Consider the following 144,179-nt stretch of genomic DNA (forward strand, 5'->3'; position numbering starts at 1 on the left):
CAAGGCGTCTCGGCCACACACGCGTGTCAGCATAAGCAGGCGCTTGGTTTTACCTGGTAAATGGACCTCGATAGAGCGGACCCGTGTTTACATTTCGCATTACATTGCTTCCCACGTACTTTTTATCGTTTGGTCCCGATCGTTTATAAGAAACTTCTAACATGGTGTGGCTGCTTTCTTCCGCACTTTCAGCGAGCACAGTAGTGTCTCCGAAGGAAGTGATGTCGCGATCTGTGCAGGTCACCGTGGATTCTTTATGCCCTCCGCTCAAAGAACACCGGTACGCTTTGCCGACGTGGGCTGCAGCGATCGGGAAACGTGCCGATGAAGTGTACTTATCGCAATCCGACAAAAAGGAAAATGCGAGGAACCGCGGCAGTTAGCCCTCCCGACAAGATGTTCATCTTTGAGGGGACTAACTGCGTGTGATAAATGTAGTGGCACATTTCATGGACTAACGGCCTTTACTCACTTTCAAAGAACTTGCAGAAATGGACTAGCCGAGGCAGTATAAACCTCCACCTCTCCACAGAAAACCGGTTAAAACAGAACAGAACAGCAGAGGGATAAGCAGGAATACTTAGACTCTTTATGCCTATAGCTATTCGTCCTGATTTTAGGATGGTAGCTTCACCGCTGTTCATAATGCTGAGGCTTGGCACGTTCGTGCTTATTACTTTTGGTTCATCGCTGGTGGCTCACTGGCGCTGGCTCCCAACTGTTAAACACAAGGGGACTGCTTGTCTTTCAGGCTACTTCCGACGCATTCCATGTAGATGTGCAATTAAAACGGACGCGCACATTTCTACACTGTGTGGATCGGATCACGTAAAAGCTCGATTACAAAGCTCGAAACTGAGGCGTCTTATTGCGCAGATACCTGTTAGGATTCTAAATCTCACCTTAGGGTTGAAGTTTTTTCCTATTCTTGTTACGTACTCGCTTTTTACAAGTAGTGGGGCTTTTTGCCTTTTTATCGATGACGGTCAGGCGGTGTATTCGCGATAGAAAGGTATATACCATGTACCTTTGCTCTTCTGAATGTTCGACCGATATAGGTGGCGTGGTCGTCGCTAGACAACGTTTCAAGCCTTGGAGACGCACGTGCAATTTCGGAGCGCGTGCTGCTGGGGACGTTGACGGGTTGAAGACGTAATAGCACCAGTGCACACCACCTTTGCTTTTGTGCGTGCTTGGTACATTGGCACTTGCGCGGTACCGAAGCCGCTGAAGCTGTAACAGCCTTCCCAACCTTCCGAGCGGCTGCCACTCGTGCTTCTTGCCAGCCTTCGTGTGCATTAACTGATGTACCCGGGAATCTAACAGGCAGCGGGATTATCTAGGTTTCAGAGGATTTGCTGCATGCCGTGACGTTAGCATTCTGTCTTGAACATGCCACTTACAACGATTCACAACAGAACCTGGCGATACAGACTTTTAGAAAAGCTGCGCGCCGAATTGTAGCGTGCGCTGTACATTCCGACATCTTATGCGACACCGCTACGCTAGTTTAGCCACTTCCATTTCGGAATAGTTATCGAAACACTGGAAAGGTGCACTTATAAAGTTGTATAACCCGCCGGAGGGATATATGTAACATACCAGAAAAAAAGACGCGCTCAGCCAGGGCCCTTATTCTCAAAAGGCGACAATCGCAAAAGTATCGCCTTTGGTGCACGCTGATTGTCTATTGAGCAAACCGGAAAAGTTAGGGCGCCATGTGGTAATTCCGCCGGCGTCAATTTTGCGTCATGGTGCTCGACGGTGCTCTCGACATATATGCAATAAACGAAGGCACCGTTAACCGTCGGTTCGTGGTGAAGTCTAGCATTTCAGTGACGTAGGCGGTAGCTTCTAGTATTCAATCCTCGGTGGATACACGCAGCATTTTTTACGCTGAAGCTTTCATCGAGCATTACCATGGGGTGTTATCAGCACTCGTTCTTTGCCAGCGCGTGTTTTTTCGTGGTTTGAACGTCCCAGGAACATGCACCGTGCGTTGCTCGCGTGGCTTATCGCGAGCCGGCAACATGTTGAGATCTTTAGACGATGTCGCTGCGACGGCACACTACAGCTGAACTCTCCGAGTACGCCGTGTTAAACTCTCAACGAAAATACGTTTCGCGCAAAGTTTAATTCTTTAAATATTACACTGTGCATTTAATAATCGAACAAAAAAACGTTGAAAGCACTTTCAACACGTCTTACACTTCAAGTAGCCACAGCCAAGCCGGCCAAGCCTGACCACTGCTTAGAAGCAGCAGCACACACTCGAAAACGCCGCACTCGGGTTGTACGGTGCGCTCACCCTTGTGTTGTGAGACATTCGTACAACCAACGGCCAGTTGCAACAATGACGTCACGGGCAAGCGTTTTTTTTTACTTACTGAACGCATCAAATTCTACGTCACCAAACGCGATACTATCGCCTTTTGCGATCGTTTGAGAATACGGTAGTGATGCAGAACTATCGGTAAATTGACTATCGATAGTATCGATAGTCTTTTTGAAACTATCGATAGTGTAAACAAACTATCGATAGTGCTACTATCGACAAACTATCGATAGTGCAATCAGTAGTTCCATCGTTAATATTACTAGCGATATTACTGCCGTGTTTGTTGCTTTGTTTTGACGTATTCGGGTTCAGTAACCCACAAAGAGTGTTACCAATGTTTGACGCAGACCGTGCCGTAATATTTGAGAAGCTTCACAATCGTTTGAGATCATTCTGTTAAGATTACGCGCCGGATGCTTATAGTAAAGTTTATTCGAGAGCTTACGCGAGCACCAGCGATAACGTTGGAAGGTTTGATGGCTGATGTGTAAAGGACGACGCGTTCCACCGATGATCAGATTACTCAACGGCTGACGACTGCTCCCGCCGCTATCAGTGCGCAGCACGTTTCGCTTGTATTTTGAGTGTTGATTTTCTGGGCACAAGTTCGGCCAAATAAAGAGCTCTATATTTCCCAGTCTTGCTCCAGCATTCTTCACCGTCACAACCACGTGACAATACTATCGATAGTGGTGTGAATAATGATGCGGTTGCTGGCCGGCCATATTGCCAAAATATTTGCGATAGGCTACCACCAGCTTCGCTTAATTTGTGAGCAATTTTCGGCAAAAAGTTAATTATTTCCGCCGTAAAAATGGCGGAATATATCCATCGATAAACTCGTATTGAAAAGCAACCATTTACACCTTACAATTACCTTCTTGATATTTTTTTTAATTTCGAAGTCATAAGATGCAATATCAATTTGAAGCCGCGCAGTCTCACCACATGTAAAGACTTCCTTTCCGCTACAGCTAAACAGTTCGACTTTATGATCATGTGTCAGCAAAGCACTCGGGTGAAGAACACAATCATGTCAACTTTCTTGCCCTTCAGCCTGCTCCTATGGCTCCACTATGAACCACGTGCGCGAGGAACCAAGTTTATGCTACAGTGAGTTCGCGCTGTTGATTTTATACTATCGATAGTACCATCGAATTTTTTACTATCGATAGCGCTATCGATAGTATTTTTCACTATCGATAGTTCGATAGCGACTCAGCTATCGATAGTATCGATAGTACCATCAATAGTTCTGCATCACTAGAATACGGGCCCAGGTTGCAAGCACAAATCGTAGCGCACCGCGTTGCCGTGCGCGCATTAACTCAGCAAAATGCCGTCTGCTACGCTGGTAACGCTGGCGCAGTGCTGGCGGCGCCATGATCGAAGAGAACGCGCGAAAGGGAGAACTAAAGTCCCTGGATATTTTTGGGAAAGCACCGTCTTTCTTTTAAGCGAGCCGCCACGCCGAGCACCCTCCTCTCCCACCTTCCACCTGCACGCTTCACGGGCCGTCTCCCGGGAAACGCGCGCGAACCTCTTTCTTTTTTTCTTATATTTTCATTTTTTTTGCCGAACCCAACTTCGCGGTCACCAAAGTTGCGCGCGTTATCAGCGTGACATGGCATTCTTGATAGGAAAGTCGCGCGAGCCGGGTTATAGGGCCGGCGCCCTCACGGTGGCCGTTTGGCAGAGGATATAGGTAATGTTTGGACAGTTGGGAAAGGAGGGTTGGACACTTTAGAGAGGATATGGAGGAGAGTGTCGCTACTTTCTGTATATTAAGGGACTTTAAGGAGAACCGGGGAGGAACCAATGAGGAGGAGAAAATTATGGCTGCTCTACGAGGTTTCAGGGATTTTAATACCATGGCTGCAGAAGCTGCGTCTTTTCCTCTCCTCCTCAGGGGTTTCAATAACACAATTGCGGGTGGCGCTTTCCCTCGTGCCGCTCGCAGGACGCAGCTTTTCGCTCGTGCTCCCGTGGAGCCTCAAGGTGTCTCCCCGACCGACCGAATCGCTGCCTGCGTTATTTTCGCCGCTTCCGCGCAAGCAAGCCACCAATGAGCGCCTACTTTTACTCATCTTCCTCCTCACAGGGAGGCGTCGTAGCGACAGCAGCGACAGAACATGCGCAGAGTTCGTTTGTCCTCCTCTCCCACGCCAACACTCGGCGTCGGTCGGCAAGAAGCCGTGGTAGTTGCGTGCCACTGGGCGCGCGTGCCTAGAGACCTCTACTTCTGTCGCGTGACTATCGCGCCGGCAGTGTGCACAGCTTGCAGAGCGGAGGCGCCGACGGGTAAGGACGCCGCCGCAGGATGCTTTCCGTCGGTGCGCACGTATGCGCGGGCGCGCCACCATAGCTTGAGCAGCAGACGACGCGTGCTCTCAGCCATGCACTTCTCAGTCACGCAGAATGGTACGCTTCTTTACTGTCGTAACATGCTACACTGACCCCCGCTATGTCACATAAAGGTTTGATTTATCATGTTCTGAAATGTTTTCATTCGTGTTTGCTGGCTAAGAAAACTGGGTAGTAGAAAGACTACCAGTGTTCATTTCACCATAAGGGGGCATATTTATCTCCATCAAGGGGCGTCAAGGTATTTCGTTCCTCCACCTCAAGGAGGAGGAAAGAAAAAAAAGACGCCAGGCATGCGCGGAAAGCGCAGCAGTCACAGCGAAAGCTGTAAGAGAGGTATTTATAGAGCCAGTTGTGTACTCTCTTAGGGCTACTAAAACAAGTACACTAGCAAGGTACCCACTACGTTAGACATAATTTTTGTGAAGTTGGGAAGCACCCATTGCGCCATTACTCTTCATTCTGCAGAGAAGCCAGGTACCAGCTGCACATCTGTAGGCATTATGTGCACTTTGTTGATGCGACGGCTGATGGCGATGTAGAATTATGGCTAAGACCTTTGTAATTGGTTAGAAGCTTTACACTACCCACTAGTTACGTAATTAGCATTGTGTGACACCCAGTCGCTATTTCACTCTCCCTCCACGCTATATTAATATAGAGAGAGGGGGGGAAATAACTTTATTGAGACCCTCAGGAAATGGATCATGGGGTGTTTATGGACTTCCTGGCAATCAATACAACTACAGTTGCTAGGAACCTACTACGTTATAAATCATAATGTTTGTGAAGTAGGGAAGCAGCCATTATGTCATTTTTCGTCATTCTGCGGAGAAACGTGATACCCGCTAAACAGCTTTAAGACATTATGTGCACTTCGTTGATGCTGTGTCTGATGACAATGAAGAAACATGGCCGGCGGCGGCGGCGGCAGCCAACTACGGCGCGAAAAGCGGCAGTCGTGATATCACAACAGCTTTCGCTGTAAAACGGAAGGACAGGGAGGTTAGCCAGTTCTCAGACCGGCTGGCTACACTGTGCTGGGGATTCCGGGATGGCCCAGCGAACCATATCTGGGCGAAATGGTACTTGTGGAATGTGTGTCGAGTCATGGCATCTCTTTCGCGTGCCGTTGCTCGTACACTGAATAGTAACGTGCGAACAAAGGTAGACGAGATAACAGAAAACGCCAATTTCCAGCAAGTTTTCGTTACATTGCGGTGTGTGACGGCATTGTCTATGTATTGTGTAAAGAAGATAAACGGGGTAAGAAGTGCGTACGCTTAAATTTTCTGTCTGTCACCTTCCACTGCCAAATCTAGCTAACAGTCTTCTCCATAAGTTGGATATAATAACGCACGCTCCGCAGTGAATAAAACAAATGACATCGCGCCTTCAAACACGTGTGACTGGGTACATAGCTTAAAGAAGGGTGTGCAAACCATTATTGCTCGTTTTGTGCGACGGAGCAAACGCAATGCGTTCTTGTAAAAATGCAGAAAACAAAAGATACACAGTTCAGTGCTCGGAAGTGAGGCGAAGACGCCCATTTACGTAAACGAGAACGAAGCAGCGTAAGGCGCTGCTTTCGGCTGCTATTCAAAACAAAAAAAGAAAGCTGCCAACTGGAAATTTCTCTGGACGAACAGCGGAAAAATTTTGGCAAGGAAGGATGAAGGCTGGCCTGTAATCCGTATCGCCACACACGCTCATCTTCTTCAGGTATGTGCTGATACTGCTGCGTGTGCTTAGTGGCATACTTTCTAGCGTAATATCTTTTGAGCATTCTTTACCCCAATTTCGTAATGTGCAAATTATTACACGACTGACGCCTTTAATTCTGAATTCTCGCTCCCTGCAAAGCATTTTCCCTTTCTACATACCAATAGCACAAGCATTAAGAACAAAGTTGAGGAGATTAGCCACTTTTTAAATGCGAAGCATTTCTTAGCGAACCTCAGACACTTTGGGCGTTTCTATCTATCTATCTATCTATCTATCTATCTATCTATCTATCTATCTATCTATCTATCTATCTATCTATCTATCTATCTATCTATCTATCTATCTATCTATCTATCTATCTATCTATCTATCTATCTATCTATCTATCTATCTATCTATCTATCTATCTATCTATCTAGCCGCCTACGTCTGGACGCTCTCCTGGCCGTCTCCATTACCTGTACTATACCAAAATTGGTGCAGCAGGGGATCAGTGTATGACGAACACCATTCACTGGTCATGACATGAATAACGCAAAATAAAATAAAATTCGGCAGATCCCACGTACCGTGGGAATCGATGTTATGCGAAGCATGCGCAGAATGGTGACTGAGGCGTTTTTTTCACATCGAACGAAACGTTACGGAATGACGCTAGAGAAATATGGAAATGGTATACACATACGCATATGATGAAGAGTCGCATATCTATTATATAACCACGTGTTTACAGTTGCGTAACGATGGTAACAGCAACGTGGGTGCTACCGAAACCAGACGCGGGAAGCTGGCATGTAGTGCTTATATTCTTCAATACTGGATAGCGCGAATCCGAACAGGACAAAGAAGGAACACAGATGCACAGGACAGGCGTTACTCGCAACTAAGCTTCATTCAGGAAAGCTTCCATAGATATGTACACAGCCGAGTGGCACGCGAAGGCGCACTGCACGTACGTTACTGTCGCAGTTGCAGTCGTTATCCTTATATTTGTCCGTTATGACGGAGAACGCACGCACGTTTCACGAACCCGTGCGTATGTGTAGAAGGGGTTCTTGACAGTTCTTGAACCGTGATCAGTGAGAACCAGCAGCTGAACCGGACTTGTTATCGGATCCGTTCGTGATCGCGGCTATGAGTGTAAGTGTAGTGAAGTGCCAGGTATGCCAGGAATTGCCACGGACCACGTGGACGAGCGGACTGTAGCTGAGCGTCTTCCAATGGTGTTATATGTCTTCATTCTCCTCACTTTCCTTGCGTCCGCCGCGGTGGTGTAGCGGTGAAGGTGCTCGGCTGCTGACCCGAAGGTCGCGGGTTCGATCCCAGCCGCGGAGGTCGCATTTCGATGGAGGCAAAATGCTAGATGGCCGTGTTCTGTGCGACCTCAGTACACGTTAAAGAATACCCGATGCTCCGAACTTCCGGAGCCCTTGGCTAGAGCGTCTCTCATATCGTGGTTTTCGGACATAAAAACCCAATAATTATTATTATCACTTTTCTTGCGTGTCAATGTGTGTGTTACGGTGTTGGTTGAGACTCTGTATCACCTGTGGCACATACCCGCATGGCATTAACTCTGGTTTACGGGTATGTGCCACACGTGACTGAGAGAAAGGGTTTCATGACGTACGCGACAGGTATTTTGTGTTATTCATGTAATGACCAGTGAATTGTGTTCGTCATACACTGATCCCCTGCTATGCCAATTTTGGTGTATTACAAGTTATGGAGACGACCAGGAGAGCGCTCAGACGTAGACGGCTAGATAGATAGATAAATAAATAGATAGATACGTAGATAGAAACGGCCAAAGCTCCTGAGGTTCGCTAAGAAATGCTTCGCATTTAATACCTGTCGCGTACGTCCTGAAACCCTTTCTCTCAGTCACGTGTGGCACATACCCGCATACCAGAGTTCATGTTACGCGGGTATGTGCCACAGTTGATAAAAAGTCTCAACCAATGCAGTAACCGTGAATACACACATTGATACGCAGAGAAAGTGATCATATTAATAATTGTTGGGGTTTTGTGTCACAAAACCACGATATGATTAGGAGAGACGCCGTAGCAAAGGGCTCCGGAAATTTTGACCGTCTGGTGTTCTTTCACATGCACCGGGATCGCACAGTACACGGGCATCCGGCATTTTGCCTCCATCCAAATGCGATCGCCGCGGCCGGCATTGAACCCACGACCTTCGGGTCAGCAGGCGAGCAGCGTAACCGCTACACCACCGCGCCGGACGCAAGCAAAGTGAGCAAGCTGAAGACATAACACTCACGGAAGACGCTCAACTACCATGCACTCGTTCACATGGTCCACAACGTGCACCACGTGGATTACGCGAAAACCGGCATCAATGCTTCCTACAATAAATCTGCTGAGATTACCAGGCCTCTCATCATTACCGGTGACTTGAACATTCATTTATTAAGACCCAGAACGTCTGGTCCCTAACTGTTTGAAAGACGGCTTGGATGTGGACAGAGCATCAAAAGACCTTGCCGCCACATTCAAGACAGGAGGCATCATAGATCGTTTCATCGTAAGAAGCATCGAGGATGTTCACGAGCTGTAATATACCTCACATTTCACTGCACTTAGACCCCTCGTAGCCGCGATCACAAACGGATACGATTAACAAGTCCGGTCCAACTGCTGATGCTCACTGATCACGGTGATGATGACCATGTTCAAGAACTGCCAAGAACCCCTTCTACACATACGCACGGGTCCGTGAACGGTGCGTGCATGTCCGTCATAACGGACAAGTATAAGCATAACAATTCTAACTGTGACTGTAACGTACGTGCAGTGCGCCTGCGCGTGCTACTCGGCTGTGTGTATATCTAGGGAAACTTTCCTGAATGAAGCTTAGTTGCTAGTAACGGCTGTCCTGTGCATCTCTGTTCCTTCATTATCCTTTTCGGATTTGCGCTATCCAGTATTGAAGATTACAAGCACTACATTGGAGCTTACCGCGTCTGGTGTTGGTAACACCCATGTTGGCACCGTTACACAACAGTAAGCAACTGGTTATATAAAACATATATTCTTCAACATATGAGTGTGCGTATACTACTTCCACATTTGTCTAGCGCCATTCCATAACGTTTCGCTCAATGTGGAGAATTACGCCAGTCACAATCACGCGCATGCTTCGCATAACATCGATTCCCACGGTACGTGGGCTCTGCCGAATTTTTTTTTTTGGTTCTTGTACTCTGTCATTTGACGTGATAACGTTCTCAGAGACTTGGATTCACGGAAATGAAGTGCCTTATGTATCTGGCTACCTTTCTGAGCATCGAAATGTTTTTCGTTCCTTTGAGACATTGTTAATTGTGTGACAATTCTTTCAATTTTGGTTCATTTGTCATTATTGGGTGATATCAGCATTGATCTGAAACCATAAGACGCGTACTCTAGAGCATTTACAGCCTTCTTGACTGCGTACGCTTGCAAAAATATATATACCTACTAGAATCACAACACACAGTGCTACTATATTGGACGTCGGCATGACAAACCTCTGCACAGATTGCATAAAACCGGGCATTTTTTGTTGCGATATTAGTGACCATTTGCCAGTATTTCTACTGACTACTCGATATGGAAATAAGACTGGTGAGCAGATATTCTTTCGATGGAACCTAAATGATATATCACGCGAAGTATTTAGCAACTTAGTTTGAGGGCTTGACTGGAGCATTCTATTAGAGCAGACAGATGCCGACACTGCCTACGACATGCTTTTCCGCATGATGCATAGCTGTTTTAACAAAGCATTTCCTCTAAGAATATATGGTGTGGCAAAATAAAAATCACAGGAAACTGTGGATAAAGAAAAGTGTATATCAACGTATAAAGGCTAAGTTATACCACGAGTTCATCAGTTGTAGGGATCCTGAAGTGTTTTGAACATACAAAAAATCCAAAATACCCTGAACGTTGGTTTAGGAAAAGCTAAGAATAATTACAACACGCAAAATTTGAGAGCATTTAACACAACCCTAAGAATGTATGACAAATGGTAAATGCACTAACAGAATGAAACAGTCTGGTGATATAGAGGAAACGACTACAAATGGTACAGCTATTTGTGGTGAATATTTGCCTAAGAAAACATAACACTGCCGCAGAAAGAAAGCTGCGCCCACGCGACCCAACAACGGCCGGGGCGCCGCCTCCTCGGCCGGCGCAGCGCGCGGAACAGCTCTATCACCACGTGACTTAAGGCCGAACCATATAGAGCGTTTTTGCCGGCGTTTTTCCGGCGTTTCGTACGCCGGCGTCCCTCGACGTCGACGCTACCGGTGACGGTGGCCGAGACGTCCACCTCTGGAAGGTCCAGACATCACGGGCGGCAGCGTCGACGCCGGAAGCAGTTCGATGGACGCAGAACCAATCAGCGTGCGGCTGGCAGCGACTTCCGCTACGTAACGGCGTCGTCGCTGCTGCCAAAATGGCTGCCGCCCGCCTCGGATCTAATAAGTCGTCGCCGTGCACTGTGTGGCCCTTAAGTTCTCGACTGACGCTTGTATTTGACTTAGCTTGTTCCCTAGAAGCTTCGACAGCAAAGCGATCGTGATATCTTTGAAGTATTTCCGAGTGCCGTACTCAAGTTCATCGGTAGGCTTAGCAGGAATGAGTGTATTGGCCGAATACGTGGCCTCAAAGATGTACGGCAGCTTCAAGCTCAGAGGCCATATATTACAAGTTTGTGCTTCTTCTTAATGCCAATAGCTGGCGCTACAAGTCAAATAAAAAAAAAAGAAATTGACTTTTCGGTGGCGTTGTGTCACTGTGACTCGTTTTCTGCACCACAGAACTGCTAATGAGACATAAAAGCTATAATCGGGAATATATCTTGTTGGTCCATTGACGGAAACTGTACACTGCTTTACGAGGTGTCAGGTTCATTCCCTCTGGTCACACTGTGTGACGCTGAGCTAACGCTCTTCATATGGTTTGCCGCCCTCTCTGACGGCGTTGATGCGACGACGCCGAGGGACGCAACGCCAGAAAACGCCGGCAAAAACGCTCTATATGGTTCGGGCTTTATGCAACGCGCTCAGACACGCCGCCGGACTCTACCGTTTTCTGCGTGTGTTGTGCGTCGCCTCCCGATCGGTCGAGTTTTGCAGTCGGTGTTTCGGTTGCTTGAAGAGTGCCTGCGCTCTGTGCTCGTCCTTTACCTTCTGCCAATGCTGCTTATTACGAAGATGCACCAAGGGCGTAGCCAAGGGGGGGGGGGGGGGGGTTGGGGGGGTTCACCCCCCCCCCCCCCCCCCCGAAATTTTTCAATTTTGCTTGCGTATATATACACGCACACATACAAACGCACGCACGAACGTACATAAAGTATGGTTGAACCCCCCCCCCCCCCCGAAAAAAATTTCTGGCTACGCCCCTGAGATGCACTATACTCAAGGGGAGACCTGCAGCTTCATATCGTGGAGCATTCGAACTGAAACGGTATGTACCACTATCGCGTTGCTACGGCCAGCGCTTTGTTAACTCCGAGAGCGCGACATTGGCCTCGAGATCTTGGAGTGGCGCCCTCTCACGTGTGACGTCAGAGCGGGGGCTCCGCTGGCTCCGCTCTCAACCGCGCTGCAGCAGCCGGTGCTCCTGTACGCGGATCGTCTGCTTCAGGCGGGAACTTTGTCGAACGAACAGCCTCGCGACGGTCAACTAACGCCTGTAACGAATGTTTTCGAGTGTAATCTTGAACTTGTTTTAGTTGCGGCCCAATCGACAGGGCCAAGAAATCACCCGGATGGTCGACGAGTGCGCCGATGACACCGGCCGCTTTGCTGGTTAGAAAATGAAACTATGTGTGAGTGTTCTCGCTCGTTATCTTGTTTCCGCCGTACGATACTTATTAGTCACGGTGGTGCTTTCGATATTTGAGTAAGCGTGCTCTTCTCCAGCATCTACAAGTATGTAGATAAAGCTTGTGAAAGGTAGCGGTGCCTCATCGAGGGTGAGGCAGTGTACGACGCAGGCCACGTTGTTGAATGCGCGGTCGAGGCCGTCAACGGAGATCGCATCACCGTCGCTGCTTTCGTCCTGCAAACAACTGCGCAAGTGCCGCCTTGTTGCACACCCCCCTGCCGATGCCCATGATCGCAGTTTGTCCCGTAATGTTGGTTCAGTGAGAACGATATTACGTCATAGTTCCTATTAATACCGCACAGGGCCGTCGCAGGGGTATTAGAATATAACAAATACTTACCACCAAATATAACAAAACATACCACGCACAGGACCACAGAGATTAACGTGGCAAAGGCAAGCTGGGTCCAGTTTCACGCCACGCAGCCTAACGAAAAGCTTAAAGAGCTCCGCTTTTAAAAAAGCGTCTGCACCGCCTCAGGTGAAAACTTTGAGAGAATGTGCACTAAACAGCGGCAACAGGTTTCGCTTATGACATTATGATAAGCTGTCCGCTAGGCGCGCTTGCCTTCATAAGTCAAATACGTATGTACGCCATCCAAATGCAGCCGTAGTCTCGGACATCCTGCGCCGCTCAGCTGAGCTCACGAGGCGGGCTTTCCTGCGAGGCGATTCGGAGGCCGCGTCGTCGGCTGTTTGTCTAGGGACCTTCGCGGCAGGTTGTGGGACGGCACCACACCTGGTGTAAGTCGCCTATGCTTATAGCCTGCGTGCAATAAACGCCTTAAGTATTGGCGGGGCGCTTAAACACGGTCACAAGCTTACCTAAGAGTCGCGCGTACGGTGGGTAGCAGAAGTGACTGTCCGCGAAGTGCTTGCTGCACACGGTCGATGAAGGCGTGGAGCGCTTTCCCATTCTGAGCTTGCGATGCACTTTTTCTTCAGCTTTGCGTCCTTAGGGTAGTTGTGAAAGCTAACGTCTTTTTCACGAGCGGACGAAGCACACTGAGGCACAGAGCAGTACTTCACCATTGTGCACCACTCGCCGCGGTGACAAGCGGCCGCAGTTCTGAGAAACAAAAAGCTGTGGTTGTAAATGAACGTTAAAAGCAGTCCCGCGGTTGTTCGAACAGCGTCAGTAGCCACCATACGCAAGATAACCAACTGAACTGCTTTTTTGTTGAGATTTACCACAACGGTGGTTTCAACACGGCGCTGGGCCTACGTAGCAGACGAAAGCGCGCGAATCCCCGCTCTGACGTCATACAGGCACCATTCGCAGCGCCGCCATCGGTCGCACACCAGACCAATAATGCCGTTCACTAAGCTTTTGTTAACTGGTTGACGATCGGTCAGCATTTGTTAACGTAGCGAGCATACGGGAGTGTATTGTTTCATCGGGATAAAGGCAAAGTTGCCTGACGTTATGCGCGGGCAAGCTTTGCTTTGTTTCGTGTTGAAAGTAATGTGCGCATGCGCGGCTGTGATTCGGAGGGGGACTTGAACGCAGTTGCGGCGGTGCCCTCATGTCGGCGGTGGTGTTGGAAGGGGGCCCCGCTCCCGATGAACCACTACTTCGATTTAAGAATAGTTTGGTTGTGACGGCGCCTGTTAGCTCTAAGCGTCAAGCGTGTCTAAGGCGCGTATGCTTCGGCCTGTTGGTAATCCAAGTGCATTTTTTTCGCACAAGAAAAAAGAAACAGGACGGAAAACAACGACATGTTGTCCGCGTCGTTCTTTTCCGTCCTTGTTCGTTTTGTGCGCTAAAACTACCGTGATGCTCGGGTTGATGCGTGTGGGTCATTTTAACGCAGCAGGTTGCTTCGTTTTAGGTACGCCGCGCGGAGCTCGCCTATGTGCTAATACATTCCGTTTCGTTAAATTCGTACCGACATTTTAATTCATCCATAACATAGGTTGCCTGATAATGCCGGCATCCGTGCACGGGGAGCCGTTCGTTAAACTTGACTTATGTTCGGATAAATTTTTCAAGTCTATGCGTGGCCGAATCGCCTTACCTACCTGAACTGTGCAAGCGCTAGTTCGAGCATCAGTGTGCACTTAGACGTCCGCAGGGTTCCCCATCAGGGCGGAGGGGAGTAGAAAGGTTAATCGCGGCCCCCTCCCCCCGCTTTACTAAAAAGTCAAAGTATGGGGCAGACTTCGCGCCCCCCCCTCCCTCTGTGGAGATGACTAGGGGGTGGGGGCGAGCCCCCCCCCCCCCTTCGTGCGTACACCTGAGTGCCCGCGTTCGTGCACAATTTATTTTATTCTGTTTGTTTCCATGATGTCTAGCTTTCATTATTTTGTTGTGGTTATTAAGAGTTATATACGCCTCGCCTCGCTTTGGCGTTGTAACTTCGCTAAATACTTTTACGTGTACAAACATTAAAAAACGCAGTTTGTACGACCACCTCCGATGATATTATTTGGTAAAAGACAAGGCTAATGATTTATCAGATATTTGAAATTATCCAATCATCTTCAAGGCTGCAGGTTTCATATTTGGATGGCACTATCGTGAGCAATATGAGCTCAAACACGCGAGCGCGTGGCTAACAGCCTTGAACCTTACGTCAGCTGATTCGCAGCGGCGGCTGTTGGAAACAAAGTGGAAAGGGCGCCGCGCTTCCATTAGCTGTTGACCCTCCCGCTTCGATATTGTTGATGCGAAACACCGGCTTAGAGAGTGTCGGTGGCCGCTAGCGGTGATATGAATTCCCATCAACGCGAACAGTCACATCAGACTATGTAGCTGCTGAGATATCGGCTGTGACGTAGCCTGCCACGATGCGCAGGCCATGCTTGCGCATCGTTATCTCGGTGGTGTCGGCTGAGGATTTTTCTGCGCCTCATTTATTTATTTTGTTATCATTGCTAGCGGTCATTGGCACGCAATCAGCCGACATCTCGCAGCAACGCTAGCGAGGCGGGAGTACCAACAGTCAGCGGAACAGCGCCCCCCCCCCTCCTCTCTCCCCTCCAGTTTCGGCAGCGCCATCCACGTATCACCCTATCTCAGTTTTAAGGCTATTTTCCACGTGCTGACATGTTCGAGCTCATATTACTCACGATAGTACATGGTACAGAAACTGTTATTTACTGAAACAAATAATTGAAGTCTGCGTAGCGCTTTCCAGACAATATTTTTTATATTTTTTTCATGCAGGGAGAGAGCGTTCCAATAACACCTTGCATTGTGTACGATGGCCCCGAGCTTCCCTATGCAAGCAAGCTTTTCCTCCATGTGGACAAAGAACCGCTCTTCAGTGTGTCCAATGCCGAAGAATGAGTAGTTGCACTCATGGCAGCACATTGGCTGTTAAATATCGACTGCCACATCACAAGGCGTTCAACGTTCTCGTCACTGTTGAATGGCTCCTTCTTGGCCAGTGGGTAATGACTTCGAGGACACAAGCAGTAAAGCTCCTGAACATTTTCAAGAAAGCCTAGAAAATAGGCCTTAGCTTCTGCTTAAAGTATGTCGTCCCCTGTGAATAACTCGAGCTTAAGCCATAAACTTATATTTTCATATGGTAACGAGTAGTTATTTGTTTTACATTATACAGAAACGAATACTATGGCGGTACTAGTATTAGATTTCAATTTCTTGCTCCTTGTCTTGTGGCATTTTAATACAAGCCATTTTGTCTCTGCCGATTTCAACATGTTCTCGCAGGTCATTCCACTTTGTGGTTATTGGCTTAGTTTTTATATTCAAAGGACTTTGTGAATTTTTTTGCAGTAGTTTTAATAATTGAGATCTTTTGCTATTGAAACTTTAGCTTAACAAAACTGCCAGTACTTGTCAGTGCAATCAATGCATCGAATATTGTTTTAAAATTTATTTTGGAGCTATATGACAAGCTTTAAATTCTGTCAATATTTTTTAAAAGAAATAAATACTCGTTTTGTTCAATTACCAATGATTCTGTTGTCTTTGCTTGTAAAGGGATAACCTTTAAATTTCTCTGAACATGCCCGTGTAAAATTTGATTCTACTGTTGTTATGTAGGTAATGCTTCTGCAGTGCTGTCGTGGTCATAACGTCCCTATTCCCATGCATTTCCTGCGTATTACCGCATTCAGCATGCTCTGCAACGTACGCGTCAGGGCCCGATTGCTCACTTTTTTGTGTTGGTGCCAAAATCCATTGCTTTGAGAAAGTGGGAAATGTTTCATAATTCCAGCAATGGGCACAGTTTTCTACTTCACTCATGTACTTTCCCAGAAAAGAGATAATATTGAGGCCTGCTGTGGAAAACGACATTCTGAGTCTTTATAATGTTGCGTGAGTTGTCACGGAACATTGATACCCTGCTCGTGTATCAGCTACAGCTGTTGGATGGCAGTGTTTACCTTCCCAAGAAAGTCGACAACAGGCACAATGGTGTGGGCACCGCTGGAATTTTGAAACTTTATCAATCCACTTTTTCATCAAGGGATTGCACATTTCTGAACTATCTCCTTAACAGGAGAACGACCAGACCGTACCTTGTGTGTTCCAGTTGATTTCAAACACATACACTGATGTTATGCAGCCCATTTCAGACGATGGCACCTTATTTTATCAACTGAATAAGTGCAGGTATAAGAAGTGGCACCAATATTTCCCTTCTTGAGAAGGGCAACTACAGCGGGAAATTCATTCTGGGGTGCGCCCAAAGGGACCAGATGTCTGTAGAGCCCCAAGGGGGCTGACAAGGAAGAAGGTTCATTTGTGCTTCTCCCTGTAACTGCTATCCTTTCGAGGGCGGTTTCATCTATTACACCCCACTCGCACGGGTGTAGCTTGTTCTAAGACCCATACTGCACTATACGGCTGTGTTACAATGAAGCATGTTAAATTGAATTCCTCATTATGAAGCAGAAATAACGCGCTTGCTTCATATTTTGACACAAACGCCTTGGTCATTTGCGCTCCATGTCATTTGTGCTCCTTGTTTCGCGGCATACGCGATACCGCTCTGCACACTCGAGAAAGGTAATTGAATACCGTAGAATTTGTCTCGGATGTACGAGCTCTGTGTTTATTAAACCTTGACTTTATTTTGTACTATTGGATAACTGCGTATAATTGTGTCTATTGGATAATTGTAATGTTACGCGAAGAACGGCAAGGCGCTCGAAACTTGCAATGGGCTACTCAAGCAGGAAGGACAGGAAGGACGTGCAGAACGAACATACACAGGATGAGCGTGAACTGTCACAGGTGTAACTTATTTCTGTGTGAGCAGCACGCTCCTTTCGCAAAAGCGGCCGCTGCAGTGAGCGGGGTGACCTTCGGGCTCTCGACGGAAACTTGCAGGCAGAGCGCACGACGTACAAACCACCGAGATCACGAGATAAGCGCCCACACGAGCAACCACGCCCTGTCGAGGCGCGCGCTAATCCGCGTGGGGGACGACTTTTAAAGCGCGCTCTTCGAGCCCTTCGCGCCATCTCGCTAGTGATAACGAAAACACGCTGTGCCGCCGATCTCTGAGTACCGCCACCGGCAAATGGTGTGCATAAATAGCTCGCCGAGCATAGCAGAGAACATGCCGTCTGTGGCGGAGTCGTTTCGCGCTGCGCGCTGCTGATCGAGAGGTCGTAAGGTCGACTCCCGGTGACGGAACTTTTTCTTATTGTTTTTTTGCCATATGTTAGTCTTTATATTTTACAACGTCATATCCGTGACGGAAATGTGTCAGTGGAGCCGTGGTGGAGCCGGGCATAAAACACTTTCGTGTTAAAAGCATAAAACGGAAAGTCAGTACGCTTGCGTTATTTGTAGACTTCAGTCGGGCACGCCGCTGCCTCAGTCATTAGAACTTAATTATTAGAAAAATGACTGCTGTGGAGTGGGTGTTAGAAGCTTATCCATGTTTAAATATTATTTAAGTGGCAGCTTCCAGGCGGTGTGTGCGATGACATGTCGTCTCTTGTAATAAATATATGTGGCCTATTTACAAGAAAGCGTCCTGTGGCCACTTCTGTATGTCTACATCAATGATGTTATAAAAATTGACACTAAAGCTCAGTTTGATATCCATGCTGATAACGGCATTGTTCCGATATTTGGACATTATGTGCATAACAACTGTAGAATGTAATGAAATGCTAGAAAGTTTATTCACCTGGTCAGCTCAGAGAAACTCAGATTGATGATACCATACCAAAGATGATTATGTGTCATTCCAAAAATATGGTAATAATGTTAAACAATTGCATCACAGCACAAGGTGAAAAATAGAAATAGTTTACAGTAATTGTACTTGCAGTAGATATTTTAGGATGGTTTGAAACGGCCAATGTTACGCGCCAGGGGAGTATCCAAGGGGTAGGGGGGGTTTGTGAGGTTCAAACTCTCCTCCCCCCGAAATGTTTCCATTTTCCATGCGTCTTTATACATGCACACATACAAACGCACGCACGAGCATACATAAAGTATGGTTGAACCCCCTCCGAAAAAAATTTCTGCCACGCCCCTGTTACGCGCGCAAGCGTTTCTTTCCTTGCGGCACGGCGGAAGGCGATGCGTACGGGGCCCACGTTCTGCTCTTGAAGGCGAAGCTCTAGCGTCCTTCAAGGTTTTTCGTTTCACAAGCGTGTTCGGGACGTGCACGTAAATTATTTCTGAAAAAAAAAAAAGCATTCATTCGCTGTAAATGACTTTCCATGAGAGTCAAGGTGCACACACGTAATGCATTATTTAACGCATATTTACATCATAGCAAAAATTACTTAGCGCAATAAAATCACGGCACACAAGGAAGGCACACAAGGGACACGCACTAGCTTCCTTGTGTGCCGTGTTTTTATTTCGCTAAGTAATTTTTATCAGTGTGCACCAACTAGGCCCCCAAAAAGTCCTAATAAATATATCATAGCACTTTTCTATGAAGTACAACCACCAAAAGCAATATACATAATGTACTAATGTTGCAGAAGGAGATAAGTCGATTTGTTGAAAATGTAGATTGTTATTTAAAACACCACAGAAGCGTATAAATATTCACAGGGCTGCATTCAGGTAGTCTAGATTGGGACTACAAGAACATTTCCACCTCTAGAATCATTCGATCTCTCTTGCGAAAGATATGAAAGTTTGGGCAAGGTCAAATTATATCGGTCGCGAATCTTGTAACGAAAAATGGTCGAGAACCTGTTGCCAAAGACATCAACACACGCTATAAGATTCAATCGCGAGTAGGTGAGGAGGGAATGAATAACGAAAACCAAAAACTGAATGAATTTTTTTTTCGAATACACTTTATTTTATATATGCCAAAGTAAACTAGATATTTACATTACGATTTATCTGGGACTTGACTAAACTGTTGATTGCCTCATTTTTTTTGGTCGAGCGCCATAAATGGCGGGGGACATATGCAGACGGTCTCCTATGTCGGGTTGTGTTTAGTTCGGGGCATTGTCGGGTCACTGAATCGTCACTCACTCACTTTTGCTTGGTTCTTTCGTGCGTATCTTCCGTAGGTATTTAATTGCCCATGTGTTGTTTACTGCCGTGACATTTCAGAGAAGCTGAAGTAGCTCACAGTATGTGTAGATAACCGCTCCTGCGACTGCCGACTGCTTTCGCTGGCGCATGGCCGGCGTGCCCTCGCTTTTCGTGACGGTGAATGCGGCACGCAAAGCGAAGAAACGCTGCACTGTAAGGTTGCCTAAGTGATACTTCTAAGCCTGCTGTCTCGTTCCAGTTGTTTTCATCTATCGCGAAACGTGAGTTTTCGAACTACTGTGCTACTGTGCCCGTGAGCCGTTGTATCAGGATTTCTTCATCTGCAAAGTATTTTTTGTAGTATATTGCAAGCACACTATTTGGCTAATAAAACCAGCTTGCTTACAAATCTTTCTTGTTGTTCATCCTTTTCTCTCGCGCACGCAATTGGCGAGCCATAAAGACGCAATAAAACCACGTGGTTATCAAAAGCATCTAAAAGATCAGCAATTACAAAAGAATTGAATTGCGCGCCATGTAGTGCCCGACGTCGCTACCGCTTCCGGTTGGGACGCTTGCGACAAAATATGACATCTTTCGATGTCATATTTTGTTTCTTTATTTTTTTCTTGCTGTCACTTGTCCCCGCGTTAGTTATATGGCGACGGTGGCAACGAGCCGCCAACCACATGAGACATGGGCTTCAATGGAAGTTTCGCTACCAGTTTACATATACCTTGATTTGGGTAGGAAGGCAAGGTTTTGTACTCAGTAGTAAATCTGTCACCAACTAGCGCTCAAATAGGCGCGCGTCGCCGATTTCGAACGACGGCATGAAATCCCAACGTCGATGGTTAGTCTCGACAGAGCGTGCGTACCAAAAAAGAAGTATCGAAAGGTGCCGAAAGCGCACCCCTCACCCTCTCGTAGACGGCGCATGCCGAGACAGCCTGCCTGCCGCGCAAGATCGAGCGAATTTTAGAATTCAACGGCATCCGAAACAGGCAGAGGAGAGTACGAGAAGGACGTCACTATTTCCAAAGTTTTCGCTGTGCTACGCCAAGAAGAAGCACCTAGAAGCTTCGCGAACCCGGGCGCGAGCCGATATAACCGCGCGGCGAGTAAGCAGCGAGGGAGTGAAGAAGGTATGATTAGAGGCCGGATTTGTAGGCATTAAAAAGGCGTTTTAGGAGTCAAAACAATGCTTTAGCCATTCAACATCGTAAATATAGGCACAATAATTTTTTACATTAATCCAAACAATTTCGAGCGAACACGTGCGCAACCTATATCTACGACAGGAAAAGAAAAAATGGTGTTTGTGATGGCACAGAGACGCTAATAGTTGAACATAGCCATGTAATCGTCCTTTTTCCCGCATGGTTCGCAGAACACGGCCTCTCGTTTATTCTGTGTAGCATGGCGAGTCAGGTGTCCATTGTCGAATCAACACACTCCTGAGTGTTTCTTTTGAGCATAGCTGAGAAAGGAAGAGTAGGAGCAGATAGCCAGGCCACTAAGAGGCCAGAAGGGTGGGATTCCTCTTATAGGCAGGGTCAAATCTTGTAGAGTCAATTTCTCCCCTGGCGTTGAACACCTTAAAAAGTAAATTACCAATAAAACAAAAGCCGCGTGTACATCACATTTTCCTTCTTTCTTTTGCCCTTCACTGTCTTTTCTTCTGACGGCTCTCCGCGGTTTTGCATTCGCCAAACGCTCTTGCCATGTCAGCTTGGCGGCGGGTGCTGGACGGCACAACCCACTTCACTTCTGCTAGCGGCTGTTTTGCAGGAGTCGGTTTAACTAGAGGACTAGGTTGAACCCCTTAGATTTCCGAACAATACTGCCCGATAACATGAATAACGACCTGAAACTGCATTCGAAAGCAAAAATCGAGGCTCAATAGCGTTCCTATAGGCGCAGAAATTAGAAAATAGGCACTTAAAGGCATTTATAGACATTTTGGCACAAATGTTTAAATAGGCATTTATAGGCACTGTAAAAACACCCAAAAAGCCATTCCTAAGCTTTAGTTGATTATCATAGATCAAAGTGCTGAGATCAGCGCAGGGAAAAAAATAGGCATTTGCCTAAAATCCGGTTTCTATTTATGTTCAAGTAAAAGCGTGGCTCGGTCGGCCGGAGAAGACGTATTGTTTGATGATTTAGTGCGGTCAGTTGGACTTTGAAGTATCGAGGGATGACGCCGTAGGAGCAGTGAAAAGTTTTGAATAGTGCCATCGAGAAGACATGTGATCACAGACTACGAAGGAACAATTCGCCAGCGCTACAGTCTACGTGGAAGGGACTCGCCAAGCCGGTGAAATTGAAAGGACTTTAATTGTTCTCGAATGTTCTAGAGTGTTTGGTTTCGAGCGCATGTATAAATTGTTTCCCATAGGTGTTAGATTCATGTGAGTTTGATTGTAAATGATACCAGCCTAGTGTGCATATTTGTGTAACGCTTGCACTGAAAATATACTTTGTGTTATCAACTCTTGGCTCTGACTCGGTCTCTGGACCACAACCGGCGTTCGCTGACTAAAAGGGCCTACCCTTAAACTGTCCGTGCTTTCGAGGTCCGTTTCGAGGGTCCGATACGTCAGCCCTTGGAATCTGCCCGGCGATTGCCTCCCTACTAACGTAAATTTCGTCGTGGGCAAGTAAGATTGTTTGAAGCAGATGAAATTAGGCTACATACTGCCACGTGGTTGGGACGATGAAGAAAGCAGGGCGTAGTCGGTAGCAAGCTTGCGCCCAGTGAAACAAGCAGTGAAGTTGCAAAGTACAAGCAACACTCGCTCTACAATGGTAACGACGAGGACAGACATCCGGCGTCGACTAATCTGCCCGTCTGTGGAAGGCGTCGGCTTTTTTACATGCCTTATGGAACCTTCCAGCGTTATCGCTGGTGGTCGAGTCGGCTGTGGAATAAACTGGGCTACTCGTCTCTAGCGCGTAATCACAACAGAACCTTAACTCGGCAAAGAAGCGCTGTGCGGTTGTGCCTTACGTTCATCATTATTCTCATGGCTTAAAGAATGTTACCAGCCCGTATGGCACTGAAGCTGTTTTAAGCGCTCCTACTAAGGTGCAACATTTGTGCCAGCCTCTTGCCAAAACGTTTGACACAGGGGACAGAAAACGTAGCTGTGATTCAATAAAATATTCAAAGTTGACAAAGTACAGAATAGGTGTTGTTTACCGGATACCGCGAACCTGTGGAGATACGTATATACGACAAACAGACCGCTGCATCAACACGCGTCTAAAAGAGCATGAAGATTCTCTGGGCAACGAAACTTTTTCGCCCTTGTCTAATGACTGTATAATATGTCATTGTAATCTGCTTTTTTGTGATACAGATATTTTGTTTTGTGAATAAGATATACAACACGTGAAGTTACGGAAGCGTTTCATATAATAAGGTGCGCCGACAAATGTATCAGTCAGTGATCGGTGACACTCACCGAGAAAGAATTGGCCTTTTTTTAATTTTTTTATTGCTTTGTCATCTGTATCCATGCTACATGACTCGCTTTGCTCATGCTTTGTGCGGATTCGTGGTGCTTATATGTTCAGTTGTTTTGAAAAATTAACAGCCATGCGTTAGCGCTCGTTTGTGTCTCTTCTTTGTGTCGCTGTCAACTGTGCACTCTAAAAATTTAACCATGAATACCTACGTATACTCGCCCAACTATCAGTGTTGCTGTTCCAACAATTTTTTGCCAGTGCGTCTTCATGTTGCCAAGGTATCTTAAAGCTATAGTGCAGCTAAAGTATATGTAGCCCAATATCGCCGGTGTTCAGGAGTAAATTCTGTAATTAGCTTTTATAGACTAGAATACTTTAATCGGGCTTGAAGTGGATGCGCAACAGAAGTCTAAGTGGTTGCGAATGAACGCCATTGGAATAATTCGAAAGGAGCGAAAGGACATGGTAGTGTAGCTCGAAATTCGAAGACAAACACTAAGAGGCAGGCAGGAAAGGAACGTCGGCCTCTTAGTCTTTCTATTCGAGGTTCGCGCTAGAATATTATTGCATTCACTAAGTACCGATTCCATCAAAAAAGGCAATTGTGGAGCAAAAGCGCACTACCAAAGCAACTATGTTGCAAATGAAACAGATGGGATGCTGCCATGTTGAATGTTTTGATAAACAGGTGTTGGGGCAGACCTGCTGTAATGAATATGCCTCAGTTTGATTTATAGAGGTGCAGAGAGTTGGGTAATTTTTTATTCGAAACTGCATTTATTGAGCCCACGTTGCAATCAGGAATTGGCCTCTTTTGATTAAAAATGCACGACTAAGTGAAGGACACTTAGGCGTGCTTCACGTCCTCGTGAAAATTAGTCCTGCATCGTTTTCTGAGGTTGGCTCTATTAGAAAAAAAATTCCCAGATATAAGTTAGCGATCGTCGCGTCGTGTCCGCTTCTGCGTCCATGGTGCTTCGCGATACAATGATTTCTGCACTTTTCTACGAAGTTGTGCATCTGCGACGACAATTGTTGCACGTGCATCTGATCGAAGTGTCATGATGCCCAATAACCAATCAGTTAATGAATAAAGCAGAATACAGCCTTTTCACAAAGCTCACCTTCTGACATTTATCAAGCCGAAAACCTCAACTGCCTCATTATCGGCTTGCCTGGAAAACGTGGCGTGCGCTGCAGAAACTGACGACCTCGCGTGTAACGATATACAAAAAAAGCCGGCAGATCCCACGCATTGTGGGAATCGATGTAATGCGAAGCAACCAGCCAATAGCTGCATACATCGTCTTGTATGTCGTTAAGCAAAATGCGTGTCATGGTTTTCATGTTAACTCCTATTATTTATGTTCGTCACACAGTAACGTCGCGCAATACCAACTTCGGGGTAGATCAAGCTAGCGAAACGGCCGCCAGCGCCCCATGAGCGTGGCACGTAAGTCATGCTGTACATGACATGCGTGTCATGATTTTCACGTTAACTCGTGTTATTTATGTTCGTTACACAGTCACGTCGCAAGATACAAATTTCGGGGTAGATCAAGCTAGCGAAACGGCCGCCAGCGGAACATGAACGTGGCGCGAAAGTCATGCTGTACATGACATGCGTGTCATGATTTTCACGTTAACTCGTGTTATTTATGTTCGTTACACAGTCACGTCGCAAGATACCAATTTTCGTGTATATAAAGCTGGCGAAACGGCCGCCAGCGCACCATGAGCGTGGCATGTAAATCATGCTGTACATGACATGCCTGTCATGATTTTCATGTTATGACTTGTCATTTATGTTCGTCATACAGTCATGTTACGCCATACCAATTTTGGTGCACATTTGATGAACCAAGCGACCAGGAGAGCACAAAGTCGTAGGCGGCTAGATAGATAGATAGATAGATAGATAGATAGATAGATAGATAGATAGATAGATAGATAGATAGATAGATAGATAGATAGATAGATAGATACGCTCAAAGTCGCAGAAGTTTGCTAAGAAATGCTTCGCATTTAATAGTCTTCGGACCGGAATCGAACCCATACACTCAGTGTGGCATTGAAGCATTCTGACACAGACCTGCACCAGTGCAGGTCTGTCGAGGGTCGAGGAGTCTCGTTAACAGATGTAATGTTGCGTGCCAGTAGCGTAGCATCGCTCTAGGCGTCACACAATGCGAAATATTCGTAACGAGTGCGCGGTGTAAAGCTGCACACCCATTACGAATGGCTCAGCCAGAATGTTCGTTATCATCAAGCATCAACACACTGTGGAGCTACGTAGGTGGCCTTGCAGATCCCCACGGGGTACGTCGCTACTTTGAAAAATGATTGCCCATTCTGGCGTAGCGGCTACTTCGAGCGAAAGTATGAATGTGCATGTATATGACGATAATCGAAAGTAATTTAGTGTGTAGTGAGTTAATTAGTGAAAGCTGATTAGTAAAAGGTAACTATGTCACGTTAATCAGAGCAAATTATGTGCTGATTTATTAGTACAAATTAGTGCAAGCTACATTATTGAGAACTAACAGACAGCAATGCCAAGGAAAGTATAGGAGGTGTCATGTGTAGTAATTAGAATGTAAATGTGAAGAAAGTAAAGCGGACGAAAAGATAACTTGTCGCCGGCAGGGACCGAACCTGCGACCCTCAAATAACGCGTCCGATGCTCTACCACTGAGCTACGGCGGCGGTCTTCTCCCCGTCCACTTTATTCTGTCGAATTATACCGTGGAATTGAGCGCGTCACGGATTGAAGACAGAAAGCGACGCCTCGCGCAAAACACTACATGTAATCGCTGGTCGGCTGCAAGCGAGTAAGAGGATACGGCTACGAGATTGAAAGGACGCGCACGCGCACTCTCCACGTCAGATGGCGCGGCGATGCAGCTTTATCTAGAGTCACTGTATATGCTACCTTTAGGTAGCAGAGTTGCGCATAGGTCTGGCTAGCAACCACAGCTATGCGGCGAAGCCGCTCTTCGTTCTTGCAGACGACATGCCTACCGTGTCGCTGATCGAAAAGTTCGGCGTGTCGAAGACCTGTGATTAACTTAACTGTCGATGTCTAGTGCCTATCCGATTCGCTGCAGCGGCGGCGTAGAGAAACACAAAAACTGGCCTAAGCGTCAGTTTCTCCGCAATGCGTGGTTGCTAGCGGCGTTTAGAAGACAGATGCGCAACTCTGCTACCTAAAGGTAGAATATGCAGTAACTCTAGATAAAGCTAGAGTTACTGTATATGCTACCTTTAGGTAGCAGAGTTGCGCATCTGTTTTCCAACGCCGCTAGCAACCATGCATTGCGGAGAAGCTGCCGCTTGGGCCAATTTTTTTTATTTCTCGACGCCGCCGCTGCAGCGAACTGAATTAACACTCGCCATCGACAGCCAATGTTTATTGCCGGTCTTCGACACGCCAGACAGGTTAATCGGCGTCACGGTAGGCATGTCGCCTGCAAAAACGAAGTGCGACTTCACCGCATAGCTGTGGTTGCTAGCCAGACCTATGCGCAACTCTGCTACCTAAGGGTAGCCTATACAGTAACTCTAGTTTTATCTGATTGTGGTCGTCGCTCGCGCGTCCCGACTTATTTTGCCGACGGGTCTACGTCGACGTCGAGCACAATACTTGGGATGCCATCCTATGTATGTGACCATCGCATACAACACAGCCATACACGAAACGACGCAGATGACGCCTTACAAGTTCGTCTACGGTAGGAGCTCAGCAACGACGCTCGACGCCATGCTGCCAACTGCCACTGACGAAGCAAATCTTGACGTCGCCGCGTATTTGCAACGCGCCGAAGAAGCTCGAGAGCTCTCCCGCCTGCGCATCAAGAACCAGCAGAGGGTCGACAGCCTTCACTATAATCTTCGACGACGCCACATGGAGTACCAACCCAGTGACCGCTTGTCGGTCTGGACGCCGATACGTTGACGGGGACTTAGCGAGAAGCTTCTTCGACGGTACTTCGGCCCATACAAGGTGCTCCGACGTCTCGGCGCCCTTGACTACGAGGTCATACCTGACAGCCTTACGAACTGTCAACGACGCCGCGCACGACATGAAGTCGTCCATGTCATGCGCCTTAAGCCGTTTTTTGAGCGTTAGGGAACCTGAGAACTGTACTTCTTACTTTATTGCACTTTATTTCTGTATCCACTTGCATCTTCTGTTTAAGCATCGGGACGATGCCTTTTCAGACGGGGGCAATGCCACGCGCGCTCCTCTCTTTCTATGTTTTGCTTTACCGCCCCCTTACACGTGTTACTACTGCCACTATTGCCTTGCGCAAGCTGCGCCAGAATGTATGGGAACGCTCCAGATCATTTTGTTAAGACCGTGCACATGACGCGAAGAGTCTAGATGATTCCAGAGCTTGCGCGACCACCAGTGATAAGACTGGAAAATTTGATGCGTGATGAATAAAGGACGGCGCGTCGCAGCCATGAGCACATTTTCGACGGCCGACGCTCTCTTCGCCGCTATCAGTGTACAGCGTATATTGCTGTGTTGCTGTAGTTTGACCTTCATTCCCGGGCGACAAGTTCGGCCAGATAAACATTTTCATCTTGAACCCGCCGACTGCTGTCTTCGTCGACGTCACGACTACGTGACAATATTATACGTACGGTAAGATAGCCACGCCGGTTGGTTCTCGCCTTCGAGTATTAGGCGAATGCATAGGGACTATGTGAGCATATTGCATTTTACCCGATAAGAAACGATGACCCTGGAGCACTCGGCTTTTTATCTATATTTGTCCCAGGAAAGACACAGGCATTGCGCTAAGGTTTCGGCACGATGGGCTCTTGTGGGAAACCAACACAGCAATATGTGACGCGCTCCCTCTAAATGACGACATTCAGTCGACGTCTCTTTCGTGCTTCTAGGGAGAGCAGTCTAAGGCTTAACGAGGCAAACTGTGGCCTACATAAAAGTGCGTGCCGAGCAAAAATGAAATTTGTTTTTACATAAGATGTGTTCGAACAGAGAATTCACGCACACACCGCGAGCAAATATTCGAGGAAGGCGGCCTTCGAATTTCAAATCTCTTCGCATTCCAGAACGATAAAAAGTATAAAGATAGCAATCAATCAATCAATCAATCAATCATTCAATCAATCAATCAATCAATCAATCAATCAATCAATCAATCAATCAATCAATCAATCAATCAATCAATTTTTATCCTTTCACAATACAGTGTAAGATAAGGATATGCAGAAGGAGGTCCCGTAGTGTGAACTGAATTGGGACCTCCTGCGCACTATAAACATACATATTTGATTGGCAACGGTAGTAGCAAAGGTAGTAAGATTACAAAATTATAAACAATGAGATACAGATGCAACCAAATGACGGTATTACCATCAAGAATTTGTCATCGGTTATCTAAGCGAAGTTCAAATAATGTTATAGAAGAAATAAAAAAAGCAACAGTTTCAAGACAGAATGAAAGGTAGAGGGAAAAAGCAGTTGTACAGAAGAATGCATATCGCATAACAATACTTTGTCAATTCGTGGCGAAATTATGGGTTATTTGGATTTTTATTGTGAACGGTCTGTTTGCCACCATTAGTTCGCACTTCGGGCAGAATGAAGTTGTTATGCTGCGCGAAACGAGTTGGGTTAGCATTAGGTAAAGATCATGAAGGAATTAATGCCAATAAGATATCTTCATTAATTAGTTTGAAAAGTTTAAGTAGCGAGATTGTGCTTGACAAGGGCGGCAACGTCGAGAATGTTATTATCCTGTAGCAACTATTTGGCATTTATATGGATGGGCTTGACGTGATCAATCGAGTGGCCTGGTTTTGAATAATATGTAGCGGTTTTAAATGAGTGGTGTATGTGTTACCCCAGGTGGTTGTGCAGTAAATAATGTGACAGTGTACAAACGCCAAATAGAGTGAGAGAAAAACAGGTCGTGAAAACATTGGACGTGTCCTGATGAGGATGCGTGTTCCATGTGATAACTTCTTTTCTAAATGTGTTGCATGATCTTCAAACTTCAGGTTAGAGTCGATGTTTACGCCTAAGTGTATGCATTCTTCAATTGGTGATAATGAGTGGTTATCAATGAAAATGGGCGGAATGCACAGCAGCGATTTATTTCGTGACGTGAACAAAAGAAATTTAGTTTTAGTGGGATTATTAGTAAGTCTATTAATTTTTCACCATCCTAACAAGTTATGATGATCACTGTTATGCCGGTTACTACTACTAACAGACTTTCGCTAGAATTAATTATTGTTGTGTCATCATATATCTGCTTTTACATTATTTCAATAAATTATATATGTATATATAATATGCATTTAGAAAAAGTGAGGTGGTTACGTAGGTCCTTAACATAAAGTAAAAATTGTAAGGGGCCCCAAAACTGATCCCTATGGTACACCAAAATTAGTCATTTTAGGTTTAGAATTATTATTGCATACACTAACAGCCTGATATCTGTCTCGTAAGTAGTCGCGTAGAAGTAGTAAAGGAGGACCTGCTATGCGAATTGAGTCTCATTTAACATTAGGAATCTCATGGTCAATGCTGTCAAATGCCCAGCAAAAGTCGAATATTGACCCTGCAAATTTACCGTCATGAATGACTTTCTTTAGTTTGTCAGTAAGAGATATAAGTGCTAGGTGAGTGGAGTAACGAGATCTAAATCCAAATTGGTCACGAGAAAGATTACTATGTTGTTTACGTATTGAACAAATCGCTTTTCCTTGCCGAAAAAGGGTAAAACACAGATCGGTCTATACTTAGATAGCAATTAGCTGTTCCCTTTCTTAAAAACGGGAGTACGTTTGAACCACGTTTGAGCTCACGATGGCAGATTCCTGTTTTAAGCATGAGGTTGATAATAGGAAACAAAACAATTGATACTGGTTTAGAAATTAATTTAACATGGCGATGAATAATGTAATACAGGCCAATTTTTCATTTTTTAAATTGTCAATTATTGATGCCACCTCCTCAGGAGTGGTTGGAAACATACAGAATGATACTGGAAGGCATTTTGAGGTGAATATGTTTTGCTGTGCATGTGACTTGATATCAAAGAAAAAAAAATCAGCAATATCATCTGCAATCGCAAGTGGGGTGAATATCCGGGATTAAGTCCAGTAAATGTGAGCGTATGTCATGGTTTGATACGCACAATACTATTCACAAATTGCAATTATATGCTATTTTCAAATCGGATTAGAAACGAGGAACACATGCAACTTCGCATCTTGTGCACCGTAATTACGACACGAGGTTTAAGTAACGGCGGTGAGCGGAAGGATGCGCTTGCCCCGCCCACACGTATACACCAACTGATCCACGGCGGGTATGCCTCTGTAGAGTTCATAAACGTGGTATTTCTTATATGCAAACAAAAACGAATATTCCACTATTCAGCATAATGAATTTTACAATGGATATCATTCATTTATTGACCTACTCTTGTTCGCCGAGGCATTGTGCAAGTAACTGTCTTGAGTACTTCATAAAATAATAAATAAACAGCGACAGGTGCTGCGGTATACATCATTGTGAACGTTAAAGCTGTAAACAGAAAGGGAATATAAAAAATACAAAAAAAGAAAATGCAGGTTTCATTTCATTTTATTTCAATTTAGTATACCCCTCAGGACCAGAGGTATTACAGAGGGGAATTAGAAAGAGCCTGTGTATACAATATTAGCTACAAAATCACGAAAATGTTCATAATGAATAATGTTTACGACGTCCGCGGAAAGGCTATTTCAATCACGAGAATTTTGTAGTAGAAATGATTGACAAAGGTACATTGTTTTACATGAAGCGAATCCGACTTTGTGACGATGGTAGGTGCGATGAAATACATAAAATGGTTGAGGGAAAGACGACTGCACAGTGGAGGACAATGGTACATTTTATAATAATGATGGCGGGGGAAAGTCTGATTTCATTGACGTTATACTGGCGGTGCGGTGGTAATTAGCGTGAATGAAACGTGCGGAGTTGTTGTCCACCACCTCTAGAGCAGTAATTAAGTTTGCATGGGCAGGATCCCACACCAGTGTAGCACAGTCTAATTTCGATCGAATTAGTGTTTTACAGCGCAGGAGTATGAAGACAGAAGGAACGCAATGAAAATTTGGTCGAAGATGTCGCATTTTACTTATACGTTAAATATAATTGGGCGGGAAAACGGTACAAGAGATAACCAGGCAGGATTGTTACAGTGAACGTGAGCAGACGCGGACTATGGAAGAACACAGTAACTCTGTTCGATGTTTTGCATATTCCCCACAGCCCCGATGTGAATGACTATTGCTATACTCTTTTATGTGAATCCACCTACATGCGCAGCCTCTATAGTTTGTTTCTTGCCCTTTTGATCCTCGTCTACTCTCTCGCTATTTGCGTGCTGGCGCAGCATACCATTCTGATGAATTCGCGTCGCATTGTTCTTCACCGCAACAACATATGCGCGAGCTCTGGCGAAAAAGAAAGATAGAAGTATGCTGGTTTCTCAAACAACTGACGGGTGCGGCACGAACAAAACACGTGGCACGGTGCTGCAGCCGCGGCGGAAACACGCACCCTTCCTTCCTTTACGCAGCCTCAGAGTGCTGCGCCGCTGCTTCCTGCCCCGGAGAAAGTGGAGGTGCGCTACTTTCTGCCCCCACCGTTCGCTCTGCTTTCCCACCGACAGGTGCGTCCACAGGGTCTCGCACGCACACGCAGCCTCGAATAGTAGTACTTCGACTGTCGCTGCTCTCTTGTTTTTTTCTTCTTTTTTTTTCGCCACATTCGACTGCCAGCGCGCCGCAGCTGTTTTGCGGCTGTGATGTGGATCACGGTGAAGGCTCCGGAGACCCCGCTTCAGCGACGCCGCTACGGCGTTATCGCGCCTAAATGATGCCTGCAATCCGAAGCAGCCCACGCGCCTCAGACGTCAGAGCCATTAGCTCTGATTGTGGGCCGTCTTCCTACCACGAAGTGCCACCGTGTGCCAGTGTGCGCGCGTGCTTGAATCGGTGATGCGAACTACGTGCCTTGTCCACTGCTCATGCGATGAGCGTTAACGAGGAAGAAAAACGTTCTTTTCTTCTTTCCTGCAACGGAATTTCGAGGTGAACGTTCGTTACGTAGGCCAGCACACCGCAGAAAGCGACTTGTGTTGCCGAGCTTGCCGCTATCTGCAGGGTCGCCAGCAACGCAACGGCAATCGGCACTCACCGGCACCGCAACGCTTTCCGCAGTGCACAAGATTCATCGTCGCTCACATCCGTCTGCCGGATACGCCTCGTGTGCAGTCGTTCCGCAAAAATTGTCCTATTGTGCGTTCCGCGTGGCAGCGCATGATTGCTCTTGTTTCACTCCGGAGCTCGACGTATACCTAGGTCGGCAGGCTGTCCTGCATGTGTCGACGCTTGTGCATTTCTACATGTGCGTGCCATCGCGGGATGACAACAACGCAGTGTTTTGGTGAGCGTTGCAAGATTGTGAATTGTGTGCGCCAGACATTCCTGACGTCTCACAGACACATGAAAACCGCTGTACGCCGAGTTCCTGCACTGACGTCTGTTCGATGATGGCGCTTCAGTCGTGCTGCGCTGAAGCGCGACAACAAAGACATTCTTTCGGGCACATCGTTGAACGTGTAAGAAAGATTTTTCTATATTCCAAACAACGTTTTGATAGCCCTTTAGTAAGGTTCCTCGTGGTGATAGTGCTGCATCGAACTATAGCATCGACGTTCTGAAGAGGTAATTTGGTTGTAATAACTCCAATTTACCATGATTACGCATCTTGCTTGGAAAATGCATTTAAAAACACGACGTAGACAGTAGTGAAGCGTTATTGCCGATGCCTAGTCAGGTCAAAAGTGAACTTTCACAAAACCAGACTACGTTCAATGGCACATGCGGTCATGTTGGCGAAGAGCTCGCTTATGTCAGTTATTCACATCGGTTTTCTATGAACTTTGTGTTTTCGTTATGAGGAAACGCATTATAGTCCACATGCGCACTTGATGTTTTAAAATGCCGAAGCTAATCCATTGTAAACCAAACAATATAACTGATAGTGCATGAAATGATAAATCATGGATTGACATCATGAGATATACTGGTTTTGTATGAAACGCTTTTGTAGAGAACGTAGCACGTCGGCAGGATAACCGGTGGTCATTAAATTAGGTAACTGGCTGGACTTCAAGAGATGGCAAATGCGTGAGGGGGAGACAGAAAAATTGGGGGACCCTTAAGCTTCGCCTTTAATAGTTGAACGCGATAGCGAAATCCGGCCCCTAGTGCGCACTTCGACCACTAAGTGGATACTTATTAATGTGTATTGTTACACACACCCGCACACAGACACACACGCACGCACGCGCGCGAATTGTAGAGGTTTTCGATCTAAAGCAAGAGTCGCATAGCCTCCAAGATACATGCCGCGCGCCCGCCCTCTCGGATGCCATGAAAAGTCAAGACACATTTCTCACAATGCCTCACAGATGGCTGCACATTATCTAGCATTTGCTGTTTGCTGCGTTGGCTTGATATGTTTTCCGCTAGATGGACATAGTTGTCCATTTGTAGAGCTGTTTGAAAGTTCGTGTGTGTATTTAGCGGCGATGGCTGCACTATCCCGGCCTTTTTCGAGGTAGTGTGATGGCCTCCCAAATGCGCCTACAAATCGCCTCATGGACTCGTTTCCGTCGTGACACCTGCCGAACAAAATGCGTTAAGGAAGGAGGCGCTGGTTAAAGAGACTCCTTTCACTACGTGACATTTATGTAGTGTTTTTTTTTCGAGGAAGCTGCAAGTAACAGCGCGGCTTTGTGGTAAAACGCCTGCTTGCCACGCGAACGGCCCGGGTTCGATCCTCCATGGAACCGAAGATTTTATTGTTTATTTTATTTAGTTCTTTCTCGATTTTTCGGTCACGGACGATATTTCGCTCACAACCAACGGTGCTGACGCCGACACCAGAATTTCTGCGACACGAGCTCTCTAACGCTATCGCGTTAAAATGATGTGGGTAGATGAGATTAAGAAGTTTGTAGGTATAACGTGGCAGCAGAAAGCACAGGACCGGGCTGAGTGGCGGAACATGGGAGAGGCCTTTGCCCTGCAGTAGGCGTAGACAGGCTGATGATGACGATGTATGAAACGCTGAATCATAGAATGAAATCAGCAGCACTCTTTATAAGACACCATTCACGGAGAAGTTTCACCGACACACTTTTATATTCACCGAGCAAGAAAATGCAGTCCACGGACATGTGACCTGGTTAAGAATAACATAGAGCTGAGCTAATGTTGCTCATTCCCTTTAAAACACAGGGCGTGCATATACAGACAAAACAGAGAACTCAGAACTCCAGACACTAGAAATGTCGCGTAGTCCGTTTGTGGTGTCTTGACTTCTCTCATGTGTGCGTGTTTGCCCACCCTGTTTTGTAACATGTCACCTGGTTTCATAAAGATAATAGCTCTGATTTTTGTTTGCAAGGTTACTCTCTGGTATTTTCAACACTATCGCTCTTGTGGATTTCTAAGAGCAACCCGACCGTTTGGCTGCTCAGCAAACTCGACCAATTATCACGTGGAAGCAGTGCGCGCAGGAAAGGGTGAATTGGAGATTATTTAGAGAGGCCTTCGTCCTGCGGGGGCATAAGTCAGGACATGATTGCGCGTCACATGCCGTGAGCAAATGACAAATTTTAATGACTTTAAAAGGTCGTCACATGAGCCTTCATAACACTCATTTCATATGTATCGACACATAAGTCGCATAAGTGACGTGCTAAGTACGTCATGAACCCATTGTGATCATTTCATTAACCTGATATCTTTGCCAAATATGCAGGCATGCATTGCAAACATGCTGTAATGAATGGCATAAAAGTGTTGTTATCACTGTCAAGCATTTTGTTAGTATACCTCAATATGTATTGCATGATATTTTGCCGTGATGTTACGGATATTTAATGACATGTATCGTATATACACGTTCAAAGCAGCTCTATTCGGCAGATTTCGGCTAGTCTTGAGCACTGGTGCGTAGTTGGCGAACCGTTGTCGAGCACTGGCTAAGTTTGCCGAAGTGATGAAGAGTGCCTGCTAATGTTGACTGATGATGGGTGAATATCGGCTGATGGTGACAAATGTCTGCGAATATTGTGAACGGGTGTCTAATGGTGCTATAGCACAGCATCGCCTTGGCTAACTGTGAGCTAATGGTGGCTAGTTATTCATTATGCTGCCTAATGTTGATTACCAATGGCTGAAGTTGGTCAAGTGGCAGCTCGCGCTAGCAAATGCAGACTAGCGCTTGCTAATGTCGCCCAGTGATAAGTGTTGGCTAATGTTCTTCACTTCTGCCTAATACTGCTCCCGGTGAGGGATAGGGAGTAATATTATTGTTGCTCACTGGCTGATGCATGCGAATTTTCACTACTGGGGGCCACTGCTGGCGCTCGTTGTATAATGTGTGCATGCTAACTGTTGGCTAGTGATTGCTAGTGTTAACAAGCGCTGGCTATTATTGACAAGTACTGGCTAGCTTTCGTTAAGTGTTGTGTAGTTCACTTTCGATCAGCTTACTGCGCAAGAAAAGACGAGGACGCAGACGAAGGATGTAACGACACAATCGCTCGTGTCGTCACATCCTTGGTCTGCGTCCTCGTCTTTTCTTGCGCTGTAAGCTGATCGAAAATGAGCTATAACCAACTAGCCCAGATTTCCCTTCTTGTTGGGTAGTGTCCGCTGATATTGGCTAGTGGCGGCTGACTATTCACTGATGTCGCCTAACTGTTGCCTAATATTGGCTAGTAGCGGCTAATTTATTTATTTATTTATTTATTTATTTATTTATTTATTTATTTATTTATTTATCTAAATACTCTCAATGCCATTAATGGTCTCTAGCTGTTGTCTTTTGTAGGCTAACATTGGCTAATTTGTCCTAACTGCAAATTAGTGGTCGCTAGCGATTGCTACCGCTATCTAGCGCTGGCTAATAGCGGTACCGGTTGCTTGATGACGGCGATAGCTGCTGTTTGCGAGGGGTTGGCATACGCCCTTGTAACAATGCAAAAGACTTACTTTTGGGCCAGTTGGTTCATATTCGCAGTAAAACAGCTCTGGTGAAAATAACAGACCAGACGAGGAGAAAGGCACGTAACACAAGGAGCACTAACAACTGAAAGTGTATTCATATTTGCACAGAATAAATACTGACTCACATGAATGAACAGAAGAAACAAGGTTGCAAGAGATATGACAGTGCATCACGTGGTCACTCCTACTGCGCATGCTAAACGGTTCCCGCAAGAAATCTGACATCCTTCTCCGAAAACAAAACAGAAGGCATGCTGACACAAGATTCCCGGACCGTTTTTAATCTCTAGGGCTGCAACAACCTTCCTTGGTAAATTGTAAGGTGATTTGCACATGACGCCCTGTTTTCAAATCGAAGCGCGCAACCGTTTTCTCTACAGTGGATACCTAGATGCCCCGATACCACTTTCGATGTGTTGTATTTGTGCTACTTTATTCTACCATTAGGCATCTGCCTGTTTGGCTTATGTATGACGCACCGCAAGACAAAAAGATTGCGTAACCCACATTATCGGTGCACTGTACAAACCTGTGCACACAGGTGCACCTCTTAGTGCACACAGGTGTCCTACTTTCTTCGTTAAAGGGAAGTTGAAGCACTTTAAAAAAATGACTTTGGAATGTGTAATCATAGTTTCATCCTTGCTGAATTCGAAAACCAATGTAAGAGTTCACAGAAGTGAACGCAAATGGCATTTCTTGGCAAAAAAATAGCGGCTGCAGCCGCAGGGCTTCTTCAACTGCTGAGTGAAGGCCGTGACGTCACCTTCTTTGTGCCGCGTCATCGGCGCCATCAGCTCTGTAAAAGCATGGCCTTCGCGATCAGTTCTACCAACGCGTGCAGCTAGAAGTAGTCACGGAGGCCACGGCTCCGCCAAAACCACGGTGGTAGACTAAAACAGGTGGCCCATCGAGCGCCGCGAGCGCGTCGCCGTACTGCTCGAGTTCCTCGCGGCCGCCACTAGGTTCGCGACGAGTTTTTCGGCCGAAAGACGCGCACCGCAAGCTCTCGCTGTGCTGTAAAAACTGGTTTCTTTAGCTAATTTTGTGGCTTTAAACGGCTGTTTGTGCTTTTACTAGCTTGTAGTGGCTGGCTGTCTTCCAGCTTCGACCGCAAACGTAAGAGCGCCAGGCTTTATGAAGCCTAAATTTTTTTTTATTGGCGCGGGTAGCCCTGATATGACTGTCACAGGGTGCCGATTGCAAGAGACGCGCGTGCATTTTTTTTTCGAAAGCGAGAAAATTCCTACCGGCGAGTGTACAGAGTAAAAAAAAAAAGCATTTGGTTTTCACGTTATCGTATGTATGTCGGAGGACTGTAGCTGGCGGTCTTTCCGTGGAATTGCATTTCTCCACAACTGCAGTCGCTTTTCGTCTTTCGGCGCGGAGAAAAGACACAGCTTTTCCTTGCACGTTTTGTAGGCAGAGTTGCAATTTGGAGCGGAGCATTTTCGTCCCATGGTGGCTGCCGCATCTGCGGTGCAGTTCGAGTCACCGTGGTTTCAGCCGTGGTTCCAGCTTACGAAGTGAGCGGAAACTACGATGCGGTCGCGCGTGTTGGTTTGACAGAGGGCAACAAACGCGACGCATCAGAGCGGATCTCAAGCCGTGGGATCACCTAGTCACGACCACCGTGATCTGGCCGTGATCATGACTCGAAGGCTGATTGCGACTTTGCGACGCTGCGTCGCATAGGGACGCTCTTGTCTCTTCGGACGCTTGCACCCACGGACGCCCCCGCCTTTATCGAAGATGACCAAGCAGAAATGGAGAGACGCTGCTGCAACGCTGGTTGCGTTGCATGCTTTCCTTAGTGGCGCGTCCGTTCTAAGCGACGGCAACTCTTCAGTGTTGCTCAAGGCCTCTCTGGTGTAATAAATCACACCGTCCCCCGCTAAAGGGGACCTGAGGCGATGCGAAGCACCGCTTCGGCATGTAGAGCCCGCGTTTCAGAGGGGGAGTGGAGAGGGGAGAGGAGAGAGGCAAAGGGGAGAGGGGAGACGAAAGCGGGAGGAGAGAGGGGGAGGGGCGTGAGGGAAAGAGAAAGGGCAGAGGGGGAGGGTGAGAGGAAATAGGGAGGGGGATGGGAGAGAGGGACATATAGGGGAGGAGAAATGGGAAGTGGAGAGGGGCATGGGAGAGGGTGAGTGGAGAGGGAGAGGAGGTGTGTGCAGCGGGCTTGCGCATGCGCAGTAAGGGTGGTCACGCCATACACCACCACCACCACCGGATTGAACTCCGCTATAAGATGCTTCACATCTAAAATACACCGCGGATCTCTTTCTCAAAAGTTAAAGATGTAAATTGCAGTTTAAATGCTCGCGACGCACGCTGGCCACATGCTTTCAAATGCGCCGGAGCGGATATATCGGCCCAGAGTACACCTGCTTCCACCTTGCGGAAAAGCGGCGGCAACTCGAGCACCTCCGTGACGCATGCGGCGCGTTGGCGGAGCGGCACGTCGGGCCACCTGTTATTCTTGCACCGTGGCCAAAACTACCGACTATGACGTAGTTCCGGTTAGTTAATTTCCACGCCCACACTTTTGGCGCGCTTGCTTGGGGGGAGCAAGACGAACTTTTCTTTCGCGTATGTTAAAGCTCCTGCTGCCACAACTGCGAAAAAAATTACGCCATCGTTGACAATAATGTTGGTCCTTGTTAACAACAAAGTTTTACCGAATAGACCGATCTCACCAGATGATCTGCGCATGCGCGAGTTTCCGACAGCGGCACTGCCGCCATCTTAGTTGGAGTACTCTGAGCGCTGCTGGTGCGGCTGCTTGCTGTGTGCTTCAGGTATATTGTCGTTTGGCATAAATCCTCGGCACAGAAGACAATTTAACGCTGTGTTAAACTGTGTCCGGAGATCTCATGTATGTTACTTTAATTCAGGTTACACTGCATATCCTAGCTTTAAGAGGAAAAAAAAAGAAAAGTAGACAACGTTTACATGTAGCCAGGTCGTCTCGTGTTGATGGGCGCGCGTCGCTTCGCTGAATAAGTATTAGTTGAAAAAAAAAAGAGAGAGACGAGATATCATGTTCCTGACGTCATTAGAGCTAAAATCTTTAGCGAACGTCAGCACCCGAGCGATACAAGTTACAGTGTGCGGAAAATAACTTGCCCAAACGTAGAGCTCTCCGCGACTACGAAGACGGGAAAAAAAGCAAACCGATGGGAGGAAAAAAAAAAGGAAGCTCTTTGCGCTTCTTTTTTGTTCAAGCAGTACTTTGAATGTACGTACACTGTGTTGTCAGCGCAGGATTTCGAGCACAGTGATGCGTTAAACGTGAATGAATATGAGACGGTCGCCGTGAAATAGGGTAGACGCCCGCCCGCAGGACGACTGGCCGCATGCCGTTTGCAAAAGTTTAACGTCACGGAAATCTTGTGAACGTCAAAATATTTCCTGCTGCACAAAGAATGGATGAGTCAATAAGAGGTTTTGGTGACACAAACAATGTGGCGGATGAGCAGTAGCCCGCTCAGACCGGCGGCGGCATCCTCAGCTGATTGCTCGGCGCCGATATCGTCGCTAGGCCTATACCGCTTCGAAGCTGCAGTGTATAGGTACTACGTTAAGAGCCGCCTACGCTTATATAAAAAGCTAAGCTTTGCTAGCGCTGTTGCTGCTTTACGCTGCGTTCGCGATAATATCACATTTTGAAGAGAATAGGGAAATCCCGGCGGCGAAGTTGGCTGCGATGCCGGCACGGTCGAAAGTTCGCCGTGCACTCCATGGCGCGAGCTGTACACATAAGTTTGGCTTGTATCACAGGTATCGTTCACGCTAAACACTTCACAGTCGTCATCGCTTTTGATGAGAGGTCGGCTTAGGTGTCGCTATATATTTAAGCAACCTCTGTTTTGCGCGGAAACCACATTGTATCCAACCTGTCGCCGCTGGCGGCGATCGCCCCGGCGAGGGGATCGACCACACGTTGTATGAAGCTTTGCTGTCGCTGATCGGCACATCAGTAGCGCAGAAAGCTTGTTATGACGCAATAGATTGCTGCTAAATTGCCATCCATTATGCACACGGAAATCACAAACTCGGTGAACAATACGTTGAAAGTACGCAGTAGGTGCCGCTCCGTCCGACTTCGTTGACTGTCGCACACATTCCTGTCGGAGATTGACATCCTTTGAAAACACGCAAAATCCGAGTCCTTTTGCTTCAGGTTGCTGATGTAGCGTCTCAGCATGCAGCACGTGAACCCAACCATCGCGATTCATCTAAATACGGCCCCTAAAGCTCGATAATGCAGCTCGCCGATGCACCAGCTATATGCAGCTGAACGTACCTAGTACTCTAAGTACCGGCATGCACTGCGGCAGCGGTGGCGTAGTGCAACTCGCGGTGAGATCGGTCTATTGTAAAACCACTTCAGCATCCCTTTAACCGCTCGACACATTTTTGCCAGCCTGTCGGGTGCGGTAAACACCACCTTTACTCCCGCCCTTTCCGCCACTTCATTCAAGTTGTGCGAAACGGAATGTACGTATGGAATGAGGAGACATTCTTTGCGTTGCATTCTTCTGCTGCTGTACGGTTGGCGTTAGTGCCTTGGCTCTTCACTTTAAGCAGTGTATTTTTCTGCAACGCTACATAGAATAGCTCGCGGGTGCCTCGCGTCTGTTAGACGCGAGGCACCCGCGACGAACCTGGTTGTCGAAACTACTTCGCAGCCGGTGAACGCATGATTTGTTTAGGGCATTGTTAAAGATGAACAAACGATGCTCCGTTTGACAGGCTTAGAATGCGAAGAATAAAAAAAAAACAAAATCTCTTTTTTTGCTCTTGACTGGAAGGCCCAGCAAACGTGTTGAGGTGAAAAATGAAGCCCTAAATGGAGTTAATGTAAACAACTATCAGCCGGAAGCTTGTGAGTCACAACTAAAGGTGCTAAGTGCTGACGAAAAGGTACAAGTATGTCAGAAGATTGCTTTTGCAAGTCTTCCTGTCTTATTTTGTTCTATAATGTGAAGAGGAAGACTTGCAAAAGCAATCTTCTGATATACTTGTACTTTTTCGTCAGTGCTTAGCACCTTATTTTGTGACTCACTATTGTGACTCTGCCACTATTGTCACGCGTTTCTGGACTCCGTCCGAATGCGCTAAAGAATGATGCGCTGAATAAGGCAGCGTGCCGTAGCCTGCAGTTGTCGATGAAACGGACGTCTGTGCTTAATCGTGAGCGCCGACGTAAGTGATAAACTAACCTTTGCGTGTCATAATCTACTCGACCTGCCTGATCAGCCCGCGTAACCTGCAGTATGCGTGAGAGTACAGCACGGAACACGCCTTCGTGATGCCGTCAGTAAAAAAAAGGGGTAATGTGTTGCCGCGCTCGTCGGAGTTTTTAAAACAACGGCCGTATTATTGTTTCATAAATAGAATATTTAGAGTTGTGCGAATAGCAATATTTTGCGTGCGATGTGAATTCGAAAATTGAAAATTGAGCGCGAATTTAATCGAACATTTGTCGAATATTGTTCGAATACTTCGAAGTGAAATTGCAGCAAAAAAAGTTGTAGAGGATGCCTAAGCATGTTCTTATGAGATAAGCATATTCTTATGTTCCCTGCGAAATTGCCGGTAGAGTTTTCGCTGTATATTATGGCTTTTGTTGGCACTTAACAGCCTTTAAGTTTCACAGTGATGCATTCCTTCTCGCGTTCGCCCTCTGAGGGTAGTTTTGCGCGCAAACAGAGCTCATGCGCAGCCGAAGCGGCACTCATGTATTGTGAGCGGCCACAGCATTGAGTGACCACTGCTGCGGGTTTGTCAAGCGGCTGATCGCAAGACAAAGCTTGCTGAACCATGACACCTGGCTGCGCATTTGTTGGTATGCAGATGCTGCTTTGTGATTATATCGCGTACATTAATTTTGAACAACTTATGTCCGATTTTCAGCCATAATGAACGGCGCGGCCGCTAGGCTGACGTGGTCACAGTTAATATTGAAAAGAGGAAAAGTAGCCCGGAAATTGGAAAAACTAGCCAAAAGCAGCCACACGGGGAGAGAACAATTACGAAGTTGTTATTTAAAAGACTAAATGTAAAAGCCTTTTGGCAAAAATGAAAATGGATATGGTGCCAGCAATTCAAAATCGGAATTGTTGAAATTTTAGCTTTAACTGCTGACTTGAACAATATTTCGTTCAGCATAATGAAGTGCGTTGAACTGCTGCGAAAGTGACATTCCTTTTACACATTTCGCGTGAGTTTTCTAAGTACTGGAAGTAACAGCCTTTTCGTGACTAATAAAATGACTACAACACGAGCGCGCTGAAAATCAGTTACTGTGATTCAATCATAAATTGTACTAGTGTTAATTTTGTGGCAACCACGCGCACCCACTATCCAGACGGACGCTGCCACTCGCTTTGGATGACACATGCTGCCCCGGTTTCCAGGACTTCGCTGCCCGGCTTCCCGCTCATCTTTCGGGGCAGCCATGGAACCAATTCCTGGGGCAGCGCGCTGGCTACTCATATTAAACCGCGCAAGCGGGCAGCGTGCACCGCCATTGCGCAGTACGCGGCGCTACCTCGAGATAGCCGACGCGTGGTTTCCACAATCAACTTTCACGATCATTTCTTGCGTGATGACGAAATTCGAACATTCAGTGTTCATGAGTAGCAGTCCGTACATGATTGAATGAAATGACGACACGCGCACTTTGTCGGACATCCGATTTCTAATGTCGGTGTATGCAGAGTGCCATTGGTACGGAATGAATGAATGAATGAATGAATGAATGTGACCTTTACTAAAATAAAAGGACAACTCTTGGTCGCTCCTGGGATGCAAAGTGCTTCGGATTGTCCGGTTCACTTCCAACTTTGGTTCAAAGTCCCATTAAGCAATAGGTGGCGTGAAAATTCAGGCCTTATGCAACAGTTTTCCCGGAATTCCAGCGACACATCCGAATACCGATCACTAGCCAATGTGGTCTAACGGTCCAGATATCTTGTGATCTTTTCATTGAATTGACAATAAAAATCAGATTGATTGATTGATAGGAGCCTTTCCTTTTGTATACTGCAAGCGCCAAATTCAATCTTGCATGTGTTTTCGCACCACAAACACGAACGACAGCAGTTTTGGCGTCGCCAGGTATTCATGACATGGCTTCAGTTGAGGGAACATAAAAGTAGCCAAGAAGTAGCCATATAGCCAAGACGTTTTTCTTTCTGCCGCCACCAGCCGAGAAAAGTAGCTAAATTGGCGCAATGTAGCCAAACCTGGCAACCCTGATTTTCGTGAATCGTGCCGCTCCCAACGCCACCACCCAAATTTGTAACTCATTGAAGCTTCGCTTAAAAACACATGCGCACGCACGAGCACGCGTGCACGCGTATTGTGTTATAATACTTGAGATTAACTATATCGCTTAATTTTTTGCTTTTACAGGAAACGAAATTTAGCACAAGCCATTCTCACGATGATGATGATGATGATCTTGAGGATTGCGACCTCAGCTGCTTCCTAGAATCGAGCTTGCTTGCTTGCGAAGAGTCCGGCGACACGGCATCGCCGTATGTTCCAGTGTCTTCGTCAGTGGGTGTATCTCCGGTGATGCCTTCGCCTGTGTTCTCCAAGTTCCTGTTGCCTTATGCCGAAGAACAACCGAACCTGCTGCCGGTAAATACCCCTGCACGTACTTTTTAGAAGTAATGAGAACGAGTGAACATGTCCTGTTGAAGAATAGCGTATGTAACCTGAGACATGTACATCATTTCGTAGTGTCTTTTAAGGCAAGCGTCCGAGCGCCACTAGCCCTGATTATCTTCTAAAAAATCATGGCGCGAAAAACAGAAAAAGAAAACTTTGCATTTACAGAAAGATGAATCTGTACGGCTTGACCAACTCTCAAGCTTCGCACACACGAAGTTGGAGAGTCGGACGAACACTAAATGTCATACGAAGAACGAGAAGCACCTCGATACTTGCAGCGCGCCGCTGAACTACAAAGAAGGACGCCCGAAAAGAACGCACAAGCATGCACAGGGCAAGCGTGAACTAAATACTGTCACAGTTGTTACGCCTATGTGCTTGAGCAACGCGTTGCAAGTGTCAACAATGGATAATCAGACGCTCTTAGATATTTCTTTTTCTTGTAATTTTCTGTGCCTGGAGTGACCACCTGCGTATCGTGCCACACGGGGGCGTATGATGCAAGGTGTGCGTGGTGTTTGTTGTTTTTCTGTCCTTCCACATCACGAGTGGGTACAGAAAAGGGCCACTTTGCCGTGCGCGTCTCAAGGGCAGTTTTCAAATTGAAAGAAAATTAAGAGCATTGCGTGATAGAAAACACGCTCCAGCTCCTCCGAGATTTGCTTACAACCAGCGGTAAATGGTGTATATTATTAGCTCGCCGTTATTTCGCCGGCGCATGTATGGGACATGGTTAAGTTGTCTAATGCAACCGGCTGGGGAGTGAGGGGTCGAAGGTTCGAATCCCCGGTCGGGTGCTTCAGATTTTTTTTCGGCTGCTTTATTTTTCTTTGTGTTTTTTTATATATAAATCCATATACATATCCAGGACATGATGGGAACAGCAAAAATCAGCCGACAGTGTCCATATTATTGCTATCGCAATAAAAAGAAATATTGGAAATGTGTATCTGGGGTTATTATAATAAAGAAACTCATTTATCGCCGGCCCTACTTTTTGCCTCAGTCAATGACGAGGTGTGAAGACAAGATGAATGCTCTTCAAGAGCATTTTAACGCCTGTATAGCTCCAGGAATAAGGATACTCCAGGATACGAGGTACCGGTATGAGGAGAGCCTAGTGTAAATATTTTAAAATCTTATCAAGGCCCGTCCTCAGTGTAAGCATTACTGCCATATATAGCGTTAATAAATTTAATTTGTAAACCTTTTACATACGTCATTGATTCCTAGCATTTAAAGCGTTGTTTGAATTTGTGTGGCAGCAGCTTGGGTGATCACATTCGTCACGTGTAACGTAGCAGTTAAATTTAACGATGCAAATACGGCGAAGGCTCGAAGCAGAGGCCATGCTGATGATCCGTCCCCAGAAATGGTTCTTGTATACACACGCATGTTCATTATAATAGAAGTCAGGAATAAGTGCATAATAACTATCAAAAGATGATGAAGTACCTTGAACATATCTCTGTAGTTTTCGAAACAATCGGGCATCATGACTGGTAGCAAGGCGTTGAAGTTGTCTTTTCAGCCCCCCGCATGAACCAGCATCTTTCTGCAATTACAAAATGAAGACGAGAAATAGGCTTTAAAGAGTTACAAAGCAGTTTACTAAGATTGAGCGTTGGGCTAGTTGCCTCTTCTTTGCTCGTCCTTGTTGTATGCGCTGTAAAACCATTGGATTACAAAGCAGTGTTTGGCATTCGCAGAGAACATTATGGAAGGTGCTTCTCTTGTGCATCGATAGGTACGTAAACCATAAACAAGTGAAATGTGCACGAATGATCGGCTCCGCGAAGACGGAATCACTAAAGACGATGTGTTACCGCCAAGCACTCATACTACATGACAATGACAACGATTAGGGTGGCAAAAATCGAATGCCTGGGCGTCAAATGCATTAGTGGGGCTTGGAGAGATTGGATAAGCGTTATTTATGGGTCTGTCCACGGCTATAAAGCTAGGAATCTTATGCCCTCTTTGGGGGAAAATATTCTCTCTTTGGGTGTCTGAAGCATCACTGTTTTCAAATATTTTCACGTGTTTTATAATGTTTTTTTATTATTTTGTGTTCGTGATCTGATATGTGGAGATGCGTGTCGCGTACCGACGTCTACGTGGAAGCCTTCATTTGATTTCGCCAATGATATCCACTTGAAAGTGCACACTTGTGTCTGTGTAGCGTCCGATTTTTCCTTTTTAGTAAGAACTTCTTCTTGGCCTAGTTTGTATTGCTTGCTGTATGACATACTGCCGCTAGTAAAAAACACATATACAGAAGAGGGACGAACAGGACGACAAAAGGGCGGATTTTGTCGTCCTGTTCGTCTCTCTTCTGTGTATATGTTTTTTACTAGCGGCAGTATGTCATTCAGCAATCTCTTTAGTAAATACAAGAAACAGTTCAGCATAATGGAATGCTGCCTGAGTGTCCGCACTAGTATCCTACCAATATTATTCTACTCAGGGAGCCAACTCTCGCTTTCGATAATAAGACACTATCCTTGTGCTCCGTTGCTGATTTTGCATTCCAATCTACATTTCTTTGGTTCCGGCATCACAAGTCCCCGTGCTGTTCTTTCTTCATTCTTGAGACATATTTTCCGAAATGCATTTCTTGATCCTCATCGATGTTTCATACCCACTACAAAACAACGACCAAGAAGCACGCACATTCAGAAGTGTTTTCACCAAATGTGTAATTAGAGTTAGCCTTACGTTTCTGGCAATCTTGAATTACTCTTGGTTATCTTTGATTTGCCCGTACTTGCTTGCCAACTTTCTTCACATACTCTTTCATTCTGTCTCTTCACTTAAGAGGTAGAGGTGGCCACCTGTTTCTTTTTAAAAAATAACTGCTTCAGTTATTCTGTAAAAGTAATGTTACACTTCGCTCCCCTGCCTTGTCAAGAAGCCCAACTTGTCGAAGGTAACATCAAGGTGGTTACATACTTACGCTTACTCTTACGTTAGCTACTAGGGTAAAAGACAGCCAGCAGCGTCATTAAGCGGTTAACTCGCTTACGCTCGCGCTGGGGCTGCCCGTGGCGCGTTGCGCATGAATGAGAAGACGAAGACAGGCCATAGCGGTTCGTTCGCGAGCAGTACTGCTCGAGCGTACATGAATTAATACCGCGTCAGTTGCTGACGCTTGCGCACGCGACGCCGTCGGCCGCCCCGGAGCAGACCTCTTCGAGACAAGCAGGGTTGTCGTGACTGCACCGAGACAAGCGGTGTCAGGGCCGCTCCCAGCAGGCAATCCATGTCGCACACACAGTATACCTGCGATGCAAAAACGGAGACCGAGGTAGGCCCATTTGCCTGTTCGTTAGCTTACGGTTCGTGAAAATGTCACGTCGTAGCATTTAGTTTAAGCATTCAACGCTCACCTTCATCACTTCCGCTTGCTCAGACAAGTAACGTCTGGAGACTGAGAAATATGTTGCGATCGTATGAACACATTGTTCGTTGAGGTAAATATAACAAGGTAAATATATGAGTGTTGCAACATTTACTCAAGATGCGGATCTGACATGGGGGGATGAATGGAAGTGTTCTACATCGACTCTCCGTAGGGCATTTGGAAACCAGAAAAGCCCTATTCAGGAGTTCAGTCGCATAAACGGGTTTTAGGCTCCTGTAGAAAGGCGAAATTGAGTCTCAGAGCCTGTTGGAAATATAACGCAAGATCCTCTCTCTAAGCACGGAAACGCAACGTAAGATTGCTCTGCGTCTAGCGTATGTTGGCGGAATTAAGCTTCAAGACAAAAGACGATGTGGTAACGTAAAGGTAACGTAAAATAGCTAGTTGCCTTCATCAGAACCGTGGAAGGGACAACATTTCGTGAAAGATGTACCTTTTCTTTCGGTCTGCCTTTTCTTTCGGCTAAATCTACTTTTTTTGAGAAAGTGGTCGTATTTATGCGCGGTCTCTCTACATGTAACAACTATATATATATATATATATATATATATATATATATATATATATATATATATATATATATATATATATATGATTTACAGGGTGTCCCAGCTATCACGCTGCACGATTTAAGAAAAGAGGCATAGCGTTGTTACGCGAAGGACACCAACTGCATATTGTTCCTAGTACACTGGAGTAGTCACTGCTATGTTTTTCGTTAACGAGGTTTAATTAACTAGCCATAATTATATTTGTAACTCGACAAGTACTCACCTAATTGTTACACCGCCATAAGGGAGCCGACGTATAACGCCAACAGCACAACACACACACGGTGCTCGCCGCCATCAGCGCTCTCGGCGCGTACGCGCTGTGAACTTGGATGCAGCCAGCGCCTCTGGCGGTGGCGGCACGGCAGATTGACATTGAGCCGCTGTTGTTTTCGCGAACGCACTGCACTGGTGTTCGCTGAAGCTCTCTCGCCGACGTTGACCATCGTTAGCCGTATACCCTATTTTATGACAGTTCACGTGAAGTTTTACCTCGTATGATTTCACGGCTGTGTCTCTGTAATGTACGTGTTGCGGCAAATAAAAAAAGAAAACATGGTTGATTACTCCGTCATAGGAGTCTGTAAAACACGAAAGTAAACGTGTCTTTACAGAATTAGTGAAATGTTACAGAACTATTGAAAAGGTAAATTGATACTGTGCATTAATATGAGAGCTTGCGCAATCATTACTGGTGTTTCGCAGCTATAGCACCATTTAACACTTGGTGCCACGTTTCCATCTCGACGAATAACGTTCATGATCAATGAATAAACAAATATGTGTGGCAGCTGTGGTAGTTAACGGTGAGAGCGTAATCAGGGAAAGCGGTGTGACAGTCAGAAGAGCGTCGCTAATTGGACGCAGAACTTGGGCTAAGGTCGCCATCCCGCCTCATATTAAATAGTTATTGAGCACCGCGGCGGGACTAGAGGGAAACGCAACGCGCGTCGTCTCTACCCTCTAGCCCGGCCGTTGCTTTTTGTAGGGGCGAGCATAAGCGGGGAACGCGGTATTACAACGAGGCTAGCCACCATAGCGAGGCAAGGTAGGCGCGCGTCGCAGAACTATATTTAACATGGATGGATGCTATGAGCGAGGGCGGGGCTTGAGCTAAGGACGTCACCTTGCGGTTTCTTAAGGCGTTGATGAAACTGCAATTCTATTGGAAACGCGTCGAATGGGGCGGCCACGTAGCAGGAGCTAATTGCGGAGGCCACAGTCATGATGCATTACTTCACTTTACCGCTCCAAGACGGCGACACCACCCCGTCGACCACGAGCACTGTGAACGGAAAGTGTGAGATATAAAAGGCGCATTTGCAAAGACTCCAGTGTGTGCGACCATGGCGCAGTGGAAAGCGTGCTCGGCATCTGTTGTCGCGGACCGAGAAGTCGTGGGTTGGACTCCCGTTGATGGAATGTGTTTTTTTGCAAGTTTTTCTTTGCCATCTGACCATGCGCATTTTTTCGACGTCATTTCCGTGACGGGAATACGTCACTGAAGTCTTGTGGACACCTGTATAAAACACTGTCATGTTAAAGAAAGTTCTACCGTCAGGTAGAAACAATTAGAATGTTATAAGAAGTAAGGCTAGTAGCCCACTACTTTATGATAAGACTTGGCGTAATTAAAACAAAACACTGCTGTAAGGAGTGTTAGTCAACGCCGATCGTAACCGTGGCGGCGATCGGCGCTAACACTCGTAAGTTTAAATGCACATCTGTACCCTATGTATACCTAAGTAGACGGGGAATGAACGCCGCCGTAGCTCAGTGGTAAAGCATCGGACGCGTTATTCGAAGGTCGCAGGTTTGGTCCCTGCCGGCGGCAAGCTATCTTTTTGTCCACGTTACTTTCTTCACATTTATATCCCAACAATACAAATAACATCCCCTATACTTTCCTTGGGAATTACCGTCTGTTAGGTCTCATTAATACTGCAGTTGTGTTGTTAGGCTTAAGACTGTGCAGAACGATGTGACCAGTTAGTTTGATCGACATTCACTGAACACGCGAAATCGCCATACCTGCCCTGATGCGTTGAATGGGAGTCATGCAAGCAGCCGAAATCCTCTTTCATGCGAGACTAGGCATCTTGGGACATCTAGCGGCCTCGTTGCAGATACGTGACCTTGTCTTAATGCGTAACTGACGCAGAGTCAAGTGGGCACCCTGCACTTGCGGAACCTTTAAGAATTATCGTCATTCAAAGTGAGCTGATCCCCAGTGGTCCTTACCACGTGAACATAGTTATGAGGTTAATTGTACAGCCGCATATATTTAGTGCGACATCTTCGGTTTATTGCACCCTGAATGTAGCAACATTCGGTTTTGAATATGATTCCGTTATCATAGCACACTTATCATAACATCACAACACACCAAGGGGAGAAGTTGGATCGCATTGCAAAGCGCTCCGAGTTTTCACTCACGTATGATACTGCTTGTATTGGCCTTTAGACTGTGCACTACCCAAGAGGCCGGAACGTTTCGCGTCGATGCAGTGATCATAATATGTGATCCCTAATTAAATACAAGGGAAAAGGCGACAATGGGGAAACGTATGGAAAGGCTCTGCTTTCACCGGTATAGGCATGTTACACAAATCTGATTTATGGACAAGATTTTGTTGAGTTCTGTGCGAGCATTATATTGACGGCGTGTTTTGTTTTGCGGCGGTTTCGGAAATTGCAGATAGACGAAGGGACATCGAAACCGCCTGAACACTCTCTCGTCGATGTGCTGCCCAAGAGTCCCAAGGTTGAGAGGCCGCACGGCAAGTCGAAGGTGGGTTCTGATTCGTGAAAACAAAAATGGCGGGAAATAGCTTTAACACTAACTTATCGTCACATGCACGCATTGTGTATGTAGGAGACGCATTTCGCTTTGGTAGACGCAAGCGGCCGCTGTTTGCCCTGCTACGTGACGTTGAGATCCTCCACAGCGTACAGACTTATAGTAAATGATAGATTCATAGAACAGCATTGAAAAATTTTCAGGGGCCATTTCACTCTGTGATGGCGGGTGCAAACATTTCTTTTCATCATCTGGTAATGTCCATGACCATAGCTTTGCGATTACTATGATAGGCGCTGATTGGTTCAGTTAGAACCTTACATATCCTTGGTACACGTCAAATCTATACGTGAACTTTGTTGAATTACTTGGATTGGTGTGGTATCTGGAACCAAAGTCTTCTGGCATGAACAGAGTGAATCATTTCTTGCGTGGTTTTCAGATGTCAGTATTGAAATCGCCACCGATAATCGCAGGGGTAGAGTCATAATTCGTAGACAATGGAGAGAGTGGGAAGAGGTGCATATTTCGAAGCAAATGGCAGCAGGTGCTTTTATGTATGTAAAAGAAGTGACGCCACCTTCCCTACGGGAATTGTATTCCGAAGCATGTACTCACCTATTAATTTATTACACCGTTATTGCTACCTATTTGGGGTGGACCATCGCTTGCAGCCTGCTTCACGTTGGCCGTTGGCAGGCGCGGAACTGGACGATATTAAAATTATGGCCACGCTCATATTCCTTTATGGCTGTCGCACGCAGTAAAAAAGTACGTGCAACCCTACACAACTTCGTCGTGGAAGGTTCGCCTGAGATTACCATTTTTCGAAATGCGTACTGTCTGTGCAGCGGTTAGGGTGATTTGCTTTTGCGATCTAAAGTAATTTAAGATTGATATTTCTACAGGGACTAGCTCGTGTGAGTAGGCCGTTTAAAGAGTGAGAGGTTTCCAAATATTTACGATTACATAAACAGAGATATTTTTTAGTTTCTTGTCACTGACCAGAAACTGTAGGAGAAAATAAAGCGCCGAGATATGAGGGATATATTTATATTCATAAAATTGTTACAATGCTCGCGATTGTCGGAAATTAATTATTCTAATAAATCACAGGTACGTTTCATGGCGAGGTGACATATATCAATTTGTTATCGATATAGCCGCCACTTTACCGAAGGGTACTATTCCTGTACATGCTTTGTTAGTGAATTACTGCCGAACAAGCTGCGCAACTTGTTTTGGAGGTATTCAAGAACTTTGTCTAATAAGATTTACGAATTAACAAATGTACTAGCTATCACTGGTACGTCGTCGTCGTCATCATCGGATGCTGCGTCTTTCAATGCTGTTTCATTCGCACTATCCTGCTCTAGTCGACTGCATGTTACGCCTGAACGTTTTATGATATTATCACTTTACCTAACTTTGGCTGTCCTCAGTTGCGTTTCAGAGCAATTTGTAGCTGTTCTGTCGGAATAGCTGCATACTGGTGCTACATTAAATTTTTGGCTTTAAATGCTGTAAGTTTAAACAAAATCGTATAAATGAATGCCGAAATATGTGGCTCACATCCCACATTTGTCCTTGTTTCTTCTTTTTTTAGAATACCGCATTTACGAACATGGTATATTGTCACGTGGTCGTGACGTCGACGAAGACAGCAGTCGGCGTTTGCAGAATGAAACTGTTTATTTGGGCCGAACTTGTGGCCGGGAAAATGAGAACTAGAACTACAGCAATACACGCTGTACAATGATAGCGGCGAACAGGGCGTCGTCCGTCGATCAACTGACAAACGGTCACGCGCGTCGGCTTTTATACAGGCGCTATCGAACTTTCCAGCAATATCGCTGGTGGCGGCGTAATCTCTAGACAAAGCTGGAACATTCGCGTGCGGCGCGCAATCTTAACAAACCGATCTACTACAATCGCGACGCTTCTAGAACACTACTTCGCGGACAGCGTCGAGCGTTGATAACCGTCCCTGCCGGTCAAACCCGAATACATCAAAACAAGACAAGAAGTGGGCGTGGCAATATGATACTTTGTTCTCTTCTGAGACTAAATGCACAGCATCTCACTTTTTATACCAAATAGCTTTTTATGGACACATTGTTTTTTAGCCCCTCTCCTCCTCTAGTGCCCATGCTTGGGGCTCTTAACCCTTTCGGCCCTGGCGGTGTCAATTGACACCATCACACAACATTTCCACTAGCACCTCGGAAATGAAACCCAAACTGCCGATTCTTGGGGGAATATTTCTTCAATGATCCCCACTGCGATTGACACCAAAATAGTGACATGTTTGCGGAGCTGGGAGCCGCAAAGAAGAAGAAGCTTGACCGAAGTCATGGGTGACGCCGAGGCGGGTCAGCTGAGGCGGCTAAGCGCCATTTTCGGATCGACGTACCGAAGCTGTTTCAACGAGTATCACATTGAAAAATGAGACGTGGTTCACATTTTGTGTACTCTAGTGAATAGCAGGAAAAAGATGTCATTTTTCTCATTTCGCAACCGCTGAGCCCTGATGACCTAATTTGATGTCATGTCTGTATATCCATTAATACTTGCACCACTGGCTCAATTTTTCGTTTGTGGTCTTCTGAGGTCACAACTATTAGGAAAATACGCACAAAAAAGTTCCCCGACCAAAATAAAAAATCCAGGGCTGAAAGGGTTCAGGTTTATACAATAAAAGGAAATATCTTTAGATAAGCTGTCGGGTTAACATATCCTCTCAAGGCTTCAGCTTTAAGTGCGAGTACCTTCAGCGGTGTTTATGTGTCTCTTACTATTCGTTCTTTCTAGAGCAAGCGGTCACCGACTTCAGCCTCGTCGCCATCAAGCACCAAGAAGCAAGGCATCAGTAGCCCATCCAGTGTCTCGCGAGCGAAATCCACCACGCTGTCGGTCAGTATGCCCTGCATCGCCACGCGTGTTTCTGTCGCATCAGAGATGTCCATCTTGCCTAAACGGAACGAGTCTGTTAACGTGTATTTGACGCTATTAAATATATACCAAAGTGAAATTATAAATAAAGTAATGCGATAGTGCGTTCTCACAACGAAAACCTAACTTTTGATTAGTTTTGGGCAAGCAGGTTCTCTTTTATAAACTACCATTTCCATAATTTTGTACCGAAGTTCGCGCGCGATTCTGACGTAACAGATTCCAGAATATTATTTTTTACCTGGGCTTTATGAAGCGGAGAAATTTCCCCAAGAATTATCAGATTTTATCTTCCGTTTCTCTATAATACGGGCTCGTCGTGGCGGTATAGTGGTTATGATGCTCCGCTGCTGACCCGCAGGTCGCGGGATCGAATCACAGCGGCGAGAATGCTAGAGGTCCGGGTACTTAGATCTAGGTGCACGCTAAAGAACCCCAGGTGATGGAAATTTCCGGAGCCCTCCGCTACGGCGTCGCTCCTAATTATATCGTGGTTTTGGGACATAAAACCCCGAAAATTACTCTTTACAATACAACAAAATCAATGCGCCGATAAAAAATGATTTGACACAAGCTATCTCTAATACAAAAATTGTTGGGGTCTTAGTTCCCAGTACCGCGATATGACTATGAGGGAGGCTGTAGCGGAGGGCCCCGGAAATTTTGACCGTTAGGTGTGCTTAGCACCTGAATATAAGCACACACGCTTCTAGCATTCTGCCTCCATCAAAATGCGGCCGCCGCTGCAGGCATTCGATTCCGCGACCTTTGTGTCAGGAGTCGAGCACCACAGCACTCTTAAAAAAATGGAGTGACCTTCTCTCCTTTAAGGGAGAAACGGCGATGTCCCCAATGTTCGTCTTCAAATGGAGAAACCGTTCCTCCCTTTTCAATGGAGAAACCGTCAAAATCAAGATGGCTGACGCCAAGCCTGTGAAGCGAGCAATAGATTTAGGCCTAGCGAGCGCATCGATTCTCGACTGATAAAGAGTATGCGGCACTGGCAGTCACAAAAAACGGTCCTGCTGAGCTTAATATCGAACGCTATGACAATAAAAGCAAGCAGACAAACCTGTAGTGATGAAAACCTCGCGAAACGGAATGACGGAACTCGTACGTTTCGCTCGGCCAGTGAGACGGCGTTCACTTTAAAAGAGACGGATACTCCAAAGGGGCTCTCACCCGGAGACTGTACGTTAGGCTTGCTGTCTTTATTTGTCGAAGCGTCACACGGTGTAGTGACGTTATCCACGCGTTCGTGCCTCCAAAATGTACATTCTGTCGCATCAAAACAATCCCGGCGCAGGAGAGCATAGTTTAGATAGATAGATGTTCAACTTCATATAAGTAGGTGGAGCTATGAGAGCGCCGCGGCCGCGAAGTAGGTGGTAGCTGGCGCCGTCTAGAGGGATTAAACAATACTAAAAAAAAGTTGTTTCTGACTGAGGCGGCGTACGTTGATACTGCACACGGCATTTCGGGGAGGTAGGCCCATTCATGGATTACTCAACGACACCGGAAAGTTGATACGCACACGTTCACTAGGCAGACACATAGTGCGCACATTCAATTCAATACATACACAATTCATTCGCATGTATAAAACCTACAACACAAACAATTCACTATAGATGCATACGTACAGACGTTTACACATACCCCCCTAAGAAGCGCTGGCCCTTATATAGTCGCTGAATTACAGTGGACCATGGTGGCACAAAGATGCGTCATTTTTATTCAACTCTTTACGAGTTGATGGCTGCGTCACAATATACGGCGACATTATTAAATAGTAGCTATGGCTTAGCCAAGCGCACCAGTTAATCTAAAGCCGCATGATAATGAACAATATAATTACAAAGAGCTGATTAATTTAGTGCGAAAACGACCATAATGAGAACCGTTCATACCATTCCGACGACATTTTGAAGTAGCGCCATCTTCCGACAGCGGCCACAGATGAAATTGCTCTCTCTGATTTCTTTATTTTTAATGGTTACTGTGTGATGGCGCAACATCGGCAACATAGTTCAGATTCCGTCGCCTTCGTCGCGTCGACTTCGTTGAGTGGTTTGGCGTTAACATCTGTTCACATTCTGTTCATGCGTTGACTACAAGTATGACGATGGGCCATGGATTCTTCCAACTGCTAGCCCTTCAGTGACAATGCTTCTGATGCGGTACGGCCATCTCATTTGCGTATACGTACGTTACAACGCGGGTCGTGCGAAGAAACAAGACAAGATGGCCTCGCACCGGACGGTGGTCTTACGAGAGCGATGTCAGTGGCTCTTGGCGTCGCGGCAGCTCGATTACTTGAGTAGAGAAACTAGCGCTACACCGCGCGAATTATAGAAAAGAACGCTACCCACACTACGTGTTCTGTAATATTTCAGTACGCTGTACCTACATGCTGCTCTGCTACTGTTACGTCACGGTATTCGCCTGGTGTGTGAAATTGTGGTCACTGTGCGACAACTGTGTAGTTGTCGTTGTGGCGGTTGTTTGTCTTGCGTTAGATTTGGAATACTCTTTTCACAAAGGTGAGTGAGAGTGTTAGTGATTACCCACTGTGCACAGCTGTCATTAGAAGCGCATTTTGTGTTGAGTTTCGCACGCCAAAGCAAAATCCTAAGAACGAGAGATACATACTGTACGCGCGCATAAGTTGGTCCTAATTCTCAGTGATGGCATGCGTATTCCAAAACGCATGTGACTGAGAATTTTGGCTTAATTGACAGAAGTAATTGACTTAGTTTTCAGATATGTGCAATTATGATGCAGGTTAACGTTAAAATGCGGCCACGGCGGCCACATTTCAATGGGGGCGAAATGCAAAGAACACCCATGTGCTTATGTTCGGGTGCACGTTAAAGAATCCCAGTTGATCGAAATTAATCCGTAGTCCCACACTACGGCGTGCCTCATAATCATACGGTGGTTTCGACAGGTCAAACTCTAGCAATTATATGTTATCGTACTTTCACGCATGCACTGTCCAGTGGTATCACGTTTGCTAAAATGTAAAAAATTAACCTTCATGCTTTATATTGCTTGTTGTATTGACGAGTGCTATAAGTGCTGTGCAAAACTAAAAACGCGTGCTCTAGCCAAGTATGATAACGCTGAAAAAAGTTGAATTATTGGTGTACAGTCTAAGGTGTTCATTAAAACAAGACTGTAGTAAGACAGATAACTGGGCAAGTTGGTATGGATCCATAATTAGCGCTCGTGTGTCTCTTGCTTGTCCTTGTCTTTTGTGCGCGCTAAAAAACAAGACTGTTTTGTGAAGCGGGACTTACTGTATTTATGACAAAGCAGATCGTGCTCAAACGTATACAAACAACACGAGACACACGGAAGTATGCGGCGCATCGCGCACACGCCGAGCCTATAAAAAAAAGCAAAAAAAAACGCCACACACGTTACTCAACACATCGAACAAAAGCAATGAACGTCACTCGTGTGTTGCTCGCATCAATCCTAGGTACAAGTAATTGCACGCGACTGGCCGAGATCGGTAGCACTGGATAGTCTGGTCTGAGGCTGCCGAGTGAGCGCGAAAGGGCAGCTGTGGCAGCCGCTCTGGCCGCTCTCCGCAGCACGGAATCACGATTTAACTCGGCGTGCGCATGCGCGCGCGCGCATGTCACGTGGTTGAGGAGAAAAGTTTCTCCCTTGGCGCTTGCCGCAAGAGGGCGCGACGAGTAAATCGTCCGCAAAGGAGAAAGTCGCGGCTCCGAAGGAGGAACGGAGTCCGTTGCTCCATTCTCGCTCCCTTTTTTTTTTAGAGTGAGCCATTAGACCACCACGGCAGGTCAAGCGGACTCCGCCCAAATATATGACGCAGTGGCGAGTTGTTGCAAGCGCTTCAAATGGCGGCGATGCGAACCGTGTCTCTCCTTCTGCGTCTTCTCAGGCTGGCCTTGCTTCTTTTATGAACCTTTTGCGTCTTTCCTTCTTTACCTTGCTTCATTTTATTCCCTGAGTGCCTTTTTCGTTTTGTAGAGACGTAATTTGTCGCTAGCATGTCAACTTGATTCAAATTGTCCTATAAATTTATAGTGGTTAACTATTCTTGCGAGTTAGTGTCCACGAATTACCCACGTGTGATCGGCATATCCGGCATTTCGCTTCAGTTATGCCGCGGTAAGGTTTGAGAATCGCACGTCCTTTATACGTTACTGGTAGTGCTGAAACCGTTGTTTTCGTGTCTTTTTTTATTTTCTTCTAATGCCGTGCCGCCTTGCACCACATTAGAAGACCCACTTCCCCGTAATGAAACATATTCAGCGCGCCTGTGAGGATACAATTTTTGAGCGTGAACTTGATGAACCATATCGTAGCCCAGTATGGCGTTCTTAGAAAATGTCCTTCAAATGCAGCGGCTACCTCACAGTGTATGGTCCAACATTTACTGTAGTGGGAAACCACAGTTAGGTACGTATTTCTGTGCTTTACGTGAGAACATTTTGTCAGAAGTTGGGCTAAGGGCGAAATCGTTGCCGGTCCTCCACTAAACATGCTTTGATACGAGCTCCCAGTGATCTACGTTTTATCTCCTACTGTCGCATACTCCATTTCAACGTTAGTAAGTGCAGTTTCATGCATGCTTAGCAGAACCCCACCCGCTCCAACACCCACCTTGATGTGACAAGCTTCGATGTGGCGGTTCAGGTCGTGATTATTCAGAACGGACTTGCGAAATGCACGCGTATTCGCTCTGTGATGTGTCGTACCTTTCTTTTGTCGATGTTTTTGCGCCGCCCGCTTCAAAGATGCAGAACCAATTCCAACTTGCCCACACAGCCATTCTTCTGCAGTCCATTTACTACTACGTCAAATTATTTCGCTGCAAAATTACAAATTTGCTTTTTTCCAAACTTCATACTGCGTATGCACTGTGAAGTCCTGCTGTATCAAAAAAGACAGCGTACAGAGGGGCTGTCTGATGGCAAAGCAATAGTATAGAAGAAAGGACCATTGAAAAATATGGCGCTGAGGCACCAGCACGATTGCTTCAATTGAACTTACGATTATGCAAACAAGTTTCCTTCGACGCAGGGGCTGCTTCCAACAAAATGTCTTTTTGTTTTTTTCTCTGCTTTCGCGTCCCCCGGATGATTTTTAGTAGGATACTCCATAATGCCGCTATTTCAATTTTAACTGTGCAGACAGGTATGCAGCATACGCTAAAGAATTTGTTGGTACGTAATTGAAGGATGCGACATCGACTCCTTTGCGACGCTTAGGATGTCGTCGTAGTATAACAGACAGGCAGAGAATGAACTTTATTAAGATAGTCCTGAGGAGCACCGCAGCCGTTCAGGGCAGCAGCGCCGCGGGCCGCTCCCACGTGGGGACGGGGAGGTATGATATTAATTTTTGGGGTTTAACGTTCCAAAACCACGATATCGTTATGAGAGACGCCGTAGTGGAGGGCTCCGGAAATTTTGGCCACCTGGGGTTCTTTAAAGTGCACCTAAATCTCAGTACACGGGCCTCTAGCATTTTTGACTCCATCGAAAATGCAACCGCCGCGGCCGCAATTCGATCCCGCGAACTGCGGGTTGCAGTGGAACACCTTAACCACTAGACCACCGTGCGGGTGTGCCGTCGTAGTACCTATCGCGCTGTGTGACTCCATAAAAATGGGCAATTTACGAGTGAACTTGGTAACTCTTCAATTTTTTAAAGGCGTTTGTCTAGTATGCTAAAAGAAATTGTCGCGTAACTATCAACTACATAGGCAATTACGCAAGAGAGTAATTTGTCCCGTATTTTCATTCTTGAACGCAAAATGCCGTGGATATATAAACTTCTAGAAACTGAAGGCTAGAGTGTGTCATGGGAAATAGTCCTGTTCGCTGTCTTTACGCTGATGCTACGTGTTGCAGGGACGGAGCGCTGAAGACGAAGAACTTGCAGCCCTGCATGCCAGTGGGAACGTACGCGTAAGTGAGCGAACATACTCTTATAGGAGACCGCGGTACGTGCGTCGTGTGCTGTGCTGGGTAGTCTTTCGCCCGGCCGCTGCGAGCATACTACGTCCTCTGCGATACGCAGCCGCTGTTACGTATTTCGGCAGCTTTTAAGAAGCTTCAGTAAATAGCCCACTCTGCTTTTCTGAAGGAGGTCTCACATTGGACATAACAGTGGTTCCAGTTTTATTAAGCTACTCTACTTATCAGTGTGAATGAAAACGAAATTAAAAAAAAAGAAGACTGAGCAGGGTCCTTAACGTGGTGAATCCGCAGTTATTAAAAGCCGTTGTGCTGGGACACCGAGCAATGCAACCTTGTGTAAGTAATTCAGTGATTTTGTGAAAGGCACTAACCGTCTCTTTGATATAATTTTGTGTACGCATGCACCTTCTATGTAGCTCGAGCCGGTCAGCGTGGGCGGCGGGTGAGCAGGATAACGTGCTAACAAGTCTATACAGTCGTGCCAATCGGATGCGGGTCCCCGAAACGAACAGGCCACAGAAAACAAAGCACAGACGCAGTACGAGCAGATAAACACACATTCTCGAATCTCGCTTTTATATCTTCATTAAACGAAACTATAAAACAAGTAGAACGGAAAGTTGCGCTAGTTTGAATGCATGTATGCACTCTGTATTCCTTATGTCTTCGTCTTTAGCGCTGCATCAATCATGCATAAAACAAGTTTCACTGCCAGGAAAACAAAAGATTGATTTGCGTTAGATACAGTAAAACCTCGGTGATACGATCACGGCTCGTATGAATTTCGGGGTGATGCGAATTTTTCTGTGGTCCCGGCCAAGGCCCATTAGTCTGCAATGTATTGGAGTACGGTTGTTGCGAACCGATTTGCACTCCGCGACGTTTGATACGAACGTGCGCTAGCGCACAGGTACGAACAGGTGCGTCCGCGCTGTCGCAGAAGAGGACGCGGCAGTCACGCGCGGGCGCGGGCATGCGCGCTGCGCGACAATCAACGGTGCGTCGCTGCTTCCGAGATAGTGCGCGCGAATATTTGAGGCCTTTAGGCGCCTTCGCGTTTAGGTTACAGATGACGTTGACGTCGCACTTCCTTTTTTCGACGCGTTGACGCGTGCTCCTGTGCTCGAGGGAGCAGCGTCTTTGTACTGTGTTAACACGTGCCTGCCACGTTGATGCAAGCCATGTCCCCGCGATCAGGCTTTCTATGAAACAAGACTGAAAATTGGGCTGCGGGTCCGCCATGAAGTCCCATTAAAGGTGGACGGAGACCCCAAGAGACGAAGCCGACGGTCTTGGCGAAGGTGCTTGGCCTCCAGCTATCGTGTGCAAGCGCTTCTTAAGTCACTTTCGCCGCAGTACTATAGTGTCATGCAAAAAAGCCTAGTAATATTAGGAAGGGGCTACTAGCGGTCACGGGGTTACAACACATCTGGTTCGTTATTTACACAAGCGCGCATGCACCTTATGTACGAGTACAAGTATTATCGTTGTCGTTTAAAAACTTTACTGCAATTATTCAGAGCTCTTGATGACGTCGCTGCGGCCCTGAGAAACACTGAATCAAAACGTATGCCAACTTTATTTTGTCGCATAGTAATTTTCCATGTTGTCTGGTGATACGAATTTCGGATGATACGAATATTTTTGGTAGCCCCGCGAGATTCGTATCACCGAGGTTTCACTGTATAGGGTATGTATATTGGTTAAGATACCCACACAAATTAGTGTTAGTCTTTTGAATCTCGCTTTTTCGAACATAGTTCAAGTTTAATAAACAGCCCTAGGAGCGAGTCCAATACGACAGAAAACGTGGTGCTAACAAAGTTTGTCAAATTTTAACGTGTGTTCTCGCTGGAGGATTCATTCAGCACTCTTCATGCTGAACATTCTAAGAACCATGATTGCAAAGCCGTGTTAACTAATGCGTAACATTAGGGAAATACGTATAATACTGTCAAAGCGTAGCCTTTCAAGCTGTTTGCGTACACAGTAGCGCAGATAATTGTATCACCGGGCCTTGATTATCCCATCGCCGACGTAAAGTCTTGTACCTACGCGTCTTGTTGCATCACCATTCGAGCAAGTAATTATGGACAATGTATCGCCTGCGTCATCTTCCTCGCTGTCATAAAAGGTGTTTACATGGTCAGATAAAGAAAAGTGAAATCCAGGGCGTCTTCAGTCGTGAAGCGCATTTTCATCTAGAGAAAGAGAAAATCGTGCCCCGAGGATTGGCATCGTGGAACGCCCGTAGGGAAGTATATTCCCACTGCATAATTACAATCCAAATGTCAATAACTTTAGTCCCTCGTTACATTAGGCTCTAAAGGTGAGCCAGGTAATAGTTCTACACCTGACGCATACATGCCTGAGTTATTGCAGCAGGTGAAAACCTGCTCGGCCAACTCCCGCGCAGAGAGAAGAGTGTCGGTGGAGCCAACGGGGACTGAGGCGCCGCTTAGGTGGTTGTGTAGGAGGATCTAAAATATTTCCAGTTGATTCTCAAGCATTGCTCCAGATGTAGCAACCGTATCGGGGCGGAGAGTTAGGCGTCTTGGAGATGAGGTGTTGAAACGTGGCGGGAAATATGTTCCCTGCGGGCGTTTAAGGGTTAACACTATTTCTTCTACAAGGTCCGTTCGAACAGCAATCGCTCGGTTCAAAATTCAACCTTTCTCTAACACTTGGGAAGTGCGCACTGGATCTCCTCAAACCTAATTCTGCTGCATGGCCCTGTGAAGTTTTGTTGACTTCGTTATTCTTTGCAGTATCATTAGTGTTCTGCTTTAAAAAATAACGGGAAAAATCTGCTAAAGTAGATGTGGTGAGAGACAGCGTAATTGAGAATCCACGGTTTTTTTTATCAAAACAGTATTTATCAAAACGTGTTTTTTTTTATCAGAACATTATTTATAAACATGCTACGATAGTAAAGGGCCTGTGGTTTTTGCACATGAAATCTGCGTCGAGACGAAAATATTTTGCCGAAACTAAGGTTACCCTGAAACGAGTCGCTATCAAAAACTTGTTTAATTTTTGACATCAGCTTCAGGGCAGTTGTTTATATGGGATAGTGGTAGCGCAACACAGTTCGTGGCATGTTGACGTTAAAAAAAAAAACGGATTGCTCGTACGTTGTGCTATATATTTGTCATAAAATTTAAACGGTGGAGGATGGGGCGGTGGGGGGACGATAATAAAGGCAGCGTGCCGGGCGAACAGAAAAGGCGGCAGCTCTTTCACGTGAGACCGGAATTTCTCGGGACGAAGAAGTGGTCGAATTTGAATGAAGGCACGTCGCAGTACAATCTCTTCAGAAAAAAACTGCAAGTATTCTGAAATTGACGTCGACCGTTTATTCATTTCTTTCTTACACTATCAATAGGCGCAAAACACTCTTTCTACTGTAGCAATCTCTGAGAAAGAAAAAAAAGCGCCGCCGTGGCAGCTGTGTCAGTTGCACAGAAATTGAAATTGTGATGCGAAAATCGGCTTCTCTTTCGCAATTCTAGCAACTACTAAACACAATGCATTCGTAAATTGCTCACGCTGAGTGCATCGCAAGCGTGCGTAATGTATTCTTTATTTCGAACGAATCAAAATGTGCAGCATATTCTTAGCATCATACCTCACTTCTGGCAGCAGAAATTGTTGATGTAAGTCGCTGCACTCGACGCAGATACCCACTTCGGAAACAAATGGAAAATATCAAATGTTTCGCTCTCGGCACTTTAAATGGTGCCAAGGCAGTCGTCAAGGCCTATAGCAAGTAAAGGGCTGATAAAGTCAATGTATTTTGGGCTGCAGGGGCCCCTTCAAAGAACCCCAGGTGGTTGAAATTCGCGGAGTACTCCACTACGGCATGCCTCGTAATCATATCATAGTTTTGGCACGTAAAATACCAAATGATATTATTAAGAGTGGGTAACTTATCACTTGTGTTGGCTTACAAGTTCCCCATGTATATACATTAAAAAGGGTCCACTGGATGGTAATTCAAAATTAAGGAGTGGTTGTTGACTAGTTGTGACAACGTAACTGCAGCAGCGGTAAAATACTTCCGCCTATAGTTCGCCTGTGCCGACATGTGCCTGACTGCCACAAGAGTTCTGTAAAAAAAAGATCTGGGATGCCAAAAAAAAAAAAAAACAACAAACACTGACTATATGCCGTGTGAGTTGGGAATAAGACGAGGCAAAGGGTGGTCTTTCTGGGGTGTTGTAAAAAAAATCTGTGATGCCCTCCCCCCACCCCCACAAAAAAAACGAAGCACTGACTATATATTCCGTTTGAGTTGGGAATAAGACGAGGCAAAGGGTGGTATTCTGGGTGGAGAAGGCTATTGTCTGCCTTGGACTAATCATAGCGTTACGCGCGCATATTCACTCTGCATAGCCTCAATATCAGAAAAAAGTTGCTTGTTCACAGCCCGCTCAGTAGGACTAATTCTTGCTGTACAACGTCACAAACATCCACGCGTTAACCACATACTGAACGCTCACGCAGATTTGCCGCATTGATTCCTTGCTTCATGAATGTGGGCGTCTTCTTTGGATTCTCTTCTTTTCATGTTCCTCATAGGGGTGGCGATGTAGTCGTTGCAGTCAGTGTAACAATGATTTCATTCCTCCTATTCTTGTGCATTGCGAAGAACCGCTTAATTTAACCCCTGTCTTTCATATACCGCAGTGTCCACACAGCTGCCGCAAGTGCTTCAACGACTGCATGAACAAACTCATGGCGCTGTGCGACAGCCAGGAAGTCATGCACTTCGACGACGCTCTACGGCAGCCGTAAGTATATTATGTATCCTAAAAACAAAATTTCGTTTGCCCATTCCCCCAAGTTTGTTGCTGCTAGTACTGCGGCTGCAGATTAATTCAGTGTCGTCAGATAGATCGTCACTTTCATAGGAAGCGAATACGTTGTGAAACTCGAAGGAAGTAGCCACAAAATTACACCTTTGTGAAGTGAAAATACAAAAATCATCGGGCAAAGGAAAATGACTAAAAAAGAAACGTGCTGCACGTGAGATCCACACCCACGTATTCGTATTACGTGTTCGACGCTCTTACCAATCAAACTGCAGCACACGCAGCTGCACCTCTCGAAGCGATGTCGATGCTTGCGTCGCCGAGAGCCAGGCAGCCAGGCAGCCAGCCATGGGCCGCTCCACGCCGTCCAGTTTAACGTTCCTCAGCGTCTGGAACGGCCCAACGGATGGCACATCCCGCGACCGCCGAAACGCGTGTGTGGGATTAAATTTTCGCATAAAGTTGTTGATTTTTCTTGTGCTTACGATCCTCCATGTCGGCTAAATGGTTGTCCTAGAGAAGGATTTATTCCATCACTAGGAAAGATTTGAACGAAGCCTTCACGCAAACTGTTCGCATTTTGCACTTGTTTTGCACTGCCGGTCAGTGCACTCGTTTCAATATATTCAGGTTACGCAAGCCTGGACGTTTAAGCCCAGTGTGAGCGTGGCACCCTTGTTTGGAAACGCAGCACCGAGAAGATAATTTATTGGCGGCACGAGCACCGAGTGACACTCTTGTTTATCTTCCAAGCACTTCCCGTGGAGCACTTACTTCCGGTTTTCCGAATGTTCTTAAAAAGTCATCTAAAAATATAAATCGATGGTTCTGGTTGAAGCTAGGAGTGATATTTGAAATTACATGATGTCGGAGCATAATTTCACATAAGATAAGGTCCAATTAACTGTCAGGATAATTAATGAAGGTTAATTGATTAAGCTCATTGAAAAATGATGAGCAGCTGGGATCGTTGCGGCACCTGGCGGAGCAGATCTCAACCACGCGCTTCTTTCTACGTGGCCCCCGAGATCCGCTTCGGCAACTCGCGAAACACTGTTAGCCGAAGCAATGCAACATGGCACACGCACGCCGAATGTGCGAGTGTCACTTATAGACGCCGTAGTCGAGGATTAATGTCGTCTCCAGATTTTCTCTTGTTTTATACAGGGTGGTTTTTTTAAGTTCCAGCGGTCCGCCTTAAGTGTCATTGGGTCTAGTGGACGCGTAGTTTGCTCTTTTAATCGGCACAGAAGTGCTTGCACGTAAAATTTCATGAAGCCGGAAAAAAAGAAAGGGGGGGGGGCACGTTTTCATCCAGCGAGGAGAGTTTTACACTAAAATACTCCCCTAAGGACCGTAAACTCTCCTACAGCAATGCATTAACAACCGCTATAACCACTTCAAGACACGTAATGATAGCTCCCGTCGTAATCGTGTATGTTTAATCCTGTTGCGCAAAATATGAGCATTCACATAAAATTGCTCTTTCGCGCACCCGGAAAAGTTTTCAGAAAATGCATTTCCTGCCTTGCAGACGACAGTAGTGAATGTTACGTCCATTTTGTTTTCTAAGAAACTTGATTAAATCGATTACCCACATCTATACATAAAACAGCTTTTCATTAGCGAACAGGTTAATGTGCGTTTCCCAAGTGATCTTGCGTCGAAGACGGGTTTCAACGCCTCTGTTCGGAGCCTAGAACAGTTATTTAATGTCTACTTATCTGAAGGAGGACTGCAACAGGAAAACGGAACAATGCTGCCGTCCATCGCAAATACGGGTTTAGCAGTGTATAACGTTTAGCGAGTTGGTGCATAACTTAACGAACGATTTGTGTCGCAAGCTGAGAACAAGGACAGGGCACCAGACAGGACTGACTCTCTTCTCTCGTTTCCTCCTCGTCCTCAGTTTGCGCCACAAACATCTCGTTACGCAAATACGTCGGTAATCTCAGAATTCTTATGCCAGGAGAGCTATGATAACTAAACTATGCTTCCGAAGAAGAGCTTGCGAACTTGACAAATCCGTACTCATGTATAATAGGACGTAAAAATACAATGTGAAGCTTTAATCAAGAATAAATATTGACTAAAATAAGAAGTGTAAAGCCTTGCATAAGCCTTCCGAGTTAAATCGCTCGGTATCTGCACTAGATAATTTTGGCTACTCGTCGGTGTAGCTGCAAAGTACTGTGATATTGATGGACTCCTGTGCCTCTACCTCACTGAGGCATTTCGCTCGCTACGACATTTTCCCACAAAATATTTCACAGCAATTTGTCTTTTTACGCAGGTACAAGGCCAGCAAGCTGAGAAAGACAGGCGAGACCGTGGACTCCGAAGCATACATGGTCGACACGGGCAGCAAAACACCGACGGCTGTGGATACTGTCGTGCAGCTCTTCTCTATCGACGCGCACTCGCTTTCCCGAGTGTACTGTAGCGTTTTTAGCAGCAGGTTGGTTATGCTTTTCGGGAAGCAACTTCACTTGCTATGCGCAGCCACTCTTGAGACGCTTGGTGACTTCAGCTATTCATAGCTGTGCAAGGTGGCATGATGACACCGAAGCAGTGGCTAAACGTCAATACATTGCCTGTCTTCTTGTGTAGATTGAGGAAATGTGCATGTGACAATAGGAAAAAAACTCGGAAAGAGTAGCGCTGAACTATCCTCACTTAAATTACGTCGTTCTCGTGTTCTAACGATGAGAAACTACCGGCCTCTTTTGCGACAAACACTGCGCTCACTGCGGTTATAGCAAAATTTACCTATGCGCACTCAGTGAATCGTTGACAATACTGCGTCGTTTGTCCAATCGGTGAGGTTACGTTGGAGGGTTTTTACCCCGGGTATCCTACCACATGGGGTTGTTGAGCGGACACACACGAGAGCGCATGCAAGTGATGTTAACGTCGCGCACATGCACACTCATCGCGTTTTGTACACCGAATAAACGTGTCGGAAATCCGATCTTTAAGCTTTGGTGAGGAGCGCGTTCGGCGATCAGGCACTGCTCTCCACGGAGCCTTCTGTGAAACGTTTTCTTCCCATTTGTACAATAGTTTCTATGCCTATTTCAGACAGCGAATTCGTCCGTAATATACGAGTTTTTGTAGTAGACAAAGTGGAAGATTGGTCATGTTGGTGGCTTATGACCTAGGTATACTGCATCTCGGTATACTGCATCTAAGTATACATATCTATGTAAACAGAATGGCGCGCATGGCACCATTCTGTATACAGTCTTCTCATTAGCCTTTTGTATTAGGTGTTCAAGATTTTTGCTTTTGTTTTTTTACAGCTGACTTGCTTATCTTGTGCTCTTTCACATCCTCACATCGCCATGCATATACGAGGTGTGTTAAAAAGTAATGAGGCTGAGTTTGTACTTACCAGAGTTTTTAGTTTTTTTTTAAAGAACGATGTTATCCCCTTCAAAGTACTTCCCTTGGGCAGCTAAAAAACGGCAGAGTCGTTGTTCCCACTGTCGGTGGCAGCGCTGGAAGTCTTCAACTGGTATGGCTTTTAACCGGTCTGTCAGTCTTCTGAATGTTCTCCGTAGTTCCAAAATGACGTCCTTGAAGGACATGTTCCAATTTCGGAAAAAGGAAGTGCTCAGATTGTACTCAAATATCGCACTCAAATATCCCGGATTCATCACTTGTGATCACACACTTGAGGAAGTCTTGGTCATCGGCAGTGCTCTCAAGAAGATTAACGCACACGTTTTTTCGATTATCCGTCTGTTCATTTTAAAGCCTCATCTGTTTCATCTGTTCTTCACTGTATATATGCCATGTGTCGACCACTAAACGTTCAGGTGTGAGTCTGCGCGTGTCCTCTCTTCCCTCGTTTTTGTCCGTGTTTACTACCGCAGTTAATAGGCATTAAAATGAATGTGAATCAACTAGCCCGACTTGGTGCTCTACTTCTGTTCAGTTGTGAGGTTTTTTCAGCACCACTTTAGCACAAATCTTTCGCTTGTTCAAATCGTGTGTCAAAGTTTTATGTACGGTATAAGTGTTTAAATTTACCTCTTCAGACATAACTCTTATTGTGAAACGACTGTCTGGTCTCACAAGAACCCTCGCACATTCAACGTTTTTGTCAGTTTTTGAAGTTGCAGGTCTCCCTGAGCGCGGTTCACCTTCAACGTTTTCTTGGCCGTCCAAAAATTATTTGTGCCAGCGGAAAACTTGCGCGCTTGATAAAAATTGTTCCCCATACGCATGTTTCAACTTTTCAAAAGTCACACGGACGGATTCACCAAGTTTAACACAAAAATTTATGGCACAACGCTACTCCAAATTCCGATGCTCTATTTCTGTAACATACAACAAAAGCGCAAGTTAACTTATGGCGCTGTAAAAGTATTGTGCTAGCTGTACGGATATATAACTCGGACCGAGGAAGTGGAAGTGTTAAACAACCCGGTCACACACAGGGGCCTTAGACACACCGTTGCCAGATTGCTCACAGTGTTGACAGTCTAATTACATTTCTGACACACCCTCGCATGTTCTGTTAATATTAAAACTTCAGTTTACAGTGTGCGTTTGCCCCATCTTTTTCGTCGTCCTTGTCCGCGCAGTATACCTATATCATAGATTAGTTTTTTACTGGACTTTTACAAGATTTTTACGATATTTCCTCGTCACCTCATCTCAGGAACTCTTGAGAAACTGATTTCATGCAGAGTTATTCATAGTTGTCGTGGAACCGCAGGCCACAGATAGATGGTGTAATTTCTTGCAGTGCTGTTCTATGAACGCAGCCGTGGTAATGTTAGTGCAATGGAAAAGTTGCAGATTGCGTCTTATCGCTAATAAATTCTTCTAAGAACGCGAGTCGTATACGACGCTATAACGACGTTACATGTATAAAAAAAGTCACAGTTTCTCCGCAAGGGCGAAGCAATGAATGCGATAGCAAGAAACTAATGCTATACAAAGTGAGGCTCGCCAATGGATACTCTCAGTTTGAACAACGCCCCTATTGCAAAGGCGGCCGAAGCAGCGAAGGAAACTAGCGTGCTTCAAGTGTCGAGCTGTGGCACTTGATAGTTCGCGCTCATCTTCTGTTTGTTCGTTTAGCGGCGTCCACTGAGCTCGAGTAACTTTCGTACGCTCCGTAATATCAGCGCGGACATCACGGTGAAAGCTCGAAACATCCCTCCTCTCCTCACCACGAGATAACCGCGCGAGCAGAAAGCGAGGGGCAAGGTTCTACCTGCGCAAATATGAGAAGAAGCGAGCGAGTTGGCCGATGACTTTTAAATGCGTCCGTTGCGCTCCACGCGCCATCTCGCTGGTAATGAAGAAACTCTTATACGCGCCTGCCGTCTCGGAGTACTGCCAGCGGTAAAGAGTGTATATAACGCTCGCCGTTAGCTACCTGAAGGATCTGTGTTTTGTGGCGTAGTGGTTAGCGCCACGCGCTGCGGAGCGAGAGGTCGGTGGTTCGATTCCGCGCTTCGGAAGCATTTTTCTAAATTAATTTTCTTTGGGACTATATATATATATATATATATATATATACGTATACATATACAGTGCATGGCGGCGGCGTCGGCAAAAACCAGCCGAGACTATCCATATAATTGCGCAATGACAGTTATGTGTGGCGTGTTTTGGTGTTAGCAAACATTAAACTTTAATGCTTTTCGCAGGAAGCTCAGCGACCTGCAGATGGGCCTTACCAACAAGTGCTACGGATTCAGGACTATACGCCGGTGAGTCTAGTTACACACAAGCAATATATGCGAATGAATTTGCGCTCCTCTGTGTTTGGCTCATGTCGTGTATTGTCTCCCCAGAATCCTGTTCGTAGACGACACCCTGCCAGAAAACTTTCGCAAGGCGTACGACGAATACGCCCACTGTCATTCACGATGCCTCCAGCCACACCCTGGTATGTATTGCAGCTGTATCAAGAAGTGCCTTTCAATGAGTTCGCTGGAGGTCGTTTATATTTGCGAGAGCGTGAATTATTTAAGAAATTTCCGCAGCACATGTATAGCTGATCTGCTGGCAGTTTTTACGAGCTCATTCCAAACATCTGTGTTCCAGGCAGGGTTCCCTAGCGTCGATTCGAAAAGGAGCCAGAACTCAGCGTAGAAGTGGCAAGAGTAGCCATGCCATTTAATTTCATCGCAAAATTTGCTGCCAAAGAGAACAGGAGCGGTACTATGAGTAGAGCTTTTCAACCCACAGGCAACCCACCGATAAGTAGCAAGCAAAATGAATTAATTAGAATACATTTAGTGCGTCTTCATCTAGCTTATGAAAAACAGACTTCTTGCGAGATACACGGAGAATTTGTAACATTCCAGCCAAGAAGTCAGTCGAAGCACTAAACGCTGAAGCAGTTTCTCCAAAAATCAACATGCACACTTTGATTAATAGAGCCAACATATTAACACCAGCTTCAAACAGTGAAATATAGCTGAAGGCAACGTCGAGCTTCATTTTTGCTGCGGATTTGCGTTTCCGTCAAGTTCACACGAGAACACGCCCTGAAAAATAGGATAAAATTGCACGTAGCATCGGCATAGACGGCAGGCAGCGCGAACGGCCTGCTGGCCACGCGTTTGCCAACATTGCTGCTACTTCATCACTCCGTATCTGCAGGCGCGCCGCGCGTTTCCTTTGAGAGCCTTGATGCGCACCAGCCTGCTGGCGTACACACGCTCGCACAGGCACGCAACGACAGAAAAGCTTGAAAACAGTGTGTTTTAATGAGAAATAATATTATATAACCAGAAAAACGGCTACTTAGTGCGTCAGAACGGAAGTTCAAAACTAGCCGATAATAGCCGTGGAGACGACCTGAAAATTTTGTCCTCAGACTCGGCCAGAAAGTAGCGAACTTGGCGCATAGTAGCCACTAACGGCAACATTGGCAGGGTTTTATTAAGAAGGCTTTGCAGTAGCTGCGTAAGGAATTGTGGACAAAATTGAAGCACGTTCTCTTGAATATCATCGGAGGTATTGTTTTTTTTAATTCTATCATAACGCTTTCTTTCACCATGATATTTAGCCTATTACCTCAACACTGACTTAGTGAATCTGTTCTGCAGAATAGACAGAAGTCGTTTGATCTTATATGAAATATTGGTTTTGCTATGAGAAAACTTTAACGCGGAGTCAGTTGCGCTCTTCGAAAAACAAAGGTAAGGCAATTACAGAGCTTATTTCTAGCACGGATGCAAATTTTTTTCTGCGGGATGTTTATGTCGTTATGTAGATGTCTTTTCGGTCAAGATTCATTGATTCGTCAGTAACGATACATCAAGCTAAGGGGCGCATCAACACGAGGGTGTCGTATGCTGATCAGCAACTTGAGGAAAAGCGACCTAATAAGTAAGGAGCTATAAGCTGAAACATTTAGGACCTAATGTTGAAGAAGCGGGTTAGAGAGGTTTCCAGAAGGAAGTGGTCAGAATTCAAAATTGGAATTAGCGACGGAGAGCTTTTATTGACCGTTCGAAGGCCCCCAGACTTGTCAGACTTGTACATTTTGATGTAGTTGGAAAGAAATTGCAGCATCGGAGTGACGTTTGATGTCACACAGCGAGCAGGATTGCCAGTGTTCACAGACAAAACTCACGGGAAGGAATTAACTTGTGCAATAGGCAAGATAACCACTCCTTCCCTCCTCGATGTTGTCGTCACTAAACATAAAAAGCCACAATTTCGCCGCAAGGACGAATCAATATATGCGATAGCACAAAATTGGGATGATATTCTAAGTAAGGCTAGCTGCTAACTCTTTCATCATTCTACCTCGTATAACTCATCAAACACTGGCGTAAGAAACGCGGCCTCTGCAGCGAGTGAAACGAGCTTAGTGTTGTATATCGCTTCAACACAAAGTGAACAGCCAAAACACAGCACATAGAATAGCATCAGGCGTCTACTGATCCTTGTCAAGATCAGGCGCGCGCGTCCGCACCCGGTCGCTCGAAAGTCCGCATTCCTTCCGCACGTATGCAGTACCCACCCGCACCGAAAGGCCCGTGGGACTTTCGCGCTACGAAATGCGGCCGACGCGTTGCCTTTCTGCCAGAGCCACGATTGTCGGCTGCCCTCGCACGGTTTCAATCGCACATTGTATGTACAGGCTGTTTCATACTTCGGGGAAATCTCGGAGCGCCTGGCATCGCGATGCGACTAGCGCTGCAATCGCGCGCCGGCAGCAGCTCGCGCGTGCGCAGACGTTTCAAGGTTGTAGAGTTGAATCGCGTCATCTGCTACGGCAGCGCGCGTGTCGCAATGTCGGCCAGCGCACGGATATCATTGTTGATGCGGGAACTGGGCCGTTACTCTGCACTATTCAATTTCAGAAAAATCTGCGCCGGAAGTTGGGACACAAAGAAACAAGGAACGACAGACTCGCGCGTGCTTTCTTTTGTCGTGTCGCGTCTCGCTGCGCAGTTTTTTCAGATATTCCCGTAGCAGCTTGCCCAACCTTCAACGCTTGTCTGCACTAAATGTTGTGCAACGCCACCCTCTCAGCCTTTATTCGTGATAATGGGCCACTAGAAACAGTATTTGACAGCATACCTGGCTTGCTCTATCGAAACATCGTTGTACTGTGGGCGTTCACGAATGTTTCTTCAGTGTGTGCTGCCGCAGTAATCTTGGATGAGGAAGACACGATAATGAGCATGCACCGTGCGTGGTCTTTATTTAACTTTAAATAAAATAAAGCACTCCGTGGTGACTGCCGAGCAGCTGAGCGGGTTTAACACAACGAAAGAAATGGGAATGAATTCAGGAATGATTTAGGTTAGAACAACGGCCTGAACGTGCCTATTCTCGACGAGACATCGCTCATCGAGTCACTGTACCCTTCACTGCCGTTCAGAATGAACGCCGTCATCACTGCCGCTGGTGACATGATAAGGCACTTAGTTGGATGCGCCACGGGCGCCTTTCGGAGCTGGTCGTCAGCTAAAGCAGTCGTGAATTTGTTCCCAGTTGTTTTATCGTGTTAAGCCAGCGCAGCAGCACGACTCTTACTGCTGAATGTTTTGTTTTGTCTAATAAGTACAACGCATATTGTGTGTTAATTGTCGTGTCTGCCTCGTCCCAGCGTACTGCGGTGCACACACAGTGAAGAAATATTCATGAACGCACACAGTACCAGGGCGTTTCGAGAGGGCAAACAAGGTATGCTGTCAAAGCCTGCTTGTAGCAGCCCATTATCACAGATAAAGTCTGAGAGGTTGGCGTCGCACTAGGTTTAGTGCAGATTATCGGCCCAGTGCCTGCACTAACATTGAAATGCGCGCGCTGGCCAGCAATGCGGCAAGCAAGGGCCGCCGTAGCAGACGACGCGGTTCAAAACTCTACTCCTGAATCATCTGCGCACGCGCGAGCTGCTGACGGCGCGTGGTTGCAGAACTGACCACATCACGATGCCACGCGCTCCGAGATTTCCCCTAAGTGTGAAACAGCCTGTACATACGACAAGCGGGGTGATGTTATCACCCTTGAACTTTAAACGCAACCTCACGGCGACGACGGCTGCAAAATGCACGTGGATTGTCGATATGATTGCGATCCGAATAGTACTACGGTGGATGACATAATCGCGCAGTGTTGCAAGCTTAAATGTGGAATTACGTGACCCTGCCCTTTGGGGATACGAAGTTCTTCCTGATAACTGTTAAGGCCCGAACACACGTACGCGTTGCAGCGCGTCAACGCGTGACATTTTGACGCGGCGTCGCGCCCTCTCCCTATGGGGAGAGAGGGCGCGCGGCTACGCGAAGCTGCGCGCCCTCCCTCTTTATAGGGAGAGGGCGCGACGCCGCGTCAAAAAGTCACGCGTTGACGCGCTGCAACGCGTACGTCTGTGCGGGCCTTTAAAACGGCCGTGGGCGCGTCTTCGCCTTCAATTATTCTGTCAGATATGTGTGGAAAGCTCGTAGAAATCCAATGAAACAAAATGAGCCGCGGAAGCCTCTTATAAAGGCTCGTTGAAAATTCAGACGAGTGGAACATTATCATTAACATTAACATTTCGTTTAGTGCAGTGGTGATGTATGGCTCGATTTACGCGCACATAATTGCGCCAACGTCATAACTGTAACACGGACCACATATTTCACGCAAAAGTACTTCAATTGGTAATCCTAAAACAATGTTCCACCTTCACATCATTGAGCACAAGATGCAATCGTGGAAACGATGCAGGAAGGGTTTTATACATCCTTTTGTAGGAAATCGACGCCGTACAACGCAAGTACTCAAGACCAGAAATATGAAGGAAGTTTGAATTACCTATATCAAACGCACCGGCAGTTTTCAACAGCGGCACCCAAGTATCCCGAGCCATCAGTTGTAGCACTTCTCATGCTCGTAAATGGAAGCAAATACTGGAAACAAATCCGACTTAAAGGGGTACTGACAAAAATTAAGAGGTACTGACACAAACGTTTTGGCCTCTTGTTTATTTATTTTTTTTTTTTTTTCACTGTGTTGATCGGGGACTGTCAGTCATAACACAGCACATCGTGCGCTGCAGCGCGCGACAGATGTTTACAGGCTCATCATTACCGACCAGCCTCAGTTTCGGTTTGAGAGACCTCCAAAAAAGGAGAAGCCACCGGGTGCAACTATCACCACCTAGCATGTGCAACGCTCGACCACGTCAGCACATAGAACTGTGACGCACTTCCGCACGGTCCGCATCAAGAAGTCCTTTCGAACAGGAAATGGGAAAGCAGTGTCGCTAAACACAAAACTTTCAACGCATGCGCCGCGGCCATGGACTCACGAGCAGCCGCCGAAAAGTAGCCGGCTGGCGCAAGCACGGCAAAAAAGAAATGGAGACTATGACGTCATCTTAACCTATTGTTTCGGCCGCTGCGTGGTGACGTCGGTGAAGTAGGGGGGGTCACCGTCGAGTCACTTCGAAGGGTGTCAATGCCGCGAGGTGCGGCGCATAGCGCTGGATCGCGCACGCAAAGTTGAACATCTATACAAAATCCCTTCCAAGCCATATTCTTTGTTGATAATTCGCAGATGATATACGCGTGTTCAAGGGAATCGATCCCCCACAGACTATGCAGCCCGCGAAATTTTGTGTCAGTACCCCTTTGAAGTTCAGATGTCCTTCTTGTCAAACTGTGTCACCATATGAGGCCGATTATCTGCGGTGTGAGGTGTACTTCCAAAGAGAAGACAGGTGATTGATAGATTGGTGGAACATGCATACGGACTAACTCAACGTGGCTGCATCATTTCGGCTGCGCATTTCCTTCCAGAAGCTTTGCCGAATGCGAGGAACTGGTCACCCGGTCAACGAGCAATTACAAACAAGCTGTACACCAAGACCGGAACGTATTTCTGCCTAGGACCAACATTTTTTGTCCGGATGCGCATAAATGGCTATACTGTGAGAATACTCGGGGACCGGTGCATCGATCAGCCTCGAAAACGAATGAAATGTGGATGAGGAAGCCTACGGGTGTCCTGCAATTAGGCCATTTTTCCGTCAGCGCAAAATCGATGGTCGTCATATACACGGAGCTCACTTTTTATCGAGACGAATATAGTAGGCAACCACCTTTTGAGTTCTCTGATCCCACCGACTCAAGTGTAGCGATTAGTGTCTTTAGAACACTCCGTCCCTCTATTCATCCTCTGCTTTTGAAAAGGTACACATATCACATACAGCGTCATGACTGGCTGCGCAACACACACACGGAAATAAAAGGACGAAACGGGCTGAATGTGTTGTTGAATGTCTTTTTTTTTTCGTAGTCACTCGTGTCCATCACCGGGAGCCTCTATGTTTTCTTGAAGATAATAGTGCATTTTGCCGTTTTCAATAAAACAGTTGTGAATTTGCGTCCTTGTTGCCCTTTTCTTTCTTTTCCGTGTGTGGGTAGCGCGGCCAGCCATGAATCAGTACCAGCTTGCCAAATCGTCAGTACTGTTGACATAAAGCGATCGTGCTTGTGTCTTCTACTGTTCTCCATGTGGCTGCCTTTGTTTGCTACGCGCGTAGTCGGAGTGCTTTTTGGATTGGCGTATTCTTGTTTAATAAGCTCCACGAGAAGTCTGCGCCAATGGAGTCTTTAAAAATAATTGATTCGCTTGAATGACTTGGCAAATTTAGCTGTGCGCGTATGTGTTTCAGCAGTCAACATTTTCTTCTCCCGCAGATATGAGACCGAAGGAGCAGCACTACCTGCTGGTGGAGAGCGACTACTGTGGTCCCAGTGTTCTACACTCTAAGGTAATAGGTCGCATGTAACGAAACAGATTTTCAAGGCTTAGGGAAAATATCGCAACCAGTTCGTAGTTCGTATATATGAATTGCCACTTGCAATACATCGTTCACTATTTAAATATTCACAGGGTCCCTGATTCACTCACTTAAGACGACTCTGTAGACGTCCGGGGCGTTGGTTGCGTGATGATATTGCGTGTTCACAAGTAAAGAAAGACAAAGGCACGTCTACAATAAGAACTCGTATATTTAAGCAAAAGCGTTGCGAGGTGAACGAGGCAGCAGCGACGGGGCGACTAGCGCAGCTTCGGCCCGGCGGCTGTGTTTTACCAACACCCGGCTGACCCGGCCGCCGTAACTCGAGTTCCCAGGCCGCACTCCGTGCCCGCACAGTAAACGCAACACGATGCGCTGCAGTAATATTGCGTTCACTACTTAACCTGCACGAATAAATCAGTAATCACTTTATTTCATTTACCATCGCATACTGAAAATTCAATAACTTAATTTGACTAATATCAGACTTCTTTTGCCTTGCCTTATCATATATATCCACAAACATGCTTTCACTCACTTTTTTATGTATTTTGCTTCCACTGTATATGAGTAAGCTGAGAGTCACGCGAATGCCGCTTTTTATTTTATTATTTTTTACTCCCCAAGCGGCTGATGCCGCTCCGCGCAAGCTTTCCATGACAGCGGTGGTGGTGATGAACTCATTATACAGTCCAAAAAAGATGACGTCGTCTAATCCAGCGGATCGTCTTCATCTTCTTCATTACCGCCTCGACTTCACACCTTCGCAAAGCGACGAAAACAAGCACATGTAAAAGAATAGGACGTCCGCTTACCTGACACACATAATTTATCTCAATATGAGAAGAGCCGCTACCTACTCAACCTGGAAATCTTTGCCATTGGAATTACCGACCGATTTTTGTAGACAGGCTCAAATATCATTGGCAAAAAGCACCACGGAGGTGATTATTCACGGTGCCTTTTTCTCCACTGAATAAATGCTTCGAGCATATTCTGGTATTGTCGTTCGCAGGGGCGTAGCCAAGAAAGGGGGGGGGGGTGTTCAACCCCCCCCCCGCTCCGGAAATTTTCAAGTTTGCTTGCGTATATATCACCTGACATTCAACAACGCGAAGGTAGAACAAATGTGCGCTAGTGTGCGTGAGCGAAATGATCATTTGTAAATACTCGACATTTGCTGCGGTAGAGTCCAGCCTTAGTTCTGTTGTAAGCGCGAGAAACCATCGGCATGAACGAGCCCGGTTCCAGCAGTCGAGTCTTCATCCTTGCGTATGAAGGCGCTGCACGTCGGCTTATTATAGCTCGAGAGAAAGCACAGTGGGTAGAAATCTCTTATACGTAGCCCCTGTTCAGTTATGGATTTGAAACTAACTAGCTAACCAGCTATTTTCACCAATTTAGAACAGCAGGACACATATTTTTGTGCAGTCGTGACTTCGCCATGCATTTGTACGAATGCTGCCGGTTATTTTTTGCTTGTTTGTTTGATTTCGCGTTTAGGTCTTAGTTCAACATAAATATGCAACGTACTTGAGGCCCCGAACCATGACAATCTACTTCAGCCGCCGCATTGCTTCCCACGGTCTTAAGAGAAGCGGTACATTTTGATTCCGACACCCTTTCGCGGTTTTTGACAATGTCTAACAGTGTCGTATCTGCGCTTGTTTTTCTTCCTCACTTCCCATGAAGGAGCTGTCAAGAGGCTGCGGTGAATCAGTTAAACATTCGCGAATACTCGACAACTTGCGAAAATCGGCAAAGGAGGCTTCTAGGCGTGCCTGTTCAGAGTGCTGACAAATGTGAAATAGTACTGAGAGCCTACTCGCGGACAGTCACCGCCGCTGCTAGGTGCCGCGACGTACACAACAAACCTTCATTTTATGGTGCATATAGCGTTAGGACACGGCCCTATCAAAGGGGATTAGTGGGTTGCTCTACCAAGCGTAGGAATGTCTATGAGCTCGAGATGCGAAGTTGTTTTGTTCACCGTTCTGTCCGAATGACCGTGCGCAGCTCAAGCCCACGCAAGCGATAAGCATCATCGGTCAGGTCGCGTGCACCTTGGCAGTCGCCGAACGAGAGCTCCAGTTCGAGCACCGAAACCTCCTCGAGGAAAACATCAAGGTGCTGCCCTCGACAAGCAAGAACCACCACTTCCTCATTGACGGCCGCACTTGTTGCGTCAAGGGAGCCGGCATCAAGGTCACCCTCATTGATGACAACTTCAGCCGCCTGACCTACAGTAAGTTTCAGACAGCTTAAAGCTAGAATGTTCGCACAACACAGTGGAAAACGCGCAGTAGATACCGCGCTAAGCAAACGTAAAAGACATTCATTTGCGTTAGCGGCGACCTAAATCAAGGGCCATCTTGATGACGGCTAGCCATGCTAATATTTAGGTAACGTACGGCAACGTCAGATATTGCCGGGTACCCAATAATTAGCCTATTCTGCTATTGTTCAACATTTATTTCGCTATATTTATATAGACGTGATTTAATTTCTAAAAAGGACTACATTTCTCTGCTTTACCACTTTGACCGTCTGTGCTCATGCACAAGTTTTTTTCTTGCCATGTCTTGGATCGAAAATTCCCGCGTGCATTCCGCAGCGGTAATATTGCGGGTCACAGTGGGCGCGTTTCTACAGGGATGGAATGTGCAGGGCCGATGGAAAGGAAAGCGAATAGCGCGGCGCTTTACTGCTCAGCTATTCGCATTCATTTTCATCGCGCGGTTACCTCGGTGGTAATGAGGAGAAGCTAGAGTCCGCTTTGAATGTGTCGTGGGTGACTCTAGTGTCGTTTTATTACCAGCCAGGTTACAACCGCTTGAAAACAAAAGGCGAACAGCGGAGCGCGTAGATGCCGCACTGTTCGCGTTTCTTTCTATCGTGATATTACTTCGCTGGCAGTGCATTAAAGTGCTCCGGATGTTCGAAATGAGTTGTAATACCTTGCATTCTGCCTGTGTCGTAAACCACCGCACAGTTTCAGGATAATACACTCAACCTTATATTGAAATTTCTATACATGCTTGAGTAAATGTGCTTCCTACTTAATGGATAGGCAACCCCGGCGCTACCATATGACTCTGTAACCTAAATACTGATCAGCTGAAGCATCAAAGAAAAAAATTACACCATCTCCCGCTAAAGGGGACCATGAGGCGATGCGAAGCCGGAGCACTTGCACGATCGCGTTCCGTTGGCGTTCGTTGGGCATGCTACCGACCTCGCGTCGTGGAACGCGAAGAGGGAGGCTACGCGCGTTATATCTTCAATCTAGCCTGGCCGTTAATTCTCACAGGGCGAGCGGGGAACGCGGTCGACAGGCGGGCGAGAGGGGGGCAGCGTAGGAGTGGGTAGAGAAGGGGAGGGGACGCGCATGCGCTCGAGCTCATCGCGGCGTTGCGCAGGAGAGAATTTCGGCATGTCTAACCCGCGTTTCAGAGGAAGAGTGGAAAGGGGAAGTGGAGAGGGGCAGGGGAGAGGGAAAGTGGAGAGGGGAAGGGGAGGTGGTGAGTGGAGAGGGGAAGTGGAGAGGAGGTGTGTGGAGAGGGTATGCGCATGCGCAGTAAGGGTGGTCACGCCGCACACCACCACCACCACCGGATTGAGCTCCGCCTTAAGATACTTCGCATGTAAAAAAAAGTATCATTTCCTTATAGCGCTCTTCCAGGTGTGCCTGATGTAGCTATGTTCCTCTAATATATTCTTTCTCTATGGTGGTTTGCGCCACTCCACAGCAATAAAATGGCGAAAGTTCATGTACCTCGAACGAACGTTATACTCTCGCGCAACAAGTTTGATATTGCATTGGTTGCCGTTGAGACAAACACAACTCTTTCAATATACGAAAAGTAACTCGGGAAATATTAAGCTTGAGACACATTTAACTAGCGTAGAATGAAAGAACGCATCAGTACGAGAGTAAGGATGACGCGGTATATCTCCACTGAATTTTTACATCCGTTAAAAGTAAACCTTCTGGGACGCGCCGAACTTCGGCGCAATCGAGAAACTTTCATTTCCGCGTCCATATTTTCTTCGAATCCCTAGCTTGAGAAACAACGGGGGGTAATTCAGTGGTTTAGCGGTTGGTGGCCACCTGTCTGACGATTGCCGTAAGTATTCGTGTACGGTGCAGCTTGACTGAACCCATGATTGCAGGCTGATAGGGAAATGTCCGAAGAGTCTGTATAAGCAGCCCGTCTATGGTAGTCACCCTTAAAGAGTGTTCCTATGTGTAAAATCATTTGTTTATGTATTTGTTCAAGTAGCTCGCTTATTCACGCGGTCGAGGTGCGTCTGTGGTGTTGCGATATTTGTCCTTTTTTACCGCTCGCTTATACAACACTTTCATCATTACCCGTAGACGACAGGCTCATCTCGGTGTGCCACACTGAGATTCAGTTTTCAAAAAATAGTATAGGAAACGGCATCGCTCTAGAGACTTGTCCTGGATACGGCAGTAGTCGTCATCTGACGATGTTCACCATAATGCGAGCCGTTTTCTTCGTCATTTAGGCGTAAGCGTTCAGTTAGAAGTGCAGATAATCGGGCTAGTTGGTTTTTGCGCATAATAAACTGCCCTAAGCCTATGCACGATACTTCCTTCGTTGTCCCCCGGGCTTGTTCCGTGTTACTCCGCTTAATAAGCCATGAGCTCACAAGCTTTGTCTCCGAGTTTGATGCTGGTGAAACCTTCTATTTCTGACACCTGTAGGGCTTCGACCATCTGTGTCCTTGAGTATGCCACGATATTTAATTTATTGATAAGGCATACCTTGAAGTGAAATATTTGGTAGATTTGGTTTGATTAACGAAATGCGTCCTTTCACAGACAACGAAATCATCTTGCGCATGAGGAACTACAACTGCATGTACAAAGACAAGACTGCGCAATACCTTACCCTGGAAAGGATTATCAAGTAAGGAAACGCACTGCATGTTTCATTTTAATGGTGTCTTTGGATTTCGCATTAGTGTGCAGCGTTAAATCGTGGGTACGTGGCCGGCCTTTCCAAAGGGTCCTCTAGTGATTTAATTTAATTTCACTGGAACCTTGGCGCTTGAACACCACGCATGTACCGTATCTCCAAAAGTAACGAAATACGACTCAGAATAACAGATATCTGAGCTAGTTGCAAGGTATTCTTGTTTAAAGACTGGGGCGTGCAAACATTGAAACAAGAGACAAGTCAAAACACGAACGCCCGCTAACAAGTGAAAAGGCTAACAGCTAGCAGTGGAAAAGAAGTTAGGCACGAAGAATTATCTGGGCATGTCCACGTCAAGAGGCGATGCCTATCAATCCGGCTCGCGTGGGGGTCTACGTGAGATAGCTGTTCAGGGACTTGATTGCTTCTTTATGCAAATTACTCGACGGTTGTTTGGCGCATGCGCTACCAGTTATATTGATATGCCAGGCCTAAAGTCATTAGACGCGTTTCCTCACTCATGTGTCTGTACAAAATTGCGCATTCATCGAATATCGGCGTGCGTTTACGCTCTCGAGAACGCAAATATAGCATAAATGGTAAGCCTCCGGTTAGCAACCCCTTATGTCCGATTAACCTCTGGTTAACACAGCGGCCCGTCTGTCCCAAGTAGAAGCGGCCGCAGCTAACAGGAACTTTATCCACCATACTTGTACGACAACGTGTAAATTTGTTGATGTTCTTTACGAAGCATATCTCAGTCCGCTTCTTGTCTATTACCCGCTCATTGTTTCTCTGCACGACGGTGCATATCTTACGTAGCTTACTGGCAGCCGTAAAAACATTAACGCCGTGTTAACTGCTCACTTTGTTTAGCCTGCGAGGTGCGCAATGAACGTAACGCCTACGACAGGCTTGTTACTATTGCTTTCACAATCATGCTCTGAAGTAACAAAGCGGAATCCTGTAAGCGTTCAGCGACAGTGGCCACTGCAGTGCGAGGGTAAGCTACATCTAAAAGATGCGTAACCTGTGCGTTGAAGCTGGCACTGATTTGAACAACAGTAATAGAAATAATATATCGGGTTTTACGTGCCAAAACCAGGATACGATTATGAGGCACGCCGTAGTGGAGGGATCCGGAAATTTTTGACCATCTGGTGTACTTTAACGTGCACTCACGGGCCGCTAACATTTCGCCTCCATCAAACTGCGACCGCCACGGCCGGCTTAGAACGTGCGACTTTCGGGTCAGCAGCCGAGCACCGTAACTGCTACAATGCCATGGCGGACACACTGATTTTCTGCTCACACGTCTTGTTGAGAGAAGACTTAAGGCATGACTTAGCCACACTGTTTTTTACTACCTCAGAATGCTTCGACGAGAAGTTAATAATAATATCTGGGGTTTAACGTCCCAAAACCACCATATGATTATGAGAGACGCCGTAGTGGAGGGCTCCGGAAGTTTCGACCACCTGGGGTTCTTTAACGTGCACCTAAATCTAAGTACACGGGCCTCGAATATTTTCGCCTCCATCGAAAATGCAGCCGCCGCGGCCGGGATTCGATCCCGCGACCTTCGGGTCAGCAGTCGAGTGCCATAACCACTAGACCACCGTGGCGGGACTCGACGAGAAGTTTAACAGCGGCTTTGAAGAGTAGGAGAATACTGCCGGTATTACAGGTTCTTCTGAAACGTAAACAAAATGTCTGGAAATTGTGTTCTATTATGCTGAGGCAATTCCTCAGAAGAGTTCAGCCCTCCTCCGTTTAATACAAATTGTTCGCTCATTGAAGTAACCATGGATTCCTAGTCGTCACGACTACAAAAAACATCAAGTTATCGAAAACTATAATAACGAAAAACCTTAATAATATCATTGTCTAAGGCGTCCTGAAAACGTTTGTCATCTTGCTAAAGTATAAATCCCTAAGAACTGCAGCAACCTTAGAGCCACTGATGTAAACGCCTTCCTTGTAATCTACCAACGACGACTTTAAGTACACTAAAAGGGTTTCTGGAAAAGCCCCCGTAGAAACGCCGCACTTATCAGTGAGAACCGTCTCCTGCTTTTGTCTATTGATGCAGTCTTTAACACATTTTAACAACACTTTCACAACCCTTCAACTAAACCTTTACAACCACCGGGGTTCTCCTCCGAGAGAAACTGAACTAGCGTCGAATAATTACGCATTAGAAAAGGGTTCGAAATGCTCAGTGAGGCTAAGGCGTTATGCAAGTAACTAGAAACAGTGAATTGCCATGTACCTTTTTCTGAAAGTATTGATCGAAAATGATTGTGCTTCTTATTTGCTTTGCTGAAAAAAAAAACAATTTTAAGGTGAGCGATTTAGCCCTGTTGACATTACAAGCTATCCTCTCAAAACTGTCTTTTAACAAAAGGTCGACAGCGCGTTGTCTATCACCGCCAATGGTTTTAGTGCACGATAACAAAATACATGATAAGACAAGATAACGAGTTGGATTGCCGGGTGTATCCATGCGACTTGTGGTACAGAACGTTCAGCGTGCTGAAAACTGGTGTTCCTGTAGTGAACTGAATGATATCTATAGTGGTGTTGTAGAGAAAGAAATAGGACATCGTCTGGACCTCGCCATTTCGGTTGTGATCAAGGCAGGTTTCTACAGCGGTCTCTGACACAGAATTGCTTTAGGAAAGATAATTCCTCATGTCACCCATAATTGGCATTTGATTATAGGAGAAGCTTTCTTTGATTTTTACTAGGTATGATGAATTCTCCTTGTGCACTTTACGTTAAGCCAACGTTGCTCTCTCAACGCATGCGCTCTGAAATCTATGTTGTCCTACAAACAGGGAACAAATTATACGCACATGCTACCTTTCTGTCGTTGTTTAGCACAAGAAAAACATTGAAACTTCAAAAACGTACATTGCCATGTACTGGCGTGTCTTTTAATGAAAACAAGGTAGCAGGACCGTTTTGTCAGCTATACGTCAGCCGATCGCATCTAACGCCTAAACTTGGAATCGACGAGCAGGAACCGCTGGGACTTGTTCCACCCGGAGACCAACGCTCTGTGGCTGGCCTACCTGTGCGGCCACCTGAGCGACTATCTGACCGTGCCCAACCCGTCCGGCGAGTGGCAGCGCAGGCTGGAGCTGCTCGCCTTCATGCAGCGTGATCTGCATCGGGTCCATTCAGCCGACGAGTTCGTGTGGATATACATCAACAAGATCGGCCACGGTGAGATCTATCTTCGCACTTAGTGAAACTCGCTAGAGCAACATAGAGAAACGACATAGAGAAACACAACACGTGTTCTCCACTGCGTCGTTGTCCATCCAAGCGCTTTGATCGCAACTTGCATGATAACACTGTTGAAATTGGAAAAAAAAAGTCTATAAAAGACGATGCTCACCTTCAATTCCTCTGACACTGATTTGCGCTTGCGTTCTCGCTCACGTAAATGCTGTGACCTTGTATACCTCACATGCGGCTTCTACGTGGTTGAACTGGTGAAAACGTCCACACGACATTTAAATGTATTAGAGCTAGTAGTGTCATTTGCTCCAGAAACTCCAGAAACTATTGCTTTCTGGCAATTATTAACATTTAACGTGCCGTTGACCGTAGTCCATATAATTCCAAGGTATATACCTAATTATAATAACACTAACTATGGCGCCATCATTGAGAGGTTGGGAACGTTTTCATAATCCTTAAAAAAAAAACACATTTCTCTCGGGGTGGTGAGTGACAACTGGGCTATGCACGGTAGAAAAATAATAGCTGACTCACACTCCCACACACAGACGTGGAATGAAACAAGAGAAATGGTTTCAGAAATTTTGCGGAATGGCCGTTTGCTTTTGGTTCGGTTGCTAATTGTTATGGCGTGTGAAGGAAATCGCGCAGTTGCTTGAGAGCGCGGCGGCGAACATTGTGACCGTTTGAGAAAAGTTATGCACCCACGTAAGCATTCGCAAACTTCTAAATTTCACATATCTGAATTGCAGGTACGTATCCCGCGCTGACACCTAGAAACAGCGCTGTAAACAAATGCTGCGGAAATCTCGTCTCGTCCCGCTTGTATACGAAAATACGCTGTGGTTGAAAGAATTGTTCTGATTTCAAAATAGCTAAAGCCGCTTATGTCGGCCTTGTATGAGGGATGAGTCACTGCAGAGGTAGTATTAAAGGCGTGGATCAGTGGCTAGTTGCGATGATTATGGCTTCGATTTCCGGATCTACAAAATGCTCCTTTCTCTCACTTTCATCTTTTGATCGCTTATATCGTGTGGATTTCAATTAAGCATAACATTATTCTTTCGTTGTATTTACGGGGACTTCATTAACGGTTCGCTTATATAAATAACAAGGAATGGAGCTCCCTCGGTTTCCGACTCTCACAACAGCAGGCGAGAAGGCACTGTATTGGTATTTAAATGTAGGCAGTCAGCCTCCAGAAGCAAGCTAAGACTGACATAAGAAAACCTAAGTAACGGCAATAAACGAACGATTAACTGCAGGAAAAAATGGCGTATCAAATCGTATACCCAGGTAATACACAAGTGACCCGTAACGTAAAGCAAACACTTGGTGTACCAAATTTCCGCGTCGTTTGATGTACCGCTTCCTGCCACAGTTCACGCAGATCATGGTTACCAGCCACACAGTTGGGGCAGCCGCAACGCGTCCGGTCCGCCCATCTACACGGGCCTCCTGAGCCTGCTGCGTTGGCGAGACAAGAAGAAGAGTGAGGACGAGAACCCACCGGGACCTTCGACAAGTCCGCACGCTCATCGCGGAGGAGCCTCCAGCGCTCCAGCAGAGCTCGACAGGCGGCGGCCTCACTAGTTACGCGCTTGGAGTGACTTGGCTCGCCGATGCCCCTGGCCAAGCGCTCCAGTGGCCTATTTAAAGCGCACTATATGATAAATATGCTCGAAACGGGAAACGCGTGTCTCTTCTGTGCCTCTCGCAGGAGAAGCACTATTTCTCTTGTATAGTCATATCTGAATTCGCACAATGCCCAAGCGCTGTTGCGCATCAAGGGAAACCGGTTGCTCGCCTTTATGTGTATGTGTACAGTAAACGCTTTCGTGCAGATATAAAGGAAACGCAATTAAGAAAACTTAGATATAAGCGATTGGTAGCTGTAACTGATGCAACTAAAACGTCGCTTCAAGAACACTGGTGTGAGCTTCTCGTGTAGTTTCCCGCACCGCTGTTGCTGTATTGTATGCAGCTCGCCATATAAAAATGACTACACACACCCACCTCCCCGGTAAAGGGGCCTTGCATTCTGCTTACTATATTTTAGGTCGTGGTTCGTGGCTGTGGCACTTCCTAGGGGCCCAAATGCACGCGTCTCTACAAATTGTTGCGCGCCTTCATGTACCGCAGATAGTCAAAATTAATGTGTAGTCCTCCACTACGGCACCTCCACAGCCCGTATGTAGCATGTAACCTGAAATCAATGAGTGAATGAATAAACGATATTTGACTTCATGGGGGCAATTTTTGTGCGCTGGTCATTTCAACAATCGCGAGCGCTAAATTCATTTACTTCCTTTTATAGCAACTTGCGTGTCGTGAGAGGCACGCATTGAAACCACATTTGAGATACACATCAACAAAACACTAGCACGCAATTAAGGTGGTGTTTTGTGTTTTGTCGAAGTGAAGTGGACGACAAGACTACTTCCGCCAACGAAATACTACCCCTGTGAGGCCCGAGGCCAGGAAGTTTTTTTTTTTTTTTTTTTGTGGTGGGAGGGCCCACTTGCTGGAAGCCTTGACTATTTGAGAAAAAAAGCCTATTTTCCTTATTTATTTTTGGCAAAACACCATGTATCCCAAAAATTTCGGGGGGGGGGCGCCCCCCCCCCCCTCCGCCTGGCTACGGGCCTGACCCCTCTACTTCTGCATTACGCGTGCAGTGTGCTGCCGATCATGCTACGGTGGCAGCAGTTTCTCGTCCATTCTTCTTGTACATTTGTGCAATTCTGAGTGTACCAAAATATATACCTTCCAAAGGTATGCATTCAAGTGCGACCATAAGCCTGTGTTTCTTGAAACACTACTTTATATCTCCCATGAGAAAAGCGTTCAAATTCTGTGGAATATTTTTCTTATTGTGTCAGTGATATGTACATCTGCAGGTTATCACGTTATCAATAAGATCCCTATAGTCTAGCGCAGAGGAATGCAGTTTGAGTCAGTAACGTTTTCGACCACATGTAAAATTGCTGGCGGAGATCATAGTGGGACATAACGTTTTAGTCACTCAATAGTAGGATAACCTGGCCGACTTTAAGAAGTGAAATGGCCGCATTGTCAACGCTCAATTCGGGGAGGCACAAGGGCAGATGGTGAACCTCTGAAACTGATGTTTATTGCTCGCATGTGATATACTGACATCAGATTGGCGGGATGCACCACTCAACTTCATCCCACTTGCGTCTATCACATCATATTACAAAAATGATACGGAAATACCGAGAGCAGGTCAAGTACACCTTTTGCGGAAGTAACGCGAAAAGAGCCAAAAAGCAAAGAAGCAAGGGTCCTCCAATCTCCTTCATTGCCCCCGCCTGCGTCTTTTATTGCAGCTTTCCTAACATATCAAAAATAATTTTCCAAATACTCTTTCATCGCTTTGTGTCAAGATCATCAAAGAGCGAGTCCGTGAAAATGTGATAAGTGCTGCGATAAATGATAGTGAACAAGCCTCTGGCGCGGCAGCACCTCCGAGATATGTGCACCACCAACGGTAAGTGGTGTATATAAATAGCTCGCCGGCGGCCGAGTGGCCTAACGCATATGAGGACATGGACGTCAGCGTTCCGTCAGAGATCGCACGGTATTTCTTAATTTGGCCACATTGGGTCACTGGTATAATATGAAACTTCGTACGGCAAGGATCTGGTTCCCTGAGAATGCAGTCTAGTTTATTTTGACTGATAAAGAACCATATTGGTTTTATCACACGCCGTCACAATCTACAACTTCAAGGTGGCATGGGCACCTGCATTTGGTTTTTGCGCGTTTTCTCGCTTACCAGGCGCCTTATCGCGGTGGGAGTAGTGCTTTTGCTTCGTTATAGGGTAATTTACTAATACAACTAAATCTCGACTGAACAAACTGATGATCACGCTGTAACTATTTCGCTAAAGAGTGTAGTTCTTAAAATCGCAAAATGGATTGCTTGGTCCTTAGAAATCCGAAATTCTAACGTAGCGGCACTCAAAAGCTACTGCCTGAGCGTGGGTGAAGTCCGCGTGGGTGGCAATACGGTGGCTCAGACATGGAGCTGGGTCGCCGTATATTCAAATAGCCTGTCAGGGCGATGCAGGCCAGGTAGAAGGTCGCGCGAAGCTACGACGGGCTGGTCATATGCAAAGACAGGGAGAACACGTGCAAGTATTGTTCGAGCAGGCCGAGCAACAATGTTGCGAGGAGTCGATCAGTGCTCCTGCCGCGCAAATCATGAAATAGGGAAAGCAACCATCATAGTGTTCCTGTGGGGGTTGTTCCTAGTGTAATCCGGTATGTATGAATGCTACCAATTGCTCAGTGCGTGCCTTGCCTGCGCGGGGATGTCGTAACTATGGCAGTTAGATGTTTCAACATGAAAGCGTCAGAGCGCAAGCTTGAAGAAAAATCCGTCTGTATGCAAATTAGAAAGAAATCACCGCTTTTTACTCATTTATTTCAGAAAAAGTTTACTAAATCGAGTTTGGTGCCGAGTTGCATTCGTGAATTCGGGTCAATGAGAACATTGAAGTCTATGGCTATCAAGCGGCGAATGTAAATTTCTTCGTTAGATCAGAAATTTTGCAAAATAAGGTTTGCTTAGATCTTGTTAAGACTATAAAAGAAAAAAAAAGGGTATTTCACTTTAGTGCTCTTTGAAGGCGAGAAAAGCCCTTTCTGCAACCAGTGATAGACCACGGCGCAGCGTCGATGGTGGGACGATGAAGAGGAGTAAGAGAGATGAGAGGAGCGACAACCCTTAATTAATGATCTGTGTATAATCAGTAATAGTAACAACTCTATTAAAATACAGTTTGATCACATTTTTTCAAAAAATGCAAAACTAATGTCATACCGATTATTAAACGATATATTAAGTGATTACCTGGAACATATGCCAATTAAGACAGTGACAGCGACGGATGCTTCCCCAAATGAAGAAAAATGTGGAATTGGGATCTTCTCTCCTACTCTAGACTGGTCGTTTTCACTTCGCCTTCCAGATTTTGTGCCCATCTTTGTAGCAGAAGTTTTAGCCATCAGTCTAGCCTTACGTAAATTAGAAGCATCAATAAGCTGCGCTATAATTTTGACGGACTCACTATCAGTATGTTCCTCCCTCACTGCAAACGAGGACTCGTATGTTTTGGATGCGTTCAAATCATTAGTTCTACTGCACATAAAGTTCATCAAATTAGTCTGGGTTTCTGGGCATAAGGGCCTATTTATGAATGAAATGGCAGACGCGCTAGCCAGGTCATCATTGAATGGCCTGGTAATTCAGGTATTGCCCGCATCCAAATTCATTACAGGTGCTAGATTTAGGAGGAAAATGATGTTAGAGGAATTTTCCGCACCGTCATTAACGACCATATTAGAATTCCAGCATTTAAATCATCAGTGGAATAGTAAAGTATGTCAATCACGAGCAATAGAAGTCGCCGTCACAAGACTACGTTGTCAGAATGAGCTGGTCTGGCAGCGTCGCCTAATTGTCCTTTTTGCGGAATACGTGAGACAACGCAGCACTTTCTCATTTCCTGCAAGAGGTACTCTACCTGGCGCAAAAATACCTTAGGTGTCGTCTTCCGTCTGCTCAGATTAGAATTAAATGAACGAAATGTACTGTCTTTCGGGGCTTTTTCTCTGGGCCACAGTGACGGGAAGATTGCTGATGCATTGCAGGAGTTTCTTAAAGGTTCAAAAAGATTTAGATTGTAAAATTTCCTTTCCAAAATATTATTTCTATTTTTCCCCCAAATTATTGGTTTTATTGATTCAATTCTATTCTATATTATTATTAGTAGTATAATTTTAACTCTAATTCATTTATACTTCTTTTGTATTAATTAAACAAAGTTTGAACTTCAATTTCAATTTTTTCTTTAAAATCTAACCGGTTCTTGGCCAATCCCCCAGTGTGGGTATGAGCCACAGCGTTCAGGGTCTACCCTACTCTACTCTCGAGACCTGTGTACCCACACTACCGAGCACCAGATCGGCTTACCGCTCTCTCTGTTAGAAAATGGCGTCAGATGTCCCACGGCACTGAGACTTGACCCCGCAGCTGGCCGCATCGAAGGCACCCCTAACCTCTTGACCGCCGCCGCGGTCTGTCAGGAAAGCACCTGCTTTGCTTACCACAGTTCTAACGGGGAAGTGCGTTATTCGGCCTCCGCGAAGAAACGCACTCCTGTTTCTTGACCAAGCTAGCGTCAATGAAAAGGCATGCGGTCCGCTGACAAAGAAATTCAGGAAAAAATGACCGATTTTCACGATACTCCGCAATGTGACATCTGAACGCAGCTCTATATGTGAAACTCATCTTCGTCGCATATCAGGGTGTGCTGAGCATCCGAATATGATCACAGCTCAGCGCACTCGAGCACACGCCGCTTTGGAGTTCGGAGCATGGTAACAATAAAGCACCCAAGTGGCTCTATTACTTGAGCCATGCCTTCGCCTGTTCCCCTGTTCACGCTTGGCAATACCCCGGGAGGCGTTCGCAAAAACTCGGGTGGGTATGCGCCACAGGAATAGGGCAAGCCTTGCTACCGAGTATAGCTGGTGTGAGGGAATGCGGAAACATTAGAAGGTGAGAGCGGAGCGAAGGAGAGTAATGGAGAAGGAGGTTAGAGCCTGGGGTGGGAGAGGAAGACTGGAGAGGACATGAGAAGTGGAGAGGAGCGGAGAAGAAATAAATTAAACAAAATTTCTTGGCGAGATTCGAACCCGGGCACCCACGGTCCGAAGGCGAGCGTCGTAACCACTCGGATATCCCGGCACGGTAGCAGAACAAGCGTTTATCGGAACCATATGATTGCGTTGCTTTGGGCGAAAGAATTAGAAAAAGCGAGAGAGAAAGAGAAAGAATGAAAGACACAAAGTTAAGCGGAGGAAAGAAGGAGATAGAAATAGAAAGAAAGCATAGCATGGTCCTATATACCGAAGTTCAGCAAAGAAATGGGAAAGGGAATTGATGGTGAGAAGGAGGGAAACGAAGAGAGGAGAGGGTAAAGCATATAGCATAGTCATATATACTACAGTAAACAAGGGGGTGGCAAAGGCGAGTGAGGGTGAGGAGGAAGGAAAGGACGAGAGCAGTTCCTTCAGCTCCGCTGATTCCACAATCTTTGCGCCACTAGTGCGCAGCTGCCCCGATCTATTTTTCTAAACAATGAGTGACATAAACCGTGGAAGTGGTTTGTTTGTCTGCCGCTTCTGCTCGAGAAACAGCACGAGAAGAGGCCAAGCGCCGACGACGTGAGTTCTGCTGCGCTCTGATTTCGCATAAGTAGTATCGTAATCTACGTGCACCACTAGATCCCCGCCACGTTACTGTAGTTCGATGCAAGCATAGACTTCCCCACACTCTAAAAACTGGTAAGGGTATTGCAAGAGCAAAAAAGCCGAGTTGCTCTTCAAATCGTTCTCTTACTCTCCCAAATCATCGCATAGAGTGAAATGCACGTTCACTCTGTACGAAAGGAGAGAGTGAAATGTGCTTATACTCCACGTCCATCTGGGAGAGTGGAATGCCCGTATACTCTTCTGGCATGACAGAGTAGAACGCAGTTATACTTCTGCACCTCATATATAGTATACATCGATGTGCCGGCATACCGCGAGCGATGACCTCTCATTATTAAGCACACGCACATACAGTACACCCCTGCATTCGTCGCGGCGCTGGAGACGATTAATAAAACATAGCAGCGATTCCAGCGCCTCCCTGTGCTTTTCAGTGTACTGGAAGGCACTGGAATAAGGCCTAATATCCGTGTTTTTAGCTTTGGATTTGTGCAGTTAAATAGGCGAATATCACCTCATCGAGTCGGTCGACGATCGAAACTACATTCGAAAGGTTTTTAAATCCTTCGTATTTCAGTATCCAAGTTTTTCGCTCGAACGTCGCGCACGGAGTACACTGCCCTAAGCTATAAATGGTCCTTACGGCTAGAGTGCGCTATTACGGCTGTTGTCGCGGAACGTGAACAATAATGACCGAAGATATGTCCAACGGCGTGACGAAAACTGAAGTGTTCAATGTGCAGAAATACAGCGTTTTCTACACAGAAATGACTAACCGCTTAGCTGGTCAATGCGAATGCCGCACATATCCTCGGTTGCGTTAATCTTGTTTGCTGAGAAATGGGCCGGATTGACGTTCTGATACCGGGAAGCACAAAACAAACAAATGAACTATCTTGTGTTTGGTTGTCGCATGTACGGAGATACTCAAACTGGCGTTTGTAAACAAGAAAATGAAGGCAGATCACTGATAGGGTCAGCGCAATCAGTAAAAACATGAAAGAAAAAGGATGCGTTCGTCGTCTCCGAGTGTTGCGTTGCGGTTGCGCGTCAGACTCACAATCTGGGGGTCGCTGGTTCGAACGTCGCTTGCGCGTGTCTCTTTTTTTCCCTAACATCTATCGTTTTTCTTTGTCGCAGTGCTCATTATTATGTCATCATTACAATCTACGCATGAATAAATTCTCAAAAGCAATTTTAAGGCCCTATGTAGGCCCGAGTTCTGTCTGCTAATTCTTTCTTGAGGTGTACTACTACTACTTTCGGAGGGGTCCGGCTACTCTGCTTCGGCAAGAGTGATGTTACTCTGTTGAGGTGGAGTACTATAACCATTTCTGGTGGCATTACTATACTCTGCCTCAAGAAGAGGTGATTTACTCTGGAAAAGAAAGTTAAATATGGGACGAGGATATACTCTCCCAAAGAGAGTGCCCAGCACTCTCTTAGTTCTTAGAGTGCACTGCGAATGGCATCGACGGCGGTAGCAGTCTCCAGGAAGTGTACTTGACTAAAGAAACCAGTGTCTACTCGCTCAGCAGCGAGGGATGTTCCGAACACGAATTTCAACTCGCGCGAGGGCGCAAGGCGAAGCAAGGAAACACCGGGTCTTCCTTGTATTCAGGCAAGTCAGCTATCATATTCGCTTGGAAAGCCGCTGCATGTACGATTATTTTTATACCAGAATTCGCTATCGACAGTCTCAGACAACTCAACAGACATTCTGCGTCAGTGCTTCTCGAAGAGGTGCCCAGTCAAATAACATAGTCAACTCATGAAAACATGCACTGGCTATCACAGTTGCACGAGAGGCTATACTGAGCACATTGAGCAAAAGTGCAGAAAATTACGGCATGAAAGTCCGCTTGTGTATTCCACTGGACAGTGGTAAAGCTACTGGTGTCGTCTACGATGTGGGCGTCTCCAACACAGACTTGCGGAGTCTGGTGAAGCCAGCGGTAGATGACGTCTCTGTAGCGCATGTGTCTCGCCTGTGATCATCCTACTGTGTAAAAATAGCATTCAAGACGAAATCTTTGCCCCCACAAGCCAAGGCGGGCCACTTTTGTCATCCCATAAGGACGTTGATTCCAGTACACCAAGGTCACTCCAATGCCACGAACGTAAGCCAAAAAGGTTAGGACACGTGAGCGCCGAGTGTCAGAACACGATAATTTGGCCGCGCTGTGCCGTTCTTGGCTGCAGAACCTTGCGCATACACGGTCCTCAAGTGCCGCGATTGCCTCGTGTCCCATGGCGCTTCGTCCAAGGACTGCCCAAAATAAAGAAGGAAAATTGGGCCCGACCCTCAGGCCCGCATTCACAAACCAACATTATCCTTATCTCGCGTTTTCCTTGTCAGTTTGTGCCTTTAGTACGATCGTTTGATAAACAAACTAGGCCGGTATTCACGAACCAATATCGTAATTTTTCACCCTGTAGGCGCGTTTAGACTAGAGCGACACGACACCGACGAAGACACGAGGCAGATGCAGACGGTCGTCCGACGAGTCGCCCGCCGACGATGTCGCCGGACCGTGTGGTCACATTGGCCGACAACGACGCCGACGCCTCCAAAGACAGCATGTCGTAGTAGTGTAAAATGATGGCAGACCAAAAACACCAGCAGAACGTATCGGCCGACGTGTCGTCGGGAGGTCTTCGGGAGATCGGTGGCCGAGCGAAAATTTTCCCATGTCGTTGCTTCGAACGTCGAAGGGGTAGGTCTTGGAGGAGATCCCCCTCGACATACTCGGGCATTTGACAATGGGCATCTCGCGCACCCCTCCGACGTCTTTTCTTTGCTTCCCTTTGTCTGTCTGCACCCCCGTCCCCGACGCCGGAAGGGGTGGCGGGGGCCGCGCCGCTACCCCGAGAGCGACAATGGTAGAGGAGGGAGGACGGCCGAAATGAGCTGCAGGTGGTCCCCCGTTTTCAACTTTAGCGCGCATGTTTAGCCGGTGTCGCTGTGCGCGCCTTCTGTGTGACAAGAGGATCGGCCGACGAGAGGCTGGGAGCACGATAAGACGCGGACGGCGTCTTTCATAGATGATCGGACGATTGTTGGCGTCGTTTCAGTGTAAATAGGACGATGGCACCACAAAAGACACTCCCGACGACAGTCGGCAGACCGAAATCAGTGTCGTGTCGTTCTAGTGTAAACGCGCCTTTACCGTTTCTGTCCCCTATAACGCACGCAGAGTGTACAGAAGCTTAAAGGAAAACATGATATAAGGATAAGGTTGGTTTGTGAATACCGACCTTAGTGTCATCGGGAAGCTGTTGCTGTCGTTAGAAAGCGACGCTTCCAACGCCGCCGCAAAGAACGCTCATTGCTGTCTGAAGCGTAGTTGACATTTTGTTACACATGCTCATCTGTCTCCTAGACCGGGCATGTCCAAGTCGATCTCTGAGAGCAAAAACGCGCCAGAGCACATGGATACTGAAGCATGGCACGGATTGCCGAAGCGACAGCCAGAGCCACTGCCAAAGCCACAGCGACTGTAAGGAACCAAGCAGACATTGACCGAGTCAACCGCAGCGCTGGTTTCCCACAACTAGCCAGAGACAGACCAGGACATCGTTCCGGTGCCTCAGCCTCTTCTGGACACTGTCCGCATGCTCCAGGAGAAGCTGAACACTCTGACAGCCGGAGATGCTCTGCAACTGCCTAATGTTCTTAACCGAGCTTTTTTTAGCTCTTCAGTAATCACCATGGCTCGCCCACGGCCCTCTTTTCGTACCGAACTCTAAAGGCCTCAATTCCCCCGATCGAATGCCGGAGCGCTGAAGTCGTGTATGCCAGAGAAACTCTGGCCTAAGTGACGGACTGTACTACTGCGTGGATGCAGTGCTCTTCTCTCTTGTCTGCTCTTTCTATTTCCCAATCCCTTACCTTTCATGTAGGGAAGCAAATCGGACGCTCGTCTCGTTAACCGCACTGCCTTTTCTCTTCTCTCGAGGGTGATTTTTTCTCAGGTAGCAAAACAAAGTAGCGGTAAAGAACGGCACGCACGCAAAGGAGAATAGCATTGCCGGAAGCTTCACGGAGCGGTGTAGTGTGCGCTATCTGAGAATACGGAAACGAAGCTCATCAGATCCTGGCTATTCGTCATTTGTTCTTTTGTCTTCGCTGCCCTCGCCGAGCATCGGCTTTGAAAGCGCTTGTACCTGCGACACAAGATGACTCTCCCATTTTCTCAAATCAATGCTTGATTCCTTTGAAATTTATGCGTAAAATTACCCCAGATCCTAAAGACAACGGGTATGGATGCTGTGCTGTGCATTGTGCAGAGACCTGACTATGCCAACTTAGCGTGTTTCAGTATACGTAAGGGCGCAACGGCACAATTTTAGTCGCCGTCACATTCTAGAAAATCACGTGACACGAGCAGAAACGTCACGTACTATGTCATACCACCGTCATAAAATTTTTATGAAAGGCAAGGTTCTGCTGCCGTTGCATATGTGTCGCTATTTGGCCGATGTCGATGGTCGGTCCTCCTCACCGGGGGTTCAGTAAACTACGCTGCGCTGCTTTGACGTGCTCACCAGAATCACTACTTCCAGAACCAGAGTCGACAGCGACGTACCGATCTGCCACTGACGTCATACGTGACGTTTTCTGCTTAGGTGACGTCAGTATGCTGCATGCACCGCCAATCAAAAGTTCCAGTATTGCACTCTTTAGTATCCCTCTCCCCCCCTTTGATCATCTATGGAGGGCGCCAGGTCATCCCCGTGCCTTTACTGTGTCGGCCCTGTCCTATCGTTGTTAACGTGCAGGGTTATGACAAAGAAGTTTCTTGACAATATTGGCGGCCGAGGACACCTAACGTGCATTCCAGGAACTGTTTTCTTCCCTGTAAATGCCGGGACAACGGTAGGTATTTATAAGGAGCACGTCAATGCATCATTTTCATTTTCGCATCCATTCGAAGCTTAATGCAAGAGTGGCAGACAGGGAGTGTCCGTGTGTGTGTACTCTCCCTTTCGTACGTTGTCGTCGTCGCGCCTGACACCTAAAATAAGCGTGTTTTCTTTCGGACTCGTCCGACTGGGTGGACGGGGGGTGGAGGAGAGAGGCACTGCGGTGAAACTTGCGCTCCCCGCTCCCTCTATTGTAGAAACCTGCGCATGCCTACGGCCTTCACTACAGGACGGTAGTGCTTTCTTAAAGTGTCTATTCGCGCTTTACAGTAAAAAAAAGTTTGCAAGTCCCCTTTATTATTCTTGCGATGTAAGCACTTTTTCTTGTTTTAGCTAGGAGCAATGCGCACTAGTTCTTCTGAATGTTTTAAAGACATGTTCGGCTATGATTTTAGAAAATGAATTCCAATTAAGTGCTTTGCCTCGGTCATTTCCTTGTAGCGGGTAAGCGCCATTGCCTGTGGAGAAGAAGGAGAATGCCCGCCATTGAAGAGCGGTATTACAACGCCTCCGGCGAGAGAACGCCGGCCTTCGCTTACCTCACCGCATACGAGTACCAGCCTATGAGTTCTGGGACTGGGTCTCCGCTTGCATCGAATGCACGCCCCTCATCAATACCGGCGAACTATCCTCCAGGAGAACAGCTGGGCTATGTCGTGGATCCGAGGTACACGCAGACAGCCTGGCATGATGCTCCCTACGGCGACGCCATGGGCCAGGTAATTGACTGTAAAATGTCTGTAAAATGTCGGCGCGTGTGGATACTGTCCGCGTTGATGTCACCAATTATTAGATGCGAAGTATCTTAAGGCGGTTGATTAAACTCTAATGTCCTATTAATTCTGTTAGCAATTACTTTTGTGAATAGCTTGTAGACAACGGACAGTAAGCTGATGGGCCTGTTAATGGAGTTAATGGAGAGTATCTCAGTAACCTGCGATTCGCTGATGACATTGCATTGATGAGTAACGCGGGAGACGAATTACAGCTCATGATTACTGAACTGGATACGGAAAGTAGAAGAGTAGGTCTGAAAATTAATATGCATAAAACTAAAGTAATGTGGAACAATCTTGGCAGAGAACAGCGCTTTGCGATAGGTGGCGAGACGCTGGAAGTTGTAAAGGAGTACGTCTACTTAGGACAGGTAGTAACCGCGGAGCCAAACCATGAGAGTGAAATAACTCGAAGAATAAGGATGGGATGGGGCTCATTCGGCAAGCACTATCAAATCATGAATGGTAATCTACCACTATCCCTCAAGAGGAAGGTATATAACAGCTGCATCTTACCGGTACTTACCTACGGAGCAGAAACCTGGAGACTTACAAAGAGGGTTCAACTTAAATTGAGGACGACGCAGCGAGCGATGGAAAGGAAAATGATAGGTGTAACCTTAAGAGACAGGAAGAGAGCAGAGTGGGTCAGGAAACAAACGGGGGTTAAGGATATCATAGTTGAAATTAAGAAGAAGAAATGGATATGGGCCGGCCACGTAGCACGTCGGCAGGATAACCGGTGGTCATTAAGGGTAACTGACTGGATTCCAAGAGATGGCAAACGCGTGAGGGGGAGACAAAAAATTAGGTGGGTAGATGAGATTAAGAAGTTTGCAGGTATAACGTGGCAGCAGAAAGCACAGGACCGAGTTGATTGGCGGAACATGGGAGAGGCCTTTGCCCTGCAGTGGGCGTAGACAGGCTGATGATGATGATGATGATGATCTTAAGGGGGAGCTCAATCCGGTGGTGGTGGTGGTGGTGGTGGTGGTGGTGGTGGTGGTGTGCGGCGTGACCACCCTTACTGCGCATGCACATACCCTCTCCACACACCTCCTCTCCACTCACCCTCTCCACTTTCCCTCTCCCCTTCCCCTTTCCACGTTCCCTCTCCCTCCCTCCCCTCTCCACTTTACCTCTCTCCTTCCCCTCTCCCCTTCCCATCACCCCTTCCCCTTTCCCCTCCCCCTTTCCACTCTTCCTCTGAAACGCTGGCTAGACATGCCGAAATTCTCTCCTGCAACGCCGCGATGAGCTCGAGCGCATGCGCGTCCCCTCCTCTTCTCCCTCCTCTCCTACGCTACCCCCCTCTCGCCCGCCTGTCGACCGCGTTCCCCGCTCGCTCTGTGAGAATTAACGGCCAGGCTAGATGGAAGATACGACGCGCGTAGCGTCCCTCTTCGCGTTCCACGACGCGAGGTCGGTAGCATGCCCAACGAACGCCACCGGAACGCGATCGTGCAGGTGCTCCGGCTTCGCATCGCCTCATGGTCCCCTTTAGCGGGAGATGGTGTAATTTTTTCTATTGGGCGGTTGTTCACTATAGCAACCGGACAGTTTGGAAAGGGTACCGCAGTAAAAATACCACATGTGTGCCATGAGGGTTGCCTTCAGGCTGCGTTTGTGAAAAGAAAAATGCCCTAATGATGAAGAGTAGCAGTGCACTGATGCAAAATGCTGCCCGTCTTACATCCGTAAATTAGCATTTCTAACATGTTTACGTCCGCAGCTTCAATTCGCATGCCCTGCAAAGCCCTCCTACCGTAAGTATGTAATACGTATGTCAGAAGCCATCCAAAATGGAGCTAAGCATACATTTCCCGCAATCACGACAAATATTCAAGCATAACTCAAATAGCTCACGACATTTCGCTTCAAGCGACATAGCACTCCTGCCCTTTTTGCATAGGTACGTTGATCAAATGAAAACATCAATCTTGCTACTGCAAAGCTGCTGACCTAAAGGTCGCGTGATCGAATCCCGGTCGCGGCGACCGCATTTCAATGAAAGCAAAATGCAAGAGATCCGTGTACTTAGATTCAAGTGCACGTCGAAGAACCCTAGGAGGTCGAAATTTCCGGAGCCACCCACTACGGCGTCGCATGTAATCATACGGTGGTGTTGGGTCGTCAAGCCCCAACAATTATTATTATATGTCCGTCTCACCAATTCTACAAGTTTAGGCACACGGAGATTTCGCTGTTAATATAAAGTTTGCAGTCTCCGCTTAAAAAATTTGCAGGACGCATAAGCTTCAACTATTCGAGTGCAACGCGGCAACTTTACCAGGCCCCGTTCGCATCGCCTGCTGATTCGCGTGCCATGCGTCGATTCTTGGTAGATGTCTCAGCAGTGCTGTGAGGGAATAAAGGTCTTTGTGCATGAAATTCGCCGTTGTAAACATTCGCAGGGCACCTAATCTGATTACAGTTGCGATGTACCCACTACGCGTCTGCAATACAATACGCGCATAGGTAACTGTAAAGTTTGTTGATGCCTGATGCTGCTGCTGATGATGAAATATAGCTGAACCTTTTGTTATGGTATTTCATTGTGCAATTCACATGGGGTGACGCCTGCTACTACTCTACGTTTAGGCAACGCAATGTTACACCTGCTAACATGACTCCTTTTCCGACATGATTGTATAGAGCATTTTTACGAAGCAGTTTCAAGCACTCGCATGGTTCTGTGGTACAATACCTGACTGCCACGCAGAATACGTGGGTTAGAAGCAGGTTGAAAGCGTGATTTTTATTAGTTCCTGTAATGGAGGTATGTCATGGACAACGCAGATATTTTTCTGATATAATCAAGGCCGCTGACGCATTTTCTGCGACACAGAATCTCACGCTAACGCGTTAAGTATAAATATCTTGTATTATGTAATTAGACGATGATTTTTCTTAGTGGCGTTTCAAAGCATAAGGATTGCGAATGCGCGTTTTTCATAGCACTCCCTGCTTAATATTGCCACGCGCGCTTATTTCGGTAATTTTAATGTGATCGGGCTTTACTAACACAAAAAAGCCCTCTTACCACTATTCTTCGCAAGCCGCGGCGCAATGCTTCAAAACAACGTGATTGTTTCAGACTGTTCCTCTAAGATTACGCACACGACACGAGTAACCTAGTTTATTCTAGAGACAACGCGAGCAACAGCGATAGCATTGGAAGGTTCGATAAGGCGTGTATAAAAGCCGACGCATGTCACAAACGAGCAAATTTGTGGATGCCGGACGTCCGTGCCCGCCGTCACCGCTGTACAGCGAGTACTGCTTGTACTTTTAGTTTATCTATAAGTGGGCAGAAGTTACCCAATAAAGAGTTTTAGTCTGTACCATCTTGTGTTCCGCGTACTTCGCCGTCATAACTACGTGACAATAACTACGTGACCCCGCACCTCCGCCAAATGTGACGGAGGCGAGATGTAGATTTAATAGATATTTTTACCAGTGAATCGGCAGCCAATACAATATGGCTGATGAGCAGCACACGCAAGCGCTTCACGTTTACTCGTCTTCTTTATCTTCGGAGAGCCCATGTCGCACCGTAACAATATCAATGAAGGCCCGCTTATCTCGGGCAACATTGGGTGCTTTCGAACAACTAAGGTCCCGTGGTGTCGACCTGCCGCCGGGCGAGCTTATCGACCTTCATACGGCACAAGTGCCGGGAGCTGTCGTTTAGCCCATTCCTGCGTCTTTTCCAGGAACTTGCAACAGGGTCTTCTCTCGTAACACCCGCCGACAGCGCCGCAAGTGGGCCGAGGGATCTGCTGACCAGCGGCTCTTTTAGCGTGGTGGAAGGGCGCACTTCATCACCCGAGACGTCCTCTGTTGGAGCGCCGGCGTATGGGCCTTACCGCTCATTCATGTGGCGTGGCGATTCGACAACAGTGACCTGCTTCCAGCTGTTGGCCGCTTACGCGGTGCTGGTGCTCTTGGGCATCATCGTGCTTGTCCTACTTATTGCAACGGGCTTTTGGCCTCCACGTCAAGGCATAACCACCACCACGCTTCGAATTGAGACCTTGAAAAACGAAATCGGATACATCAATCCCTCAGCCGTCGCCCCGCCGTTCACTGCCTATGACAGTGTCTTGGCCATGGAGTCTACCGGCCGTACGCCTGCCAGACGAGCTCTAGAAGTGCCGATAAACTCGACGGAGCTTGCTTATAAGATGTGACGGTTCTCGTAGCGTGGTATTTATCCCTGTGTTGCGCCGTGTATCGCGGGCGAGTATTCACAAAATGAAAGAAAACTAAAGCAACATTTTAAGCAAAGAGAGTGTTCCTCCATGCTTATTATCCAGCCATTGGGTAAGTTAGCAAAACTAGTGGCATTTCAAACGCACTAATATTATTAAATTGGGGAGGATGAGATGGGGTGTATTACAGATTTATCAATTTAGCGAAACAATTTACTGTAATATATTTTAAAATGCCACGCAAACATTTCTGGGACATAGACCGATGAGAAGGTGGCTCCCTAAGACCATATAAACATTGGGAATTTTAATGCAACTTCGTTAAATCTTGTTAGTAATTAGTTGTTGCATTCACCATGATACGCAGGCGCCTTACTTTACGGCGTCACTGATATTAAGGGAACTGGTTTCAGCAGCAGACACTGAGTCGGTAACGAGACTCCATTCATTATTGTCACTCTATTTTAGGTAACTGGAGGACGAAGAGTTCCTAATGCTCGGCGATTTCCCCTACTTTGTGCGAGCTGGCTGTATTTTATACCTGTGAACCTCTTAATCTTTTCACTCCCTTAAAGGGACAATAATGGCGAATATTAAGTCAACGTTTATTGTTGAAATAGCGGTCCAGAAACGCCGTAGGGCTATTTTTGTGCGAAGGAAGTGCTTATTTTGAAATAGAATCATGTTTTAGTGGTGCGCATTGCGTTAGCGCACTTCAAATCACCCGCCTAAAAGCGGTCTTTTTCACGTCACCGTGGCTGTGCCCAACGTTGCCCGCCTTTACTGCGCGGCAGCATGCATTGGCGGCGTGCACTATTCGGGCATGCGGCAACATCGCATGCATGTGGCATTTTGTTGAACTTTCTGTCAGAGCGACTTTCACGAGCGCGCAAAACACACGTGGCAGTACGCGATCGCAGAGCTACCACTGAGACGCGACCGCGTGAGCGAAGCAGGGCGCTGGGCGAAGCGCAGTTCGACAAAAACGGAACCTTTGAACCACGCGCGCCGTTCCCAATGCAACGCAAAATAGGTTATTTTTTCCATGAATCAAACGAACAAGCAGCATCTTATTCTCTTGATGCACGGAAGGTTTTCTTTTTATTGCAGCTAGTTTGGTTAGGAGTGATTAATTGTAGTATGACTCTCTCACGTCATCGCGGTCATTTCCAAAATGTCCCGCTCGTGGCGCTCATCGTGTGATTCATTTAGCTTAATTTCTCGGTAAGTAGGGCACTGCTGTTGATAATATTGCCGTTTTAGACATTGTCACACATTGAGATTTCACTATGACATAAATTGTTATTTCTCCTTAGTGTCCCTTTAAGTAGCGGCCGTCGTCGGCTACGTTTTGTTATGCCAGGCTTCCAACCCAAACTTCATTGCTCCGGCAAGGTATTCAATCCGGTGAAAGTCTCATGCAATTGGTGTCAACACCGATAGACTGCATCATGCAGCCGCCGTCAACACAGGCCAGATGCCTGATGCAACGGGCGCCCACCAAAGCGGGTGTCGCATCCGACCCACGACAACTCCTGCGGTGCGCCTGACGTAACCGACGGCAATTACTCACGCAACGTGCCGAAGCCCTCTCATCCACTCGTCCGATTCAAGCCAGCGAGCAACGGTGGCTCCTGATTGGAGGCTTCGAACTACTGGCTGATGCATGGGATCACAACGCTATAAAATATTCAAGCCGCGGGAAGAGACGGGGACAGCGAACGAAGAAATCCCGGGTCGTCTCGCACATCAGTGCGAGCCCATTAAGATGTCGACCCCCGTGCCGATATGTAGCGCCTCTGTTTATGCTGTGCATAAACGTTGCCTTTCCTCAGCGTCGCCTTGTCCGCTTCGTCTATCAGCTGTACGCAGATGTGGCAGCAAGCTGAGATATCCGATACCAAACAGTTTGCCATCCCTTCGTTCCCCACACCTTGCGCTAACTGACAAGTAAGAATAAAAGACTTACAAACGCAGTGCAGACGAGGCCACGTCTGTGTAGAGCGCGCGAGCAGCCGGTTTTTTCTCTGCGGGGCGACACCTTGAGGCAGTTTCGGGCTTTGACGTGGTGTGTCAGGAGCATGCGCGGCCTAGTAGTCAGGCGGCTGTACATGCTTCACTAACGAAATACGACGCACTCAGCTCAGCACTCATAAGGCAGCATCCTCAACTCTCTGGTCTACCCCATGTGTGTGCACCCTCCAAAACAGCACCCCCCCCCCTCCCCATGCCCCCTCCGCCATAACAAAGCACATTAGAAATCTACTCCACCTGGTGCATCAATAAACCCGTGATTATCCGTAGCAGATAAAGGACTTACCTGTGTGACCCGATTGTTTATCAGCATCGCTCCGAAGGATGTCCCGAAAGAAGTTATCAGGTTGCGTTATTGGAGCACGTGCGATACTGCAGCGGTGTCAACAGAACATATTTCTAAATAGTTCTCCTATAATGTTAGCGGAAAGGATGTGCTCGTACGCGCGCGTCTCTTGTGCCTTGTTGTAGGTGCAATAAACCGCTGTCCTACTGCGGAAACTGTGATGATGTTCAAAGCAAAGATAATATGTCGTACGCACAGGCATATGAGAAATATTTTAGGTGCACCTGGTACGCGCGTGGAAATAAGAGTTCAGTCGCCATGCATTCATTCGAGAAAGCACAAGTGTCAACTTTTGCATAAACTGCGATAGATACGTGGAGTAGTAAGCCACAGCGAGACACTTTTGTCCTCAATAACACGCGTCAAGTCAAAGCAATAAAATCAGCCGAGGAAACTTTCAAGATGTTGCATTACTTCGTAAATTTCGCTACAGCGTATGCTGCTTCTGGAGAAATGACTTTTTCGCAAGATTGTTCGCAATACTAGCTCGCGAATAACACCGGCTATTGTCTATGCGTCTAAGCGATAACCTCTATTTATAGTTTCAACATTTGAAATTTCCAATTTTCAAAAGCGCAATCGCAATAGCCTTGAGCATGTCACTGACTGCAAAGGGTGGCCGTACGTTAGAAAACATGGCAGGCAAGAGAGATCAGCATTCCTGCGAAGCGTTCGCTTCCCTGCCTTTCCTTTTCGTTTATCTTTCTCTCTCCGCGAAGCGTCTTTTACATACACTGCTACGCGAGTTCCTAAAACCTGCCAGTCATGCGCTGATAAACAAACATTTCATCACCATGGGTTACTCTGTAGAACCGGAGGAGCCCTGGAACACCAGAGACGACTGTGCGTAGCAGGGAGTGCTTTGCGCTTTGTTTTAGCTGACGTGACTCAACATTCCATGAGGAATTAGGCTTATAATAATGATCAAAATCAAATCAAATCAAATCTTTATTTGTCACCAAAAAATATACACGCATTGGGGTTAGTATATACAGAAGGAGGTCCCATAGCACAAGGCTGAAAGGGGACCTCCTGTCAGAAAACTACATATTGATAAGTACAACAAAATGGCAACTAAAAAGCGTTAAGTAATTATTGATAGTAATAAAAACAACGCAAACATGCAATACAAAATGCCAGTAAAAATGGCAACAAAACAACGTCTAGTAATTATACAAAGCTATGAAAAGAACGAAACATACAATAAAAATGGCAGTAAATCGGGAACATAATGACGTTAATGAATGATATATAGCTGTTGAAACAACTCCAATGTACATAGTAGTAAATGTGAAAATAACGAATACAGTAATGGCACTAAATGTAAGAGAACGCCGATATAGAAATACAGATGAGTTATGATTGCGAGATAATATGTTTAAGTTCTTTTTTAAACGCTGGTAATGACAATTGTTTAGTGCTTAGTGGTATTGAATTCCAAAACTGAATGGCTGCAAATATGGTAGTATGTTTGCCGTAGTTAGTGCGTGCATGTGGGAGTAAAAAGTTGTTGTTTGAGGCAAACCTAGTAGGATTAGAGTTTAACAGCTGGAATTTCTCGAAAACATTGGCTGTTATGGTGCCGTTAAGACATTTAAATACAAGAATCCCCAATTTATATTTGAATAAATTACACACTGTTAGTACACTATGTTGTTGGAAAAGTGGGGACGCGCAGGTGATTGGTGAACTGAATGTTAGGATGCAAATGGCTTGGTTTTGGAGACGTTGAAGTGGAAGGATATGAGATGGATAGGTATTCGCCCATGACGTGATACAGTACGTGATATGACTGTGGATGAAGGCGTAGTACAGTTTAAGCAAAGTCTTCAAGGAGAAGAATGGTCGTGCTTTAATTAATGTTCTGATACCATGAGCAATCCTCTGCCTTATAAGTGAAATGTGATGATGGTACTTGAGATGAGCATCTAGGACTACTCCCAAGAATGTGCACTTAGTAGCACTAAGAAGGCTGTGGCCGTTGATAGTAATAGCGGGTGTAGGAGAAAGAGCGTTATGACTGGAATTGAAGACAATGAACTGTGTTTTATTGGTATTAATTGTTAAACCATTAGCTGTGCACCAATTCTGAATGTTATAGAAGTCAGAGGACAATTTATTAGTTAACGCATCGATGTACTTGTCTTTAGTAACTATAGTTGTATCATCTGCGTACAAGAAAGGTTGACTGTGTGTTAAAATTGAGGTTAAGTCATTAACATAGATTAAGAATAAAAGCGGACCCAGTATGGAACCTTGCGGGACACCTTTGTCAATAGATTTAAAAGTGGAGAGGATGTTAGAGACACAAACAGCTTGCTGTCTATTGGATAAGTAGCTATTAATCAGCTCCTGCGCACTACCTACGACACCTATTGAGTTAAGTTTAGCTAATAGTACATTATGAACTACAGAATCAAATGTCTTAGAGAGGTCAATCAAGAGAGCTCCGGCAAAACAACTAGAGTCAAGAGTGTGTTTAATATAATCGGTAAAGGAGAGTAGTGCGAAATCTGTTGAATAGCCTGCACGAAAACCAAATTGTTGAATGGATAAAATACGAAACTTAGTTAGATATTTAGATAATCGTTTGTCAATACATTTCTCTATGATTTTGCTGTACGACGAAAGAATGGCAATAGGTCGGTAGTTAACAATAGACGTTCTATCGCCTTTTTTAAAGACCGGAATTATCTTGGCCTTTTTAAGCTGCGATGGGAAGATGCCAGTTTTAAACATAAGGTTAATGACATAGGCTAACGGGATCGAGATCACGTGAGAGATGCATTTCAGGTGAATAGGCTGAACGTTATCGAGACCAGCACTTGTTATTTTCATGTGAATAATTATTTCCACCACCTCATCTGGGCCTGTTGGAAAGAGGTAAAATGACTGGAGACATTCCCTAATTGTTGGCGGGTAATCTTGAGGCAAGAGGGAAGTGTTAGCACAGAAGTACTTGTTGAGGGCGTTCGCAATGTCGTCTGCATTTCCAAGAACACCCTCTGTTGACTGTAATTCAGTTATAGCTGGCTCGCTTAATGATCTGTTTAGAAATGAATTAATTGTTTTCCATTGATCTTTGCTGTTATTACCAGCATTATGTATCCTGTTCGTATAATAATTTCTTTTAGCTTCTTCAAGGACTTTGTTAAGTATGTTGCAGTACTTTTTATATCGCAATCGCAGGGCAGTATTGAAAGGCCGTTTCTTTAATTGAAAGGCCGTTTCCACTTTCACTTCACTTTCATGATGACACACGCTATGAAGTATGGCCCACCCAGCAATGGTTATTGTATAAACAAAAATGCTAATGTTGAATAAAAAAAAACAAGCACACAAATGCGTGAAAGATCACCCAGTGGCAGCAATAGAAAAAAGAAAACAAACCAAAAACAAAATTTTGAGCAAAGACAAGCCACCACTACGCAATTTGTTCATGTATTGTGCGAGCTAGCAACATTTCTCGAACATTGAACGTATCATTAAATAAGAAATGAAATGGGACGAAAACAATAGTACGACCGGTGTAATCGTTTAGGAAGAAAAATGCATCTAGGAAGAAACAGTTTAAAGTGCCAAGCAAACATTTCTGCTACATTGTCCAACGAGGAGGAGCTTCATAACTAGATTACGAAGAGAAACGTGCTATTCAATTCGATGATGATGCTGCCAATGATTTGTTCGCCTTCAGAGGATTGCGGGAAACCGTCAGTTAACAGCACGGCTCGTTTCAAGAGTCATCTTGAAAGCCTCCTAGTTAGGAGTCAGCGCCCGTCACGTTGTTTCTTTTTTCGTCCTCGTGCTCTTGTGCTGTTTTGAAGATAAATACCAACCAACTGGCTCAAATCTCTGTTCTCCTAAACCTCCCTTCAAGAGTGCTGGCATGCGGCCCTTTTGCAAAGTCTATAATTGTATATCCGTATACCTTAGGCGTCAGTGGTTCTTGGCGGCTCGTAGCGCTCCGAAGCTTATGTGTTAAGTTTAAGGCGCACTTCGGTGTCCGTTATTTTGCCAGCAAAGATTGAATGAACGAGGTAATGAAATCTTACTTGACTGTGCACAGCGCACTCTCACTTGTTGGCTTCACCGCTGTGGCGAAAACTAAGGAAACAAGGACAAAGGTTCACTTTTTAGACAGTCAAAATTCGAGGACTCGTTACTGCCGGGCAGGTGGACCACTGTGGGCAAAGCGTTGAGCCACATGTTCAGCCGGGCTCTTACGTGTGGACGCCCGGCCACCCAATGGGCCGTTATCACGGGTGCGTGGCAGACAATGATATTACTCAAACTGCTTTAAAACTGAAACATGTCCCATTCTTGGGTCCTTTGAGAATGTCCCAGGTGTCCGTGTAAGTGATACGTTTCGATAAGGTGTTTAGGGGCTGCTTACGCTGCTGATAATCGTATTCCCCTATGTAAAAGCTACCACAGCCTGTATTTTTACTGGCGGCCGTTGGGGTGGCCCACCTGCTAGGAAGAAGGAACAAAAAATCAGGAGCCCTGCCCCTACACTCTTAGCAAACGACCGCATAAAACAACGCATATAAGGCGGAAAGTAGGTCAAATTTTCGACGCTTATAAATGGCTCTCTAAGCGGCCTACTTATACGGCTCTTTCATGCGGCCCTTCTTTATACGGCCTCTGGCTAAGCGGCTCTTTCTTATGCGGCCTAAATTTATGCGGCTCTTCCCTATGCGCGGCCATCTCGTTGCCAGAAGGCCGTTTAAAAGTGACCGCTTAAAGTAACGCATACCGTCGATGTGGTTAAGCGGTATTTCAGGTCAAATCTGTCCGGCTTATATACGGCTCAATATGCGGTCGAAATATATGCGGTACTTTTCGCAAATTTTTAGAAAAAAAAATTCTTCTACGTTGTAGTTGATCGTGCAGTGTTCCTCTTTTTTTTTTTTTCTTTTGTTCAGCCTTTCAACTCATGAATATGCATTTACACATCACAAGAACACTGCACAGAGAGTCACAAACCATGTATCAACACACACACACACACTCCACCACGGGGATTTGAACCCAGGCCAACCGCGTGACAAGCAGACACTGTAACCACTACGCCACCGCACCACACGATCTGGGTGGACTTCCGCGGCTTTATATATGCACTTCACGTTATCTTGGACGATTTTACGATCGGCTACAACGCTATAATTTTGCATATATGAGAGGCATCGTTCGGGTATAATGCGCGTGTATACGTGTGCACGACCTTAAGCGAACCCTCGCGGGCAGTCACAGTCAGTGTGTGTGTGGAATTATGTTTCTCGTCCGACGGCTTGCGCATCCCGCACGGAGACAGAGGTGAACAATGAACGATGCGTTTCCGAGTGCATTTCCATTTGCCGGCATCATACAGCAGCCGAACGTGCCCTGATGTGCAACCAGCCGCCAAAGAAAAGTTTTCTGCGATGTTTGACGCAGTACAGGCGGTGGAAGTCAGCTGATCTCATCTCTACTTGGCGAAGTACAGTCTCCCACGTCCTTCGCGAGCATCGCGTTGATGTCGGTGCGTTTATACGGACAGTATTATGTAGAGGTTCATCTCAGAGAATCGGTTTTAAACACATAATCGCTTATTCGCGCAACTGATGGGTTTGGTGTAGTGCAGCGCGTACGAGGCGACGGACCAGCTTTCAGAACAGGCACGCTCATTTCTCTCTCGAGTGTAGCATAGGCGATGAAGAAACGTTGTTGTTGAGTCGAAAGAACAACGAGCCTTCGCAGAAAAAGAATGCAGTCTCCCGAGCTCGAGGCTGACGGCGCGGACGAGCGATGCCGTGGGATTGTCATGCTGGGGAGGACGGCGGGTCTGAGGTTGTTCGTTCTCGTGGTTCGTTTGTTGTTGACAGTTGGAAGTGATGCTCCCCTTGGCTTCCACAAACGATGAAACGTATAGTGCATGACTGGCGCGGAAAGAGCACGCATGAAATCGCTTGCATCACCCGTTAGAACATATGTTTCCTGCCAAGCGTCGCATCAAAAATAGCAATGCTTGAAATCGAATGAAGTCACAATATGATCCAGCTTTCAAGGATAAAACCATGCTATTTCTTCAAAAGTCAGAAGTGGCCTGAAGGATTCAGAAGGATCATGTGAACAATTATACTGAATGATGCAAAGATTAACTTGAAACATTCTAATATTTAATAGGTGCTGTTAAATCTAAATAACCCCAAATTAAATATGCACTTGTTTTGCACCTTGAAGCTTCATGAACGTTAAGCTCTATAACATGCCTCAGTTGACCACATATCAGCGCCGAACAGCGATCTGGTGGAGGCCCTGTGTTGGGAAACATAGCAGGTTGAAGGTTGTTTTCGTATTCCACCCATTGTCGACGAGTGAAAGTGATTCTTTCCTTGGCTACGAGATGTGATCGGAGCGACAAGGGCCAGTATTATTTCACTCCACGTCATCCAGTCGAGTATGCTTTGAGCTTAACAACACTTAAACGTATAAACTAGCAGAATGCTAGAAGTGGCTGAACTCGGGCAGTAATCTTGACTTCTAGGAATAAATGTTCACCTGTCTTAAAAATGTGCAGTCAGCAGCATCCTGCTTGATTCGGATCATGGGACACGACATGCAAACGTAAAATACTAAATAGTAGATATAGAGGAACAATTCTTTTACTCAGTAGGTGTCATAATTGCAAATAACAGCTGCAAATAAAAAGCACGCTTTCACACTAATAGCACACCCATAAATGTTGAGCTTTACGTGTCCCAGTCAACCTCCCTCATGTTCAATACCCGGGGCGTAGCCAGAAATTTTTTTCAGGGTGGGGGGAGTCATCCATGCTTTATGTATGTTTGTGCATGCGTTTGCATGTCTGTGTGTATATATACACAAGCAAAATTGAAAATTTTCGGGGGGGGGGGGGTTGAACGCCCTCCAATGCCCCCCCCCCCCCTGGCTACGCCCCTGTTCCATACCATGTAGCTTTACGTGCACCTTTATTTAAATATAAGCTGTCATGCAACATCCTTAGCTTTGGCTGGTACAGCAGCTAATACAAACTGTGCTTTAGAATCCAAGATTTATTGCCAGTACCAACACTAGCTATACACAATAACATTCTGTAGTAGTTCAAGCGCAAGTGTTGCAGCTTTTTTTTCAGAATTAGCAGCTCATATAGCGCTCACATAAGCATGCAGACATACACGTCTAAATGTGCAGCTATTATTCTTTTTTACGAAGAACTGCGTGAAATAAACTGGCACAAGGAGACGCACGGACAAGCGTCTTCCTTGTGCCAGTTTATTTCGCGCAGTTCTTTGTAGTCATGGATTACCAACTTGCCCAGCGATCAATTCTTCAATATTATCCTTTACGTGCAGCCCCCTTCCGTGGCAGTTACCACGGCACACCATCTGTCAGACATTGTGCCACATAAAGGGTATTTGCATATAGTACAAGATTTGTCCTTCACTAAATGTTGAGACCTGAAATGTATTTGTTATTTTTCTGGTACCATTTCAAAACATGACCTTTCCCTTGCAGTGTTGAGACATATATTTGCAATAAGTTAGTCAGGCATCGAGTCCAAATCCATCACTGTGCCAGCTTGGCACTTAATTATGTATGCATGGGTCCCTTATTTCCATTCTCTGCTTCAAGCCCTTCCCTTCACCCATTACTGTAGAACTGTGGCATTTAGGTGTTCCATCTGGCACCGCTAATTGTTGTTACATTTTGTGCCATTTCTTCGAGTACCCATGCCAGTATTTAGTGCACTAAGTGAATGAAGGAACATGTTATGCTGCTGCGCAGCTGCATACTGAGCAGAACAATGAAATGTAGAGCCTTGAGAGAAAATATAGAGAATATTGTCACGCTACAACGCAAACACAAGACAGTGAGAAGTTCTACAAGAGTAGGAGGACAGCTTGTTGACACAAAAAAAATAGCAGGCACAAACATGTCTAGCAAGACTGAAACTTGGGCTAGTTGGTTGTCCTTCATGATGAACCAGCAGCACAACCACACACAGAGGAAAGGTACACGAAACACAGCACTGTGTTATGTGCCTTCTTTCCTATGTCCGTGTGTGGTTGCACTGCCGGTTCATCATGGACAAACATGATGTCTTCGGCAAAATCCGAAAGACCCACTAGACATTGATGTTCATTGATGTCCCCATTGTCTCTCTCACCTGCAGAGCACACGCATCACTACATATACAATAGGATGCATTGCAAGGGTTCTTCACCTATATGCTCTCTTGTTGGAGTAATAGGGCATTGTGTGAACAAAATAACGAAGGTAAAAATAAAATCACCCTAAAATGCATGCCATATTCTTTATTGCTCAATTTTCAACCTCCACGTGTTCCACTTCAGCACCTGTGCACATAATGGCCCCCTAAAGGATCTCGGCAGTAGTTTCTCTGAAGTGGTTTTCAAAGCTGCTATTGGATTAGATTAAGCTAATTGAATCTCATGAACTTATCCTTTCAAAACAAATAAGGGGGCAGTCCACTTGTTATTTTCTAGCAAGCTACCTTAGCAATTTGGCTTTGTTTGGTGTGCACTTCCTTGCAATTGTGTCCCAAACAATATTAAGTACAAGACACATCATTCTACACTCTTAAAAGAAAAGGTAGTGCTACTTACTAACTTTGAGGTAGTAAATTGCTGTCACAACATTCACTACCTAAGTAGTAACTGCAGGTAGTAAACGGCAAGGTAGTAAAGTTACTACCATGTCATTACTACCTGCAGCTATTACATACCAAAGGTAGTAACAGAAAGTTAGTAAATTTACTACCATGACAGTTACTAGTTCCTGTTACTACTTATTGGAAGGTAGTAAGCTAAGCTAGTAACATTACTACCACGACGGTTATTACTTAGTTACTAAATGCAGGAAAATAGTATTTGTAAGTTAGCAAATTTCCACCATGCATGTTAGCTATTTGCAGCAACTATTGATGAAAATTTGCTACATCATTTGATAACGTCAGTCAACTTCATGAACTAGAAAAATTGCATCTTACTTAACACAAGGAGCATGCATCAGCTAATCTCACAGAAAAAAAAATTAATGTATTTCAATAAAGAGACTAATGTCTTTAGACATCAGAATCATTAGACTGTCTTTTGCCAGTCTAATGCGCTTTCTCATGCACACCTAATGAGGGTCTACAAGGAATTGGCTGCTGTTAGTGTGTAGAATTCTGATGTATGAGTTTCAGCGTATTGCAGCCTTATGCCTGCAACAGCATGTTTGCTGCACACAGGTCAATAAATCTTTTGTGGTTAACAATACGAAAGTGTGTAGGCTTTAGAGGATTGTAACAAAAATATCAGCAGAACATTTCCAGCAATGACTATATCAACAGCGTTCTTTACATGTAAGAGTATTTTGAAGCCAATAAGTAATCTTGTAGGCCTATGATGCAGGCATTTGGAAACAAGCTCTACATTGTCAATTTATTTAGTTTCAGTGGGACAATAAATGGGGCTAGTTGATTCAATTCCCATGAAAGTGCAGTTTTATAATCACAAACAAACCAATAGGATGATACGAGAAGTTTCCAGGAGTAAGTGCTTTTTTATTTAATTTCTCGACGCGGCACTGACGATAGGCTCTCCTGTGCTGCACTGTTGTGGTGGTACAGTTGCTGTATTTGAAACCTGCAAGAGAGAGTGTGAAAATGTAGTTCGGCATTGAAGCGAACAGCTTAGCGCAACACATCAACAGATGCTGCAATTTATGATTGATGACTTTGTTTCGAAATAGTGATATCATTTTTACCATTTTACTTGAATAATCCACGTGTATTCAATGCCCAACCCCATAGCCTTGGCTTAATGCTGCTTTGATCAAAAACATAAGAAAACAAACCGCTATACAGCACTTCTGAGGGCTGTGGTGTCATAGATAGGCCAGCTATCATATACAGGCCAATTAGCTCGGTCAGCTTCTTTGATGTAACGTTGCATAACAGCATTCTTTCGCTACTCAAATGGTACTCCATGCATCACTCCTGGATGACTCCAGGAATAGGCTATTCTGCCATGAGAAACGCCCTCATCCGATCATGCCCTCAGTGGGCGGAAACAAGTTTTACGATTCAAGTGGAACGCTCGAGGAGCGCGGGGTTCCCTAGTGCTCTTTTGAGCTCCCTAGCTGAAAAGATGCTCGTCACTCTTAGAATGACCAGAAATAACAGGCCAAACAAGCACACTCGCTCTCCCTTGGCTGACGTTCCCTACATTCACGGTTTCTCTCATTGGTTGAAGAAGACTGCAGGCAGAGTAGGCATAAGGGTTTTGTGCTCCATCCCAAACCATCTGGCCTCCCTATGCAGGCTAGTTAACAGGGATGAAACAGTATCCTTTTGCTGTGACAAGAAGCACAGAAATCATTTCATTGAATGCATGAAGAACGTCATTTATGACATTCCATTATCATGCAGAAAATCATATGTAGGACAAACCAGACGATGCATAAATTACAAAATGCGTGAACATGCCAAATCTTTAAAAGCAACAACAGGCAGGAACCTGGCATTGTACATCATGCGGCTGCTCCCCATTGCTTGACAATGTGCAAGTTCTCATGAAATATCGGGAGTAATGTGCTCACAAAATTTGTGAGGCGCACATAATTCACAAAAGGGGAGCAGCTTGCGTTACTAGCACTATTTGACGAAGAAATTAGCTGCCATGAGCCTCAATTGTGATCACTAAGCTTGTTGTCACATGTTTTGTTTTCTTGTTTTGTTTTCTGTTTTATTGTTAGTGGTTGCAGTTTTCTAGCCTTGCTGTCACTTGCTTAAAAACCTTTTTTTTTCAGACCCTGGTTCTTCGTTTTTGTTGATTTATGAATGTCAGACTTTTAGTGGTTTTAATCAGTTTGGTATTGACCACCATGTCATTGTTCTTTTTGCCATTTTTTGCTTGTGTTTATGTTTTAATGAAATCGGCTTCTGCCGCATCTTGTAAACCCTATCCAAAAAATAAAGCCGGGCGGCCGAGTCACCTGATAGCATTTGTGCCATTTTTCGATTTTTGCTCGCCTGCCTACAGATTCTCAGACTTTCCAATAAGGAAATCAGTTGATAGTCAGCTCTGTGCCCTGTATGTTCTTCGTCCCGTTGTCTGCGCTCTTTTGCCACAAAGAAGAATCCACATTCAAGTGCGTTGTTACTTGTTAAACATCTTGACAGGATAGCACAGCTACTCAAGAAAAGAGCACATAGCAGTGCTGAACTCACGACTAACTTTTCTAGAAATCACGCAGATACTTAAGATATCACCTGAACCCAAAGATAAAAAAAAAGGTGTATACTTGATGTTTCCGATTTTTCTGATAATTTTGTATGTTGTGCACATATGACTGCACAGCACGAAATCGCAATTTGTTTTCACAAATTTTTTTCAACACAGGAAAATTCGACGAGCGTCGCCGGTTGACGACGACCATCTTACGAAGAGTGCGTTTTCGTAAATTCGCAACCATGCTGGCAGCTACTGAAGCTATACATTACAAATATCTTTCTATTTAGCATAAGTAGAAGTGAAGAAGAAATAGCTCTTATAATTTGATGGAATTCTGAGCAAATTATGCATTTTTAAAAATTCACGACAAACACTGCGTTAGTGAAAATTAGTCAAATTTGGGACGCTATGGTTACTTCTGTGAACATCTTAGTTTGTTCATATTTGCTGTATGAATAGGCCTTTATGTGAATAATGAACCTCTGCATTTGTATTTCTCTAATAATTTTCAAAGTAGTAAATTTTCATGTATTATTTGTATGGTCGCCCATTTGGTGTCGTCACCGATCATCGTGCACTATGCTGGCTGTCATCATTGAAGGATCCCTCGGGCCGTCTCGCCCGCTGGGCACTTTGCCTGCAAGACTACGACATCCGCGTGCTGTACCGCAACGGACGCCAGCATGCTGATGCCGACGCCCTCTCGCGCTCCCCCTTGCCTGACGCCAATGCCTCCTGCTCAGTATCTCACATTGCTGTTTCTTCCATCGACGTTCACACCATCACTACCGAGCAGCGCAAGGATAAATGGATCACCTCGCTGATAGACTTGCTCACTGATCCGTCAGCAACACCAACCACTCGCCCGTTGCGTCGTCAAGCCCACAATTTCGCCATTCGTGACAACCTACTGCACTGACGCAATTACAACGCCAACGGCCGCCAGTGGCTACTTGTGATACCCCGAAGTCTGCGTGCTGAAATATGCGAGTCCTTCCACTCTGATCCGCAATGCGCGCACTCTGGGGTATCCAAAACTTACCACCGCATTCGACAACAATACTTCTGGCGAGGGATGTATCGTTACGTGCAGAAGTTTGTCCGCTCCTGCCTCGATTGCCAACACCGAAAACCTTCAACGCACGTGTCACCAGTCGGTCTACAACCATTACCTTGCCCTAACCATCCGTTTGGGCGCGTGGGCATCGATTTGTATGGACCACTTCCTCTGACCTCGGCTGGTAACCATTGGGCCATCATCGCCGTTGACCATCTAACGCGATCTGCCGAAACCGCTGTCCTCACAGCGGCTACAGCGTGCGATGTTGCCTCCTTCCTGCTACACCGATTCATGCTGCGTCACGGTCCACCCTAGAAGCTTCTCAGCGATCGAGGCCGTGTCTTCTTGTCGGAAGTCGTCGAACCCATTCTCAAAGAGTGCCATGCTGTTCACCGCAAAACTACTGCTTACAACCCGCAGACGAATGGCCTAACCGAACACTTTAACCACACGCTCGGCGACATGCTCTCAATGTATGTCGCCACCGATCACACAAATTGGGATGCCATTCTGCCCTTCGTCACCTACGCCTATAATACCGCCCCTCAGAACACTACTGGTTTTTCACCCTTCTTCCTGTTGTACGGAAGGCACCCGTCGCACACCATTGACACGATACTACCCTACAAGCCGGATCCATCTGAGTGTGCGCCTATTTCTGACACAGCCAGGCTTGCTGAAGAGTGTCGCAAGCTTGCAAAGACCTTTACAACGCACGAACAAGAGCGGCAGAAGAGCCTTCACGGTGGCACCACCACTTCTGAGTCCACGTTAGTTGCCGGAGCGCTCGTATGGCGCTCGGTCCCTACCACTGCAACTGGCCTCTCTTCAAAACTACTGCCGAAATACGAAGGCCCCTACCGGGTCATCGAGCGCACATCACCGGTCAACTACCTGATCGAACCCATCGAACCAGCTTTGGACATGCGCCGTCGAGGGCGCGACATAGTCAACGTGGAGCGCCTCAAGGCCTACTAACCCACTAATAGTGACAAGCTGTTAGGTCGCCGAACGGCTCCCTTTTAACCATTACGTTTATTGCAGAGAGTAGTGAAGACAGGACAAGAAGGGACACAGATAGGCGCTATCTTTTAAGTGTTTTTTGGACTCAGATCACACATAGTTATAACTTAAAAAGAAAAACTTCAACATGCGCAGGCACAGCTGCGTCCAGGAAAAATAGTTATTTCTTTGACAAGTAGTGTAATGACACACTAACGCAATCTCGGCCAAGATTATGAATACTTGCTGACTAAATAATCAATGTAGTATAGTTTCTTTACTGTTTGGCAAACAGGCAATCGCTGCGTTTCTTTACATTGTTGCAATGTTCCCTGAATCTTTCCTTGAGATGTTGCCCCATTTGCCCTCTATAATGCTTACCCCATGATAGGAGTATCTGATAAACGGTACCTTATATGCAGGGCACGTAACGTGTCCTGTGATTCTTATTGCAGCCAAGCCTCTCCTCTGAGTATCTGGGTTGCTGCTTTTCCATAGTTTAACATGCTTATTTGAGGCCATGAACATTATGCTGATGATTCCGAGCACCAACCGTTTTTATATTGTTGAATATTCCGTGCAGATATGGCATCGTGGCAAACATTTTTCGGCCATCAAGATTTGGCTTTTTTTTTTTTTTTGGCTTGGCAACTGGAAGGTGGTTTTCTGGGTAGGGCATATGCAAACGATACAGCAAGATGAACAGGATATCCTGCTTGTGTCAGGGGAGTTCTTTTGAAATTAAGGCTTGTCCACAAGTAATAGGAACAGAAATTTTACTGCGTTAGCGAGCCACAGTGGCATAGGCAGAAATTCATTTCGGGGAAGAGGGCGAGTGGGGGCATGGGCCCGGTCTGCTACCCCCTCGCTACGCCACTGTCCAAGCAGTGTCAGACAATGCACCTTTCTACCATTATTGAGTGGGAGAAACTAAGAGGCAGCAATGGCTTGTTTCCCATCAGTTCGTATAACTAGCTCATGCACTTTTTATGCAAATGAAATTGTACATTCAGGAACCTGATATGGTACAATCCTTGCCCGGATGCTCGTGGGTAAGCACCAGTGGGTGTTAGTAATCATGTGCCAGTGTTAATATGTTAGTGGCTTCAGATTCGAAAGAACCTTTGTGGTATTTAATAAAGAAAGACGCAGTCATCCTCATATCTAAAACATTTAAGAACTTATGTGCTTGCATATTGTACTAAATAATCATGTTCCTATTTCTTGTGGACGAGGCTTGATTTCAAGAACTCGCTGGATGCAAGCAGGATATCCTGCTCCCCTTGCTGTATTGGCTGCAGAAGCCCTACTAAACAAACACCTTCCAGCTGCCAGGCCAAAGAAATGGCTAATCGTGATGGCCAAAATATGTTTGCCACTATGTCATATCTGCACGGGATATCCGACAATATAAGAACGGTTGGTGCTCGGGCAATCATCAGCATAGTGTTCACGGCCTCAAATAAGCGTGCTAAACTATGAAAAGGTTGCAACCCAGACACTCACTTGGCTGCAATAGGAATCACAGGACACATTATGTGCTCTGTAAGGAAGGCATCGTTTATCAGATGATGGGATAAGCATTATGTGGAGCAAATGGGGCAGTGTATCAAAGAAAGGCTCAGGGAAGACTGAAACATAAAGAAAGGCAGTGATGACTGGTTAGCTGAACACTGGAGCATGTGTGGTTGCTTCCCACTTTTTGATGAGAGTTTCATCGTGCGTATGCACAGCAACGAAACTACTACATTAAAATTGAGTCAGCAACTATTAATAATCTTGGCTGAGATTGCATTAGTGTGCCTTCACTATCTTTAACAAAGAAATAATTATTTTTCTTCGATGGAGCTGTGCCTGCGCACGCCCAATTTTTTTTTTCATGGCAGCTGCACCACAGTTTCATGGCAGCACAAACAACACAGATGTTCGATGGAAGATGGAGGAGGCTTGAAGAGACGAAAAAAATCTTCAAACGGTATGTCACTGCAGCCAACTCTTGTACGAGTAGACTTGCCTTCATCAAGATGGCAACATCAAGAATTAACAGTTGCTCCCCTTATGAAGACAACTCCAAGTTTCAAAACGTTGGCTCTAGCGACATCCCATGTTCAAAGATTACAAGCTCAACAATACAAACTATTCGACGTTCCATGTTCAAGGAATGCAAACTAAATAATATGCATTGCACTGAAGTGCAGAAGGTACGTTTCTCACTCCTAAGCTAAAGGCCAGTATATGCTGTATATCAATAGACCTTATGCAAAATTGCTGCCATCTGTTGGAGGTTTGACGAAGCTAACGATTCGGCGCCATGTTGGAGGCTTGTGCCCGAATTCTATTGCTGTCGCCGCTATCACTTCTTGCTTGTATCCGCTTTGGTAGTCGGCAATCAGGGCATAAAATGTCAGGCGGGCCTGTACACGTTACCGGCATTTCCTAGTTTTTACGTTGACGGTTATTACGTGTAAAGAACCGCCTCACAGCGAGAAGAAGGTACAAGTTTGACACTGCGAGTCACGTGCAGGCCTGTCGTCGTCGATAATGAAGCTCTGCGCTAGGTTACAAATTGGCCTGTCTGTTTTCAGTGTAGCGAATAAAGCGTTGTTAGCTATCTGAATATCATGCTTGTATAATGTAGGATGGTTGGGAAGAGGCTTTATTTAGCGCGGCTAGGCGCAGCGATGACGATAAGAAAGTGCAGTTGACCCAATTGAAAGCATATTTCATGAGGGACAGCCTATGTCGAGCCGACGTAGTGTCCATCTAATTTTAAATAAAACGTTGTCCTCTTTTTATCTTTGAAATAATATTATTTCGCTGTTGTAGTCATCCGACCTATGTTATGTACAGAATTACCGTGCGATTAAAATGCAGAAAATTGCGCATCTCATGCACGTGGAAAGTGAACATGAAAAGTGTAGTGTCTCCTAGAAGTAGATGCCGATCAGCTGGTATTTTATTGAATATCCTTCCGATATGTGATCCTATATAACAGGAAACGCCAAGAATATTCGTGTTCACATTGTCGCTTTAGGGGCCTACTGATGCTTTACAATTTAAACCCGTTGCGGCAAGGCAGTTTTGCTTCGCCGACTGAAACCGCCTCAGCGCGTAACCAGCGGTAGCGCACCCACAGTAGAATGTAGCACATTTCCCGGAACAGCATTTTATTTAGTTTCATAAGAAAAGTACCACGCACTTGAAGCACCTGTTAACATTTCATAGCAAACTGGAGTGTACAGAGGATTTTTCCGAAGGGGGGATCAGCTTTTGGGAGAACCTGATTTGCTCTTCCTGGGGTATAAGTTAAACAAAAAAAAGTAAGGGGTGGGGGCGGTCAGGACATCCGGGCAACCCGTCTGAACCTGGCAGTGATACCACATGAAATGCTTGAAAAATACGCATAGTGAAGAAATACGCATGCAAAGCATCCCACCAGACGCTACCTTGTTAAACTCCACCATCGAAAACAAACTACAAACAACACGCTCCAGCACAATCGGTCCGTCCGCTGCAAATCAATGACGCGCACGAGCTATCTGTCTAACATGCAATTGTTATCGCAATTTAATAAACAAGCTAATATCAACAGCAGCGCAGGCATGCGCGAGTAGCCGCGATGCAGCTTTGAAGCTCGTACACGAAGCGGGTTTGTGCCTGCAGCAAGCACACGGTGCGAAAACTTTCTTGTTCTGGCATGACATGAAAGAGTGTTCTCTGATGAGTGCCGATGCTGTCACATACCACATATATTAACGGCGAACGGAAACACGGCGTTAGTCGTAAGCAGTAACCGAAGCAACGGAACGATCTGCTGATTCTCGTCGGCCACGAGGAAATGTACTAACATGGAGGCTTGGTTCCTGCAAACCTTCTTTCAGCATCCCAATTTCCTCAATCTCAGCAACACAGCACTCGAAAATATGTTGGCATTTTCGTTCTTATCAGCCGCCACACGTTGATATGTACGCTCCTTGTCTACATGCGGAGCGCGCTTAGCCTTCAACATGGCGGAAATGCACACAGCGGCCGCTAGATGGCAGCAGATTTTGCATAAGGTCTATAGGTGCTATGTGTCCAAACTGTCGCAATCTAGTGATGAAAAGAAATGCCTACCACTCATTATGGCTTGCCCGGGCTTGCAGGAAGTATGCTCCTATCTTGTACTGCAATCTGTCCTCTGTGTCGGTGCCATGAACAGCTCTCATCGCTGATACATGCATAATAGATACCACAAGGAAATGTTGATTTTCACTCAAGACAAACCCAACCACACACAGATAGTGAGTACCAAACATGTCCTCAGGCAAGTCTATATTCATATATTAAAGAGGTCGATCCTTGAATGAAGGGATCAGGGTGCAATAAGAACAGGTATTAGTGGACCAGCCACTTGCAGACTATTGAAAGAGTGCCATTGCGTGTTCAACATTCACACATGTACACAGTAAGCAATCAGTCATGGGCACGTTACCAGTAAAATGTAACAGTGTTACAGTTACCTAAGCCAAAAAAGTGGGATAGGTTTCAAACAGGAGAAAGTGCCTCAGACAGGCTGGCCGACGTTTCCATAGGGGGACCTATCTTTATCGAAGGCACCTTGTCATCCTTGGCGTGTTAGTTTTAAAGGGTTAGTGTTGACGTCATGTCTAGCGGTGGTGCTTGTCGCTGTTGGTAATTGCTGCCTGGAAAGAGAAAACTAGAGAGAGGAGTGTAGCCCTTGCCACATCATTTCAAGAAAGTTTGCAACGGTGCTCAGGCCTCTCATCTCAGAAGTAAGGGGAGCTGCAAAGAAGGAAAAAAAAAGCAAGAAAAAGGAGAGAAAAAAAAATGGAAAAGGGGGGGGGGGTCTACTGAGCGAGACCCGTCAAAGGCAAAAAAAAAAAAAGAGTGGAGTATGAAAGCCACTTGGAAAGGCTGCAGAAGGGCGGCACGTCTAGCCCTCACAAAGGGCTGCAGAAGATGGTGGGTAAGGCAACTACAGGCGGGGAAAGCGGGCGGTGTACTTTTAAAAGCCCACATGTGGAATTTAAGTGATATTGAGAGGGGTGTCTGAAAAACACGTGCTTGATGGGTGAAGTCATTGGCTCTGTTAAAGTAACTGTTACAGTTACAGTTACAGAGTTTCCAAAAGTAACCTGTTACAGTTACACTTACTGTGACAAGTAACGTCGTTACTTTGTTGCAGTTACTGTGACGAAGTAACGTCGCTACTTTTCCGTTACTGTATAAAATAAATAATAGATTACAAACCAAACGATAGAATTCATTTATTAAATATGTATGAAGGCATGCGGGCACTTAAAATTGCACGTGGTAAAACCCTAGACGAAGTAAACCTAATAGGGGGCCAAACACAAGCATTTGTTGTGTACACCTCATTTTGTTGCATCAATTTTGTTGTTCATGCACCGTTGGTGAAAAAGGGAATTTATTTGCAAATAATAATAACAAATGTCCTCTGATACTCAAAATGGAAAATGTGGTTGATGCACTAGAACGACAGCAGTATCATAGGATGTTTATTAACGACACCCAGAAGCGCATGCAAATAGCAACGGAGAGTGTGTGACGAATGAAGACGACGTCCATTGTGTCTGTTCCATATATATGTTCAAGGTGTATCAGACCCTGTTCGGTTAGCTTTGCGTCCGCTGGGCATACAAACCGTTTCTAAGTCCCGTTATACTCTGGGGCATGTGTTCGCGAAACCCAAAGATTGCACACCTGCAGACGATCAGAGTAGGGTGATATACAAGCCCGATGCGGGCATTGCGACGCGACTTGCACCGGCGAAATGGGAATGAAAGAATCAACGAGGCTTAAAGAAGGCAAACGGGATGTTGTTAAAGCAACTCATGCAACGCATTCTAAGATGGAGCTTGTTTAACACTTCCGGAGAACAGGGCATAGCTTTGACGTAAACACTGTGACGATGCTGGCTCGTGAACGAAGGTGAGGGGAAGGAACTCCTGGAATCGCGGTTCATTCGCCGCGACGCGTCGGCTTGCAATATAGTTACTGTATATGGCACCTTTAGGAGCCATGTCGTAGCATATATAGTAACTATAGTCGGATACAACTTAAGAAGTCAGGAGAGACTAAAGAAAAGAAATAGTCCCGCTCATGCACGCGCCGATGTTCTCCAAAGGCGAAGCCACCGCCATCCCGCTCATGATGTCCGTCCCGAGTGCGCGCCCATTGGTGCAGGCTTGTGTTCATCTGCCTTTGAGGAGAAAATGCCACTGACTTCTAAAGTTGTATCCGACTATAACATGCAACAACCACATTCCCCTACTGGTTTACACGGACGTATGGGACACTGGTCGATCTCCGCAAATTTTTTTCTTTCTTTCCTTTTCTTTTTCTTGTTGCCAGTGTATACTGAGGATGTCACATGCATAGGAGGCAAAACGTCCATGTGATTTTGTTAATAATTGTTGTATTAAGTTGGAGTAAACCTTTTACAATTAGTTTCAAAGAGGTTTTGAAAAATTACTTAGTTCACAGTATTTGTGCCTCTTAACCGTTTCGCGCTCTGCTGCTTTCTAGCCGTCAGTCAAACACGATTATTGCGCAGCCTCGGACGAAGGAGAATATAAACTTGGCGTCGTGATGTTCCACCGGTACACCAAGAACCGAGCTAGAAGCTCAAGTGACAAAAAGGATATATATACGCCGGAAAAAAAAAACTACTTGAATTTAGCAAGTTGTTCAGTTCCAACATGATTGACTTACGACATGTAGTTTACAAGTAAACTTAAGTTGTGTTAAAGACTGACTGCTGACCTCGGTCTTCTGCAGGGTAGATAATTCTCTAAGCGACCTCCACCCCTAAATTGGTAGGGGAGCCGTGCTGTGGAAAGATGAAAGGTGGAGAGGATATGGGAAAGTAACTGTAACGGCATTTCCCATACAGTTACTCTGTAAAAAAGTAACAGTGTTACCGTTACAAGTTCCTATAAATTAAAAGTAACTAGTTACAGTTACAAGTTACCGAAAAAAGTAACTAGTTACCGGTAACGCGTTACTAGTAACTAGTTATTGCCCAAGACTGTAAGGAATACCCGAAATATGCACATAGCCCTATGGGCGATCCACATGAAAATAACGATATGCACACTTTTATCAAAATATAAAAAAATGAAAGAGTGTGCGTGGTCCATGTGCACTTGGTGTGAGGTGGGAATGAGCCATGCATATTGTATTGCATCATGAATGTAAGCCATTCAGGGAACAAACTTTTGGTTCTCTAAAGCGAATTCCCGTGTAGTTTGTCTTGTACAGTTGAGCTGTCAATTTGATTTCATTTTCAGTTATGTAAGCCCTTCACAAAACCGATAATATTTTCCAACTTTCTGTGAACTTCTGGAAACATATAAGAGAATTGAGATCTTTTTCTTTTAATTTATGACCTTACAAAGCTAAATAAACCCTAAATCACTGCATACTAAACCTTGGTTATGCATTTAAGTAAGAGAGCAATATTGGTACTATGCTGAGTAAAAAAAAAAGCGTGAAAATACAATAACTTAAAGCCCCACACAATAAAGCAACATTCTCACTACATGAGCACAATCTAAGTTATTTGTGATAGAGAACCTTGTGTGCTTAAAGATGCTAAGAAAAAATATATAATGGCAGAACTCGAGCTCACGCACATTTTCTCAAACACACAATATTGAAACAAAGAGTAACATGCGTTAGCTTAATTAACATATTCGTCTACTAACACTATTTGATGTAAACATGTGCTTCTTCAAATTAAGTACGCATTTGTTGGAGTGTGCACTAGTACCAGTACGTAACGTAATTCACTCAAATACATTACTTCGAGTGAGCTCCTTTAAAACATTTATGAGGCAGCTAGGTTAAAACCCTAACCACAAAACAACTACATGGATTTCTGGCGAAAAGCTCGGGGACGCAACCACGAAAACATATCCATCATCGTGTGCGCGTGTCAGGGCTGTGTGTTTTCCTATCACGTCCCCAGTCTTGTGATATTTTTGCGCGTTATTACCGAGTTTGGTGAACTCTCGCATCACCACCGTGAAAACATTATGGGACGACCCCGTGTGTTTAAAAGCAAACACTTTCTAACGGCGACAAGGGATTCTAGAAACTCTCAAGCGATGATCTCGTACAGTAAACAGTCAATGAATAACAGCACAACGACACGAGGCTTGCATGATCGAAGCATAAGATCGCGTAGCGCAACGCGCATATAAGTGTACCCAAAGCACAAAACATACCTGCCTATCGGGTATCTGTTGATCATCCTCGCTGTGCCAACACGACGGTTCCTGCAAACAGTTTCCATGCAATGAAGTAACAAAGTTACGTAGTTCAGCGACCTTCTTCAACTTACCCAAGTTTGGCACAGTCGCTCGTCAAAAGGCTCAAGCTTCCGCTCCTGTGGAACCGCGATCGCCGCTTGTCAAAACACTCGGACGCGGATTGTCTTCGGAAGTGCACTCGATCACTCGATCAACGTGAGTAATCGATGAACGAAGCAAGAAAGCACTTTTGAGCGCGGACACAAAGCTGTACGTCCCGTGAGGCTGTGTTGAGTGGCAACGAACAACGACCATCATCCGCCACTGGATCAAGGCAGGAGAACGCCCCAACACGCGGAAAATGCCCAGTCGACGAATGTCGCGTACGATAAGCACGCAATAAACGCACACAATACACGATAAACATGTAAGCGCGGCACACATATGTTCACGGGAAGCTGGTGGTGCTCCGGCAGTACGAGACCTGTTGCAACTGTTAGCTTACAGTGAGTCTAAACCAAAAAGAATGTAGGTGGCAGCAGTGTCGTGATATGCTACAGGCCATAATTTTTATTAAAAATAAAACGTATTTGTGGCTTTTCACACAGGCGAAGGTCAGGGAGGCGGGGCTCTGTATATAAGCGTTGCGTCCGCCTTTCGCGTCGGGCCCCATATAAGCGTTGCGTCCGCTCGAGCCATTTCCGCCTCGGGCTCCATATAAGCGTTGCGACCGCTCGCGGCCGCATATAGCGGGCCCAATCCGTCACCGCAGAATTTGTCACGCTTAATGGCGATTGAAGGGCCGCTTATATGCAGTACGTTGTGGTGGAATAAAAATGGGCCGTTTATGTGCCGGACGTTATACGGTACTTGAATAAGAGTGTATCGGAAGAATGGGGGAAGCGACGCATGGCGTGTGCTTGCCTGTCCCGCTACTTTCATTTTTCTTTCTTTCCTTTCATTTAATTGCGAAATGCTCCCTCCCATACGAATACGCATGTGATCGGTATATCAGTACCGTTTATCAGTGTTGAACTTATACACTAGCCTGATATAACAGTACCACACGGTGACTCAAAAGAAAACGCTGTCTTTTGCGAAAATATCTAAGGACAACATTTCCACGAAGTGATTATATTAGATGGCCATGTGTAGAACCCTGAGACGCACTTCTTTGTCAGCTGTAGTGAATTCAAAAAAACATTAAGTAAGTAGGTTAGACAAATAGCATACATGACTTGACATCCCGGCAACAAGCCAGTTCCAAGGCACGGTTACTTATTGAAGCAATATAGCGGTTTATTTACGTATATTAAAAAAAAAAGATGCAACTCTCACTTTTTGCCTGTAGGGTATTTACCCGTACTGAGAAAAGAAGGAGACATCATCAAGTTACTTCGCTTTAAAGTTCAACGAAAGGACGGGAATGCATCACGGATTCCTTACGTTGTTAGGCACAATCTAATGAAACGAATGAACAGTGAAACAAAAGAAGACATAGGGGACACTTTTTTTAGTAATTATTTGTAGAGTAATATTCATGACGTATGTGGAAAGCAATCAAGGTGAAAGAAAAGAGAACTTGCCGTCCTTAGGAACCGAACTTACAGCCTTCGTACAGTGGAGCCGTTGCTATACAAGATTAAAGACTAAAGAATAAAGCCAGCTGGTAAAAACCAAGTGCTCCACACTCGCCAGAATGGTTACGGGTAACGCTCGCTAACGCTCTAAGGATTACATACACACACTGAAATACCCAATAAAGTGGAACTCATTTCGTAGAACATCGGGGTTATTATCCAAAGGTTGAGCGTTCGGTTCGTACCGACGGCAACATGTTTATGTGTCACTGCTATACTCTTCCATTTAGGTAAGGATCTCTGGTAATCAAAATTTCAAAAAAATATTCCAGTGGGCCTGCCCTGACCTCATTTCTTATTTGTTCTCCTTAAAATGAAACAGATAAAGTAATAATTAACTTTTACACTGTAAGAAGAATGTTTATCGCTCATGAACGTTATTATTACTTTATCCAAATCTTTAAAAAAACTGGCTTTAGGTGATTACTTTGAGTGATAGCAAGATTTTGATCCAGTGCTAGAAGTATTTTGCCTACTTTATTTGCATTGACAGTATTTCAGCTTATCACTCATATACAATTCATATTTTTTCGCGCACATTGTGATCAAGTATTTTATCATTTGTACGTAGAGGACTGAGACCATGACTGTACAGTAAGAAGAAGAGCGCGCTAGTAAAAATATCAAATGGGTCGAATGAACTGACTTGAATATGAAAAAGGGTTATCCAAGGTGAAATATAAGATATTCGTGGCTTTCTGACGTTTTTCGGTGTCATGAAAACTGGGCGGCCGAAGGAGATTTCATTCAATCATTTTCGCGGCAAACTTCACATGACACGATGACATAACTCACAAAAATTACTGCAAGACCACGTTTAAATAACCGGTGGAGTATGTGGCATTTCGAAGCATTCAAAATCTAAATTAGCCGGGATTTTTCATTGTCTCTTGCGTCTTGTGTTATTTTCTATGTGATTGTTGTGAGCTTGAGAAGTGCTTGCTTGCAACGTGGTCAGAATTTCAAGGGGATAGAGTTATCAAAATATTTGGTCAGTGCCTCATAAATTCGTGCATTTCTACTGTGCAGATGTTGCGGCGGCATTTTTATTAGGGAAACAACAACAGCTCTTGTGTCTTGCCTTTTGTGTGTTGCTGCAGTGCTGTTCAGTAATAACAAGTTCATGACAACTTGCGCACATACCCTTCTCAGACTTTATTGACTCTCCGTCATAAACTCTTTTACGTAGTGGTGCGCATGCACCTATGGGAATGGAGGAACGCGCACACAAAATCGCCGGAACCTGGGTAAATGGTATCATTTTACGTCCAGAATCCACACCTTTCTGCGGGATTCATGAGGTCTCCTGCTGCGCAGCCAAATGCATCCGAGAACTCCGGCATGTTCATCAATGGGACGATGCACCGGGAACGCTCTTGTGCGTATCGTCCCGATCCAAATTGAATATCTTTGCACCATTTGACACAATGACCAATGAAGTATAAACGTTCTGCCGAGATGTTCGTGCCAAACAAAATACGCCTGCGCTGGCGCCGGGGCAACGAAGAGAAGCCTCCGTACGCAATTTTCACGCCAACGACGTCGGCCAAGTTTTCGGAGTCGTGGTAGTTGCTCAATTCCTGGCGGGCCTTTTGTCGTTCCTGCGAATTGTGATCACGGTAAAAATCGGGCATCTTGTAAGTGAACGTCATACGCATACAATCACGGGAGGTACCACACGCTGTTTCATTTCGTTGGGAGATGTACGTGAGCAGCGCCACGACTTTTATATTAGGGCGAGCTGCAGCGCCATAAAAGCGGCGTCTGCCGTTCCTTGAATTTAACGAACAACGACACGCCCACTGAAATAAAGGCAATGAGAGTATGTACACTGCACAGATCAATTCTGTAATAACAAAAGCCTTGCGATCAAAGTGTAGATATGCCACGTAATTGCGTCGTGATGCTTCGTTTTCAATTCGGTAATTTTTATGAGGAAAAACGAAGCAAACGCATGTCATTCAGCAAGGCCGACAGTTCGGAAATTTGGTGAGTAATCGTTATAATATTCGGCAATAGTTGACATAAAATAAAAAGAGGAAAGAGTGGGCGTCTGGATTAGATATTTTCTTTTCTGTTTTTTTTTTTGTCGGCATGGTGCAGTGCATCGTCCACTCGTTCTGATCAGGGGTTCGTAGCCTAAAAAGGCATACCCAGTTTCCTAATCAATCCGAGCCAAGCAACGTTAACACGCGCACGGGACACGTGTCAAACGCTTAGCAGTTATATTGACGACGTTAACGATCTGTGCAGACACGTGAACGTTTCCATGACGCAAACGAAAAAAAAATCTAGCACATCATGAAAGGAATTGATGCTTTTCAGACGCCACCGGCCAAGAACCCAACTACAGCTGCCGACGTTATTAGCTTGCGCCGGAGATCTGACGAATTACGCAAGTAGCGAGCTGTGACGAGGCTAGCTTCTACACTTTATGTGGCGTCACTCTCTAGCATGACTATCAAGTTTGGTCGTTATCTGGAAAGAACACCTGATGAAGAGTAGAATCTTATTGGCGCTTCGTAAATATTTAATTCCGTTATTACAGTCCTCACTGACTATCTACAACAATATATATATATATATATATATATATATATATATATATATATATATATATATATATATATATATATATATATATATATATATCTATGCGTGTGTGTCTGTGTGTGTATGTATATATGTCCTCAAGGAAAGAAGGTCGCGGGATCGAATCCCGCCCGCGACGGCCGCATTTTCGATGGAGGCCAAAATGTTTGAGGCACATTTACTTTGATTTAGGTGCACGGTAAAGAACCCCAGGTGGTCGAAATTTCCGGAGCCCTCCACTACGGCGTCTCTCATAATCATAGCGTGGTTTTGGGACGTTCAACACCAGATAATATTTCTATTATAAAGGAACGCTTAGCCCGCAAGACTATTCTTTTATTCAAAGAGCCTGAGCCCCGCAACCCAAGCCAGATCACTGATGATGAGTACGCACAGAAGAGAAGTAGAAGCGCATGAATAATGCTCACACTAATTCCATCCCCACCCTCCACGCGCGAGCGGCCAGCCCGGGTGTGAAACTTGAACTAGCTTAGAACCACGGCAACGACGATGCGAAGAAAGCTCAGCGGGAGTGACACGATAGTTCACTGGGGACAATGGTTCAGTAACTATATATGGCCCAATGAAGCGTGACTGAAATTTGTCCAACAATCGTGGAGTGTGAATACGCGTCCAAAGCAGCACTTCGTCCCTAAGACTGAAGGAGACGTAGTGGTAAGAGCTGTCGTAGCGTTATTTGCGGTCGTTCTGACTGGCTTCTGTATTGAGGCGAGCACGTTGCCGATATTCGTCCAGTCTTGAGACGAGCTGCTCGGATATTGTTGCCGAGGTGTCAGTTGGAATACGTAACAAAGAGACGTCGATGGTGAATGTCTGTGAAAGGCCGTATACGAGGTAGCAAGGGTATCCAGTAGTTTGTTGGACAGCGGTGTTGTGGGAAAACATCACAAAGAGCAAAACTGCATTCCAGTTGTGGTTTCGGCCGATATACATCGATAACACAACTGTTAGTGTGCGATGAAATCTCTCTGTCAATCCATTTGTTTGCTGGTGGTGGGCTGACGTCGTCTTATGCACTGTGCCTCAAGTCCTCGGTAGGTGTTCAGTGATGGTGGGCAGGAAAGTCCTGCCGCGATTACTCTACAGGACGCGAGGTGCATCATGACGCAATACAGTGGCGCTGAGAAAGAAATCGGAGATTTCTGAGGCAGAACTTGTACGTAGAGGAGCAGTCTCTGCATACCGTGTCAGGTGATCAACGGTTGTCACGATCCATCGATCACCTGCTTGCGTGACAAGGGAGAGGTCCGACTAGGTCTATCCTAAGTGTGGCGAAAGGTGTCTCGGGACACAGGATGGGTAGCAATAGGCTAGCAGAAGGCGAATTTGGTCGCTTCAGCCGTTGACACACAGGGCAAGATGAAAAGTACTTGGTCGCAAAGGTGGAGAGGCCAGGCCAGAAGAAACGTCACCTTACACGGCTGTGTGTTGTGGAATTTGGAATTTGGAATGTGGAATTTGGAAGTTGGAATCCCTCGAAATGCTTCGAGGACTTAGTGACGTAGCGAACATATAAGAACTGAAACCCAGCGCTGTCCATCAGTAGTGCAAACGTAATGATATAGCGCACTGTTGTCTAGATTAAACTGCCGTAGTTGTCGACGCAGTGTAGCATTAGGAGGAGGCGATCTGCGACTTGGGCGTTCGATAATGATGTTGCAGTATAGATCATCACGCAGTCGCGAGTAAAATTGAGTGTAGTGATTGGGAGCGAGCGTATCAGTAACAGATATTTGGGATAACGAAAGGGGTGACGCACCGTCGTGATAACGTGACGAGGAATGAACAAACGTACTCGACAATGATACTGGCAGGGGGCAGGGAGAAAGAGCTTTGGCATCTTGGTGTTCCTTGCCAGACTTGTAGACGACGTCAAGTTTGTACACTTGCAGACGGAGTACTCAACCACCCAGGCGACGAGACACGTTTTTCAGTGAAGTTAGCCATCATAAAGCGTGATGATATGTAATTACTGTTAAGTGGTGTTCGTAAAGATATGGTCGAATATTTTGTATGGCCCAAACGACAGCAAAACATTCCTGCCCTGTTACCGAGTAGTTCTGTTCGACAGCCGTGAGGACAAGACTGGCATACGCAGCAACTCTCTCTCTCGTGAAGTGCCGTTCCGCTGTAGAAGAACTGCCTCAATCCCATGGCTGCCAGCGTCGGCGTGCAAGCAGGTAGGTGCGTTCTCGTCGAAGTGACACAGAACGTGGTCGGATGTTAAGGTGAGGGCATCGTTTGCTGAGGGCAGCGCGACCCGGACTGAGGACTGCCAACTACCAACTCGCCCAACTTGCCGTTTTGATGTTAAGGCATGCTTGAGAGCTCGAAAAGCGCGCTCGCAGTCGTCCGTCCAAGTGAAGGCTGATCCTGACGCCAGCAACTTGTGCAGTAGCGACGCTATGACAGCTAGACGGCTGATAAAGCGCAGGAAGTAGGACGCGAGGCCAGGAAACTTTCTAGGTATTTTTGATTTTCAGGGCGAGGGAAGCTTATCACGGCCGCAAGCTTGTCAGGATCTGGCCGAACGCCGTCTTTGCTGACAAGATGGCCGAACACCTTGATGTTCTTGCTTGCGTAATGGCATTTCATTGTGTTTAGTTGAAGTCCAGCTTTGGAAATACACGTGAAAACTTCGTCTAAGAGCTCAAGATGCTAACGAAAAGTCGAAGAAAAATTATGACGTCATCCAGATAACACAGACAAGCTTTCGACTTAAGGCCGCGTAGAACTCTTTGTGTCAGGCGCATTACATAAACCGAAATGCATGACGTTGAATTCATACAGCTCGTCTGGTGTTTCAAAGGCAGCCTTAACCTTGTCCGCTTAGTGCACATGTATTTGCCATTACCCAGAACGGCGATCGAGGCTGGACAAAAATTCAGCGCCTTGGAGAGAGTGAAGTGCGTCGTCCATTCGTGGCCTCGGGTAAACGTCTTTCCACGTGATCTTATTGTGCTCCATAATCGACGCAGAATCGCACAGAACCGTCGTTCTTCCGGACCAACCCCACAGATGATGACCAAGAGCGGGACGATGGCCGGATGACGTCTCGTTTGAGCGTTTTGGCAACGCTGTCCTCAACGATTTTCCGCTCAGCGAAAGACACACCATATGCGCGGCGGCGTACAATTGAATTGCCTTTGGTTTCACTGCGATGCACTGATACGAAAGTGCGGCTCAGGAACTTTAAATCGACATCAAATGATGCGCTCTGTTCTTGGAGTAGAGCTAAAAGTTCTTCTTTTTGCGCTGCCGTGAGCTCAGGATTTATTGCGGCAGCTGAAGCAGCCATTGTAGCATGGTTATCAGTACTAGTCGATAAATATGGCGATTTCGCGTGGAGCGGATCCAGAGAAAGTGGTCCGGTGCCTGTAAAGCAAATCACAGCGGTGCCCTGGGGCTGCGCAACAGGTGAAGAAGTAGGGTTAACAGCCGTTACTAACGTTTTGCCATTGCGAAACCGCACCACGCTAGGAGCGATGCTAAGCCCGTCAGATAGACGCTAAGCCCGTGTAGCGTCCGCACGGTGCAAGGAACACATCGTCATTAATGATGGTATCGGATGTCACTGTCCGAATATGCTCATTACCTGGAGGAATGAAACAATCAGCAGCCGTGACGAAGCGTAGGATATGGGCATCGATATCTGACGAAAGCGCTGTATGTGTCATGTGACTCACTCGCTGACGGCAAAATATCACAGCTGAAGCTGTGGACAGGTAATGCCATCCCAAAATGAGCCCGTTAGTACAGGAAGACAGGACAGAAACTCGCACTGTGCAAACACCGGAGGGCCGAAGAAAAAACCATCTCCCGCTAAAGGGGACCATGAGGCGATGCAAAGCAGCGTTTCGGCATGTCAAGCCCGCTTTTCAGAGGGGAAGTGGAGATGAAGAGGGGAGGGGAGATGGAGAATGCGGAGGGGGAGGAGGGGAAGTGGAAAGAGGGGGAGTGGAGGGGTGTGTAGAGGGTTTGCACATGCTCAGTAAGGGTGGTCACGTCGCACATCACCGGTTTGAACTCCGCCATCAGATGCTTCGCATCTAAAACTGCGTTACCACAGTGAAGGGGAGGACCATCATATGCTGTCTTCCCTTTTGGCAAGCGAGAACAAAGGTCGACTCTAATAACAGAAGAGTGAAGCCAACGGTATTATCGCCTGTAACAGCACTGGATTTGTTGGGGAGACTTACGCGCATTGACGACGCCATAATCCACATGGCACGTCACTTGCTTCACAGACGCCTTGTACTGAACGGGCGCGTGAAAATATACTATGTGACGCTGCACGATTTGTACAAGCGTAAGGTTTAAAATGAAATTGTGTGCTTCTTGCCACTACTTTATTTCTCATTTCCCCCCGTTTCTATGTTGTTACGTTGTTTCCTTACGGTCCCGTGAAAAACGCATCAGCTGGGTTCCAGATAGATAGATAGATAGATAGATAGATAGATAGATAGATAGATAGATAGATAGATAGATAGATAGATAGATAGATAGATAGATAGACAGACAGACAGACAGACAGACAGACAGACAGACAGACAGACAGACAGACAGACAGACAGACAGACAGACAGACAGACAGACAGATAGATAGATAGATAGATAGATAGATAGATAGATAGATAGATAGATAGATAGATAGATAGATAGATAGATAGATAGATAGATAGATAGATAGATAGATAGATAGATAGATAGATAGATAGACACAAACACCAGTAGTCTGATTGCCACCTGTGCAGGACAAAGGTCTCTCTAATGTTTTACCAATAAACCCATTCGTGTCCTTGCTACGGCCACGTTATCCCCGCAAACCTCTCAACCTCATCTGCCCACCTAACCTTCTGTCTTACCCTCCCGCCCTTTCGCTCTCTGTGAATCCGCTTTATTGCCTTTAATGACCGCCGGTTATCTTGCCTTCGCGCTACACGCCCTGCCTTTCTTCTTAATGTCGACTAAAATGTCCTTAACACAGGCTTGTTCCCTGCCCCACTCTTCTCTCTTCTTGTCCGCCAAGTTTACAACCATCATTTTGTTCCCATTGCTCGAGTCCTCTCGAGAACTTGAAACGGTGCTCTAATAGAGTAAAATGTCCAGGTGCTTCTACTTACGACAGTTCTATACATTTGCCGTAGGCACACCGCCCTCTTCGTGTATTCCTTCGTGAATTCGGCTGAAGCCCAGCGTCCATATTCATGCTGGTCGTTGTATCGCAGCCCTTCAACATCAAATGCGTGCATGATCTCATGGCCCACAATCTGCAAGTCGATACTTTTTTTTTACTTAAGAAAACAGAGTAATTAAGAGAAAATAAAAAATGGTGCTACATTGCAGCCGATAATTCACCACCAAAGTGAATAGAGCAAATGAGTAAATTACACAGAGAGGAAATGCAAAGCGTGACTGAACGCCAAGAGCGTTCGTCCTAGACAGTGCGAGCGCTACTGACCAAGGAGCGCAGGCCTCCTCCACTTGTGGTTGCTGTCAGGGACGGAGACACGTTAAACAAATTTTCAAGCGTGAGAGGCGTTGGTTGTATGCATGTTCTACTTCAGTGCAATGAATGTACAACCAGCAGCTACGTTATGCAATTGAGAAGGCGGATTTCATAGGCTCTACGAGTAGTTGACTATGGCGCATAAAACAGTAACAAAAACGCTTAAAACAGTACAAACCAACGCGCCGAAGCTGCTGCTTTTGTAAGCGTACAGGAAATTTGTCTAGTAATACAATAATCACACATTTCGAACAATATAACCTTATTATACGCCATGAGACATATGTACAGAAATGGATTATTAAAGGTCACGTAACATAAAAAACAATAACGAAGAATAAATGTATTTTCCACATACGAAAGTGGTACCCCTTGTATCGATTCCTCGAAAGAATATGATCGTGCCGCACATTACAGCATGATTCACAATGTTAGGTTCTTGACACACGGAATTCACATTACCGCATGAAATAATTCCTGCTTGCCCAATCGTGGCCAATCCTTTGGTTCTAATGAAGTGAATCAAACGTGCTTGTCTCGTACGCAGCTCTACCTTTGGGATCGGCGTTAGCAATGCTTCTCATATATGGTAACGAATTTCGCTATTCGGGCTGAGGATGGTGTGAAAGTGCACGTGTTCGCCGTTGACATAGTTGTGCATTGCAGCATGGATGCGCATGATGACATGTAAATACAGCTCTCAAAACATTACATCGCTTGGTTGTGCAGCAAACGTTCGTAAGTATCTCCATAAAGAAGTGACGAAAGCTTGTTAGGTTGCACTATACTGACCGTATGCTCAAAAACTTTATTATTGGCACGAACTTCTCCCGAGCTAACGGCGCTGTAATCAACTTGCGAAAATCATGCGCCTCATTCCCAACTATGCGCGCTATCGCAACCTGCGACAATGATGAAGGCGGCTATGACAACTGTAGTGCGGACGATGACGTCGTGGTAGAGATCAATGACATCTGTTTCAGTAACGAACAGAGCGTTGAGTCACTTCGAATGAGTTTCTCATAGCAAATGCAGATATCGCAGCACTTGTAGGCGATCGTTCACATCAAACATCACCCGCGTGCTCAACGCATCTGTGTGCGGCTACCAGAAACACTGCAGCTAGCGCTAAGTGTGCCAAGGATTACAACATACTTAGAGAATACCTCTCCAGGGAATATTTGATCAGATATTATTATTGATTAGCTTGCTTCAATATAATAAATTTGCGTAAAATGAGCCGATGTGCTGACTGGAACAGATAATTACACATTTCCGACCTTGCTGCTCCCTATGAAGTGGCTCAGCAACTAAACAGTGGTTGCCGTTCGAACTCTTCTGTTCACTTCATGACTAATGACCTACAGATGTCATTTTAACGGCTATTGCATAATATATAATTGCACCAATTTCAGCGTCTCCCCTCGTAAAATACTTGGAGGTCGCCTAAGGTTCTCATTTAAGATTGGAGCGTGATATAGGGTAACCGAGCCCGTTCGCATCGCCTACTCATTCGCTTACCATGCTTGGCCTCTCGGTGAACGCCTCAACCAAGTCGCCAGAAATGGAACGTCTGTGCGCGTAACATTGGCCGTTGTAAACTCTCAGAGTGCCAACTGCAAGTACCGTTCCGAAGTATCCACTACGCCAAATATTACTGCGAACATGCAAAGTATACCTGCTACGTGTCAGTAAAGCAACACGTGCATATGGAAGCCTCTGCACAATTTGTTGTTTTGGCTGGTGCTGACGATAAATTACGCCGCAATGCTTCGTGGTGGGTGGGCCTTTAAAACATGCACTCGATATCCCCACACTGCGCCGCCTGGTGTGATTCTACGCTTGTGCATGCATAATCACACCTGTTAACACGACTCGCCACCCTAAATGACCTGTTTACCGAAGCAGTGGTAGAACACCTGACTGCCACGCTGGACTGGTTGCTTCCTAAAAACTGTTAATGATTGTCCTGCAGTTTTATGAGCTAACGTCTGGTATACCACGTCGGGACATCGAGGCCTTACCTAGCCGCCGCATCGCGGGCCTGCTAGACGGTCGACATTTGGTTAGACGTGCTTTGAGCTGTGCAGTGCATCGTCCGACCTCACCGAGAGAGCATTGGAATTATTGTCGTTAGCATTTTCCTGGCATTTCCGCAGCATGTCTTTGAATGTACCAGGTTCAATACACCAAACTTTGTAGGTGTGGTATGCCTGGGTTTGGTTCCAGCTCGAACCACCGGTTTTTATTCTTTGCATACATCGCGATTTTTTTAAAGGCAAAGCATTTCTTAGCGAAGCAGTCACTTTCGGAGTTTCTATCTATCTATCTATCTATCTATCTATCTATCTATCTATCTATCTATCTATCTATCTATCTATCTATCTATCTATCTATCTATCTATCTATCTATCTATCTATCTATCTATCTATCTATCTATCTATCTATCTATCTATCTATCTATCTATCTATCTATCTATCTATCTATCTATCTATCTAGCAGCCCACGTCTGGGTGCTCTCGTGATCGCCTCCTTAATTCGGTGTAGACCAAAACTGGCATGGGATAGTAAAAGGGTTTGACGAAGATGACTGCCTAGTGAAACGTGAAATATCGTGACTAACGTGAAAATATTCTCGCGTACGTCGTCAAACCCTTTTTCCAGACACGTGGGGCACATACCCGTTTACCACGGGCCGCGCTATGCGGATATACGCCACATGTGATTGACAGCTAGTTTTTTAACCACTCAGGAACGACGAGCACATGCATTGGTAGTTTAAATGTGAGAGCGTCAAGAAAAACCGACATCGGCAGCGTTGACCCGACGAATGCAGAGATTAAAAATCAGGATACCAGCAGGAATCTAACCAAAGCATTCTGCGTGGCAGTCAAGTATTCTACCACAAAACCATGCCAGGTCTCGAAACTGCTTAGGTAAGATACCCTATGCAGGCGTAATGCCAGTGCAACGTCAATTGTGGTTGCAGAGCTGGCTATCTAATTTTATAACAAGGCAATAAGCATTACATATATATAATCCTGTTATAGAGGCGTCATGCCGGGTTAACGTCAATTGTGGTTGCAGTGCTGGCTCCGCTTTTATAGAAGTAAAAAAAAACATTTAATTTTTATCCCCACGATTCAGCAAGCTATATTCAAGCGTCCTTCGACCTCGGAGGAATGCGATAACGAATGTTACGTAAGGTGTTCACATCATCTCACCGTGAAGTGCACTTTGCTTCGATAGTGCTGACGTCTGTGATCTAACGAGAGTGCTGACGTTACGTCACACCATAAGTTATCCCATAAACTCCAGTGTAGTTGACGTATCTGGTAAGCCCACGTTGTGCACAAAACTACTGCACTCACAAAAACATGTCGGTCCACATGGTAACGCTTACTCAAAGCCAGAAATGCACCGTGGACAGCTGCTCGCCAACTGCTTCGCATGAAACCGATTCCTACAAGGCGTGGGATCTGTCAAACTTTTTTTCACCGACAAACCACCGGTGCCGGCGCCGGAATTAGCGTTCATGGCCTCCATAACGCTGCCGCTATTAAATTCTGACGACGATGTGAGGCTTTTATAGCTATCCAGATATATTCTGCCCTGGCTGTTACACTTTGCGTGGCTAGTCGGCACTGTGGTTTAATGGTTATGGTCCTCCACTGCTGACCAAAAAGGCAGCGTTTGCCGCATTTCTGATGGAGGCGAAGGTGCTCGAGGTCCGTGTGCGTATATTAAGGTGCACGATAAAGAACCTCAGGTGATCGAACTTTCTGGAAAACTCCACTACGGCGTCTCTCATAAGCATGTTGTGGCTTTGGGACGTTAAACCCCAACACTTATGACACTATTCGTAGCTACATTCTACAGAGGGCAGTGCTTCAAGGGGAGACATTCTGGTGCCGGTCGCACAAGTCGTCACATTTTTCTCTCTAAAGTGAAGAGTTATTGAAGCCGGACATTGATACTCGAGGCAGCGACATACGCGCATGAAAAAAAAATAAAAGTCATTTCAAGTAGAAACGACAAGAAACTTATGCATGTGAGAAACGTTCGGTATTATTCTACGGTCGAAAGACATCACTGCAAAACAGAATAAACCTGAGGCTTCTATTAGCGAGGAAGGCGTTTGTAGGCCTGTTAAGCTGAGATGAAAAATTAGAAAGAAATAAACGCAAGGTGCGAAAGGAGCGACAAAAATGGGGCAAAGGGGTAATTTCCGCGATATACGCGTGCGTTAACTTTTAGGCTTTGGCTGCTCAGCCACGAAGGAAATAAATTTCAAATTAATTCCCAGTCGAGTTGTAAAAACCGGGTAGGTGAATTTATTGCTTTGTGCAAGTACAGCTCACAAATATCTTTATTACACAATGTCAAAACACTTACCGCACCAAGGCCTCCATAATTGAGAGCCTCCACGCCGCCTTGGGAATAAACTGGACGTGCGATAATGGCCGTTGGTATTGAGAGTGTGTTGTCGCCAAGTGCGTAATACGCGTTAACGTCTGTCTCATCATAAATCCATGTTTTTTGGTCGGCCCACAGTTGATGGGCTGAAACCCCGACAGCCTTGATCCATGAGGGAAAAAGGCTGTTGGTTGGTACGTCGGGGTATGATTCTGTGCAGTTCAAAAGAGAAAGTTTTAGTATTAATTAATCTGGTGTTATTATTCCATAAAGGGTTTTCCTTCCTATAATGCGTTATTTCTTCGACGTGAACGCAACCAAACCTAAACGAATATATCCGAGCATTTTTTACTGGTAGTTTTCTTAAACGGACCGTTGGCAGGCTGGTTCTATGCAGAAAATAATAAAATAAAACAAGGGAGTCATTCCGCTCTGTGAAAGCGGGTAGTCAGCGGAGGTGAAAAAAAAAACACCGCATTACCAGCATCATGTTTCCCTCTTAGCGCCAAAGCCTAACTTCAAAGCTCAATGTTTTTCTGAAGAACATTCTACTCGTTTGCGCAGCGCGTCTCTCCAAAACCACACTCGCTTTCGCAGCACGTAATACATCAAGGCCCAGGGGCTTTCCGGTGTTCCCTCTGACGCCGCTCTTGCTAAACGCTTGCGTTCAGCCACAGCCTCAGCTACGGATCTCGGGTCTTGCTCGGCAGCGACGGTCGCACCCCAGCTTCTCCTATGGTCGCCGTTCTTGGCATGCCGCTCCTCGTCGGGCGTTCTCAAAATGCGCGTTCGTGGGGCAATCTGGTAGTCACCTGCTGCTGTAGCACAGTGGCGCGTTGCACATGGTTCGTGTTTTTCTTCTTTTCCTTATCACCCAGTCCGTTTTCCTATGAGTTAGCGCGCTTCAAATAAACGCCACGTGTAATGTTGGTGTACCCCTGTCGAGTTATTACGGTGCGGCCTAGCCGGCCGTGTTTGCAACAGTGGCGACGAAGACTGCTTTCTTGACGACCAAGCTGGTGAAAAGGGCGCACGGATCACGACGAGTGAAGCGCTCGCTGTGTTCATCGAATACTGTGATGAGTGGTCATCTTATATTTTATACCATGAAGCTTGTTATGGGGCAAATGAAGTCACTAATACCGCAAAGAAGCATTGCTGGCAGGTGTGCTTGGGTTGGAATAGCCGATATTCCATACGGAAGACTTGTGGTAGAGAAGCCCAGATAGGCAAATAATGAGGAGGTTGTGAAGGCACTGAGCGACTATTATGCTCTAACCCCGCATGAAAGTGGACAAAGCCTTTTCTTGATCCAATGTCTGCAGGAAGCAGAGTCAGTTTATACGTTCATGGAAGAAACCCGGAGGCTTGCTCAAAATTGCAGATTTTGTACAAACAGGGAATGGACGTCTGCAATTTGAGGCCCCCGCAATATGAGGCTCCGCAATACTTTACTTACGCCATTCATTCGAACTTGTTCTAAACCATCTGCGCCGTTTGATTCCTCTACTGTGGTTATCGCAGCAAATCAGTGTTACTAAATAACAAAAATAAAGCATACCTATGTAGGCGCTAGCAGTGCCAGAAATTTTCGAACTGTGCTTTTTTGAGTATGCTGATCGACAGACCCGCGACAGTCGCCACGAGGGGCCCATCACCACTTTACTGCTGAATTTATCTTGATTCATTGTTTTTTTCACAAACAAACCCTCCCTCGGTCAGCCTACCGGCAAGTGTCATCATTTACACAAACCTGATTCTTCGGTAGCAAGCCGTCCAATGATTGTTTTAATGAGGGCTTCGTATTATGCGAAGCAAAGTCGTCAACAAAAAAAGGGAGCGTGCGGCGCGTGTCGAAATGAACAAATCGCTCAATTTCCCAACACAGAATGAATGCATTTGACAAAGAAAAACAAGCACCAATAGATGGAATACCGCACAAAACTTTTGATGTTTGACAACACGTGAGTAACATAACTTGGACCTACACATGTTCGTTAATTTGCGTATGGAAAAAAAAGCACCCCACATTGCCCGTTGCTAGTGGTTGGAGTTGGTCCCTTTGACGGATGAGTTTTCTTGCATAACACCGGGATTTAGAGAAAGGTTTTGTTTTTCCAGAAGGTATGCCGCAAACGCTCGCAATCACAGAAAAATCAGCCTTTCACGCGGGATACTTGTCGGAAGAAGTTTTATGGCATTCTCCCAAGGACATCGTTAAAAAAAAGCTTTTGCATTTTCTGGTTGCCGATGAAACTACAGAGTAGTTCTCATGCCTTCCTACGGCTTCAAAACGATGAAAAATGTCTCATACTTGTAAACGCCGTCGCGCCTTTAGTCTGACAAACAAGGCATTTCGAAATTAGGACTTCAATGTACATGACGTCAACATCTCTGGCAGAACACATAGTGCCCAAAGCCCGTCTAAGAGCTCAAACAGCTGATAAAAGCAAATGTCAAACAGCTTACAAAAGCAAATATCGTGCTTCAAGCACAGGTCTATATAGCTTCCCACGCAGCTTGCCGTTTCTATAGATTGGTTGCTGAAATGAAGCTGCACCTTGGATATGCGAAAACTGTGAAATATCTTCCACGATATTAATCATTATTTTCTTTAATAACGACCTAGACGTAAAAAGACTCCTTGTATAACTCGGAAGTTAATAAAACACCACAAATAAGTACTCACTGTAAAGTCGCTCCACGGAATCGGGTGCAAGGCGTTGTCCTGGACTTCCCACGTAGGCTCGTATGTTGGCCAGCTTTCCGATGGCAATTCTTCGATCTTCATCGGTGACCCAACTGGACGACTGGAATTCTTGTCGGAAGGCATTGCGGATGTTGGACAACATTGTCTTCACCGCTTCCACCGCACTCGGAGGCGCCTCTACGAAATACGAAACAAAAACCGAGCGAACAAAAATATTCCTTGGTATTGGCCATTGTTTTCCGATAAAAATGACACTGGTTCCAACCTGCCCTCCCACTCTGCATCGTGTGGCTGTTTGCCGCAGTTCGGTAGGACCCGTTTGCTAGGAAACACCCCAAATTGCATCGCAAGAAAGCACATCACTCCTATTACATAAAGATGAAATGCGATTCATATATCAGGGTCCCCTCGCTAACCATGTAAAAAAAGGTAATTGCAACGTTTTAAATTATTAATCCTGAAGGCCTCTTTGACTTAAAATCTGCGACTCTCACTGCTGGTGTTGCTTTCCACGTGTGGAACTTTTTTTTTTTCAAATGAATTGTCTGGCTTTGAGCCTTTTTGTCATCACTTGCTCCTTACTCCCGCAATATTAACCTAAAGCCTTGCTTATAGCGTGAATTCCTATGGCTACTTTTGTGCCTGCGCAGACGCAAGTTAGATAGGAGCAGACCTGAGAGCTTGTGGGCGTTGACGTGCCTGTTTTAACGAGCGTTGGCACGCTGCTCTGATTTTAACTAATACCATAGCTGGTTACAAAATAAAAGATACATGTAAGCTTCATCAAAAGCTATCGCTTTCACACGCATACGAGGTTGCATACGTACTGTGTCTAGAAATAATTAGGCGATTGAGACTACTGTGTAATGTACTATCAGGTATACTGTGCCTGTAAATTATCGCACGAACTGTACCGAATGGATCACCAAAGAAATTGGAAGGACTTTGTTCAACGAGCACTTGCATTCGCCTGGAGCGTTACTCTCCTGAACCAAGCGAACTGGGCAGAAAGATTAGGCATTTTATTTAGTAGCATGGAAAATTCGGAAACGTTTCGAAC

General features: G+C 45.9%; 2 protein-coding genes across 2 annotated transcripts; one reads left to right on the forward strand and one right to left on the reverse strand.

The window, feature by feature from the left end:
• Positions 1–32,025: 32,025 nt before the first annotated feature.
• On the forward strand, positions 32,026–87,291 carry LOC119390876 (serine/threonine-protein kinase haspin). Its single transcript, XM_037658582.2, has 14 exons — positions 32,026–32,907; positions 43,796–44,026; positions 50,733–50,825; positions 53,646–53,747; positions 59,684–59,740; positions 64,442–64,545; positions 66,860–67,024; positions 70,236–70,298; positions 70,383–70,477; positions 76,746–76,819; positions 78,866–79,094; positions 81,696–81,783; positions 84,818–85,023; positions 86,426–87,291. The coding sequence occupies exons 1-14, from the start codon at positions 32,836–32,838 to the stop codon at positions 86,635–86,637; spliced, it is 1,791 nt and encodes a 596-aa protein (XP_037514510.1). The 5' UTR covers positions 32,026–32,835; the 3' UTR covers positions 86,638–87,291.
• A 41,722-nt stretch (positions 87,292–129,013) lies between these two features.
• LOC119391812 (neprilysin-1) lies at positions 129,014–143,290 on the reverse strand. Its single transcript, XM_037659460.2, has 3 exons — positions 143,099–143,290; positions 140,389–140,621; positions 129,014–129,470 (listed from the first exon to the last, which is right to left on the reverse strand). The coding sequence occupies exons 1-3, from the start codon at positions 143,259–143,261 to the stop codon at positions 129,132–129,134; spliced, it is 735 nt and encodes a 244-aa protein (XP_037515388.2). The 5' UTR covers positions 143,262–143,290; the 3' UTR covers positions 129,014–129,131.
• Positions 143,291–144,179: the final 889 nt, after the last annotated feature.

This window comes from Rhipicephalus sanguineus, chromosome 4 (assembly GCF_013339695.2).
Source record: "Rhipicephalus sanguineus isolate Rsan-2018 chromosome 4, BIME_Rsan_1.4, whole genome shotgun sequence".
NCBI lineage: Eukaryota > Metazoa > Arthropoda > Arachnida > Ixodida > Ixodidae > Rhipicephalus > Rhipicephalus sanguineus.

Coding starts and splice junctions, on each gene's coding strand:
- LOC119391812 (XM_037659460.2), bottom strand. CDS start 143,261: ATGTTGTCCAACATCCGCAATGCCTTCCGACAAGAATTCCAGTCGTCC. Junction 140,622..143,098: donor TTCCGTGGAGCGACTTTACA/GTGAGTACTTAT, acceptor TGAACTGCACAG/AATCATACCCCGACGTACCA. Junction 129,471..140,388: donor ATTATGGAGGCCTTGGTGCG/GTAAGTGTTTTG, acceptor CACAATTCGCAG/GAACGACAAAAGGCCCGCCA.
- LOC119390876 (XM_037658582.2), top strand. CDS start 32,836: ATGATGGCGCTTCAGTCGTGCTGCGCTGAAGCGCGACAACAAAGACAT. Junction 32,908..43,795: donor TCGGGCACATCGTTGAACGT/GTAAGAAAGATT, acceptor TTGCTTTTACAG/GAAACGAAATTTAGCACAAG. Junction 64,546..66,859: donor GACGACGCTCTACGGCAGCC/GTAAGTATATTA, acceptor CTTTTTACGCAG/GTACAAGGCCAGCAAGCTGA.